Source organism: Hibiscus syriacus, unplaced genomic scaffold (assembly GCF_006381635.1).
Source record: "Hibiscus syriacus cultivar Baekdansim isolate YM2019G1 unplaced genomic scaffold, ASM638163v2 tig00116970_pilon, whole genome shotgun sequence".
Taxonomy (NCBI): domain Eukaryota; kingdom Viridiplantae; phylum Streptophyta; class Magnoliopsida; order Malvales; family Malvaceae; genus Hibiscus; species Hibiscus syriacus.
Genome location: NW_024063494.1, coordinates 165,742 through 295,302, shown reverse-complemented (window position 1 = coordinate 295,302; position 129,561 = coordinate 165,742). Strand labels below are relative to the sequence as shown.

Here is a 129,561-nt window from a genome sequence, read left to right as displayed (position 1 = left end):
CAGGTGGTTCAATAAAGAAGCTTCATCATGTATTGCATCCTTCCCTGGCAACCCTTTCTTCGCACTTGTCAATATCTTTGTAGGCTTTGCGTTATTCCTGTATGTCGTACTTTCAATTTCCTACTGAGGACTAAATCTTTACGATGGTCGAACCTTCCCAGTTTTCTCCTCACATTTGTATAACAACAACGGGAATTATAAAACATACCGGCATCGGAAATCCGAATTTCGAAATCGAAATGCCCGCTTACGAGCACAGCAGGGACGCGTAAACCTGAGCATCTTCTTTACTCTCTCACTTATGGCATTGGCTTTGCTTCCATTATAACTACTCGCTCGCATGTGGCTGTCTTCAACGAAATACGAGTAACCAAATGCCTTGGTAGGGACTCATCTCTGCAGCTGCTCTTCCTTTATTTATTTATTTATTTTTTCTTTTTATATAGGTACTTAGATTACATTAATTATAAAGGCATCATTTAGAATAATATTCAAAATATATTCAAAATAATCATAAATAAAATGTGACCGATATATAAATATAAAATCTAATTACATAGAAAATTCTATTTTTCTCTCGATGGGATTTTGACCTAGTTCTTGATTTTGCGAGGTTCTCTTTCTTTTGGTTATGGCTTGTGTGGCTCTCGAATTGGTGATGCCAGAGGCTGAAGTAGGAGTGGGGTTCGGGGTCTTCTAAGCCTGATTAGCGCCTATTATGGATCAGAAGCTCGATTATTTTCCGTAGGCTTGTGGGAATGGTTATGTTACGGTGGCTCCCCCAAGGAGGCAGGGGCGTTCAAACGGGTAATTCGATTAATCGACCAAATCGAATTACTTAAATTTCATTAATTAAATTATTTCCTCATTAACCGTTAATTGAATCGATTTTTTTTTTAAAAAAATTTAACCGAACTGAACTAAGTTCGGTTAATTAATTGGTTAACCGAATTAACTGAAATTTATAGATAATATATAAATAATATATATTATAAATTAAATATTTAATATTTTTTGATTTATTCGATTAATTTGGTCGGTTAATTCGGTAAAAACCTAGTGCAAACACCCTTAAAGCTAAATATTATATATATAATATTTAATAATTTTAATTAATTGACCAATTTCGAACCAAATTAACCAAAACCGAAATTTGAAAAAAAAAAAACATTAATCGTTAACCGACAAAACCCAAAATTAACCGACCGAAATTTTGGTTTAGTATGTTAATTCGGTTTTAACCGAACAGTGAACATCCCTATAAGGAGGTATTCGTTGTGGGAACTCAGGTGTGTAAACACTCTCTTGTGCTTCAATTTGTTGATAAAACTCCTAATTTTGGGGCAATGGAAAAGTTGATTAGGATTCTCTAGGATAAACTGGGCTCTGTTACAATTAAAACTGCTGGTGGAAAGGTTTTCATTGTCCACTTCAGTTCTGATGAGGCTAGGGATTGAGTGATTGAACATTGTCCATGGCATATTCAAAATATGCCTTTAATTGTGCGTAAGTGGGAACTGGGGATGAATTCTTTGGAATTTAGTTTAGGTTGCTTTTCTATTTGGATTCAGTTGTATAGGATTCCTTTAGAGTTGTATACTCATGTGGGAACTAATTACATTGCTAGTGCGTTAGGGGTGCCTCTTTACATGAATCGTATCACTGCCGAGAAGTCTAAGCTCGCTTACGTTAAAGTTTGTGTTGAGATTGATATGGTTTAGGAAATTCCTAGTTTTGTGTATGTGGTTCTACAAGATGGTATTGAGGTGGATGTAAAGGTTGAGGTTCCATGGCTGACGCAGAAGTACACTACATGTTCTGTTTTTGGTCATGGGTTAAAAAATTGCTTTAAGAAGGGGGAGAGGAAAGATGGGTTCCAAAGGTTGAGCCTCCTGGAGAGGTGAGTAAGCAAGAAGGTGAGAAGGTTGGGGATAAGTTGCCTATAAAGGCTGGGAGAGAGGTTATTTCGGCTTCTAGTGGTGGTGTGAGTAAGAATGTTAGGGTATTAGAGAGTTCTAACAGGTTTGCTATTTTGTGTGATGTGGCTAAAGTAGCAGACATTGAGGAATGGGAACTTATTTCGGATGTGGTTGAGTCAGTGGATGTTGGGGGTAATCCTGAAGGGGTTAGTGCAGTTCCTTTTGATTTGGTTATGTTGAGTGATAGCTCCTCGATTCTGGGGGAAAATGTGAGTAGGTCTTCAAGGGATTTGGGGGAGATGGGTGTCAAAGGGAATGATGCATCTTTTAGTAAGGGGTCGGGTTCAAAGATTGGTGGGTTGGTGGGTGGGCTCCTCAAAGAAACCAAGGGATGTTGCTGCTGGTGTTACTGACTTGGTGAGGAGTTACAGAATGAGAAGAGGAATAATTTGGATAGGAGGAAAGATAGTAGCGGGGCCTCGGCTGTCTTGAGAATTAATTGTTGATGTGTTTTCTAGTATGGAATATTAAGGGGCTAAATTCCCCTATCAAGCAGAAGTGCGTTTTTAAGAGCACTTAGTTTGGGGTTGATGTTATTTGTTTCTTGGAAACGATAGTTAAGAGTTCAAAGAAGATGTTGATTACTGAAAAATGGTTTGAGGGTTGGGGTTCTTGTGACAATTATGTGGATGAGGATAATGACAGAATTTGGTTATTTTGGAAATCAACTGTGTTGATTGATGTTATTGTTATATCTAACCAATGTATTACTTATAGATTCAATTCTAGTTGTGCAGAGAGTTTCTTTTATGTGGTTTATGGTAGAAATGATGGTATTGGCAGACATTCTTTGGAATCATTTACAAGATTTTCATGGGATGATTAGTGATGTTCTATGGATGTTGGCTGGAGATTTCAATATCATTTTGGATCCTCAGGAAAACTCTAATTTTTGTGGTAGCATGGATGTTTCAAGGGATATGAAGGATTTTCAACATTGTGTGAGGGAAATGGGGGTTTTAGACCATTCTTGTATTGGGCCTTTATTTACATGGTCCAATCATCAACTTGAGAGAGCATTAAGTAGGAAGTTAGATAGGGTAATGGTAAATGCTAATTGGAATTTGGGTTTTCTAAGTTCATTTATGGAGTTTATGGATCCGGGTATTTTTTTATCATTGTTTGATGTTTATGGATGTGTGCAAGCAGATAGGTTTGAGGCCCAAACCTTTTCGATTTTTTAACTAATGGATGAATCATTCGAGTTTTTTTGGTTTGGTGCTCGAGTCTTGAGCTGGGGAGATTTGTGGTGATCCATTGTCCAGGTTGTTCCAAAAGCTTAAAAGGCTAAAAGGGTTGAGTAAAGAGTGCTATAGTGACTTGCACTCTTGGGTGTTAGTGCAAAGGAAAGAACTTGAGGCGAGGCAGTTGTTAAATCTCGAGCATTTAGCCACTGCTGAGGAAGTGGCCATTAAGAGTTCTCTTCTTAAGGAGTACATGAATTGTTGACTGGTGAGGAAGGTTTTTTGCGATAAAAGTCTCGAGTTCAGTGGCTTAAGGAGGGCGATCGGAACTCTAAGTTTTTTATCGATCGGTTAAAATAAAAAATAGTAGGGACATGATTCGGGTTTTGTTTAATGATAAAGGGGAACGACTAGAAGGCAGGCACCAGTTATTTGAGGAGTTGGTATCTTATGTTCAGAAGATGCTAGGTCGTAGAGATAATAGTGTGGAAGTGCCGACTGTAGAGTTTTTGTGTGAATTGCTTGGGGTTGAGCTAACATCCGAAGCTAAAGAGAAGTTGGGTAACGAGTTTTTGCGTGAATATAGTTGGAGATGATGTGGTGAAGGTGGTGTTCTATTATTTTCAGGAGTTATAGCCTCTAAAGGGATTCAATGCAACATCCATAATGTTGGTTCCTAAGTGTTTAAACCCAATGAGTTCTAGTGAGTTCAGGCCAATTTCTTGCTGTCAAGTTGTATATAAGTGTATCACAAAGGTTATGGTTGCTAGGATGGCTCGTTGGATGCCTGAGCTGGTTGTGCAGAACCAATCTTCTTTTGTCAAAGGACTAAGCATTTCTGAAAATATTCTCTTTGCCCAAGAGCTCGTTAAGGGCTATGGCAGGAAGGCCTTGTTTGCCCGATGTGTTGTAAAGGTGGATTTGAGGAAGGCTTTCGACTCTTTGCACTGATACTCCATTTTGGGTGTCGTTGAAGTGTATGGTTTTCCAGAATTTTTTATGGAATAGATCAGGGGGTGCATTGGGTTCTCTAAGTTCTCAATGGCTGTCAATGGAGGGCTAGAGGGGTTCTTTCCCGGGGCTAGGGGAGTGAGACAGGGGACCCTTTGCCCCCCATCTTTTTGTTTTAGTTATGAACATTCTCTCAAAAATGTTAGATGTGGCTACTTCGAGGGGGTTTTCAGTTCCATCCTATGTGAAAACGAGTCGGCTTAACACATTTAAGCTTTTCGGATGATTTGTTATTTTTTTCGAAGGGATCCGTAGACAAGGTTGTGGGCATTATGTGTGTGCTGCAATAATTTTATAAGTACTCTGGATTGCAGCTGAATCATAATAAGCAGAGGTTTTCTCATCTGGAATGAGCGAGGAGGAGTTGATAACTACGGGAGAGATCACGAGATTCAAAGTGGGGCAGCTCCCGGTACGGTATCTTGGTGTTCCTTTGGTCACCAGGCGTCTCACTAAGAAGGACTATGCGCCTCTGGTGGAAAAGGTGGCTTCTAGAGTTGAAGGGTGGTCCTCGAGATTCCTTTCGTACGCGGGCAGATTACAACTTATTCAGAGCTTGTTATATAGCATACAAGCTTATTCGAGAAGGCATTTTGTGCTTCCTAAGGTGATCTTGAAGAGATTGACTCAACTATACTCTCAATTTTTTTGGAAGGGGAGTGATCAATAGGCCAAAGGTGTGCGTGTTAGCTAGGAGGAGATTTGTAAGCCTAAGGTGGAGGGTGGGTTAAGTCTTCGAGAGTTAAATACTTAGAATCATGCTGGTATGATACGGCAACTTTGGGCATTGGTGGTTAAGTCGGGCTCTTTATGGCAAAAATGGGCGGACACTTATGTGTTGAAGGGGTGTCCATTCATGAAATTAAACCTAAAGACAAGTGGTTGATTCTAGAGGAAGCTAATAAAATTAAGGAGTATGGCGACACAGTTTGTAAATCCCTCTACTAGAATTTGGAGGCTGCAAGGGGATTATAATATAGCAGAAGTGTGAAAGCAGATTAGAAAGAGGCAAGCAAAGGTTAGTTATGCTAATATCATTTGGTTTCCATTTTCCATTCCAAGGAACATTATTATTTCTTGGTTTGCTTTGATAGATAGGTTGTTGAGATGGGAAATAGAGGTTGAAGCGGGGTACTATTTTTGTACGGATGGGATGGGATGGAATCGAGGGATCATTTATTTTTTGAATGTGGTTACTCGAAGGGGGTTTAAAATGGCATTTTGAGGTTATGTTGGCTGACAAAAGGAGTGAGTACTTAGATTCAAGAGCTGGCTTGGGCGGTCTCCAAACTCAGGGGTAGGACCATTTTATCGATCCTGCTTCGGGTTGCTTGGGGAGCTTACATTGGTTGTATTTGGAAGGAAAAAAATCAGAGGGTGTTTGGAGTGCACACAGATGTGCTACTGATTTGATGAATGATATAAGGGAATAGATTCGGCTGAGATTTATGGGGATTGCTATTAAACAAAAGGGTTAATGATAGGTTGTGCAGGGATTGGGGTATAGTTTAATTGGGGGCATAGTGGTGTTGCAGGGTATCTTGTTTTTGTTTATATTGTTTAGAATGTTCTTTCTAATTGTGCTAGTGTAGCAATTTTCTTGTTTCCTTTGGGTAATATTTTTTTTAATTAACCAAAAAATGTGACCGATTAGTGACAATTTGATGAATAAAACTAAATTTGGAGAACCTAAAGAGCATTCTAAACAAACGAATGAAAAATCAATCTCCTTTAACTGCAGTCTCATCTTATCATCACGAGAAGAACTAAGAGAGGACAAAGAACTAACCGTCAAAATAAAGTTATGACTCCAACAAAGAAAAATACAACCAACTCGTTAAGGGATGACATGTCGAGATGAACAAAATCAAAAATTGAGTAAACAATGAAATATTTAATTCAGTAGACTCATTGTAAAAAAAAGAAAAAGAAATCAATTCCTGTCCATACAAACATTAACCTATATATATATATATATATATATAAATTATTAAAATATCATGTACAAACGAATAAGAAATAGACATCAAGAGAATAACCAAATAAAAATTCTCATAAAATCACATAAAAAAGACAACTAAGAGAGTATAAACCGAATCACTTCAAAGAAGCACCATAACTGCCGCTTCAAGATAGGTAACAAGTTCTTAAAAAAAAACAAGATAGGTAACAAACTCGCACCTTTTCAGGTACTTTGCTCTTATCGTAGGTAACAAGATAGACATCATGGGTTACATGTTACTAGGAAAACCAATAGCCATCGTTTGCTTCAAAACCTACGAACATATAAGCATGACACAGGCAGTTTCCTTTCTAAATGATTTCAAGATCGGCCAATATATGAAGATTCCCCCAAGATCGATGTTTGTAGTACAGGTATATCTAAAGAAGAAAGCGAATATTTAAAGGAAATAAAGACATTTACAAAAGACAAAAGATTGGAGAATAATCGAATGTGGCAGGTAATAAAAATATATATCTATGTAAGAATAAAACAAGGTACTTAGTAAAGGATTACTATATTTGTTGATTCCTTCTCCAATTTGTGTTGTACTAAAAGGGTATAGGAACTGTGATGGCCGGAACAGTGAACCTTGCAGTGGCATGGTTGCTGCTGACCACAGTTGAGATCATATGCCAGGATCCTTGGTCCTCCAGGGATGTCCCGGTGACAGAGTCTTCTTCGATGAATAGGTTATATGGAGTCAGGTTTCCGGTTGGACCAAAAAGGATATTTGTTCCTCTGGGGAACTACTCTGCTCTCAACTTCCACAATGCATGGAATTTGCATATCTTGGCGATCTCACTTCCTGTCCAACTTCCAAAGGCATTGTCATAGATGGTTCTCCAGTCTACTAGATTCATTTGACTTTAACATCAGACATTCTTTTAGGCTTCAAGAACTCTACATTTTGATGATAAGCACATTCTCTAGAAGAAAGGAAAAAGGGTGAAGCATTTGTAAGTATGTTATTGTTTCAAATACATCATATTTCTATATTGATTTCCTTCTCTGCATATAGAATAGCTTGCGTTCTCGATAAATGATCTTTACATACTCAAAAGTCAGAGAATAAAATTGAAACAGAAGGGGGAGAAAAAGAAAGAAAAACTTAAGATAGTATATATGATATTTACATAGTCATTTCACTTGTCAGTTGTCAGGAACTGATCTTGATGAAGGGGCTGCAAATCTGTAGGAGAATCCATGATATAAAGAACCTTGAGGATCACCATCTCCGTATCCGTTGTCGAAGTTTTGAGCATAGCTTAAAGGGTCGTACCTAAAGCCACCAACTGGTCTTCGTTGTTTTGGCATGAAAGTTGCCGTTATGTTATTGCCTAAAGCTTTTATTTTTCTTTTCGTGCATGGTAGCTTTAGCTTGAGACGACCCCAACAGGAAAGCAAACCTTCTTCTTCCTTGGGTTTCCTCGAATCTGAACTCTTCTTCATGGATTCTGAGAGCACTTTTTTAAGAGAAACTTCCTTGCCTCGAAGTTCAAAATGATATGAATAACAGGTGTTTTGTTGATAAAAGGGTTTATGAGGTCTCCAGATTTTGTATCGCTTCATTTAATTTGGATTTCGATTGTGTGGTAGAGAAGAGCATTGATCTAAAGGATCGGTATGGGGAAAAGTTTGTATTCCTTTTGGGTTTTAAGGGAAAAAAGAAAGAAACCAAGCAATGTGAAACTGGGAAATGATGCAGACAAGGTGAAGAAATCTAAAATGAGGGGACTGGTTGAGGGAGGGAGGGAAGGAGTGAAGACTTATTTTATGGCTATTTATTTTCTTTTTCGACAAGCAATATCGAGTACATATGTAATAAATTTGCACCTTTGGCAAGGCTGAAGAAGTAGGGTCGAAGAAGGGGGCAATGACCCCTCACTTTTAAAAAATTAAAGAAATTTGGCACAGATATATAATGTTAAAACATTAGCCTAGTAAAACTTTTATATAATTCATACGTTACGAGATTCACATTGATCTTCATTGGTTTTCATGATTGAATAAAACCAACTTTTTTCATGAAAGAGACGTGATGCGCTTAAAATTAGAACTTTTTACGGTGACAATATTCCTCATATAACATGGTTTGATGCCATTTAAAGGGGAGAATGGATGGATAAATAATTTGTTTTAAGCTGCGGCGAATGGGCAAATGGTCCTTTCAAACCATTTGATTCAAGGACGCACACATTGCTTTCCTCATCTGGTTCAGTTCGTGCTATCGTTTCCTAGTGGCACCACCTTTCACTACGTCCTACACTCGTCCAGTCACCCATTGTATTTTGCTTTTGATTCCCCTTTCTTTGTCCAGTTATCATATGCTCATATTCTATCACTATCAGCAGCACTTTTCCCATGTTTAATGCCTTTGGCGTCGGCCAAAAAGATCAGAGATTGTTTTGCTTCAGCATCGGATAACCCAATACCAACAAGGTGAGTCATCAATTTTGCTAATGAAGTTGCCGATGGCGATCGGGAAAGTAGCAATCCTCCACTGATCTGCTCGGCTATTGGTCTGTTAACAAGGATACTATCTCTATCAAAAAGGGGTTTTGTTCGGAGAAATATATGGATCAAACTCATTAAGTGCTCATAAGAATAAAAAAGGAAAATGCCCTTGGAATTAAAGCTCCCGTCATGTGTAAAGGGAAAGGAAAGGAAAGCAGCTGAAAGATTTTATTACATATCCATAAAGAACCTTCTAAGATAGAAATTGATTGAGCAACAGACAACTACCACATGAGCTGCAAGCTTGCAGAACAAAGCAAACTCGAAAACTGGAACGCATGTATAACCTTAACAAATGGATATATATATAAAAGTGAAACTACATGGCAATATACCAAAATCGCACATGGATATCACTAAAGGGTTAAAGATAAATACACTGTAGTCTCCTAGGGGCATGCAGTATAAAGCCACAAATTATACAATTAGCAAGTGACGGGAGAACTAAATATGGCATAGCCACAGACTACATCTTCACAGCTACTTGTTCTGCTGAACTCTTCTTCACAACTCCTTTATAGCATAATTGATTTAGCAACTCCAAAGCCACTTTAGCTAAGCCTTCGTATGATATGCCTTCAATGAGAATGGTGTATGTAGATTCAGTAGGTTTACATCCCCACATCACCATATATGCTAAAAAGTCAATTGCACGATCAGTCTGTCGGGCCTTACAAAGACCCAACATGATAGAGTTATACATTATGGCATTCGGCCGAATACCCATTCTCTCAAAATCATGAAATAACTTCACTGCATCATCGACCTTTCCTTCCCTACAAAGTCCTCCAACAAGTGAAGAGTAGGTAACTATATCAGGCTTTAGATCCTTGGCACGCATCTCATCCAAAAGTTTGATGGCTTGTCTGTTTTCCCAACCTTTGTAAGCCCATCAATCAAGGTGTTATAAGTTATTAAAACGGGCGAGCAGCCTTTGGTACTAAGCTGATTATCTCAACTGCCACATCAACCTTCTCACCTTTGCATAATACTGTGAGCAGAGTATTATAGGTCACGGTATCAGGGTAGCAAGCTCTAGACACCATTATCTCCAAATACTCAATTGCTCTCTCCATTTTCCTTTCTTTGCAGAACGCGTGAAGCAGTGGATTATAACTTAATGAGTTAGGAGTACAACCATTCTCAGGCATCTTCTCCAACATGTCAATTGCTCGACCTAGCAAACCCTTTCGGCATAAGAAATTAATCAGGATATTGAAAGTAACAACACTAGGAGAACAGCCTTTGTGAAGCATATCAGCTAAATATCTCTCGGCATCCATCCACCTGCCGTCACTACACATGCTACGCAAAATAATATTATGAGTAATCACATTGGGTCGGCATCCACACGATGGCATGCTATTCAAAAACTTGATGGCTTCATCCAGTTTTCTCTCCTTGCACATCCCATTGACAAGAACATTATAAGTAACCACATCTGGTTTACATCCTCTATTCCTCATCTCATCCAAGAGCTTCATAGCTTACGCCACTTTCCTTACAAGTTTCTTTGATCAAAATCGTATATGTAATCACATCCGGATAACATTCCCCCTGCAATTGTCGATCCAAAAGTTCCATGGCCTGCTTCAAATTTCCACTATCACACAAGCTCCGCAAAATTGTATTATAAGTAACAACATCTGCAGAACCACTCATTCGATTCAAAACTTGTAAAGCGTTATCAATCTCTCCTGCCTTGCAATACCCGCCGATCAACACATGTCAAAACATCAAGAATTTCCCCTGAATCTTCTATAATCTCCATAACCCGTGTAGCCTTTGTCATCTTGCCTTTCTTACAAAATCCACGAATTAAACTCCTACAAGAAATAACATCAGGAATCTCTCCATGGTAAACCATGCCCTCAAGAAGCTTAAACCCTTCTTCCAATTAACCATTTCTAACAAATTTAAGGAGTTGATTATTGCTATTGGATTCCTCAATATCATGCAAAGCACTGGAGGGACTCAAGCAAACATTACCGTTTCCAAAATGCCCTCTTTGAGAACTTTCAAGGTTTTGCAACCTACCATTAACACCAAGACTTTCAACCTTTGAAACAGAAAGGACTCTACATCGCCTTCGCTTTTGGAACCCCACAGGTATGAAACCCTCATGAGTTTGCATAGAACTAAAATCATAAACAACTTTAGCCTTAATCCTGGCTTCTATAAATTTACTATTCCTTAAACTCTCCATGTGAAAGTGTTGAAATGAACAAAAACCTTCAAGGGCATGATTTTTATGTACTATCATATCCATATTGATCTACAAGTTTATATACAAGAAGAAAGATAAATGCTCAAAAATACAACACTTAAAAAAAATAAGTTAAAGGCAAGAGAGGTATGTGGAAAGAGCCAGCCTGACTTTAGCAGAAATTTAGTGGGTTATTCAAATGATATTCTTTCAAGAGAGAGTGAAAAGGAGGAACTTACCTTAGGATAGGCCGAGTGAAGTGATAAACGGAGAGGTGGAAGGGCGGGAGGCTTTATCCAGTTTTTGATTTTCTAATTCTGGTTGTCGACAGTCATTTTCGTCCGAGATATATATATATTATTATTTTATTACAATTATTATTATTATCATATTATTATTATTATTATTATTATTACAAATAATATATCACGAAGGCCTATTTTACAAAATCAACCCGATTCAGGCCCAGACCCGGTTCAGGCCCAAGAAACCCAAAACCCGATTAGGTTTTTTTTACAGATCTCAGCTTTAGCCCTCGCAGATCTCAACCGTTGGATCTGGAGAGATCCAACGGTCCGGATCCGATCTAGACTATTCCGGCGCCGCCTCTAGTTGGTCCACTCCGACGTTGCCACACCGCCGCCGCCTCCAACAGAATGATCCAGAAGAAACAAAGAGAATCGCACACCTCGCCCTATGGTAAGTCACCATCGTAGATCCGGTGACTCACCAAAATGAACGGTGGTCCAAGGCCTTCCGAGGCTTATAAAAAGCCTTGATTTCCCTACAAAAAAAGAGAGGAACGAAAAAAAAAAAAGAACACAACGAGAAGAGAGCAAGCAACACCAACGAGCAACAAACAAACCGAAAGGAGAATAAAGGAGAAGAGATCTTACCTTCATCAAAGCCAAAACGTCGTCGGAAAAGTTGTTTTACCGAAGGTAAAATCTTAGATCTAGGCCGTTTTAAAGTTTTTTAGGAAAAAATGAGGGTGGTTTCGGGTGAGAGACGATCTATGATTTGAGCTATTTTTATTTTTTCCGGTAGGGAATAGTGATCGGAATAGTGACCGGCGGCGTGAATAGTAACCGATCGGTGGCCGGAATAGTGATCGGTTGGTGGTAGGCCGGTGAACGGAGCTTCCTCCGGTGAGAGAATTTAGAGAGAAAGGAGAGCTTTCATCTCTTTAGAGAGAGAAGCAAAACAGAAAAATGAAGAAAAATGAGTGAAAATAACCTATTTTGGTTTATTTATACCCAAATCAAAACTACGTCGTTTTGGGGAGGGAGTGTGTGTGCAATTTCAATATTGATAAATTACGTCCATGGTCCCTATATTTTGTAATCTTCTATTATAGTCACCAAAATCAGGTTTCTATATCTTTTAATTTTGTCTTCACATTTTATTTACTTTTATTTTAGTCACTACCCGGTATATTTATATATATTTAAATAACATTTTAGGATTATTTACACTTTTAATATATATATTTTATAATATTTCGAATATTGACAAATAATTTATATATTTTTTAATTTAATCCTATGTTATTATTTTGGTTATTATTTAATTGCAATTTTTATTTTATTATTTCCTTTTATGTTTAAATATTTTAAATCTAGTACTTATATATTATTTTATTCATATATGTGTATCCTAATAATATATAGTAGTGCTTAAAATAAAATAATATGATAAATGAAAAATAATAATAATAACATAAAATAATATCATTATTAAAATCAATAATAAAAATTAGAAAGTGGAGCACTATAATTATGGCGTTCAATTTTAAAATACATTCCACTAAGTTGTGTCCACAAATATTTTAATAAACTCACGTTTTTTTATTTTAATTAATTATAATGCTTCATTTTTTATTTGTTTTCTTGAAATATGTATTTTATTCTCTTAATTTTAATATTTTCATATTATTAGAGGATTATTTACAACTATAGTACTTTGCATATTAAGTAGTTATAATAATAACCATAATTTTTATATTTTCTTGATTAAATCATTTAAATTATTATATATAATTGGGTTATATTATTTTATACAATAAGTTATAAAATATTTTCTTAACTGATTAGGAAAATATTTTAAATAATTTGTTGGTATAAAATAATATCCTTACTATTTTTATTGGATCATAAATTGAAATTACATACAAATTTGTTAATTTTTGCATATTAATTCATTTTTGTCATAATAAATCTTATATGATATCCTCATCAGCATCACTGGACTCGATTCAAAATAATTTGATTAAGGGTAATATTCGATCATTTTAATATTGTCATAAAGTAACTGTCTTAACGTATAAGAAAGTTATTTTCGATAATTTTAAAATGAAAGTCTATCATGTTAAGTGACACCTATCAAATCAAATCCATTTTTTAAAATTCGAGGATTGAGGAAAAGATCATATTCTTCTAATTAAATTCATCGAGAAAAGACAGATCGAATCTATGGTCTTCTCTCCCGATATTTAATTAGTTTAATATCCTTATTCTCATTAAATATTGGTAAAAAATTAATTAATCAATTGGTTGATATGTTTATTTATTTATTTAACTTTGGCATGTGTTTTCAAAGGTTTTTCAAAATAATAATGTTCGATCTGAAATAATTAAATATTATTGTTTTCAATCTTAACATTATTTTAGGTATTATTATTTTGAAATTTAGAATGGAATTCCAATATTTATTTATTTCGATTGGAGTAAGAATCAATTGCTTGAAGGTATGATAGATCGATTATTCTCGATAGAAAATAATTAAATATTTTTATCTTTCATCCAAAATTTCAAAGAACATTATTCTAGGGGATCTTAAATTAAGTTAAACTCAACTTGTACATCTTATTGCAAAGACAATTAATTAATCGACTAGGTACCGATTTAGGGCGTTGTGGGGGTGCTAATCCTTTCCCACACGTAACCGACTCCCGGACTTAAAATTTGGTAACGCAGACCACAAGTTTGTCGTTTTAAATAAAATTAATATTTTATTTAAATGATAAATATATTTTTAGGTGTCCAATCACACCTTAATCAAAGATTGGTGGCGACTCCGTGAACCACGTTTTTATTACTAATACCATTTTCGAAGCGGAACCACCCCTTTCTCCTTCGGGTAAAGGACCGTTTCGACACTGGTTATGGTCTCTATGAAATATCTGCAATCGAAGGCATAAGAAAGGTGGGGTGTTGGCTTCCATTTGTTGAGGTTATATGACTATAATGAGATTGGGCTCCATTAACTCTGTCCATGGACTACAGTACACATGCTACACATCGTTTTGCCATTTGAGCTCCCTGGATGATATTTCAATCGTCATGTCATGGACATTTAGATCTCGCAATTGTTTTTTTTATTTCAAGAGATAATTTACATTTTAATCCTTTAATTTCTCCACTCTTTTATATTAATATCTGAATCTTTTTATACATGTTAGTATTTGAATTTGTCTATTTTTTATATTAATGCCTCATTTTTAGTTTATATTGGTATATTTTCTTATACTGATGCTTTTTAATGGTTCTAATTTCTATAATTTTTATACGTTTATTGTTTTCTCAATTTATAGTATTTTTATCTCTGGATGATGGTACAATACAATCTTATAATATAGTGTCACTCTTTTAAACACCATTGAAAAGTATTAATATGAAAAAATAAATAAATTTTAATATTAATCTAAATTAAATATTACATAAATTCATTTACAAAAAATAATATTTTCTGTATAATCTGTTTTATTTTCAATATCACGATTTGAATTTATTGTATTATTTTAAATAGGCTTAAAGAAAAAAATCTAAATTATAATATTTTTCACGAATAAAAACGTAAAATATTTTTTGAATGATTTCGGTTCCTAATGTTACAAAAGTTATCACTTTAGATGCTCAAGCCGTCAATGACGTAAATTTCCTCCGTTAAGTGACATGTGTCGCAATATGGTAATTTTGAAATTTATTTTAAAAAATATTAGTATATTTATAAAAAAATCATAAATTCTCTTAAATTATAAAAAAAAGTGTCAAAATCTCTAAAATTCCCAAATCCTAACCCTAACCCTAACTCCACCATTGTTTTTTACCACGACCAACGCCTCAGACACCTCCCTTTCCATCTATGTAGTCGAATGTCGTCGCCCTTGTTTTGGAGTCATCGTGGTCTTTGCGATGGTTGCCATTTCATCGTGTTCATCGGGGTTGATTTCGTCGTTGTTTTGGCGATTGTTCGTCGGGGAACAGGTCTTCGGTGAAGGCGTGACCAAGTGGAAGTCCAATCGACGACAACAACGACATACATGGGTATAGGGACTAGATATAGAATTTTTTAAGTTTGAGAGAGGTTTTTAAATTTTTGAAAATTTTGGATTTTTTAAAGAAAATATATATTTTAAAGTTTTTTTTTCTAAAAATTTTAAAATTTTGAAAATTACCAAAATGTCACACGTGTCACTTAACCAAAAAAAACTAACGACGTTGATGACCTAAAAACCTAAAGTGACAACATTTATAACATCAGACACTTAAATAATTCGAAAAATAATTTAGACACATATTAATAAAAATCACTATAATTTATATACTTATTTTATATTTAAGCCTTTAAAATATCTAGTGCATTGCGTGATTATTGAAATATTTTCTACTTCGCTCTCAAATGGACACTTTTAACATATGGCTGTTTCTATTTGGCCTTTATCAACTGAAAAAAGAACTAAATCGAATGTTACAAGTTCCGATCTTAATCACATATAGTGAAAAATAAAAGAAAGGTCACGACCCAGATGTCAAGCTTTGTCAAATTTACCTACGCATCTGTCGGGTTAACACTTAACATGGACCACCTGCAACCGAGTTGTGCACAAATGTCAAATTTCTAAATAATGGATTTTTGCTGCTACTACTTCCCCTGTTACCGACAGGAAAATTTTCCAAGATTAGGTTAAAGAAATCAACAAGTAAACCAATTTCTCAGTGACACAGACAGACCTTGTATTAGAAAACTGCTTGTTTATTATTGCTCTAGAACTTCCCATATCCCCACTTAAGACTTCTGCTTTTGACTGCCTTCGAATTATAGGACTTCATTGGGACCTTGGAAAACTAAAATGTTAGGTATTCCATGTATCTTGCCTTCGATGAGTCATTGTTTCTTTATTCCTGAAAACTCTGATGAGTTGATATTTTTGTTGTTAACTTTTGTGGCTTGTTATAAGAAAAAATCGATGCCCTGCATACAACGTGTCATTAGTTGGATAGCATCAACAACTTTAGTGATGATACAGATGTGTTAAATCCTTAAAGAAACATATACGAGCAAGTCTTTCAAATTATAAAGGGATATATTCAATCATGAAGATATGCTTGAGTCATCATGATCTTCTAAGGTTTGAAATGTTTGATGTCACGAGAGAATTGGAGATTAATATATGAAGAAATTCAGCTAATATTAAGATAGGAGTTTTCATTAGTGTGCAATAATAAAAGTTAAATTTGTCTTTTTTTTTAATTAATCACTGATATCCGATCTATTGACCGACTAATCCAGATTAGGTACTGCAGAAGCGAGGGCGACCCTCCCAACTCAGTTTGCTCTATTCGCAAACGTCAGGATTCGAACCCCTGACCTTGCTTAAGGGACCTAGTGCATCATCCCACTAGATCAACTAGTTGTCGGTAAATTTGTCTTTTTTAATTATTCGTGTTAGAATTTGAGCAACGACTGAATGGTAGGAGTTTTTAGAACAAAGATTATCATTTGCAATCACCCTAGATTAATAAAAAAATAGTCATTTTACTTATATTTATAAAAATTAAGGGTTTGTTTGGTTATAAATTTTTTTGCTTTGTTTTTTTTATTTTCATAAAATAGTTTCAAAAAAATAGAAAACATGTTTGGTTAATATGAAAATATGAATTAAAAATGGTAAAAATATAGTTGGTATCTAATTTTTTAAAAATGTATTTGAACAAATAGTTATTAATTAAATTAAAATATAATTACTCAAAAATCATCACATAAATTAAAATTTGAGTTATATAAATATAAAACAATAAAGTTGATAAGAAATTTTATAACAAAAAAATTATTTTAGTTTATAATAAGAATATGTTAATATATATTGGACATAAATTAAATTAAAAAAATACACAAAAAATTATTGTTGTAAGCACGAGCACACAAAAGTTTCATTAGAATAAAAAAATATAATTAGTGATATTTAAGGTCTTGTAATTTTTTTTGGACTAAATGTGACATTTGAACTGAGATAAAAATCAATCTAATTTTTTTATCAAATAGAAACAAACTGTAATGACATTTATATGACAATTCATAAAATTTATATGGTAATCTATATATTGATGTGACATTTAATGATGTTATTGTGGTAGTACATGATGAAAGTTGAATAGATGATGTGATAAATGAGTTTAATTGGTTTTTATTAAGTTTGAGGGTCTAATTGATCGTTTTGGAAAGTTTGAGGACTTAGTTAATTTTTTTATAAAAATTAAGATATTATTTAAATTAAAAATATAAAATATAAAAAATTATTAAGATATTTAGTACTTAAATATAAAAATACTATGAAATTAAATTATTAAAAAAATTAGTTTAAGGTCCACATTGAATATAGAAAAAGTTCAAGCATTGTATTATTTTTTATAAAAATTTGAGGGATTTAGATACCATTAAATTAAAAAGTATTGTTAGCAAGACTTGAATCGTGTAAATTATATATATATATATATATATATATATATCAAGTTTTCTTATTTCCAAATTTCTAAAATAATTTTAATGGAAATACTGAAAATATTTTGTTATTTTCATTTGTTTTTGTTCTTTATTTTCTAAAAATTATTTTCTAATTTTACAATTAAACATGTTATCTTCAACGTTTTTTATTTTATAAAAAAAAATAAAATTAATATATATTTTCTATAACTAGACGAGCCCAGTTTCTCAACTTCAAATTTAATTGTTAAATATTATTAAAATTGTTTTGCTAAATTTATTGATATTGTATATTCTTTTATTAATCTGTGATAAGTACAATGTAATATTTGTTTAAATATAATTTTCAATCATTTGATATTGAACGCTTACACCCCTAGCATTTCTTGTGCTTGAACTCGGGATCTCAAGGAATAACAATAATTCCTTTATCATTGAGGTTGCTCGGTTCATGCTTGATATGATATTTTTAAATACAAAGAATAACAACTTGATAATTGTTTAACTAGAAAAACGAGATTTTAAAGGATTTTAAATTAACATGAAATTTTAACTAGTGGATATTAATTTTTATAACTGAAGAGTATAATGACTAAATTCCTATGATTAAAAGTAAAAAAAAAATTAACTCATCATTTTTTGTTAAAAATTTGACGACATTTTGAGTTGTACGATAACCTACTGACCGAGATATGATAAAATTTTATCTTATAATCTCAAATGACTATTATATATCAATCAACATGTTAACGTCCAACTCAGGTGATTATAAATCTTTTAACGTAGAATGACACTTTTAGAATAAAATGAATAGTCAAGTGACCATCTTGTAACTTTTCTAGTGGATGGACTCAACATGGTAACTCCCTATAGTTGAGGGATAATTTTGTAAATTTTAATAACCAAGAGACTCAATAAAGTAATATCTTATAGTTGAGGGACCACTTGTGCACTTTACCCTAAAAACTATTTATTTTAGTATTTACTGTTTGCAAATTAAATATTTCAAGTTATTTTTTTTATTAATTTAGGGTGCTTACAAATAGTAATATTTGTTATAAAGACTCTCAATCATTTAACAATGAAAATTCTAATAAATAGCTTCATTTTAAAAGATTATAAATATAATCATACTGATTGAAACTTGAATAAGACAATCAATTGTTAACTAATAATAGTAAATAGCTTTATTAAATAATAATCATATTAGTCTATATATTTTGGATATATCTCCTATACGGCAACATAATTTAAGGATAAGGAATGATAGAAAATAAGTGTGATTAAAAGTATTATAAAAATCATAATATTTTCGGTTGGACTCAACTTCAAATATTAACTTTTTAACATTTTTAGTAGAACCGTAAAATATTATGTAGAAGGCAACATTTTCTCAGTTGTCAACCGAAAATGTTATAAAGAATATTTTCAACAGAAAATATTAAGAAAAAGTTAACATTTTAGGTTCTGTCTAGCCGGAAATGTTGTATTTTTGTAACATTTTTTGTTGCACCTTTCTTCGACCTTAAATTATGCTCTCTTTCCTTAAACTCTCTTATGTATTTTCTAAATCATCAAGTGCCCTGATCAATTAATAAAGGATAAACTGTAAATTTAATATCTCAACTATCACTTTTATTATGTTTTGATCACTTATATATTTTTATTTTGAAAACATACATAATGTTACGTTTACCCAACAATGAAATAAGAATACAAAAGAAAAAGATTTTTTAATGGCTTCAGGGTGTTTACAATGTAGTATATTTTTAGAATATTTATTAATTGTCGATAACACACACTCACATATACAACTTTTTAAACCTAGGACATTTAGGGAGAACAATCCACCCTTTAACATCTAAAGTCACTTGATGAGTTCAAATAATAAAATAATTAAAATTCAATCAAATAAGTCGGACAAATGACATGTACAAATAAAACTATTACCAATGGTGAAGAATAAAAATCACCGACACAAATAATTATGTCGCATTAATAATTTGACCTTATCACAATTAAAATATGATTTATCTTTAATGATTGTGAACATCTTATAATATTTAATTTGATGTATAAAATATGAATAAATCAATAAGATAGTTCAATAAATACGACGAAGAGAATACCAAATTCAATCATAATAAAATAAAAAAATGCATAGTATAAGAACAAACAAAAACATCAATCATTTTCACGAGAAATTATTAGATGGTATCGGTTCATCACGTTATCCGTGGTCCCGACTAATAATATTTATCTATATAATTTTTTACAGGGTGAATCCCCATCTATTTTAAATAAGAAGTGTATAATTATTTGGAAGTTATTTTAAAATTTGTGACTCTTATTTATTAGGATTACGGATGACGTGGTGAGCTGGATCTATCAAATAATTTTTTCATTTACACATGAAAGAAAAAAATTAATTAAACAAAACAAAATATCACAAAGAATAAAGAGAGATAAATGGAAGGGGGGGGGGGAAATGAAGAATCAATTATTTTCAGTTAATTTTAAGACATCATCCTTGTTATTTGAATAAAGTTTCATGAATATTTTTGAAAATATTTTTTCTAAATAAAATAGTAAAAAAGTATTTGGTTATTTTAACTATTTTTCATTGTTTCTTTTTCTTCTTATTTGTTGAAAGTTCTCATTGTTTCTTAGAAAATTATTTTCATTGTATATTCATTTAACCAACCCATATATTACTAGAGTATAACCAATGAAAAACCTTGTATTCTATCTTACAATGTGCCATTTTACTTTATAAGCCGATTAACTTACCAACTTCGCTGATAATGGCACAAAATTAACTCTAGTTATCTATGAATTGCTGGCACTATCGCTTTTTACGGGCTCCACCTTTCCTTCAAAATATCTTCGTTCCTCCTAAATATCTTCAGCCTTTTATCAATAAATTAATCCTCCCACATCCGAACCTAATTTCGAAAATCTGACACGTGTCTATGACAGGTAGGAAAGGTAGAAAAACACTTTTTTTTCCAGCTCAATCTTTTATTTACAAATGGAAGTTTCTGACTTTTTGTCGACGATGCCTCCGAGACTCCAGAATAAATAAAAGTAAAGAAAAATGAGCCTATGAGATTTTAAGGGACTTCAAATAGACACGTCGTAAGTTCATCTTTCTCGGTTCAACACGTCACAAAGCCTAAAATTCTATGGCTCTAGTCGTAGTCGATCCATCATCTTCGCTGACACGTGCCTTCAGGGTCCATAATGCCTCTTTTTATTTAATTTATTTGTATATTAATTTAAATTCAATATTACAAAAATGATTATAAAATATTTTTAATTTAATTTTTTAGTTCACAATATCAATTTTAAATTATATTTTAAAAAAAAGCAGGGTAAACGATAAAATTAATGCTTATTTTTATTTAAATTTACTTAAGTATTATTTAATAAATTAAAAAAATCAATTCTAAAAAATAAATAACCATCATACTCAATAAACACTCAAATATTCCTACATATACTATGTTCAAATCTAAATCTCTAGAAATAATAGTAATTTCCTTAATTAATGAAGTCGTTTGATTCGTGTTTGGTTTATGTATATGAAATAATAATTAGTTGAGTAGGACTGAATTATAATTATTTAATTCATGATTATTTTTATATTATTATAATGTAAAATAAGAATTTTATATATTAAATAGTTAAAAGAACTTAGAAATATTATAGGGCGATAATTAATTAATTTTTTACTTAGAAATTATTTCTTTAAAAATATTTATGAATTTTTTTTAAAATAGTATCAAATAATATAAGAAAATTATAATCATTTTATCAAAATTAATGCAAACAATTAATAATTAATCTAAATTAAAATAGTATGTTAAGAAATAAAGAAAGTCATTGAAATCAATCCAATCTCATATCGAATGATAATAAATGCTTTACATTAAACTTGATGTTAGAGGTGAATAAAATTTAATTTTTTATTTTAATTTGTTTGAATCAACTCAAATTAATTATTTATATGGAATTCGAGTTAATTATAAATTGTAAGAATTTGAAAAATAAAAAAAACTGAATTTTAAAATCAAAATTATTTTTATCTTTAGAATTAAGTAATTTTATTATTTTGTGATTTGATTGTTTTTTTTTATTTTTCATTCATTTTAAATATATTTTTGATTAATTCTGAACCTATGCTCTCAACCACTGTAAAATACATATGTAATTTTATTTTTTTAGACAATAAATTTTCTTATTTTATAATTTAATCGCTCAATTTTATATTTTATTAAATTTAACGTTTTACTACAATTCATTATAAATGATTTCTTCCCAAAGGTTCTTTGATTTATTTATACTTTCATCCATAGTTTGTCATCAAATTTTATTGTTTAAATAATATGATAAATATATCATATAATTAAGTAATATTTAATTTATTAAATAACATTATAAATATTATAATACACATGAAAAATATAAAGAATATAAATTAGATCATGTTTATAATTAAAAATATTTAAATTAAAATAAATTAATACCATAAAATTATAAATAATCATAACCAAATTTAAACATTAATCTAAAAAAAATATTTATTCTTATTTAATTTGATTGAAAAATTAAAATAAATTTAAATTATAAAATAATATTAATCAATTTAATTAATATTTTTTCCACTAGACTATGGCGGCTCAAGCTTAATGAAGCTACTTAGCCGGTATTCAGGTGAAAATCACACAAGGGTTGTCTCCAAAAATCCAGAGATTATAAAAGAAATAAAATAATTATTCTAAAAGCCAAGCCTAAGCTTTAACAAATGGTTGATTAATGAATATTATTATTTAATTAATTACGTAAGAACCAGATTTAGTGGGGGCATCCTTCATTTACTCTTCCCTCCTCCTCTCATTTGCTACCGATTCAGATATTTTCTCTCTCTCTATCTCTACGACTCTTTCCTTCTCCGCATTCTTCACCTTCTAGCTTCTCCAGGTATAGTTTTCATCGTCTCCTTTAACGAAGCAGATCTATTTTCATCTAATTTTCTCGTTTTATTTGTTCTTTTTTTATTAACCTAAAATATTCGAAATCATATTGCTGTGTTTGTTTTAGTTTTTAGCTTGCATTTTCCGCTTTAAACGTGAATGCTGATTCTTTTTCTGTAAAGAAATAGTATGCAGTTTGAGTTTTTTACGAACTGTAATTTTGCTTTGATTCTGAATTTAAAACTTTGTTTTGTAGTTACCTTTGTTTAAAGTCCGTTTGGTTACCGAGAAAGTGACTGAAAAGAAAACCATAAGATAGAATCTTGTTTTTTTTGTTGAAAGCATTTATACACTAATCTGTTTTTGACGTGTTTTCTCAAGTTTTCTGGCTAATGATCAGCTGGAGTGTTTTACACCAACGGTAGAAACGCTGTTGTAAAATCTATCTCTAGCATTTTCTTTCTCTTTATTGTAACTTCTCTTTTCTTCTTTTTTTGTTCTGAAAATAATTTCTATAGGAATTTGACATTTTGGACTATTCTCAGGTTACATTAAGAGGGAATAGCGAGAGCTTTTCAGATTCAAAGCAATTTAGTTTTTTAGCCTCGAGGTAATTATTACTGTTATTCTTCTTAAAATTTTCATGTATGCTATTTTTTTTAGAAAAAAAATATGATCTCTTGAATCTTTTTGAATATTGTGTTAGTACGGTTCGCCTTCTTTTCATTGAGTCACTAACAAAGCAATTGTATGATTATATCACTATAGCTTCGATTTCAACATTTTGTATTACTGAATGATCTTTGATTACCTCTTCTACATTGAGATGCGAAAACTATGTCATGGTATACGCATTTTCGCACAGTTATTATCTTCTTTTTTTCCTTTTTTTTACAGGTTAACATACCACTTGATTTTCTAACCGTATTACATTTTATGTTTCCACTGTTGGAGAATCATCATTATCAAGGGATTATAATGTGCATAGTATGATCCATGTTATTTTCGATAGAACAATAAAAAAACGTAAAATATTGTGGTAAGGGTTGTCTTCATTGTCATGCTAGATTTTTAAATACCTACAATTGCTGGTCATTGAACACTAGTCAACATTTATTTTTGATAAAAATGGGAGGTCTCGTTAAAATCCCTCTTCATATCCCTAAAGCTATGAATATAGCTTAACAGACATTGGAAGGAGGAAAAGAGTACCTCAAAATTTTATTCAATAAACACCAAGTACATCAAGAGTTCATTACAACCATACACACCAAAATACAACCTCAAAAATGACCAACACTCTGCTAACATCTCATCAAAAACCATATCCCTAACTTAGCAAGACTTACCCCACCTTACAAAACAACCCAGATATCCTATACACAACAAAACAGTAAGCTAGACTACAAACAATTATCCAATTCCCGACTTTGCATGCTCATCAGCCTTCCAATTGAACCATCTTTGAATATGCTTAACAATTACATTCTTATTCACCACCACTGCACAAATCTCATACCAAATGTTCAAATAAAGCTGGGCAAGAACCAGGATTTTTGATCCACTCTAAGGCCTTCAAACAACTCAATTCCAAAATCAATCTTCCTTTAGATCTCCACTCCTTCTCAAAGAAAAAACTTAATCATGTTTTAATTGCAATCAGTTCAGCCAAAATAGGAGGGTTAGGCCCCACCTTTTCTAAGAAAGATCCCAACAACTTACCCTTCGAATCATGAATAATAACACCAATACCACCTCTAAGCCACTCCTTTTCCACTGACCCATCAACATTAATCTTCAAAAAACCTGAGGGAGGAGGGAACCAAATAGGTGAATAAGATATCAATTTCTTGTCTTTCCAATGAATATCTGCCAAAGATGGGTCACTCACTAAGCCATCAAACTGCATATTAGCACTAGAAATTTTGCAACAAACCATGAAACCAATCTAAATCTAATGAGGAATGACAGTTGAACTGAATCTAAATGACCCATCTTGAAGACTATTTCATTCCTGCACTTCCACACCGACCACATGATCGCTCCTGGTATTAATGTCCACATTTGAGAGTAACAAACTAACTCCATCCAAGCCACTACTAGATCAGTAGGATTACATGGCAGCACCGCTGTAATTTTTCAATAACGCAGAAATGAACGCCAAATATCCCACACAAACTTACATGATACCATAAGATGCAAAACATTTTTCGGGTTCAAGTCGACAAAGAGGGCACAAAACATCTTCCAAGCCTTCCACACCTCGTTTAGCAAGCTCCACTCTAACAGTTACCTTTTGATTCATTACTTGCCATACAAAGGTTTCCACTCTTAGGGGTGCCACCCTGAGCCAAACCTGTTTCGTCCAAATAATTTTTAGGCTGTCATTCATGCATTAGCTTCACACAAGACTTAGTGAATAAATACCCTCCCCATTCCCCGACCATATGCATCCATCTTTATTCTCCTCACCGTAAGGAGTATTTTGAAGCAAAGAATTTAGGTTTACCCATTACTCCACCTCTCAATCAGTAAGATTCCTTCTCAAAGGAATGTTCCAACACTAACCCGAATGAGTCCGACTTGTAAACTCAACAATTGTTCCCTCCTTATTGACTGATAAAACAAACATTCTCGGAAATTGTACCTTAAGAGGGTAACCACCCAACCAATTATCAATCAAGAACCTTAAAGATTCACCATTTCCAACCTGAAACTTTAAATGATTTTGAAAACATTGCCGAAACTCGTCCTCCTTCTTGCAATTATTTAGTATTGCTTTCTAAATCCAGGATGCCCTGTTAGTTGTTGTAAATTCAATCTGAATAGCTCTCGGATCTACGTTATATTTGCTGCACACCAATCTTTTCCACCAAGTGTCCCTTTTTGTCGCAAATTTCCAAGACCATTTCCCAATGAGTGCTCTATTTAGAAGATTTAAATCTAGAATACCAAGACCTCCTAAATCTTTAGGTTGACCAATTAACCCAATGAATATTCTTCTTGTCTTTCGAACCTCCTAAATCTTTAGGTTGACACATGGTTGACCAATTAACTTGGCCATAATAGAATTTAGCTTTTTCAAAACCTGGGCTGGTATTCTAAAAATGGACAGGAAATATATGGGCAAAGAGCTGAGCACTGATTTGATTAAAACCACTCTCCCTGCTAAAGACAAAGATGTCGCTTTCCACCCGTCTAATTTTTTGTAGAATATTTGGACAACCGACTCCCAAAGCGTCGTTGAATTCTATTTCGCACCAAGGGGAAGTCCAAGGTACTCAATCGGAAACTCCCCCACAGAACATCCATGTTCATCTGCCAATTCCTTAATATCGATTTCCTCCATATTAATTCCAACAATTTTGCTCTTTTCCAAATTCAGCTGCAGACCTGATATTAACTCAAAATACGTAGCACTCTACTAACATTCTTCAGCTGGCCCAAAGAAGCATTGCAAAATATTATCAAATCATCCGCAAACTGTAGATGTGATAACATAAATAATTCCTTGCCTTCTCGATTTCAAACCCGTAGAAAAACCCCAAATTTATCGCCATGGACAACATCTAGTTTAATAATTCCCCGACCATATTGAACAACAAAAGTGACAAAGAATACCCTTGCCGAAGCCCTCTAGCGATCTTAAATTCTTCCGTTGGTGACCTGTTGACTAGAATAGAAATGGAGGCCAACGAAATGCACTTAAATATCCAGGAACACCACCTCATTCCAAATCTTATCTTCTCCATAATTTTCAACAAAATCCCCCGATCGACAGAGTCATACGCCATCCTAAAATCCACCTTAAAAGCCACCCCTTTTAAACCTTTCTTCCTCCAGTAATTTATACCTTTATTTGCATGGAAATAACAATCCATAATCTGTCGTCCCTGGATGAAAGCGAACTGTGATGGCCCTATTACATCATCAATACACCCTCTCAATCTCCTAACGAGAACCTTTGATAAAAAATTATAAAGAGCACCCATAAGACTGATCGACCTATAATCAGCCAAACATTCCAGGCTCGACTTCTTAGGAATAAGCGTAATGAAGGAATGATTTATTCCATTCTCCCAATCCTCCCCCATATAAAAGTCGTTGAAGAATCTCATTATCTCGAGCTTTAATTTGGACCAAAATTTCTTGAAGAAGCACATCTTAAACCGTTAGGACCCGACGCTTTATTATTATCTGTCGAAGCAATAACCTCCCATACCTCCTCCGAGAATGGCCTTTCCAAGAGTGAACTTTATTCTTCCGATAGCTTTGCAAAATTAAGATCCATAGATACCACATCTAGAGTGTTCTTCTGATTATAGCTAGCTTTGAAAAAATCCCAGACATTGTTCTTTATCTGCTTCGGGTCCTAAACCAACTTGTCTTCTATTCTTAGATACTTGATTGAGTTAATTCTGCACCTATTCGCAATACTTTGATGGAAAAATCTCGAGTTTTTGTCGCCATATTTAATCCACTTAACCCGAGATTTTTGAAACCAAATTTGCTTTTCCTTTTTTTACAAGTCCCACAACTCCCTTCTTGCTTTTGTCATTTCTTCCCTTGAAAATGCCAACGACTCCTATTGTAATGCCAACTCCATCTCATGAATCTACTTTTCCAAATCCAGAATCAAACCCGACAACTTTAAATAATTATTATTTGACCACCCTTTTATTGACTTCTTTAGATTTTTGAGAGTACTCATAACACCGCTTCTCCACATCCTTCTGTATCTTCTCTATATCCTTTTCCATCATTTCCTGAAAAACCTCTTCTTCTAACAAATACTTGAAAAATCTAAACGGCTTCGGACCCCAATTCTATTCTCTATTTTCAAGCATAATAACATTATTATCAGATAACAATTTCGGCAGTAAATGTTGCGATAGTTTTGAAAATGCGGATGCAAATCGACAATCTAACAGAAACCGATCCAATTTGATTTCTGTTTTTGCTTCTCGGTTATTACTCCACATAAAACGACCACCCGATAGAGGTACATCAACCAGATTCACCTGCATCACAAAGTCATTAAACACCTTCATCGAATGCAAATTCCGTGACACACCAATTTTCTCCTCTTGATTCAGATAAACATTAAAATCACCCCATATACAGAAAGGATCATCCAACTGACCAATGAAAGACATAAGTTCCATGAAAAAGTCTTCCTTTTTTGAGTCCACAGACGACCTGATTAAGGAGCTTTCCTACAAGCTCCATTAATCAAGAATGGAGTTTTTAATGAGGCCTGAAATTCTTATAAAAAAAAAAGTCCACAGACGACCCATAAATGTTTATAAAACAACACTGTACACTGGCTTCCTTAAAACCTCCCCAAATTGCAATATAGCTTCTGTGAATTTGTTGTTGCTTTACGACGAAGACATTCTCATCCTGCAAACTTATCATACCCCCTGCTGATCCGATTGAAGGTGTCACAACAACCCCCCGTAAATATGCCCCCCAATCCTTCTCAACAGCATAGTGCTCATTGTCTCCATTTTTGATTCCTGAATGAACACAAAAGACAACTTCTTCTCCATAATCAACCTTCTCACTGCCATACCCTTCTCCTTTCTACCCAACCCCCTTATATTGCATGAAATTATTGACAACTCCAACATTAAACGAAAACAAAATTACCATTACGCAAAGCGAGAGATTAACTCCTATTCCTCTTCATCCTCTCCTTGTTCAACTTGGCCACTTTATCCACAAACACCTTCTTATCTTGAAAGTTTATGCCCATCATATTGCTGATTTTCCACGTAGCTTGTTCAACTTGGCCACTTTATCCACAAACACCTTCTTATCTTGAAAGTTTATGCCCATCATATTGCTGATTTTCCACGTAGCTTCAACCTCTTCCACATCAATTGACCTTCTCGAAGATATAGAGGGGCAAAGACTTCCTTGATCCGAGGCCATTGACACCCCATTTCTTTTTGTTCTACTATAAACCCTATGGAACAATCTGCTATCTTCTCTTCCCATCGAAGCCTGCCTTCCTACTTGACGATTTAACAATCTCTGACGACCTGGAGATAGAAACTTAGATCTAGATCGATTTAGATATCCCGATGATACTCCCTCTCTCAACTTTCTCCCTTGATCGCTTAAGATCACCTCTCCCTTCAACTATGTTCATTTCCCTTAGATTGGGTCTCTCATTAGACCCAATTAGGATGTTTTCAAAAGTTACAGGGTTATTGTCCAACCTTCTCGGTCCATTTTCTAGTTCCACTCCACCATAATTGTTAATCAAAGGACCTTCCTGACATTCCACGTTGACTCCCTCCACTCTCCCTACATTTGGCGGGTCCAACATTTTGAACATTTATTTTTTAAATAGGGTTCATGATTTGTTCTGTGTATCAATATTTTGTATTCATAAGTTTTATGTGTAGATTAGCTCTATTGGTATTATTTTGTGAGTGTTTTTCATTTTTTTACTAAAGCCTAACTATACGTCTATACCCCAACTTAGGGGCTGTTTGTTTACTGCTGAATGGAACCATTCAGCGCTGAATGCTGAACCGTTCAACATTCAGTGTGTTTGATTCTCACCTCTGAATGAAAACTATGCTGAATGAAACAACAAAACACTGCTGAATGATTCAGCATTCTGAATCATTAAGCACCCGATATTTTACCATAATACCTATTTTTTCACATGTCTTATTAAACAATCATATCTTATAATATAATAAATCATTATGAAGGTAAAAATGAAAATATTCATAATTCATATTGTACATTCAGAATCATTATCAAACATCATGTCACATTCAGAGCCAATTCATACAGAGCCTTTGAATCATCCAGACCATTGAATCATTCAGCATTTAATCATTTTATTTTATCAAACAACCCCTTATTTTCATTTCCTTAAAGTTATGTCGGCATAGGAGGAGGAAGTTGGATTTTGGTGCTAAATGACCAGTTTTTCTTTTGGCTAAAGCTATTAAATTGAGTTTTTAGTGTTAATTTCTGTAGATGTTTTCTTCACTTCATTGGAAGTACTGATGGATAATTGGTTACCGTAGCTTCTAGTATTCTTTGTTTTTGTTACTAATTATTATTAAGATTTATTTAGAAAAGGAAAAGACCTCTATGTGGAAGTTTGGAACTAAACTTTTGCAAACTTTTAATTTACAAAAATTGTTAAACTTGCTGGCTACCACAAGGATAGAAGCATGATGTTGTTGGTTATGGGATCTTCTAAACATTTAAAAGATGTGTTGGTTTTTGGAACATAGGCTGTAGGTCACCTTTCATGCTTTTTTCTACACATATTCTTATCAGTATCATTTAAATTACTAGTTGGTACTACTATTGGAAATATACCATTTTTTTTCTTTCGATTTTTTGTTATTACTAGATATAGTTATATGAACAAGTTGGGGTATTCAAATTCTGTTTGAATTGTTTGGTAGTTATGATTTGCTAAAGTGATGATATGCGATAATATCAAATTGCTTTTGATCCATATTTATAACAATATAAATTTGAGATGATATTGGTATTTATGTTGAAGTGGTATATTGTGATGCAAAAAGGCATTTCTTCATTTGGAGTTTAACTGGTATTTTCTAGTTTCTACATAATCAGTAATAACATGGTTATTTGTTAAATGTTTATATATTTGTTTGTTTTATATTTAAACCACCTTACTCTATTATTATTAATAAAAAGTAGAAGTTTGTTGTTATTTTATTTTTAAAAGGTAGCAAATAAGATAGCTATTTAAATTTTTTTCTTTTACTTGTCACTACATTTCATTGGACATGCAGGCATTTGAATTGTATACACCTCTTTTGTTTTGAATCTGCTAAACTTTTTAGTAATGGTTAAACATAACTGAAGTTGAATTATTCTGATCAAGAAAATAAAACTGTTATAATTAAAAGGTTCGACTATTATCCTTATTTAAACTACTTATATTCCAACCAACACTGACAGAATTCAGTTAGCAGGTGTATAGATAGTCCTCAATTGAATTTTGTGGGATTCATTATCAATTTTCTTTTTATTTTTTTTTCATGCCGATTCTTTTCCTAAGAAGTCTTGGTCCAAAAGGTTTCTAAATGTTCAATATAGTTGCAAATGTTTCAAGCTAAGTTGACCTCCTTTCAAATCAAAGAGCAGGCATCTTCTTCGAGATAACAATTCACTTCTTAGAGATTCAGCTTCTGTATTAAGGATTAGGGTATGTGTAACGTTGATGCCAATTCCTTAGTATTATGTGCAGTATCTTAAAGGCAAATGGTGATTAGGGGGTTGGATTTTGCCTTGTTGGATGAGAGCAAAGTATATTTGGGTTAAATTAGCAAAGTGAGATTGTATATAGAGAGATACTACGAGTATAATGGTTTATTATTGATTGTCTACATACTTTAAGGTTGAAGTGGATTTAGGTTCACCAATGCTTGAGGATTCCTGTTAAATTTTTAGCACTTATTATTTTCTTATATAAGTTCAAATTTATGATTAATATATAGCAATGCTTTCTAGTCTTCTGAGATGGGGAAACAACTTGATGAGCTCAAAAAGTTTTGACAATTTGAACTAGACTAATGGAGGGATACATTTTTTTCTTTCTAAAGCTATGAAACCTGGCTTCGTATGTTATATATGTTTGTGTAAGCATGTTTACGTGATTTGGCATCTTTAGATCTCTTGGAATACATAGTTCATAATTGAATGGAAGTAAGCAAAATCATTAATGTGAGTTATAGCTTGAGAGTGAGGCTTTAATTGTGTTGTAGAGAGGCAACTGATTCTCAATAGATGGTAAAAATTATTCTTCTTTCATTCACAAAACATGCACACTATCCTGATAATTAAGTTTTCTCTTTAAGCAGATAAAAGCTAAATTTTGCACTTTCTAGGCAAGTGTTGGATATGAAACATTTTTTTTATAAGAATTGTAGGTCTCATTAAAAACCTCTCAGGGGAGGAGTCCAATTTCTATTCACTACTCTATCAACGTTAATATTAAAAGAATCCCTCAGGGGGAGGAGTCCATGAAGAGGAAGGAGATAACTGCATCCTTGAGATTGCACAAGTATCCACTAAGGATGGATCGCCAATAAGAGAGTCCATCAGAATAGGAACTTTAGGATTCTTGGCTGAAAACCACGCTGCTAATTTAAATCTTGCTAGAAAGAAAAGATGTGTTGTATCAAGCACCCCTTTTTCGAAAACAATAGCGTTCCTACACTTCCATATCGTCAATAAAACGACACCGGGGTAAAACTCCAAATGGATGAATGGGGCACCATATCCCCCATGCTACTAAAAAGGCTGATACGTTTACGTGCAGAATCGAGTACACTTTTCAAATATGCATAAAACTATTCCAAAATTCCAAGCTACTCTACATGAAATGAATAAATGAGATGTAGTTTCCGATTCAAGTCTACACAGAGGACACAAAGGGTCTGCAACCCCATGAACATCTCTCTTAATAAGCTCCGCTCTTACAGCCAACTTATGGTGAATCACTTGCCACATAAAGGTCTTCAGGTGGAACCAACCCCTGCCAAAGATATTTTCCTCCAAAACTAGTCCACTTCCAGCGAGTTTGAAAACACACTATTACATGACTTCACCGAGTAGGATCCCTCTCCATTCCCTTTCCATGTTATGCAATCGCTCATATTTTCACCAAATCTGAAATTGTTTGACAATGACATCAAATCAATCCACTGATCCAGTTCCCAATCGCTCAATTTTTTCTGCATTAAACACTCCACACCCAACTTGAGCTTCCAAGATCACCAAATTCGGCTACTCTTCCTTCTTTATTGACTGAAAGGGCAAACAATCTTGGGTATAAATTCTTTAAGGGAGCTTCCCTTATCCAAACATCATGCCAGAAGAGAATAGCCTCCCCATTGCCTACTTGAATTTGTAAGTGTTTGCGAAAACACATTCCAAATTCGTCATTCTTAAAATAGTTACAACTCCTCTCCAAATCCATGACGCTTGGGTGAATTTTGAATTGCTTAACACCATAGAGCTACTATTAAGATTGTACTTGCTGCATATCAACCTCTTCCACCATGAATCCTTTTCGTTGGCAAATTTCCATGTCCATTTCCCGATTAAGGCTCTGTTCATTAAGCTGAGATCAATAACTCCTAAATCCCCAGTCTTTTGGTTTACACACTGATGACGAATTAACCCAATGGATTTTGTCCTTCTCTGCTCCTCCAACCCAAAGGAATCTTGCCATTATGGTGATTATTTTTCTGTGAACGATTGAAGGTAGTCTGAAGATCGAAAGGTAATAAATTGGTAATGAACACAAAACCGATTTCAGAAGTACTAGTCTTCCAGCCATGGACAAGATAGCTGCTTTCCAACCAGCTAATTTGTTGTGAAATTTCAGAATAACAGGGTCCCACAAGGATATGAAACATGTCAAATCTTCAAGTGGCTCTGATTTAGTACAAGTGTCTTGCAGAAAACGACTTCAAATCATAATCTACAAAATATATAGTTTAAGCTCTAATTACTTCAACATGCATAAGCTATGCTGAATTTTTCTTTCCAAGCCCTATATTGGCCCTACCTTTGAAGAAACAAAGAGCATGCCTCATCATATGTGTTGGAATTTTGGAGGGAGGGAAAATTTTGTAGTGTCAAAATTATAGTTTATTGTTTTTTAGTGGTCATTGCTAAATGGTATTTAGTCATATGTCTATATGTTGGAAAATTTTCCTGCTGCTTTAAAACTAGCTCTTGAAGTCCTAGTTCATGTTTTTGGGTTCATCAAGCCTTTGTGAAAGGGTGATGTGCAAGTAATTAATATGTCCTTTTCTCTCTCTCGTATTTTGATGTATAGGTATGAGTTTATTTCTTTGCTTTTTCCTCCCTTTACTTATGGCATGTCTTTTTAGTATAATTGATTATGTTTCTTGATGAATAGCTTGGATTTCTTTGCATCTAATTTTGATGCTCCCAATGGAATTCTAAAGTATATGTTTGATATGTATCCAACATGAGTACTGCAAGAAAAAAAAACTTTAATCTACATTAGAATATAGCTAAATGTAATTACAGTGAACACATTAAGTTCTATTTGCTCTTGCTATACTTGCATTTATTTTACGGTTCAAAAGTTAGGTATTTTGATAATGCATAACTGTTTGAGTGTTTCTTTTGAACAGATTGCAACCCTCCTCCTCTATCTGGGCTTGGGACTGGCTGTGTTCACAAATATAGGCATTTAGTGTTCCACAGGCGGAGTTATTGCATCATATGCTTGTGATTCCTTGTTAAATACACTGCCCCTTATTCTAAGAACTCAATCTTTTATGTTGTATCTGGCGGTTTGTCTACTTTGTGATGCTTATATGCTGTCTAATTTTTCTGTGTTTTGATCTGACAGTTTGCTGACATAAAAAGCAGCCTGACGTTTCTTTTAAGGCCCAACATTTCAACAGGTAAATGTGTGCTGGTTATGTGAATGCAAGTCATGTCGAAGATAATTGTTCATCCTCTATTTGAGCAGTAAGTAGAAACATGATCCTATGGTTTTCTTACTTTGAAGTCTCGCTATCATCTACTTATATTTATTTATGTCTCTTAATATCATTCATATTAACTACTCATGATATGTATTAAATACTGAAGAAACTTATTTTCACCCTTTGTCGTATAGTCTTGGGAACATAATTATAACTATGGTATTTTCGTTGGGTACCCTGAACTGGTTTTCTCACTGTTATAGTGTTATATGAACCTTTCTTTTTCAATAGCAGATCATGGTATCAGTTTCTCATTGAAAACAGATTTGCAGTAAAATAATAGCATCATGGTATCAGTTTCTCATTGAAAACAGATTTGCAGTAAAATTACATCGAGGTGAGTGAATCTTGTTGCTGATGTTTCTATAGTTCATTAGTTGTTTGTAGCTTCACCTATGAAAATATTAATATATTTCTGAAGCACCTTGTTGCTATCATATATGTTTCATGACATAATTACATCAATTTTTTTCATATGAAAATATATAATTCTTTCGGGAAAGGGTTAGCTATGAGGGAGGTCAAAAAAAAAATGAAAATCAGCTTAAATAAGTGTAACTATGGCCTCCATTGTCAGTCATCTTTAAAACTTAAAAAAAAGAGTAAACCCCACATGGGATAGTTTTCCATTTTCTCCTTTATTATATATATTTTATTTATTACACTTAATTTATCTCAACATAACTAGCTTGGTTTTCTTGATCATCACACTTATGCTAATGTTCATTTGTTTAATCATTTCAAGCCAATGGTGTTTTTCTGAACAATCAGTGGTTTTAACATGAAACACCTTACTACAGGAAGTTTAACTCTTGGAGCCATGAGCTACTTGTTGATAGAAATCGAGTGACATCCAATCCCACTTTGATGCATTTTCTGTTGCTAATGCAATTGCAATATGCTGCATTTACCATGAAAAAGTTTGGAAATCATTTTGTGGCAAAGTGACGTTTGAATCAAATCATATACCATAAGGGAAAAAAATTACCCCAATTTTGTAGCTCTTGGTGATGTTTCAGAATTTTGTTGCTGTGGCTGGCTTAGCTGGAGATGGACAGGCTCGTGTGGATCCTCAATGCTTTGACCATTTGTGACAAACAATTCTTTGTTTGTACCATTCACATCTCTCGTTCCATAAACCTGGATGGGAAACTTATCTGTTGAGGTTGGTTTCTAAACATCTCGTAGGCGACAAATTTTAGTATCTGGAGTCTTTCTAATATCTCTAGGCTAAATGAGTTTTTATGAGCCATTCAAAAATAGACCTTATATAATTCCGTGTTTTCTAGACAAATTTGGTTTACCTTCTTATAGAATTCCACATTTTCTTGATGAATGAGGTTCCCCTGCAATGAGAGAATGTAATTTCGGCACTTTGAGTTGATTCGGTATTGTAGTAAGGAGATGGATTTATCATTTCAGTGTTTACCTTTCTGGTCAGTTCTTGAATTTCATCCATTAAAATTTGGTCCTACAGCAGTGGGGTAAATGTTACCAACATGGAGTTGCTTTATTTTGTATGCTATTTTAAACTAAAAAATTGACAATGACATGGAAATAGAAATCTCGACCTTCTTCATACGGACACCATGAAGGCTCATTTCCAATTGGCTCTCCAAATTCTGTAAATCTTTTATGGTCAATCCAGAAAGTTCTTCACCCATCATTTGCCTGTTTTGGTGTGCAGAAGCATGTTTTCAGTATAGGATTTGTTTCTTAGACATAAAAGCTTTTCATAGGCATATATATGAGATGAAATGAGCTTATCCTTTTCTATTATTGGGGTTATTTCTACTTTTGATGCATTTAATGCTTTTAAGCTAGATATCAAATCTACCTTTTACGGTCATAAGTTTATGTCCACGACCATTAGTCTCTGTGTGTGTTGCCTTAATTGAAGAATGAATGATTCATTTAATATGATCTCCAAATATTTGAACCAAGATATAAAACATCCTAAGCATAATTGCATCATAAAAGGTTAGAATAGATAGTTATAACAGTTTCAAGGAGAAAGTTATTTTCCTATTCATGTTATGGGTTGAAAAGAAAGAGACGTCTGTTAAATCGAGACATGAGCATATTTGTTGTGTTCTGAAAAATGCTTAGTGTAAAAGTGGTTTCTTTATTCTGCATTTTTAGCTCATTTTACTTTACCATCGATGCCTGCTATAATGGATTTATATGTTACAAAAGTAAAAAGACCTGTGATTTTCTTGCAGGTTTTGCAGTTGTTGTCTCAGAATTGCTGCCTCCCTTTGCCAAAACTGAAAAATAAGATTGATACTATGGTAAGATTCACACACAGCTTTTATTGCTCAAAGTATGAATTTGCAGTTAAAGAACTTCAATAATGAAACATTGCCATAACGATGCATATTTATAGACTTGACAATGCTCTTAATGAGACTATAGTTTTAGGTAATTCACAAAAGAACCAGACATGTAGATCCAAGGCTCTGCTAGATAATATTTTTAAAATCTTATGGCGAAAGCTGCATTATGAATTAAATTAATGAATTTAGTCGATGCAAGAGTTTGATAGTTTAATTATTAGGAATGTAAATAATTTTTTTTAAAATAAGCTAGCTTCTCTCTAGAATCCAGGCGACCTTCTAGCTCCTCATAAGAATCAGGTGTCAGTCGTTCGTCCCTCTTCGGTGGTCCTCAACGTCTTCCGCCGCCCGCCGTCGTTATCCTCCGGCATTTCTCACTGTCGTTCGTACCCAAAATTCACAAGGAGGTTCGTCTCTCCATCGTGTTTCCGAATATGGACCTTTCTTTGCGAGAAAAACTCCCCAATTGGCGTAGAACCCAAGTTGTAGGTTGTGACTTTTCACCTTCTTCGGCGCTTTTTGGTGTTTTTCATCGTTCCCGTCCAAGACCCATAAGATATAGCTCGTGCGTGTCTTGGGAAAAGCCCCACTGCGCGTTTTCTTTTGCGGTTAATGGCGTCCTAGTCGAAAACCCAAGAATTTCTCGTCTTGCATGTGCTTTTCTATCTACTCTCGGCTCCTCTCTGTAGCCTGGTGATGGCACCCGTTTGATCTTATCTAACGTGGGTGTGTCTCAATGGAGGATGGGTGTTGTGGTGACAAGTCTGGTGCAGTAGTAAGAAGTGGGAGAATCGGTAATAATAATTGGTGGAAGTAAGGCCACCCAAAAAACAGTAATGGATACAAAATTGGATGCTATACGTTATACATTGAAAACTTACCAGAGAAGATCCATTGGAAGAGGTTTGTATCTTTATTTTGCACTCACGGTCAAGTAATTGATGCATTCATTCCAACCAAAAGAAATACAAAGGGGGTTCGTTTCAGGTTTATACGCTTTGCAACAATTGAAGAAGCCAGGAAAGCGATCTCAAAGATGAATGGTTCTCACATTGACGACAGCAAAATTGGAGTCTCTTTGGCTAAATACAACACTCGACAGTCTTATTGGAGAAACTCCTCGCTAGTTGTCCGAAAGACTGGGATGGAAGTAGTTACAAGGAATAATTTTTATGCAGTAGTAGGTGTTGTTGACGAAGCTAAACTTCAAGAGTTGGAAAACTGTCTAATGGGGTGGTGCAAAAATTTTATCAAAATCAACAATCTTGCTAGCCAAATGCAAGACAAAGGCCTCGTTGGTTTTTCGTTAATGAGAGCTGCTGGGAATGTAGTTCTATTGATTTTTGAAAACTTTGCTACGTTGAGAAGTGTGAAAAATGAAAAATCAGATATTCTTGTAGAGTGGTTTTCCAGAGTTGCAGCTTGGTCGGAGAGTCTGGTGGTGGGGTGTCGTCGAGTGTGGGTAGTTAGCGAAGGGATTCCTTTTCACGCTTGGAATTGGGGTACTTTCAAGAACATTGCAGCAAGGTGAGGCAAATTATTAGCAATCGACGAAAGCTCTCAATTTCCTTCATCTTTTGATCGGGCAAAAATTCAAATCCTCACAAAGGCTCAGGTGAGAATTGTTGAGTCGGTGGGCTTGAAGGTCGGTGCTAATTTCTTTAAAATCCTGGTGCATGAAGTTGAGCCTTCCTTCAAACCGAAGCCTTGAGTCCCTGAAGAAGTCGATGATTCATTAGATATTGTTTGTTCTCTTGGGGCTTCACAGGACACTTCTCAGTTGAGGTCGTCAGTTTTCTCCTTAGGTTTAAATTGCACTGATGAAGATGTTGCAATTGAAGCTGTCAGCCTAGAAAAGGTTTCACTCGAAGAGTGCCAAAGGTGTTGAGAATTCGAGTACCAAATTTGGTGAGGATGATCTAATTAAAAGCGGGTCTGTCGGTGTTGGATTAGCATTGTCTCCATCCCCTTGTTCAGATTCAGGGTTTCATTCAACGGAGGCTTTGGATCATTCAGACATAAATATCGTGGTGCATCTAGTTGATAAATCAGTTGGCCCTTCTGATGGAGTCAACCCCCGAGCCTCGGAAGATGCTCTTATGATGAGTCTCTTTCCTTCTAATGGTTTACCCGGTGACGCAATACAATTACAGGAAGATACCTCAGCAGTGCCTTCTTTCCCTGGGAAATTAAGTAGAAATCGTGTGGTGAAGAGAGGTAAGCAAAAAAAAGGTGTTTTGAATAAAGTTGTAAGGATAGATTGATTGATGGGAAAGAAGTTTGGTTTTGTTCCATTGAAGATATCTTTAGGAGCTGAATTCATTTTGGTGGTATTGGATCGTGATGGCTCATTTAGTGAAGTTCTCTTCTGAGGCGGATGAATTCGTTTTAATGGTTGCAGGTGTTGTTTTACTGTTATGTTATGTCCTTAGGTGTTGGTTTACTTTTCTTTTGCTGGAGGTGTAACTTAGGAATAGGGTGATTGTCTCTGGGGCTTTTTGGTTGAGGAGGTGAGAGTTTTAGGTGTTTCTGGTTTTTTGTAATGGGTTCTGTCCCTGCATGAGGGTATTCCGTGTTTTCAAATGTACTGGGTTTTTATTTAATGAAATATGAGGTACTCTTTTCTTCATTCCAATGTTCATTAACATACTTGTTAGTATGTGGACGAATACGAAGGGAGTTATTAACGAGACTTCCAATTTTTATCAAAAAAAAATTATTAAGACGGTAAATCACTTCAAGGGTCCTTGGTTTACTTGTAAAAGTTACACACTACAAGTTACTTAGCGCTTGCTCCAGAGGCTTTATTTATTTTTTTGAATCCTTATCAAGCATCTTAGCAAGTAAAATTAGGCTGTTAAAGCTAAGAACTTTTCAAATTCCTAGGTAACTTTATCTTTCTATCACTCGTAAACTGTGTAAAGGGATAAAAGATATGGAGATAAGAACGCAAAAGTAGATAGATCGTCGATGTTTCTCTGGATTTGATCTAGAAGCAAGGAATGGCATTGTATGTTTTATACCCTTGGAATATGTTATTGATTTGGAGATATGAATGAGAAAGCTTATGAATATTTTGAGACGTAAAATGGAAGAGATGACATGGTTTCTCAACAAAATTATGAAGTCCCTAGGGAAACGGGTAAGGATTATCCTATTTTGTAAGGTTAACTGTTTGTTGAATTTTAATATAGAGATCTGAACAGGAGGGGAAGATAAAGTAGGTTTTACTATTGTCTTCCTTTGTACAATCAAACATCTGTTCACGTAGAAACTTGGAAGCTAAATGCAACAGTAGTAAGATTTGCAGGTTGAATGCCATGAATATGAGACAGTATCAGTAATTTCCTTTGCACATTTTATCTCTTCATATTGATGTAAGGTGTGAAGCCGTGTTCCATCGTTACATGAAAATTATCTCTTCATGATGATTTCATCCAGTAACTTGTAGCTGGGATCTTGGTTTCTAAATGTAAACATAAAACACACCTTACTGATCAGAATTAAGACCTACTTTAACAGTTCAATTCTGTGTGGCTCAGCCTGTAATTTTTAAAATATATTCTATTTATTACAGCTGAAGGTATGTCCTAGACTCGTAAATTTTATAGACATCATCTCATAATAGTTTTTATTTTTTTATTAGTTGGATAAATATTTTATTAGTTGCATAAATATTTTACTAGCTGTGCCTGTAATATGATCACTCAGTTATACTTAGGCCTGTAAACGAACATGAACGATGGTATGTTTATGTTCGTTTGTTTAACTTTAACTGAATAAATGAATGAACACGAACAACTAAACGAACAAATTTTTTTGTTCGCGTTCGTTCATTAAGAAACTTAGCCTATTCGTTCATGTTCGTTCGTTAAAATGATAAACAAACACAACCGAACGGACATAAAATTAATTGAGTTTATATTTGAGTAGATTTTTTTTCTTTTCAAATAATTTTAGGATTTATGTTTTCTTTAATTGATTTTAGTATTTTTTATTTGGGTTTAAAATTAATTGGGTTTTAAAATATTAATGGGTTTAAGGTTAAAATTTATTAAGTCTTAATATTTCAAATAGGTCTAGAGATGGATTGAATATAAACGAATGAACATAAAAAACATAAATGGACCTACTTAAACAAACATAAACGAACGAATTATTGAACTTTCATGAACGCAAATGAATGAACGAGTCATTTGTTCATGTTCGTTCATTTAATTAAAAGAGTATAAAATCTTGTTCATGTTCGTTCATTTAATAAATAAATGAACATAATTTTTATTTGGGTTTAAATTTAATTGAGTTTTAAAATTTATTGTCTTAATATTTCAAATAGGTCTAGAGATTGGATTGAATATAAACGAACAAACATAAAAAAAATAAATGAACCAGCATAAAAAAATATAAATGAATGAAGACAAACGAACGAATTATTGAACTTTCACGAACGCAAATGAATGAACGAGTCATTTGTTCGTGTTCGTTCATTTAGTTAAAAGAATATAAAATCTTGTTCTTGTTTGTTCAGTAAATAAACGAAAATAAACGAACTTCTCGTCGAATGGTTCATTTACATGCCTTCTATACTACTATTGTAACAACCCAATTTAGCCCAATTTGAAACCCTAAAATTTGGGATTTTTCTTCAAATCCCTAAAATTGAATTTATGACCAAATTGAAATTTTAGAAATTTTAGTAACCAAATTGTAAAAAAGAAAACTTGCTGTATTTTTTAGAAATCTTGGAGAATATAGGGACTAGTCTTGAGATTAGCCCATTATGTTTTATAACACAATTCCAACCCTACTTTAAAATCATGCGAGCGGTTGCCTGCCCCTTTTGCCCTTTGTTTCTTTTCATTATCGCAGCGTCGTTGCTCATTTCTCCCCTCTCATGTCGTTGCTTCGTCGAACCTAGGTAACCGGAGACTCCTTCGTCGCAAGCACCTCACGTCGTGACTCTCTTTAACGAAAACGTGTTGCCATCGTCGCCTTTGTTCGGTGAGAAATCTTGAGTGTCGTCACCGTTTGCGACTGTTTTTGGCCATGGTTTGGTCAGGGTCGTGTTTGGGAGGCCATAAGAAATCGTATCATCAACGATTATACAAAATATTCTTACTGGATTAATTGAGACTTACAAAATTTAAATTTGTTGAGATTTACAAATTTTGGATTAAGTCGAATAATCTAAAAATTATAAGTCTTGACTAATTTAAATTTTTTTATTCTTGATTAATCCAGTAAGAATATTTTGTACGTGGGTTGATGATATGTGTATATATTATTACATATGATATATAATATAACTTTTTAAAAATAAATTTTAATTTTTTAATAATTATAAGTAATTATTTTATATCATATTATATATATATTCATTTTTTGAAGTATTTTTATAATAGTTTTAGGATTTTTTTAATATGTATATTCAATGTTTTTTTTTTATTTTCAGTATTTTTATATTTAATTTTTTAATATATGAATAATTTTATACTTACAAATTAAAATAAATTTTTATTTTTTAAATTAAATAAGTCATTGAACTTAAAAGAATCAATTTGCCCTCTAACAAATTAAAAAAATTAATTTAGTCCATCTATCATTCATCACGTTATCAACCACTGTGGACCGCCATGTCAGCACTGTAATGATCAATGACGGAAAACGGTTGTCAAAGAGTCACATTGGGTTTGTTTTATGATTAGGAGAGTCAAATTGAGAGAAAAAATAATAAGACAATCACATTGATTGTTTTTTAAAAGTACAAACAGGTGCCTCTGATGTCTTTTTGCCTTTTTTTTTAACTTTCGAACAAATTTGATTTCTTGAGAGACAATTTACAACATGGACTCTCTTAATCTGACCTATTCCTTCTAGGCCGGGTAAAGGAGATTATGATATCCTTTTGGCAGTTGTTTCCTATGGTTTATGGTGGTGGTGACACTACCGATGTTTTATAAATTAAAGGTCCCAATCCCTGAAGAAAAGGGTATTTTGGTGGGGTGTAATGATCAACAAGGTTGTGTTATATCTTAAAAAGACTTGAACAGGAGCATAGATTAGTTTTATAAAGATTATGGTATATTTTGATAAGATGTATGAGCCAAAATTAATTTTTATGTTCATTACGCTTGCTGTAGAAAAGGTGCTGGAGTTATGGGCTATTCAAACTGATTTGTATTTGAAGTCCCTGGACCTAATGTCTTCCAATTTATATCCTATTGGTTCTGTTTCTAAAATCCTGTTAGCTATGGGAACAGGTGAACAACAAATTCCTAGCATGGCAATTTAGTCTATGCATGCAATTAATCATACGTATTCCAACATTCACAAGAGTTAAATGGTGTGCATTTGAATCAGTTATTATCATTTAAGGTTTTGGTGCTGCCAACTTTTTGGTCAATAATTGCAAAAGGTTCTAGACCTGAATCTAATCTGTACTTGTAAACTTTGCATGCATTTGTCTCAGTATTTCATACCCACTGCAAACCTAGAAAAGAAAAACCAATTTGGTGCTCAACTTTTTCAGTAAAAACAGTGTATGAAAAGTTGGAAATGTAGAACTTCGCACATCATATTTTCAGGTATGCTTGTAAATGTTTGGTCCATCAAATAGAAATTTTTTTAACCTTTAATCATACCACTTTTTCCAGTAGAAGCTTAAAGCATGCGGATTCATGATGATAAAACTGTGTTCAGCATGCTCTGAAAGGTAAAATTCAAGAAATTTAAAGATGAAGTACCAAAGAATACCTTGACTTCAGATGTTGGATTCCCCGGTTGATTTTCCTCCTTTGCTTTGTTGTACCGCTCAATTACTGATCTCATGCTGGCAAAGAGAAGATTTGAATTACATCAGAAGTTCTGTAATTTCTGAAGGCTTATAAGATAGAAGGAAAACAGACAAAATGATGATCAGATAACATCTGAAATCACAGTACATGGCCTCTATAAACAATAATGGTATCTTCTATCTGCATAACTGCTTTTGTTATCTTCCTTTTATATAAAATTGATAACGTCTGAAAAAGTTGTGGTTATATTTATCAACCATGGGGTCCTTCCAGAAACATAATCCAGCTGGTGAAAACCAAAGTTTCAAATTTTCAAGTAAGTTTTCCTTTTTGTTAAATATGAAAGTTCAGTCTTGACTAGTCCGGATGTTGCTCTCTCCTTTCATGCTAGCTTTATTTTATCTTGTGCTTGGCTATTCAATTATAACATTGGAACTACAGAGACTGCATACTTGCTAAACTATTTTGCAAACTTTTAATCTCTAGTTTGCCACCTTGCATTAGAAGATTGGAACTACAAAGACTGCATTCTTTTAATCTCTCTAGTTTGTCACCTTGCATTAGAAGATTTGAACTACATAGACTGCATTCTTTTAATCTCTATTTTGCCACCTTGCATTTCCTTCTCAACTTGGTTTCTAGATCTAGTTATTTGAGGAGTCATTTGTGAAAAGATCATCGATCCTATTGTTTTGTCTTAATTCTCCATGTTAGGGTTTAAGGTATAGTTTGACTTCATGCTCGCAATCTGTGCATGTAGTTATTTTGTTTAAAAAAGTATCTTCAGTAAAAATGATTTTTAGGTAAATTATAAATTTAGAATACTAATAAAGTATAAAAAAAATCAGGAAAAAGTCTTCATTTTTCTTTTGATTCCTCTTCACTAATTATACTTTTGATCTAATATTCATAATGTGAATCTAATTTGATATTTTACATGCTAATACATGAATTTATGTATGGATTAAACATAGATTAATTTTTTTTATTCAAGAGTTAGACGTTTATATCAAGTGTGAATTTTTTAGGTTTATAATTTTTTGTGAGTTGAAATTTAAAGTATAATTTGTGAAGTGGAAGGAGTTAATAAGAGGTTTAAGTTGAAACTTTAGGATTAAACTGAAAAAAAAAGAGTTTTCTGAGAAATTTAAAATCATTGGATTGAAAGAGATCAAGGCAAATTTTCTGATTTGCGAGAGGTGAATGTGTTGGCGAACAAGATTGACATGATGGTTAATTGTCGATGTAATGTCTTAAATATTTGAGTCAACATTCGAGCATTAACTCGAGCCTTGAGAATTATTTTAGTTTGTGTTTTGGGGTTGTTGGTTTAAGTTTGAGCCCAATTTGAGTATATCGTGGACCCAATTAAGGTTGGAAAGAAAATTTTGATTTTAGAAGAGACAGAGGGTAAATTATCCATTGAAAAAAATGAAGCAATTTTTTCCTGCTCTACCCATAGGTTCGGCAGAGATGATTAATGGGTGGGCATTATTTCTTCTTTCTTCCTATTCACTTTCTCTTTTCTCTTTCTTTTATTCTTCTTTCACAGAAAGGGATTATCTTCCAAAGCAACTAGTTTTTCTCAAGAAAAACCTCCTAACTCCGCCATAGTGTGTGAGGTTTTGTCTGTTGAATTTTTGCATGTTGGGTGTTGTACAAAACATGCCTAATGATTTAATCCTCAAACAATGCAATTAAAAGTCACTAAAACAATTCATATCTTAAACTTATAAAACTTAAGAATTGTTATCAGACTACTCGTTAGAGGATTACTTAACGGAGAACTACCTATCGGAGGGCTGCTCGACGATGGATTATTTGTTCGAGGATTACCCGACATAGAAGAGGAGTGTCAGGACAAAAGATATTGACAGAGGACATTGTCAAAAGACTTCATGCAAGAAAACATGGTGTAGGGTTAGGTGTAGTGCTCGATGATTGTTGAAGCGGTTGCATTGGCCTTTATTGGTAGTCGATCATATGTTGTGTAGGGTAACTGATCAGACATCTGTGAGCTTGTGTTACTCGATACAAAAAATTGATGTCCAATCTACATAGCACAAGATAATAAAGACTTCATACAAGAACATACACGCTCATCTCAAGATCACAAAGCTCCCAAAACAACAAACGTAGAGGCCAATCGCAGCAGCCACGCAATAAATAGATCTGGAAGATAACCAACGAACATAAGAGTGAACCACTACACAAGAACCATCTCTATCCCCACCCCCCAACCCAAATCCAACCACTGAAAAAGAGGAGAGACTACCATAAAGCTTTAAACATCTCAGGCCTATGCGCACCCATACCAACAAAACTTAACGTCATCCCATTACTCAATTTAGGAACGAAGCTGAAAGTCACATTACCCAGTTAACGGGATAACTTATCTATTTTCAAAAACATAGCCCACCATTTTCAAGGTCTTTGTTGGGAATTCTGGATTCGATACAAAGTCACCTTAAAGCTTAACACCATTCTAAGACAAGATTACTCCAATCCCTTTGCTTCTAGGAAAACCTCCAATGCTAGTTTAAATAGATAAAAATACTAATTCCTTCGTCAAATAATTTTTATTAAAGATCCAATCATTTATGGCGATCCAAAGGCTCCATAGATAGGTGGCACAACAGACAAGCCAAATACACTTTTGAATCCTTGCATGTAGTTGGAGACCACTTAAAAACAAACTCGTCATCGTACCAAATCTTCCGAATTACTTCCGACGTTATCGTTTCCATCTTTGTCTCTTGAATAATTGTCATTTTCACTTTCTGCTCTCGTATTAGTTTGTGAAGTGAAGATTGTTCGACTTCCGAACCCACCACGCAAGTTCCATGAAAACACCTTCAAATCTCTTTTAATCAACTTTAGCAAATACAATCTTGCCCCTATCATGATTCTCTTCAAGACTAGCTATTAGCTTCACCACTTCCTTTTTTTCACCTAGGATTTGAATTTATACTCTTTTTAATATTCAAATACATGATATACACTAATTTTAAATCATGGAGCTTCATATTTTTTATAACTTAATTAATAATTATTTTATTTATTATGATGAAAAGATTTTATTTTAAAGATTTTGGATGACAAGGTTTACAAAATAAAATTGGTTATGTGATTTCGTGTGACACTTGAATCCTACAAGATATTATTATATCAGAATTAGGGAGTTATAGCCATATTTTGGGCAACTTAGAATATCTAAATTTTGATTTAAAATGCACTAACCACACGACTTTAGTGGTTAAGGGACTTATTATCTCTTGATATCGCGAGTTCGAACACCAAAAATGCTAAATGTATGAAGGTTTATTGTCTTGTATTTATTCCAAATGTATCACGAAAAAGTTTTGATTTGAAATAAATTGAAATATCTCAGAGAAAAAAAGAGAAAATAAAAATGAGACATATATATATATATATATATAAATTAACTAAAAACATGCCATGTGATATGAAATTATTAAGGTTAAACGGTACTAATTAACTAAATTGTCATAAGTGACAGTTAACGTTTAAAGTTAGCTATTAATCAAGTTAATCGTTATTAAATTATAGTTATATTTTTAACGGCAAATAAAAGTATAATGGTTGCAACATTTGTGCCACTGATAATGAGTCCATAATACACCTTTGGAGCATCATCGACCATGTCTATCACCTTCCAGACTTCTTTGACATTTCCCTTGAAGTTTGATTGTAACTCCTCGAATTTTGGTTAGTAGTTAAGGTGAATTAAGTGGGGTATGGAGACAATCCAAGTAACTATTTAGAGTTTTGAGGTTTAGATAAATTGGTTTGGCTTCGACTTGAACCGATCTAGACTTAAAAAAGAGTTTTTTTATTCAGGCATAGAAGCAGAAGAACTAGGAGAATAATTAACCCATTTTGTCTTTTAAAGGTTGAAAATTCTTAATTGCATGAGGTCGCATGACATGAGGTTGTCATACTTATTTTCACAATTTTTTGTCTTCTTTTTCAAATTCAAACTTCTTATTCTTTTTCTTTTTCTTATGATCAAGTCAAGGTGGAAGCTTTGTTAATCTTCATTTCTATTCCGAATTTGTGAAGGTAAGAAATGAAATCATGATCTCTTGAGCTTTTATTCAAGCTCATTCTTTTAAGTTTTGGCCACATAAACCTTAGGTGGGGTTGAAGATGTGTTTTGGATTTTAGGGTTCAAGAGTTATCATAATCCATTTTTAGAGCTTAGGAGTCACATTTTAATTCTCCTTAAATCCCTAGATGAGATAGTAACTCATTTTTTTGCTTGTGATTAGTGAAAGAAGTTGGAGAGAGTTTCAAATGCAAAGGCAAGGATAAACTTGTCCTTGGGTGATCTTGGAGTGTTCCTACAACTTAGGTGAAAGATAATACACCTCTAACTCTTCTATACCATTTGTGAGTCCTTACATTTGTTTGTTTGCTTGTATGAGCTCATTGAACACATTGGTGCATTTTCGTTTGATTATGGCTCTAGGTTTTTTAAGGTGAATAATGCATGTCAAAAGACTTATTATGATCCCTATGACTTGTCTTAGTTTTATATAATGTTTAATGGCTCTAGAGGAACTTATGGGTTGAGTGAAGATTATATTTTTGTAGAAACCAGAGTATTTCTGGGTTTAGGTATTGGTACTAGATAAATAGTACTAATATTGTTATTCGGATAGTTAAGATTAGGGAGTTATTGACTAGTGGTATCGATATCATGTTCGGATAGTTAAGATTAGGGAGTTATTGACTAGTGGTATCGATATCATGTTCATAGGGTATTGATATTGTTCATTAGGTATCAATACCCAATGGTATGGTATTGGTACCAGATTTAGAATTTAGAATTTAGAATTTCGTTAGTTAATTTTGGTATCGATACTCGATGAGTATCAATATCATAAGTACAAGTACTGGTGTTGAATTTAATTTCTCAAACATCGAAATCTAATTTTGGTAATGGTACCTGGGTTGGTATTGATACCCTAGTGTAGAAGTATTGATATTTCCAATAGTAGCATCGATACTAATAGGCTTTCTCAAATTCCAATAATCAATTTTGGTATCGGTACCGAGTGTGGGTACCTGTAACTCCCCAAATCTTGGGTTAGTAGTTTTGGGCTAACCCGAGAAGAGTTTAATAGGCCCACTAGACTTATAGAGCAACTTGAATTAAGTTAAGAATTAAATTGGGCTTGGATTGGGCCCAATTAGCATGAAGGGGTACTTTAGCATTTGTAAGAAATAAGAAGAATTAAAAGAGCAATTATACACCATCATTCAAAGCAAAGGCTTATTTCTTTTAATGACGGTGATGTAATTTGCCTTATCCACTCCCTATTTCCTTCATTTTCATCATCCTTCTGTCCTTTTACCAAATCTTCTTCTTCATCTTTCTTCCTTCAAGAAAACTATCAAAGTAGAAACTTGACAATTCTTCAATCTCATTTTGGGATTTCTAAGGTAAGGATCATAATCTCCTCACTCCAAGCTTTCATTTGAGCTCTCAATCTCATGGTTTGGTCATAATGACTATAGATATGGGTTTAGTGGGGGTTTAGGAAACAAAAGATATCTAGCTAGTAACTCATCTTCCCATGTTATGCTAGTGAGGGAAGTTGGAGAAGGTTTCAAGGCTAAGGGAAAAGAGAAATTAACTCTTGGGTGATTAGAGACATTTTTCTTCAACTTGGAGATTAAGGTAACACATTTTTTACATTCCTATACCATTTATGGGTCATTAAGTGCATTTGTATAACTTACATTTACTTATGAAGTATGAGAGCATATTTATGGTGAATGTTAGTTTATGTTGTTATTAAGCATGAAAAATGACCCTTTATTTATCTTATTATGTCATATAAGACTTAAACACTAATTGATGGTCTTAAGAGGGAAAATGGGTAGGTTTAAGTTGCAATTTCTTGCCCAAAACATGACATTTTTAGACGATGATATCAATACTACATGAACAATATTGATATTGTTCTTTGAGTAGTCAAAACAATGGAGAGTTCTAGCTGTGAATATCGATACTCATTCTAATAGTATCGATACCATTTTAGGATTTAGGATTCTAGTAGCCTATTTTGGTACTGATTCTTGAATATCGATACTAGGTAAGGGAACCGATACCTTAGGTAAGGGTATCGATACTCAACTATTTTTTTAAACATCAAAGTTGTTTTCGGTATTGATACCCAAAATGAAGTATCGATACTATAAGGCCAGTATTGATACCTTCATCTTGATTTGGGTACATCTCAAGTAAGTTGGGTTAGGAGATCAAAGGTCATCTAAACTTCATAAATAAGATTCCAAGTGAGAACAACACTAATGACTATAATTACATCTAAAAATGATATAATTTAGGGAATTATAAAACTAGCTGTTGAAAACATTTTGATATTTCGATATAACAAATTAAGTTAAATGAATTTTAAGATTTTCCAAAATGATTTTCTAAGTATATTCGATATAATTATTCGAATATCAAAACATTACTCCAAATATTTCAAAAATCATTTTTAATCCTTACTTAAGTGTATAATTAAATTTTAATCTTAAAACAATTTCAAAATAATCTTTCAAAGTATTTTGAACCATTTCAAAGCCAAAAATTCCAGATTGCTCAGAGGGAACCGATTCCCCCCCAAGGGGGTACCGATTCCCCCATGAATGGTTTGGCTCCGAGATTTCCAGAATGCTCGGAGGGAACCGATTCCCCCATAGGGGGTACCGATTCCCCCATGTTCAACGGTCGAAATATTTGAATTTTACACTTAGGGAACCGATTCCCTATGAGGGGGAACCGATTCCCCCCACGCTCCAAACTGTTTTATTAATTGTTTTCACACTAAAACGGCTATATTATCTTCATTAATTATCTCCAACGTTCAGAAGTGATTCAATGTGTATTTAAACAAGTTCTGAAGCCCTTGATCAACAAGAAATCATAGAGAAACAAGAGAGAAAGCATCAAACATTAAGTTTGTGCAAATCAAGCCAATTTTCCTTTCAAGAACACCATTTGTGATCATTTGTAATTATCTTCGAGTGTTCTTTTCTTGTTCTAGAATTGTGCAAACATCTTACCTTGTGAGGTTTTCCTTGTAAGTTTGCAAATTTGTAATATTCTCTTTGGGAAAGAGTGTTCTCAAGAATTGGGGTATATTCTTGAGGGTGTTGTAAGGTTATCTCTTTGGCCTTAAAAGAAAGAACAAATTAGTGAATTTGTTGGAAAATCCTTAGTGTGGATAGCTAAGGTAGTGGACGTAGACTTTGATTGAGAAAGTCGAACCACTCTAAATCGTTGTGCAATTACTTTCAATTTTCTGCAAAAGCTTCCACCAAATTTTTAATTGCCAATTCACCCCCCTCTTGGCCAATTCCGTCAATCGATTAACTCAACACTAGCCTTGTGTGGTGCTGGGGAAACGATCAAGACACTCGAGCTACTCTAGTAGCTAGGTAAACACTTGCGTGTTAGAATGTCTGTACAAGTCTTAATTAGTGCATAATGCACTTCTTTACCGACCGGGCGTAGATGCTCTAAGTACTCGTATGGAGTAGGTTGGTTGGGTGAGCTTTCTGATGTAGAAATTTCGGATCTCACCCTAAGTAGGCTAGAGGAGTATACGTCTTTGAGATGTAGCGAAACCCTCCAACCACACAACGATGCCCACCTTTGTATGTATGTTTAGATTTGCATTTTCGTATGCAACTATTTATGTTAGTGAACATGATCATATAATGGACGCATAGAATATAGTTTGATTATTAGTGTGGTACTGAGCTTTTGAGCTTAGCGTTCAAAATTTGTTTCCGTGTGTAGGTTTCTAGGAGGAGTATTTGAAGAGCTTATTGCGCAGTCCACATTCTAATCCAACACCATTTTTTCTTGAGTATATTTTTAGAGGGCATGTATTGTATATAGACCTTTTGTATTTGAGTCGTAATTGTATTTTGAAATATTTATTTAAATTAGTTTGAATGTATTTTGAGGGCTTTCGATTTGTAAACTTAAACATTACTTTTTCATTTTATGTTTAAGATTGATGTTTTAAATTTGTCTTTATAATTGTTTTAAAAAAAATATTTGAGTTAACCTCTTTAGTGGTCCCATGTAGCGTACTAATCCTTCGATCTTCGGCTCGTAGTGGATTAGGACGTTACAGTACTGGTTTTAGAGGATAGATACTGATATTAAAAGGCTTAGTATCGGTACCCTAGTACTAAATTAGGTAAGAAGCTTAGTTTAGGTGTAAGGGCTTGCGAATGGGTATAAGATCGTTGAAACTACCCTAATGGAACTATAAGAGAGAACAATAAATTAGCCTTTGCGTGACGCTCCTACTACACCATTATGCCTACCTTTTTGTTGTGTGTCAATTTACTTGTGTGCTAATGTTTATACTAGTTTGTATACTCATGTAATGAATGCATATAGTATATTAGAATTACTTGTGTGGCATTGAGCTTGTTAGCTTTCCGTTCGGAATATGTTTTCGTCTGCAGATTCTTAAGAGGACGGGTTGAGGAGCTATCTCTAGTTTGTGAATTCCAGTTTGGATTAGTTGTTCAGAGTACGCCTTGAATATGTTTAGTGGGCATGTACTATACAATGACCCTATTTGTATTTGAGTCGTAAACTTTGTTTATAAACTTATGTTTTTTGATTTCACTATTTGAAGCTCCTATTTTATAAACATTACGGATGAATGTTCTAAACTCAAGTTATCTTATGATTTGATTTGATGATGATTTAAATATTGATTTTAAAGAAAAATTTTAGTGTTAGTCACTTCATTGGTCTCGTGTGACACTTGAATCTTTCGATCTTCAAGTTAGATCAAATTAGGATGTTTATATTGATTAACTAGAAATCTTGAGTCTCCTCTTAATGGATACAACTATTCTTTGGAATATTATTTTTTTCCTCTCTTCTCTGGTAGGTTTGGAAAATAAGAAATTTGGTCACCTTTAATGGTCAAGGAGTATCCAACAACGAGCTTTTCCACCTTAGCTTTTCTTGGGCCCGTCATTTCATCTATGGCTTACCCGCAAACATTATGCTTTGGAGCTTTTGATTGACGACCACATTCGATGGAAGGTCGCCGCAACGAGATTGGTAACTATCAACACCTATGGTGCCTTTAACTATACATCCTATCTGGAAACAATGGTGGTCTCATTTGAAGCCATGACGGCGAGTGTCTAGTAGGTTTTTATAATTTTGTTGATATTTCATTTGTTATTAAAATCTAAATTTGGGAAATTTGGGACGGTCTCTCCCTCACTTGGTTTCATGGATTCGAGAGAGAGTAGGGTTAAACCATGAACACCCCTAACATTAGAAACATGCAGTTGCGATTATATTTTTAATTTTAAAAAATTGTATAGATTCATCCTAATATGCATATAATTTTTTGTTTTGTTTAAACTTATTTTTCAAATCTAAAATATTTTTTAAGTTCTTTCATACGCCAAGTTACTCCAAGATGAATTGTTCGATTAGTGGGAAAAATATAGATTTGAGTTGCAAAATCGATTGTTTTATAGCAATCAATTCAGAATTAAAGCACCATTAAAATGAAAAAAAAAGAACGATTTCTTATAGTTCATCCTTATATTTATACACGGAGTTGTATCCCTTAAACTTTCAAAAGAACCCTAAAAATCAATAAGCAGGTTTTTGTGCACATTTTAGGGGTAATTATAGCAATTGCATGATTTGGACTACTGAAACTCGACAGAACTACATCATTTATAGTAATATTTTGAGTTCCATTTTTTATTTAATAATCGGTAATTATTTTATTAACCGATTAATTCAAAGTATGTATCGTAAAAGTTTATTATAATTTATTTTAGTTTATTTATAATGTTAGAATTTTAATCTATGATATTATTTAAGGAAATCTAATGTTTCATCCTATTAGACTAACTAATTATTTGTTATAGAGTTTTTTCAATTTAATATATTTTTATAATTTATGATTATTCATCATATTTGTATTTTTCTTATTAAATTAGGGTGATTATCATCGCTCAAACACTTATGTAGAAGTTGGCGCTAGAATTCGAAACTTCTAAGGACAATTATTTCTTTGATCACTAAAGTAAGTTGATTCGTGAGTCATATTTGCATTTTAATTTAGTGTAAATTATGAGCTTAATACCTAAACTATTATTTTTGATCTATTTTAATACCTAAACTTTTAATTTTTTTCAAAATCATACCTAAAATTTAGTTTTTGTTTCATTTTAGTACCCGTTAAAAATTTAACGTTAAGTTTTGAAAAAATTAAAAGTTTAAGTACTAAAACGGATCAAAACTAATAATTTAGGTATTAAACGTGTTAAGTTTTTAATGACATGGTACTAAAATAAAATAAAAACTATAGGTTAAGTATGAGTTTGAAAAAATTATAAGTTTAAGTATTAAAACAAATCAAAACTGATAATTTAGGTACTAAACACTGGTGGATGTATGCCTCTGTCATACCCCATGAAAAATATTAATTATAATTTAATTAAATTCAAGTTTTAATTATCCCATCTGAGTTAAAATTAAATTATCAATAATCCTAGTTTCAATATAATTTTATTTCACCAAAGCAACAACTTAAAAATAGAGAGCATGAGGCCGGGCGAGGTGATTTAAAAACTCTATCATGCACAATTCTTTTAAGCAAAGATGAAATTTGAAAAGACATTAAGACAATCAATTATTTTGATTGAACATACCCCTTTTCATGTGACATTTTTTTTATTGCAAGAGTCAAGTGGTGATATTTAAAAGGTAATTGACTATTTTAACTGATGTTTTTGTTATTTATTTATTTATTATAATTGATGAATTTAGAGTAAAAGGAATATATATTAATTATTTTATTTTTCCTATGTTGAAATATGAAGAGAGAAATAATAAATTTTTACTTGTCAATATTGAAACTCAACTCAAATTGGACATCGAAAATACACACGATAGTGCTTCCACTGAAATAATTGTTGATGCAAGTCAAGATATATCTACTCAAGTTTCAAATGAGAAACTTTTGGATATGTACAGAGATAAATTTTCAATTTTTTATTTTATTTATATAGCAGAACCGATAATATTTTTTTTTAGATTCGTCATTGATATTAAATGCATAATTTACTTTTTAATTTAATGTTCTTTGAAGATTTATAATATAATTTATTTATTTTCCATTTAAACGTGTCCCGTCAATGACTTTTTACATCAACATATTGATAATTTTTTCGTTGAAATATTTAATTTCACTGTTATAAGTATTTTTCGAGCTTATCACAACTAATATGATAGTCTGTTCAATTAAATCTTAACACTAATGCAACCCTTAGTTCTTTATTAAAGACTAATAGACAATATTTCATTTTGAGATGAGTTTTCAGCATTTTAACCAAGTCTGAGATTTGCGTTCAAGTTTCTTTTTAATATACTCGACGAAATTTAATGAATGTTTTTTTCTCTACTAAAGGAAGAAGCAGTTAACTACATGATTGATCGCTTATGTTTGTGTTTTGTCCACTTTTTTCATTGATTTTCAAAATAATAATATATAGTCATTTTTGTTTTATTTAATTAAAATATGATCACTTCGTTTTATTTAATTAAGACGAAGTCACCGATTGTTAATTGCTGTAAACATATTAGGTAACATGATATTGTGATATAATCACACATTTAGTCTATGTTATTTACATATTCTCTCAATTTAGTACTTTTAATAAATACAAATAAATTCAATCTTCAAATCAAATGATGTCACGTGTCATTTATTAAATATATTTTATTCTTATCTCAGCTTCAAAATAATTTAACATATAATATATTTTCAAATTAAATTAATAATAAAATATATTTAATAAATTAATATAAAAATATTTTTTAAAGTTAATATATATATAATAATATTATGAAAATGACACATGTCATTATTTGATTAAAGAATTAAATTTATTTCAATTTATTAAAAGGTTAAATTGAGAGAATATATAAATAATAATGATCAAATGTATGATTATACTAAAATATTTAACGACAATTAACTCACGGTGAACACATCCTAATTAAATAAAAAAAATGTAGTCATATATTATATTTTTTTGAAATCAGTAAAAAAAAGTGAACAAAAACACAAATATAAGTGATCAATCATCAAACAGAGCACGATTCTTGATCGGTTGGCTCAAATAAATTGATATTGGGAGATCACCAGTGTAATGACCATATTTTGTTGTTGACCCGAGTTAGGATTGATCTGTAACATCCTGAAATCAGGGTTAGTGACAAAAATGAGAATTTTTAAAATTTGGGGATCAATTTGGGAAAAATTAGAAGTTCAAGAATTTTAATAGGGATATTTCATTAGTGGATGAAAGGGTAAAAATGAAAGGATTTTAAGGGCATTATGGTAATGTTAGTTTAAAAGATATTTTCTTCCTTTTATAAGAATGAAACATGTGGGTTTGGAGAGTTATATGGAACTCTTCTTTTTCTTCTTCCCGTGTGTTCATGCTTAAGCCTCAAAGGTGAGTTTTAATTTTTAATGGTTAATTCTTTAATATTTGAGTTGTGTTTTATTCTTTGAGTGTTATATAAGCTTAAAGAAAGCTTATATAAGCTTAAGGAAAGCTTATATAAGCTTAAAACACCAAGAGGAAAGAATTAGAAAGGATTTTTTATTAAGAGTTTAGAAATGAACTTTTGTTATAAAAAGGTTTTTGAAGTTCCAATAATTAATTTGACTTGTCAAAGGGTTAATTAGGAAGTTAGAGGTGATAGAATTGAATTTAGAACACATGGAAAATTTAATGAAATTCTTTGATTCAAGAATTATGGTGGATTATGGGAGATGGTAAAGTGTTATAGTGTTATAAGAATGTTTATATATGTATAGATAAGTTTTAAGGTTCAAGGAGGGATTAATAAGTAGAATTTGGGGTCAAAACAAGTCATTTTCGTGCTCAAGATGTAAATTTTGGGTAGTGTGCATCGATGCATCTTCAATGTGCATCGATGCACTCTTAAATAAATGAACATCGAATGCCATTAGTGCATCGATGCACCCCCTTAAAAATGAAAACATCGAATGTGATTGGTGTATCGATGCATGGGTAGTGCATCGATGCACATATTAAGGGATGCATCGATGCACATGTTAAGGGATGCATCGATGCATGGTATAATGTACCGATGCACTTCAATAGGAAATGAAATAAATCTTTCTTTCAGTCTAAGAAATTATAGATTATAGTATATCAATGAAATATTTATAGTATAAATATATGATTGTGTAGACATCGATCGAAAGCAAAGTTCGGATAGATCTGCATAATAAGATACGCAAAGAAAACAAGAGCTTAAGAGTGTTCATTGAGACCAGGTGAGTACATGATAGTAAGTGTACATTATGTTAAGGAATCAAGACTTGCGATGAGTCCAATTCCGATATTATATGATACAAGTACTAAAGCATAAACATGTAGTGATATGGTGTTAGATGTATGATAAAATATAGGTGAAAGCAATATGACTCATATGTGTTTCTATTAGATTGCTATATGATATGTTATGTATGTGAAATGAATGACATGAATAAGTGTTGTATGATATGTGATGTGACCATGTGTGAAAAGGATGAATAATGTGAATTTAATGGAAAATGCTACGTGAAAGTAAACTACGTGACTATGTGATCATATGAAATGTGATAAAGAACTATGTGAAAGAACTACGTGATATGAATATGTGAATGTGTAATGAGGTAAAAGATAGTTCCCATGTCATGTGTTATGAGAGCTATAGGTATAGTTGGCATGCCAAGAGTCGAGGGTTTACGCGGTCCTTCGGGACATAGTGGTCCTTCGGGACATATGTGTTATATGTGGTCATTCGGGACATCTACGTGGTCCTTCGGGACAAATTCTACGCGCCCCTAGTGGGATTTATACGAGCTGTGGTGACAACATTGTGCACAACCTCTATGTACTCACATACCTTAAGTTCTCAATAGTGTGCATGGGCTTTGAAAAGAAACCATAATTTGATATAATGATATGTGTTTCTTGTGAAATGGTACATGTGATATGTATAAGTGATAAGTTAGGATCATATGATAATAATGGTAACAAGTGTATATGGGTAATAGTGATATGAGATGTGATATGGTTATGTATGATATGATCATAGTAATTATTCATGTATTGTTGTGTTTGAAGTCATATTATTTATATGTTTATGTTCAATATATGCTCATATGATGGAATTGAATCAATGACAAGGAAATAAGTAAAGATAAACTGGTAAGTGATGGGTTTAATAGGTATATAAGTATAATATATGTTACATGGAATGTTAATATATTTGTTAGTTTACTTTATGTATTTCCATGTCTCACTAAGTCTATGACTTAGCGTGTAAGTGTCTTACACGTAGGAGTGGATCAATCAGAAGATCAAGCTTGGGATCCGTAAAGCAGCATATCTTCGTGCAAAGTTCAGATCAGAAATATTTTGCAAAGTATGTCGTGTCATATAATTCATTATGTTGGCATGTAACTAAGTCACTAAATATGTACGCTTTGATGGAGTCTGTTAAGGTTTTGACACTTTTATGTAAAAGAATTTCTTATAGAATAGAAGTTTTAAATTTTCTATGGTTTCTTTTTATAAAGTATATGCTTTGACTGGTCAATGTGACATCTCGGACTCGTATCCGGGTCGGGTACGGGCTGGGGGTGTTACATTATCGGTTGGCACGTATAATTAAGGTTTAATGTAAAAATATGTATTAAAATTATTCTTAAAGTTAATTTTATATGTTTAACAATCTTTCGTTAAAAATATGTATTTAATGTTTCTAACATTATAGTTTTAGGTGTTTGGACCGTAAATATCGTTAAATTTTATCGTTAAATTTTATCGTTATCTGCATGTGTCAGGTATATAAAATTTTTAAAAAATATTTTTTTTTAAAAGAACACTTCAAATTATTATTTATAAAAATTATCCAAAAAATTTTCAAATTATAAAAAGATACCAAATAACCTATTTCTAATCCCCTCACTACCACCGGCCACCACAACCGTCACTAATTGGCTGAAATCTCGACAACGCATGACTGCTCGAACACCCAATGACCACACTCTCATGCTTCAAGTGATGATTGCAACAAAAAATGGGTGATTGCAACAACTTATTGATTCTGACGAAGAGCAATGATTTCATCGATTTAAGTGATGATTCTTCTCATCGTGCATTGAAATTCGATTAGATGAAGTCGCCTACAGTAAAGGACAATGACCAAGGCAACACCAACAATAGTCGACATGGATAAAGGCGTTTTGGAATTAGGGTTTTTGGAGTTTTTGGGTGTTTTAGATTAAAGAAAATTTTAGGTTTTTAATAAATAAATTGCATTTTTTAATTTTTAATTTAAAATATTTTTTTTAATTTTTATAAGTCCAACACGTGTCACTTAAAATCTGAATTTAACGGAGAACACCTAAAATTATAACATTGAAAATGTTAGACACTTGATTTTAACGAAAAATTCTTTTGGCGCCTAAAGTTAACTTTTTTTTTGGATAATTCCATTTCATTACCCAAGAAAAACAGGAAACCTGCTACATAAACAACAATTTAACACCTACTAATACAAAGAACGAAAGAAACATCCATTACAAGTGAACCCCAACCTTAAGAAATACCTCATTTCACACAGAGGGAATCATTCCTCGGACCAACTTTGTTGATAGCCCATCATTTTAGCCGAATCTGAATAGTTTCATTGATGTCCTTCAACACATCCCCTACCAATCTAGCTTTGCCCCCCAAAAGCCTACTATTTATCTCCTTCCAAATGCCATACACATGACCAGTCCAAGCAAGCTTGAACACCCTCACAAAGAGAGAATTCCCTTTAAAACAATGAACAACCCATGCCAACTCCCTATCCCATCAGCTAACGTTACGAATTACACCACACAAAGTAAGAATATCACCCCACAACTCCCTCGCAAAACCACAATCAAAGAACAAGTGATCCCTAGTCTCAGCCTTAACATCACAAATCACACATTTATCATTTTCAATGCTTAATCCAATTCTCAAAAGTCTTACCCGGGTAGGAAGTCTATCTAAATTAGTCATCCACACAATGATACTATGTTTTGGAATACGTCTTGGAAACTAAACCAGGCTATGCCATGGAACTTTTGGAACCTTAACACACATATCCTCCCAAATCTACCCAGTTTTAAGATCACTACTTGAATCAACAAATAGATGAGAAATAGCAGGCCTTAGTTTCAATATGCTTCTAAAACTCCAACTGGCATTAATATGAATAACTATCTGCCAAATATCTACAATTCCTAACAAGCCACCCATAGGGAACCTTAATTAGCCAAAATACTTCTAATCAACTGCACAATACATGCTTTATTCCAGCCACCAATATCTTTTACACCCAGCCCCCTTCAGATCTTAATAAACAGATTTGTCTCTAATTTACTCAAGCACCCTTTGCAGGCAGATCAACACCCTTCCAGAAAAAATGAGAGCATAATTGCTCAATCTTTCTAATTATCACTTGTGGCAGAATAAGCTGCCTGAACCAATAATTAGCTATGCTGAATAAAACAACACGAACAAGTTGCAATCTGCCAGCAAAACTGAGATGTCGATTAGCCCATAAATTCAACTTTGACTTTATCTTGTCAATAAGGCTTTGGAAATCCTTCACAACAAGTTTCCTAATCACCAATGGAACACCCAAATATCTCATAGGGAGACTTCCCAACTTAAAACAAATAACCTCTCTTACAGCAACACACTGATTAGCAGAGACACCAACCATGAATATCTCATATTTACTAGCATTTAATCTCAAACCCGTCAGGAATAAAATATATCTAAAACAGATTGCACTCCAATAATAGAATCAATAGAACCTTTACAAAAAATGAGCAAATCATCAAAAAACATAGGTGGGTGAGACCAATATTTTTACATTTAGGATTAAATTTAAAAATCCCCTTTATAGTATCCACATTAATCACATTAGACAGAACATTCATAGCAAGAACAAAAATATAAGGCGAGAGATGATCCCCTTGCCTTATACCCTGAGCACCCCTAAAATAACCAACTAGGCTACCATTAAACACCACATAATACCTGAGATTTGTAAAGCAAGCCCAAATCCAACCAATGAATTTCTCAGGCAGCCCGAAAGCATACAAGATGACACCCACAAACTCCCAATTAAGAGAATCAAAAGCTTTTGTAGGTCAATTTTTAAGGCACATCTCGGGGAAATATTTCTCCTAACATAACCCTTTACAATCTCTTGAGCAAGTAAAGTGTTATCTACTATACTCTTCCCTTTCACAAAAGCAGTCTGATTCATGAAGATCATATCAGGAAATACAACAGTCAATCGACTCACTAAAATTCTTGTAACAGTCTTATAAATCACAAAACATCAAGATATAGGCCTAAAATCCTTAATCATACTCGAGTTAGGAACCTTAGGCACAATAACTGCAACCGTTACATTAAAAGCAAGGAGTATAAAAGAATCATCATAACAATACCTGATGGCATCCTTAAAATCATCACCCACTATAGGCCAAGCTCTTTTGAAAAAAATAAGAGTTATAGTCATCTGACCCAAGATTTGTTATTCCCTTGCCCCCAAATGGCCTCCTTAATCTCAACACCAGAAATATCTATGCATAAAACATCTCCAGCACCCATAGGCAATGAATAATGAAGATCTTTAAGCATCCTAACATCACAACCCTTCACATCCTGATCAACCACACCCAACTGATTTATAAAGAAATCAACCACCTCATTAGACATGTCATCAAAAGAATCAAGTCTAGTTCCATACTTATCATAGAGAACCTGAATTGTGTTACTTTTCCTTTTACTAGCCACCATAGAGTGGAAAAATTGAGTCCCTTGATCACCGTCTCTAATCCAATTCACCTTTGTTTTTTGCTTATAAAAAACCAAATCTGCCTCTTCAAGAGTTTTCAATTCACGCTCAACTTGTAACTCAGAATCAATATTGCTGCTAACAACATCTGAATCCAAATTAGCCAGCTGAATCCTAACCAGCTCCTCCCTCTTTTGCTTAACCTGACCGAAAATGTCACTAAATTGAGCCCTATTAAGCACTTTGAGACAACTCTTCAATCTTTTAAGCTTTTGAAATAGCACTTGAGTTGGATTCCCTACAGCCGAGGCCTACTAAGACCCCTCAACAACAATCATAAACTCTGGATATAGTACCCAAAAGTTAAAGAACTTAAATGGCTTAGGTCTAGCCATATGAGCTTCTTTGTGCAACCAAACTAAAGCAGAGCAATGATCCGAATTTCCTGGGGCTTGGAATTCTACAACTAAATCAAAAACTGCTCCAATCCAATCCAATTCGAATTCACAAGAACATGATCCAATTTGCGAGCCAGATAAGTCTCTTGTTGCTTGTTCGACCAAGTAAAAAGATGACCAGTAAATGGATGATCAAAAAGATCCTCCACACAACTTTGAAAATCATAAATGTCAATATTTACATCCACACTAACAGGGACCAGACTTTCTTCAGAATTCAAGATGACATTGAAGTCCCCCCAATCAACCAAGGTAAAGTACCCACCATACTTTCCACATAACTCAGCTGATGCCAAAGCTGCCTATGAACATAACCCTCATTAGAACCATATACTGCAGTGATCCAAACATCCTTTCCACTAAAAGAGCCTTTGATAGAAACACTTTGATCAAACACAAAACAAATAGAAAAACACAAACCCTTCTGCCAAATGACCCAAATACGACCATTTACAGCATGACTATAGTTGCAACAAAATTCTCAGTTACTAAACCTATTATTCAAAATCTCCCCTGATTTTCCCTCCTTAACCCTTGTTTCGAGAAGACACAAAACATTTATTTGAGAACTAACATCCCAACGCATCATATTTACCTGTTTGAGAGGATTGTTAAATCCCCTATCATTCCAAAAGCAATCTAACATGATAAACAGTAGAAGAAGAATAAACACCACCCCTATCCTCAATCTTTTTAACTTTATCAACATGTTTTTTCTTCTTCAGCTTCATGTCTTGGACTAATTTTGCCACTCCAAGAGAAGCACCTCTATGCTTTCTACCAGAACTCTCAGTACGCATCACCACCAAACCATCAGGATCAACATAATTAATAACCTCAAACTTATTCATTGATTCACCTAAAAAAACTTTACCATCATCTTTAGTAGGTATGCCTCTCTTTATTTTAGGATGAGGATTACTTCCCTGCTCAGGATTTGAGGTGATAACCTCAACAACATCATGACCATCTTGATTGACCTCCTGCACAGCCACCTCACTAGAACAAACCACATCTCTTCCAGAGCAAACCATTACAGTAGAATCATCCAATGCAACAGAACTTGGAACATCATAAACATTTTCAGTGTTTAGCACATCTTTCACAACCTTACAACCACTAGCAGAAGCACCCAGATTGACCTCCTGCACAACACCCTTAACTCTCCAGATTTGTTCAACCTTTTTCCCCCCAAGACAATACTTCCCTAAATGGCCAAATCGACCACAATCAACACAGAAATAAGCATCCAAGGCACAATAACCTTAATCCAAACCACTGATCCATCACACAAAAGTACATCAACGTGATCCGGGATCTTTAAACCTGTAGAAATCTCAATACAAACACGAGGATATTCAAGTCGCTCTCGAGCATTCGTGATCAAATCCATATAAAGAGGCCTACCTAAGGCACTTGCAATGTAACTAAGCCCTTTCTTAGAGAATAGCTTCAAAAGAACGTTATACAATTGAAACTAAACTAACATTCGAACCAAATCAAAATGTAACTACTTCAAATTTGTCTCCCACTTCCTAAGAATTTTTTTATGCTGAACATGCCAAGGATCATTCTCTAAAACCCAATCCCTAACAGACGAATTAACGAATGAATAAACAAACAAATTTGAACCAACTAAACTGACCTTAACCGGAGAAGATTTATGCCACATTAGCTCAATAATCTTCTGAAGATATCCAAAATTTAGGGCCAAGCCAATGAATTGCCCAACCAACGCATATCTCCACTCTAAAATCCCTTCCTCAAACACATATTGTGGTGGCTTCACCACAAAAGAACCCTCAACCTCTAACGGAGGAAAAAAATCGAGCTCCTGCTCATTCCCCGCCGCAAACAGCTTCCTCCAATCAGCAGCTACTTCACCAAACATAGCCAGGCAAATCCCCCAAGAAAATCACACTAGAAATCAAACAAAAATGCAAATAAAGAAGAAGAAATGTCATCGCCTTCAATCACTATTAGCCCAACTAACATGCACCGAGAGAAAAGACTTAACGTGCGCCATTTCTTTTCTTTAAGTTTCCGCAAACTTAATTGCCTAAAGTTAACTTTGGGTATACTTTAGGACTTATTTTACATTAAGACTATAATTAAATTTGTTAAGATTTGGGTTTAACCAAGTGAGAATCGTATTCAAATAGTTAAAAAAAGGGAAGATTTTTAAGTTGAGTACAAATGACAATGACTAAAAGTATAATTAACTCATTTAAAAGATTTTGACTAATTTTCCATCCAAATTTATTAATTTGGACTTGAGATTAAGGGAGACAAAAGTTACTATTTGTTATCTCAACTCATACCTTCACCTTTTTCATCTTTTTATTCTTTTTCTTTTTCTTTTACAAAAAAACTTAAAGGCATTTCAATGAGACAAGAACAAACTTGAAAGGTAATCAATCATTAAGATTTGAATAAGGTAAGATCATTACCTCCATCTCTAGAGCATTAAAATGAACTCATGATATATTCATAGGTGGTGTGAAGAGTGTTGGGATTTTAGAGAAATTGTTAGGCAAATGAAGCTTCATCAAAGAGTTTTATTCATTTGTAGAGATGTAAATTCACAGTTTACACCAATAATTAGTTAGTTTGGTGAGATAAGACACTAGATCCCTTAAACAATGTTAAGAGTTTGAATTTTGACATTTGTCAATGGAACAAACTGAGTTGGAAGGATCGTCCTCACCATTGCATTACCCAATTCAAATTAGTCGAACAATAGATTGAATATTAGTGATTATTCAATATATATATATATATATATATATATATATATAACTTTACCTTTGATTTATATTTTGGTTGTTGTATGAACTCATTTTATGTTTAATTGATTAATTAAAGAGGCTGGTAATGGATTAAAATCTATGAATTAATGATTAGAAACGTAATTGACGTTATAAATATATAAAAATGATATCATATAATGTAGTAAAAGTACCATGAGCCCTAGAGATTGATTAGAGCATCATATGAGATGATTTGAGTCAAGTTTGAATGTTTTTTCAAACCTAAAATTGTAATTTATACTTAGTATCGATATCATTCACACAATATCGATATTGTATGAAATTACATAGTAAATCTGAATACATTGGAAAGAAAGTATTAATACCCTTCTTGGAATATAGATATTGTTTGTGAAGCATCGATACTACATGTATAGTATCAATACTGAAACATAAAATGCAATTCCAATGTTAATTTGGTATCAATATCTAAAAAAAAGTATCGATACCAACAATTATAAAAACCTCAAAATTAAATTGCACTTGTAATTGTTTTATTAATTTTAAAAAGGGTTTGTAAATGCCCAAAGTGATTAAATTCTCCCAAGAATTATATGTTTGGTATTAAATAAACATGAATTGAAACTTCGATATGATGTTGATGATGGCTAAATGTCTATTGAAAATTATGATTTGAGTTGAATGATGTCATTATCAATATGAACTTCGGTATCTTATGTAGACGTAGATTTGATTTCAATTCTAGATTATAATATAGAGATTATGTTTACTACTGAAAGGATTCAAAACTTGGTCATCTAACTTTTGGCAGATTCAAACTTGTGAATTTGAATATTTGTTTCATCTCTATAATTTGATATATTGTATATATTTTTTTATTTACATATATCAAACACTTTTAAAAATAGTAAATATACGACTACGAGTATAGTATTAACTAAATTTCAGTGCCATCTTACTCAAAAAAAAAAAAACTTTCAGTGTTATCTTTCTATAAATTTTATGATAAAACACTTCATACCTAACTTGTTTCCCCAAGTATATAATGGACAAAGTGCAAGAGTTCTAGTTATTATATGTAATATTTGTTTTCGTATAATGAAATGTTTCAAATTATCATTAGTGTTTTTGTTGTTTAACAAAGATTGAAAATCATAGAGATACTGCATTTGTTTTTATAAATTAAGTCTATTTGAAAGAGAAGTTTCACTACGTACAACACTACATACTGGTCTTCTTCTTTTTTCTCTTCTTAAGCTTCTTTCTTCATTCACTTCCATTTCAAGACAATTAGTGACCTAGACGTAGGGTTCAGATATCCCTAACCTAACCCTTTTCACCTAAGATTTTAAGATTCCTTCAAGTTCTTATGCTGCAGTATAATTATCAGTTCATCACTGTAAAATAAATGAGAAGGCTTGGACCCTTTGAACTTTACAAAAATTCTCACAAAGTTTCCAAGTTTTACAATTTAAAGCATTTATAATTTCTCTCTTTTCCTACTAACTTCATAATTAGGTGCTTTCATGGTCATATATGGTGTCTAAATTTGTGGAGAAATAGTATTGAAGGTGTTTTCAGCTGATAGAAGTTCAATGTATAACAGTGACATAGTACTAACATTCAACCTCTTTTGCTTTAGCTTTTCAACCACACATTATGATTAAAACCTATAAGGATATTATCCGCAAACATTTCAAATCAGAATCCTAATTCAGTTTTAACTATGAAAAAAATGAGTTTAGTTCCTATGGATTTTTATGAAGCAAAGCTAGGATTCTGCTTAGTGCTTAGAAAGTATAGTAAGCTGATCCAAACCTATAAGTACAGCAGTAAAATTAATTACCATCTCTAATCTGTAATTCTACTTCAAGTTAGTTGTTTATACACGCTCACTTTCAACAAATTTCAACTCAAATTCAATGAAAGTCTTAACATGTAAAAATTGTGATACAATGATCTGATGATACATAAAAAAAATCAACAATCAAAAGAAATTCTAACTAAATTCACACATTAAATCAATCCATACATTTTCTGAATCATAGAATTATAAGATCAAAATTAGAGATTCTAGACTTAAATTTCCATCATTTTTAACATTAAACTCCCATTTTTTGCCACATTTAATCAAATAATATTAGATAGAGAAACTTTCTTTTACGAAGAAGCACACAAATCTTATCTACGAACATAATAGCTAGCATAATAATCAATTAAGCAAGAAAAAAATCAACGATTAAACGAGATCTTAAAAGGACCTGGTGCTAGCAAAATCGTAGAGCTTTCCGGTGCTGGAGAAAATCATTACTCCAACTTCAGCATCGCACAAGATCGCGAGCTCTTTAGCTTTCTTCAACAATCCGTTCCTTCGTTTCGAAAAAGTTACTTGCCTGTTCGTTGAGTTATCGATCCTCCTTATCACTATTTTCCCTCTTCCCATAGCTTCAGCCCACCGCAGTACTACTCAAACAATTAATCTTTTCTGATTATTCAGACAAAAAATGAAAAAAAATATTAACTCTATATTTTCGATTAAAAAAGTAAGAAAAGAATAAAAGGCATTCAAGCAAACAAAAAAAGGAAGGAAAAAACAAAAATAAATGGACTTTTTTTCTTTTACTTTATTTTTACAAAAATAAAAATAAAAGAAAATTTGCTTGGAGAGGAAGTGAGGAACTGGGAGAAAGGAGACAAACCGTAGTTTCAGAGATGTCGTTTTGGTATTTTTCTATCATCAGTGGGAAAATAAAACCATCTATATAAGGAAAGTTTTGGGGGAGAAAGCAAAAACCGCTAGTTGTATAGAGAGGAGTACGGACACGTGGACCAACCAGAGTGGCGGAGAATTTATTTAATGGCTTTGATTTGTGGGAAAAGAGTCGTCTCTCGTATAGATGACTGACGCGTGGGTCTAGATTTCATCGTACAATGGACAGTATTTTCTATTTGGAGAAAATAAGAAATTTCCTTCTTATTTTCTAAAAAAAAAATCAAATTCAGTTGTATTTTAAAAATTGAGTAATATTTAAATGATATTAAAATTTAATTTGATTATTTTTTATTTAATTAGAGATCTGAATTTTATTTAAGATTTAATTTTTTATCTAATACTTGAGGTGGTGGTGATTTACGAAAAAGAAATATGGAAGCTTTTTGAGTGACTCAACAGGAATGCAATCTCTCGATGTGGGTTTCTCATGGTAGTGGTTCACATGGGAAATCGGTTGTCTAACGAAAAACAATGCAAGGAACGTCTTGATCGTGGGGTTGCAAGTTCAGCTTGGCGGAGGACCCGTGTGAGTGAGGATAGTATTGCGAGTTTTTTGGAGACATGTTCCTGGGATACTGACAGATCGTTTGCTTTTTCTGGAGAAAGTGATACATCGGTTCGGTTTAAAAATTGGAGGATTTGAAAGCGTTACCTTCTGCTTTGTGCCTCATCGTGCTAACAACGCTGCTAGTGTGCTTACAGGTGAAGGTCGGTTGTGCCAAGCGCCCATGTACTGGATCGAAGAAGCTCCTGTGAAAGTGGGAAGCGTTATATAAATGGTGGGTCGACTGATGGTGCTCTTTTGCCTTGAATTCATAGGATTTCTCGAACTACTGGATACCTATTTTGAATCAAGGCACCGACAGCTTTCCCATTCTTTTTTTGGTTTGTTGGTGAGTTGTTTTGGCGGCGTAGGTCACGCGAACAGTCTACTCTTTTCAAATAGTGCGCTTTAATTTCCAATGTTGCTTTTATGTTTTTCGATCAGTGTTTTCTTGGTTTGCCCAGACAGATGATTTTTTCTTTTTTTCTTTTAGCTTATATCTCCTGTGATTAATAAAATCATAAAATATTAAAAGAATTAAAAGATAAATAAATTAAATATTTACCTTTTTTTAAATATTATATATAGTATGAATTAAATAATTGTAATAATAAAAATATTATTATTATTATTATCTTTTTAAGATCCTAAATTCGAGTATTTTATATATTAAAGGAATAGATATTACCTATCAAATATTTGATACTTTTTAACATATATTTTATTGTATACATTTTATTTATAAAAAAAATATTTTTTTATATTTTTTATTAATAATGCACCAATAAATCTGTCAAATTATATAATAAATAATTATTTTATATAGTAATCATAAAAATACTCTACAAACAAAATTAAAATATTGTCAAAGGAGTATCTTTTAATTATATTTTAAAAACAAAACTGAAGCAAGGACATAAAATACACTACAGTCTCCTTTGTATTGTATATAATGTTTTTTCGTAAAGTGTGTCCGTATAATAATATTCATATATATTTATCCTTAAAAATTGAGAATGAAAGTGACGTTGTGCAGAGTGACGCTAAACTGACAGCCTGCAGGGTAGCTGTGTTTTTCAATATATAAATATATTTTCATTTAATCATTTTCTATTTTAAGACTTATTTTGTAAAATTCATTTCGAAATTATTAATTTTGATAAAAAAAAGTGGGGTCAAATTACAATTGGGTAGCTAATAGGCTTGAAATGTTAAGGAGTCGGTTTGGTTAGGTTTGTTTTATTACCTAATTCAATCTCTTAAATATAATTCAATTATTATAATTGTATGCAAATTATTTTTTTATATCTTAAAACGTAGAGAGATCTTATAAAAGGTTAATTCAATATTAATTTTTGAAAAAACTTTTAAATATATCAAAAATTGTAATTAATATATAAATAATTAGTCGGTCTAGTAGGATGAGATACTAAATTCCTTAAACAATGTTAATAGTTTAAATCCTAGTGTTTACGAATGAAACAGATTGATTTGTGAGAGTTGTCTCATAATGAGCCTGTACGTTACTCAATTAAAAATAGTTGACCAATAAATCAAATATTGACGATTAAATAAAAAATTATACAGTACTTGTATAATTAAGTTCACATTATGAATGCGATATTCAATTTCTTTCAAAATTCAATAATACAAAATATTTACCTACTAGTTCTATCAAAATTCATCGGCAATTCAAATATTATTATTTTTCTTAAAAAATATATTTACTAGCTAGATAGTAAGTATTAACCACTAAATGCTGATTGTTGGTTTGATTCGTTCACGTATAGTAAAATTTACGTGGGAGAACAAGTGGCGATTATGAAAGTGTCTTGAATTTATTGGACAAACTAAAGTTAATAGTGTCGGTTGAATTTAAGGCAATTGGATAGACCTTTTCCATGAATAAGGCTAAAAAACAATCTCAAAATAGGTAAAAATTAGGATGTTTGGATTTATGATTTTTTGGGCAACTTGTCAAGCCACGATCCATGTCTTCCTAATTAGGGGTTAAATATTTAAAGTTGTCCAATTAAAGAAACATGTTTGACGTATCTAGCCCGCCACCTTAGAATATTTTTTTAAAGAAAAATGACAGCTTATGGTAGTGGGATTGGCACAGTTCCAATTTAGTTTAAGTCAAATCACAGCCATTATCATGAAAACACATTAGTAATATATATACTATAAGCTCGTATTTTCCCCTTTTTTGGAAAATTGTGACAAGAGTTCCCCCCGGAAAACTATAGAAAATAAAAAATATATAGACCAATATCTTAAATATAATTTTTAATACAAATTAATAATTATAGCATAAAATCTAAGGGGAAAATGATAAATTCTTTACATGTTGTGACCGATATTTTATTTGATAAATTTAGAGTGAATACAAGGTAAGATATATTCAATTATTCAAGGATTTTTAATCACTGAAGTTTAAAACTTCAAAAGATAACAACAAACCTCTTAATCACTAAAATTGTTTGATTCGTATTGAAACGATAAATTTTATATCAATACATATTTTTTGTAAAACTCCTCAAAACAACAACGAAAGAAATATCATATAAGGAAAATTAGTAACGACATTGATTCACGTTAAAATTATGGTATTTCTTAACATTGTCAATTAGATTTCATTAATAAAAATAATAGAAAGAACCATAATAACAACGTACCCAAACATAAAACATAAAGAGAAAACCGGAGATAATAATCACAAAAAACTCATACAAAAATGAAAGTATTAAACCCAAAAGTATGAAGAAAAATAGAATATTCTATTGCGAATGACGAACCAACATCAAAATAACACAATAACCTCCATAAAAACTTATTATCTCTGTCGAACGAGATGTTTTACGAAGTGATAAAGGAGTGGTGAGTGAACCAAACTGTTTGGCAGACTGTTTTGTTACACAATTATGATTATATCGACAAACAACCTTTTACCAAAGAGGAGATTCGACTATACGTGACTACCAACAAACCAATCAAAAAATAAATGTTATGATGGTTTTTATGTAAACACCAAAACAATCACAAAGGTATACAAAAAGCATATCAAAAATCATAAGAATCGTGTCTAAAGAGCAAAGAGATCATGTGTCACAAAAAAAGATAAAAGAGTATAACGATGACATAGATTTTATTTAAAATTTTAAAAAATAAGAAAAAATAAAAGACATAATAAAAAAAAGAGCAACACAATTTTTTAGAAAGAAAACTTGAGTGGACGAAAATCCAAATAAAAAACTTTCTTTACCAAAATATAGGTTATTAATGTAATTATCTTTAACAATTTTATGCACTAAAGCTCTTTAGAGATTAAAGAAAATAACGTTTGAACATGAAAGAAAAGATTGAATTATCATTTGCCATCAGTTATTTTTATTGGGTAAACTATGTATTTAATACATAAACTATCAATTTTGGTCCGTTTTAATACTTAAACTTTTAATTTTTTCAAAGTTATATGTTTGTTTCATTTTAGTACCATGTCATTAAAAACTTTACATGTTTAGTATATAAACTATCAATTTTAGCCCGTTTTAGTACCTAAAATTTTAACTTTTTTCAAAATGTAACTTTAAGTGTTTAATGGGATACTAAAATGGAGTAAAAACTAAATTTTAGATATAAATTTTAAAATTAATTAAATACTAAAACTGACTATTTAAATACTAAATGTGTAATTTACCTTTTTTTTATTATTACACGTAGGGAAACCACGCATCAAGAATTCTGAAAGGACATCATCCTCTTCATTTGAGGCAAAGATGAGGGGTAAACCTGGTAAATAGGGCGACCTCAGGGGCAATGTGAGTCATTAAATTAACTGAACTGAGTGCGTCACCACGTGTCAATAAACTGTGGGAACTGGTAAAGCATTACTCCCTTTTTAGTTTTTAAGGTTTCCTAATTGGGAAATTAGAGTCCGTGCAAAAAGGAAGAAAAGAGATACTGTTTCAAAGGTGAAAATATCCAAAAGCTAAAGCATATATGAGAACAGGAAAACACCTGGGAACTTGAAATATGCTCTTCCTTCCGCTTATTTTATTTGTGATTGCTGGTTTGTTTTCCGACAAAGCAAGTTCCCAGGTTTTAGAACTGCCAACCCAGATGAAGCCCACCGAGTTCCTCAGCTTGTACTAAAGCAAAGCATAATTCACCAATTATTCATCGCAAAAGTTTATTATATATGAGAACAGGCAAACACCTGGATCGTCGTTTTATTTTGTTGATATGTTTGTCTTCTGACAAAGCAAGTTCCCATGTTTTAGAACTGGCAACCCAGATGACACCCACCAAGATCTTCAGCTTGTATTAAACTAAAGCATTCACTCTTACCAGTTTTTTAAACCCAACAATATCTTCCAGAATATAAGTACTGTATAAAACATAAGTTGATCTTCAAAATATATTTGAATTGAGAGTTTGCTTGTTTAAAACGGGTATCAGTAGATAATTTTAAAATGAAATTACTGATGATATATCATAATCGATCGTCAGTTATATTATATTTATGATGAATTCAGCTGTCTATATTATAAATAATCACAATTACATATTAAAATATTCATACATTATCTTTTTACAATATTACTCTAAATTTTATTTAGAATTAACATTCTTACCACACCATTTTTAAAGATGCATTCTCTTAGGTCAACGTATGGCGTAGTTAAAATTACCTCTTAGATGTTCTTTAATGAAATTTTATATTATATAAAGCTATCACACATTAGTGTACACGTTGCTTATTTGTAATGATAATTATATTCCAAGATAGTTCGTATATCATAACAAAAAATAGCTGTAAAATTATATCATAATATCCAATATAATTTACATACATCAAAACCAATTAAGTATTCAATTAAATAAATAATAACTATATATTAGAATCATTTGTAGTTTAATTATTCAATAATTTATTAAAATGAAATAATCTACATACAATTTACAAAAGAATAAGGACTGAAGTTTCGTTTTGGTACCTCAAGGTGGAAAGTTTCATTTGTAGTTTAATTATACCCATGCCTTGATAGTTAGATGTACTAAAAAATAAAATACCATTTTATGTTGCCATTTGTGGATGATGATGACAATATCCATGGGAGACCCATCACTTGCGGGCAGTCAACAGTTCAGTATCCTATGCCGCGAAAGGCAATGCTAGTTGAGTTGGATCGCAAATTTTGACGTTTGTAAATCAATAATATAATGATAAATCCAGGTTAGCATATATATATATATATATATATATATATATATATATATATATATATATATATATATATATATATATATATATTAGTTTTACACAGATTTAGAACTGTTGGATTAGTGAAAATGGATAACCTATATTGACTTTTTATTTTTTTCAAGTGAATATCTTTACATATCCTACTGTTAATTTGGCCTGTTTATTTTCACTCATCCAATGACTTTAAATATGAGTAACACAAAAATAGTTTTACATTATATAACTGGATCCTTCACGTGATATATAATAACATAGTGTCGTAACCGTCTTTCGGTTGGACCCCGGAATTGGGCTTCGACTTAGGAAAAATGATTTGGAGTCGCCACCGACCACTTTAAAACGAATTTAGGTGGGCCGGACACCATCTTACCTGATCTGCGTCGTACCAGAAACGTGTCGGGTTCGGGAGTCGGTTACGGTCAAGGAAGGATTAGCACCCTTGAACCGCCCTTTCGGTACCAATTAATTTGTCGGTTGTCTTAGTTGCGAAAATTTAAAATTTAAATTTAAATTTAAAAACTCGATGCAAATCACTTACCTTTGATCGATTAAAGTTACCGCTAAAAAGGGGTAAACAAAAAAAAATATGTTAGACGATAAAATAGTTAAATAAAAATGAAAGGATAAAATAATAACAAAAAAAGTAGTAATATAAAAAAAATAAATCAAAGAAATTAAATTAAAATTAAATAAATAATAAATAAATATTAAATAAATAAGAAAAATATTATTTTAAAAGTAATAAAATGGAAACAATATGAAGTAAAAAAGAAAATAAAAAGAATAATAATTAACAAGCATGATAATAATAAAAAAGTCAGAATTTAGGGGGTCAAATTGCAAAAATGTAAAATTTAAATGGGGACCGAATTGAAACAATTGAAAATCCTGTGGCCGAATTGCATATGGTGACTGAAATGGATTACGACTCAAACTTACAGGGATCGCGGAAAGGATTTAACTATCCTGTAATTACACGGTAGTCCCTGGTATATAAATACACAAAAACAGATATTTCTCATTCATTCTCACCATTTCACTCCAGCTCTCATCTTTCTCAACCGAGAGAAAACTCTCGGCCAGCCCCCCCTTGGGCGATTACCGGTCACCAGTCCGGTGGCCCTTCCGCCGCCTGAATCGCCGCTAGCGGCGGCCGGGAAACCTAAACCTTAGCAAAAGTACTCCCTTTAACACCGTACACCCAAATCCGAGACCTAAAACACCAAAACTTATCCCTACCAGCGTGGATCTAGGTGTAAAGTTTCGATTTTTTACCCCTCTCGCCGGTGTCCCTTCGTTTCTTGAGGCCTTTGGCTTTGTGGTTTCTCTACGTGCTTGTTTTGGTTTGTTTACTGAGAGGCTTCGGCCTTTGGCTTGTATTTTTGTGATGATTTTTGTCTGTTGTTGATGGTCTTTTTGTTCGGTTGTGGCTCGATGATGCTTCTATTTTTATGGTCGTTGGTCTCTCGGTGTGGTACTGTATATGGTTGATGGTTGTTGTGTTGATGGTGTTTTGGGTACTGTGTGGTTTTGGATCTTGGTTCTCGATGATGGTATTGGTCCCCCCCTCTGTTGGTTGGCCGTGGGTTTTTATAACCCACGCCGGCCGTTGGGAGTCCCGACGATCTCGGGATCGTGGTTGGTTGGCCGGGGATTTCGGGATGGGTCAGTCCCGATCCCCTCGGCCGGAAATCTCGGTGACCGGTGTGTGGTGGCGTTCAGGCTTATGGTAACCTTGATTTGATCTTGACCGTTTGATTTGGTCAGATCCAACGGTCCAAGATTGGCTGCGGCTGATAGCTCTTTGTGGGTTAAACAAACCCTGATTCCCTTGCTATGTTGGCTGTTGATCTCTTTGTTGATCCAACAGTCCCCTGTTGTGTGGCGCTGTGACTAAGTCTAAAAACCCTGATCTGCTTGGACCTCGTTCTGGACCCTGAACAGAAAAACAAAAACAAAATAATTAAATAAGAAATAATAATAATAAATAAAATAATTACAATAATAATAAATGATAATAATAAATAATAATAATAATAATAGTATAATATATATATAAATATTTTAAAAAACATATAATATATAATTTCCAAAATGTTTTTTTTAAATTATATAATATATATATTTTAAAAAAATGCTTTAAACAAATTATATATTATATATTTTTAAAATATTTTTTTTTAAAACTATGTAATATATAAATGTTTTCAAAATGTTTTCAAAACTATATATCATATAAATTTTCAAAAATGTTTTTCAAAACTATATATTATATACGTTTTCAAAAATGCTTTTAAATATATATATATATATATATATATATATATATATATTATACATTTTCAAAATGTTTTCAAAGACTATATATTATATATATTTTTAAAATGTTTTCAAAAAAAAACATATATTATATATCATATAATATATACTTTTCAAAAAGCTATTCTCAAAATTATATATATTATATGTATTTTAAAACATTTGTAAACTATATAATATATAGATATGTATATATAAATAAAAATCAGACGAAAATAGGTGTCTACACATAGCTAGTTAATTAAAACAACAGAACATGTTATCTATATTCTATATCCACTTTAGAAACATGCTAGTTGCATGCAATATTATTATATTGATAAACGTTTTAATGATTTTTTTTATATTTAATTGATTGAATATGTTTAAGATAAAGAATTAATTCAATGCATTAATTCCTTATCCTAACTAACTTAAATAAGTAATAAAAACTATTATTTAAAGTAATATAAGATGTGACACCTAATCAATTTAAAGTTTGGATTCAAAAACATCAATGCATATTTTCATGAATCTAAAGGAGTGTAAGTAAAGACGGCAGAGATATTATTACAATATCCTTATGATATTTTACTAGCATATCAAAATAATTAAAACTGAGACGTCGCTTATAAATTCGCATGGATGGAACCCATATTATGTGGATATGAACAATAATGTATCCCACTAAGCTTGTAAGAAGTGCAGAAAACACAATCCTATGATTCATTTTCAAATATGGATAAATCTTAGAATGTGGGGATGCATATCTGAGATCACGGGAGTTGCCAAATACACGTGAAGAACATGATACCAACATCAGCAATATGATGGCCTTCTCAATAATTTAAAATATTGAACCAATTTTCTTCTGTTTACCAATGGTGAAACCGTAGTAATAAAATGGGGGATAAGAGAGAGTCAAAATTAGAGATAGAGTTATTATCAACAGATGAACAAATTGCACTTTATGCCCCCAACTTCTATATCAGGCTCGTTTGGCCAATGCCCGCATTGGATAGAGAGGAATTAATCAAGTCTGGAACAATCTCATCAAATGAATGGGCATGAAGCCCATTATCATTAAGACGCGTATTTGTTTCACTCAGTTTTTTTTGGCCCACTACCCAAGCAGATAAGTTATTTGGCCCCGAGATTTTAATTTGAATTTATGATATTTACTATAGTAAATGGTGAACTCGTCACGTCGAGGTGAAGAGTTCGCTTAAATATTTTTTTATTGATCTCAGGTATGTGAATCTCATGTGGACCAATATTTTCAATAATTTCATTAGGACTTGTCACCTTGACGATGCGAGTTCATTTACAATTTATTATTTTTATATTTCATTAAATAATTTAAATATTTTTTAAAAAATCTGAAAATCTCATCATGTCTAGGTTTGCTTTGAATTTTTTAAAAATAGATGTTTGTAGCCATTGCACAACGAGCAGTTGCAACGGTCATCATGGAATTCGTCACCTTAAAATTGTAGCCATTGCACAACGAGCAGTTGCATACTTTCATTGAACGTTCGAGGTCGGAGACACATACTTTCCATTTTTCGAGTGATGAAATGTGAATTACGTTGGAAGATGTCATTTACCAACTCAGTGTTCTGATTAATGGTGCAACGATAGTGAGGCACAACAATTTCGACCGATTCAGAATTGTTCACAAGTTTTGGGAAAGATGCTATCATAAGATGTTTTAGAGGGGTACCAGATACAAATCATTTGGTTGGAGTTCGAATTTTATGTGACAGACGACTCTACATAGGCTGAGGTGATTTTTGTAACTCGAGCGTATTTGCTCCAATTGACTGAAGGGGTATTGTTACTGGATAAATTTGGCAATTTGGTGCACATTCAGTATCTTTCGATATTGGAAATTTTTTTTGAGTGTAGTTGGGGCTTGGTGATTTTTAATTTTTTATATCGTGAATTTTGCAAGGCGACAATCGTCGAATGAGGTCAAAAAGAGGATATAGCGGGTTATCTAGTTCTGCTACAATCATGGGGTGGTATCGGTTCCCATTTTTATGCTAATTATAGTAGTCCCGATTGAATTTCCTCTCGCTCCAAGGTAGTTTTTTAATATTATTTTTTGGTAAATTTTTAATTTTATTTTTTTGGGATTTTTTAATTTTAATTTTTATATTATTTAGATGATGACATAAAATTACCGAGATCAAATTGTCAGGTACAACTAAAAGAGACATACAAATGAGAATCGATATTGTCAGTCGACATACGAAAAGTATTGATTTTTTAAATTACTAAAATTTAATTGAAATTTTCACTTTATATTACAATCTTCCGGAGACCTTTCCATTGCATTTTTTCTGGTAAATGTTCAACAAAAACAGCGGTATATCTGATACTACCCCTGAAATCGTGATTGAGAAATTTAATTACGTCGATTAGTTGAATGTCTCCTATCAGTCCAACTCCTCCGTCGGAAAGCATTTCTCCTCTAAAAAGCTCTTCTCCTTGGCCGTCTTAAGAAAAAATCGTTCGGAAACTTGTGTATAATTGATATAAATCGTTTTAATAAAAAAAAAAACTCCCGAAACGATGACACAACTCAGCCTTAGACCACAATCAATTCATAACTCAAAATTTGAAACTGAAGTATTTAATGTATTTGGAGACAATTTTTATAGATTGATACAGATTTCATCTATTGTATACAATATTAAAATTATCTAAATATCTTCTTATTCATAAATAGAAAATATTATATGATTAATGATATAATCAATTAAATTAAAATTCAGTCCACAAATATATCTAATATTTTTACGTTTAATATTATTAATAATATACTTATATGCACTAAAAAAATAATTAACTAATGTCGTTGAACATCCATCCAAGTTGGTGCCAAAATGTTGGATTTCAGCTAAAATTTCTTAGACGCAAGTTGAAAGAATAATCTTTATCGCAGCGTAAAATAATCATATGATTCATCAGTCAAAATTGTCAGGAGTTATTGATATCCGTATATTTTAAATTCTACTCTAATTATTGAAAGATGCATATACTATTTTTTGTTGTTTTGTTAGTTAAGACGAAAACAATAAGTCAGTAGTCCACGTGCAATCGCGAAAACATATGCACTTTTCAAGTATGAATAATTTGATAAATACACGAATGATTAAATATTAATATGGCAAAGGGCAAAGGGCAAAGAGCCAAAGACTAGTGTCTAACGAGGGTAAATACGTATAATTTCATAGATTTCGTATTATATTTATATTAATTGATGTTGAGATGAGTATAAATTTAGTAAGTAATGGTTGGGTGTAAATATAAAAGGTCATACCCGCAGTAGGTAGTGGGTAGGTGCTGTCTGTCCGCCCCACATCCGTCGTTCATATAAATTTTAGATCATTATGAATTTGTGTATAATTTTAAAGATTATTCTGTAAATATTAAGATTTTATAAGAAATAATTTGTAATTTAACCAAATGCTAGACTATAAATATTTTTAAGATCGAAATATATCATTTCTCCTATCTCAAACTAGTAGTATGGACGAGTATAGATGGGTACCAAATGGATGGTGAGTTTTTAGTTATATAATGAGTGTGAGGATGTATTTGATAATATACCAGCAAGAGCAAGGGTGAATTTAAAAATTTTACCCGTCGTGAATGGTGGGTAGATAGTATATACATAAATATTCGGTGAATATGAGAACAGAGGAAGAGATATCTACACCCATCCCATTCGTTTACCATCCTACTAATGTCTTTTATTGATTTTTATGGAAACCATCTATTTTAGTATTTATTTTTTTCTTTTACTTTTTTTTTTTATATTTTCTTCATTAATTAATAGTGTGTAAATTATGTAATATATTCAGACAGTTTTATGTTGATAATTTTGTGTAGATTTGCGAATAAAAAAGTTGGTTATTTTTGTAGGGCTAATTGCAGAAGACCCAATAATGAAATTTAAGTCCAACAAATTTTGAATGCCATGATCAAATAATGGTGCTCAACCGCCCCAGGAGGGGAGCGTGGGTAAGAAAAGGGTGATTGATGTGGGCCCCAAAGTCATCTAAGTTTGTTCAACCAAAGTACTCGTCAACGTAATTCTCTGTGTCTTCGCTCCAAAATATTATATTATTTCTTTTCCCCCTTATAAATTTTGGGCAAGAAAGGGAGAAAGGAAATAGGAAGGAAAGAGGAGAGGAGAGTTTCCTACGAAAATCAAGGGCTTTTTGCAGGTTTAATTTAATTGCAAATTTTGATTTAGGAATTTTCTTTTTGTCGACCAAAGATTGTGAGCGGATGGCTATGGCAATTGCTTCGGACGAAACCACCCGCATATGCGATCACTGGTATTTATTATTAGCATGATTCCGTGGCCCTTTTCTTGAATTAATTTCCATTTGTTCAGTTTTAAACACATTTTTTTTGGTCTTCCGGATCCTAGCTCATTCGTTTCTATTCTTATATCTGCTCAGCCTCAGATTGTCTTTATGCTTAAAATTTGGTTATTTTTTTTATTATTGGCGTTGTCGAAAATTTTCGTGCCTGATTTGTCTAGAATTTCATTTATAAGGAAATGATTAGTAAATTAAGTTGAACAGATCAAGCTGGAAAGGGAATTACTTTAGTTAAATTATCTGCTTTGATGTCTATCAGGACCCGAATCGTGTTTATTTGATGCGTTTATGCCTTCAAGAGCATTTTTTTTGTTACCCATATTTGAATTTCCATTGAATTTTTAAAGTTTAGCAGTGATTATCGGACACTTAGAGCATTTCAACATAATTGTTGATGTTTCAGTTTGGCTTTGCTAGTTTTCTATTGACTATAACTTTGCAATCCACTTGATGATGGGAAGTATGTTGCATATATTGAATAAAGCTTGAAACTTTCAAGTCTTCCTATTTATTATGACTAATTGTAATTCATAATGACATCATTGAAGTGTGCTTACATTGTTAGGAAGGTGAGTTGTGGATGAAAGATTACCGAGGTTTGTCTGCTGGCTTGTTTTCTTTCAAGATGGAAGTGCATTATCATTTTCTGAGTTTTGTTTTGATGTATGCCTCTGGTTTGAAGTGCTTGCTATTGTTTTCTAATTAATTTGATGTTACAGTGATGTGTTCTCTAATTTAGTTTTATGAGGACGAAGTTCCTCTTACTGAAAAATATAATTATTATGGAAATTTCCTCGCAGAAAACTTTTTAACAAGTATTTTTCCTTTTTGATGGTTCAGTGACAGGGCCATACCTTCTTCAAATATAGATTTGCATTATGCTCATTGTTCTCGTAATCTTGAAAAATGTAAAGTTTGTGGTGATATGGTTCCAAAAAAGCATGCTGAGGAGCATTTCTTAAACACCCATGCTCGGGTAAGTCTTGTCTAGTTCATTACAAATGAACTAATTCTTTAACATGCTTTTTCTCATCCATCTTCTTTCTCCATCACTATGATGGCCTTTTTTGTGCTATTGTGCTAGAGAAATGAAATTGTCTTACCTTTGAAGGTTTCTTAATAAACAACATTAATTTGTAACATTCAAATTTACCTAAAATGGATTATTAGGCCATTTTTCCTTTTAAAATAAAATCTATGGACAAATTATAGAAATAACTAAGTTTTGGGTTTGCTATATTCCCCTGGTTTCCAAATCATCTTATTGGTCTAGGATTTGTAGTTTATCTAACAGACGATAAAGCCTATTTAAAGTGAAGTATATTCGACTTATTATCCCCTACCTCTCTTGTCTGCCTTTCAAACTCAAGTTATCTCTTTTGATTTCAATGCATGAATTTGTTAAGGGAAGACTATTTTCTAAGTTAAGTGTTTATTGTCAATGAAGGTTTGAAATATTATTAAAAACGAAATAAAAGAGATCAAAAAGATTCTAGTTATTCCTTTAAGTTGATGATAATTGATAAGTTCTGTTAATTACAAGTCTAGGGGTCTAGGTTATCTGTTTGATGATTCAATCATGCTTGTATGTCGGTGTCTAATGTGTAAGTGCATTTGCTATTGCACATCTCTTGTTTAGGGGTGCTTATCGAGCGAGTCGATCGCGAGATGGTGCTCGACTCGTGCTTATTAAAAAATTCTGTTGCTCGACTCGACTCGTTGCTCATTAACCTCGTTAAAATTTTGCTCGACTAGTGCTCGTTAAAAGAAACTTGTTGCTCATTACTCTATTCGTTGCTCGTTAAGCCCACTAGAAATTTTACCTTGTTTTTTAATTATAGATAAAATCTAGTAATACTATATAGAGTTTAACATAAACATAAATTAACAAAATTGACAAAAAAAATTATCAAAAGAGTGTATAAAGCAATTTCAAAGTCAAAACTCCAAGATAACAATCCACAAAAACACCAAACTAACATATTAAAACTAAAGTAACAATTCACAAATTCGTCAAACTAACATATTAAAAACATTCTTGAACGAAAAGAAGTTCAACGATACATAATCAATCCTAAAAATAAGAAAATCAGCATCCATTCACTCCATTCATCGTTGCTTGCAATCACCAAACTACTAAAAACATTATATAAAAAATTAACGAGTTGCTCGCGAACTTTGCTCGATTCAACTCGTCAAGATCTCAAGTAGAGTTCAAGTTCGAGTCGAATCAACCCGAATCGAGCATTTACCGAGTTTTGACTGAGTCGAGTTCTAGCAGCTCACGAGCTACTCAACTCATTAAGCACCCCTACTCCTGTTAAATCTAACATAGTAATAGCATTTGTTAACTTTTCTGGTGTTATTGTCTACATGTATATCAAGCAGGTTACTTGTTCACTGTGTAGTGAGACAATGGAACGTGAAATTCTAGCTATCCATAAAGGTGAAAATTGCCCCCAGAGAATTGTTACTTGTGAGTTTTGTGAGTTTCCTTTGCCTGCTATTGATCTGGCCGAGCATCAGGTACTAATTTTTGAATCATTTTTTAGTTATAGGATTCCAATGATATTTACTAGGTGAAACTGTCATAATGTTGATGGTGCTTTATTTCAGGAAGTATGTGGGAACCGGACAGAGCTCTGTTATCTGTGTAACAGATACATTAGACTGAGAGAAAGATATAACCATGAAAGTCGGTGTAACGGTATTTCAGAAGACAATGTGGGATCTTCCAGGTATACATGCTATAATTTACAATTGCAACGTTCGGGTAGGAATAAGTTATTGTTTATCCACAAATTATTTCTTTTAATTAAGCTTACTGATGACCTATGTTGTGAAGTTATATTTTGTCTCCCTAGCATCTAGTAGCATGTTTGCATTTTGTACTTGCAAATTTCAGTTCGAAAATTAGTAACTTTCATTTATCAGAGAAGGATTTATGTTGAAAGTATTCATTGTTTTTTATTGAATGTATTGCCATAACAAGAGCTAGTTCTTTGGCCAATTGTGTCTAATGCTGCATTCTGGATGAACATAGCTGTGATATGTAATCAATGGTTGTATACGCCATGAAATTCTTGCCCTTTTCCCACGCCTTCCATTGAGCTGTGTTGCTCCAACTCTTTTAACTTTCTTTATGTATTTGTGTTCAATACTTTTATCTGATGGTTACGGGCACGGGGTATGATCCTTCAAGATCCTCTGTTGGGATTTATGAAGCTCGATCGATCAACGAAATATGTCAAGAGGGGTGAATTGGTTTTTTTGAAAATTTAGGGAGTAAGGAGAGAAAGGATATACAATTTGCACAATGATTTATAGTGGCTCAACTTCCTCAATGAAGTCTACATCCAATACTTAAGCTCATCGCCTAGGATTTTTCAACAAATCCACTGATTTGTTCTTTCTTTTTCAAGGATCAAGAGTAACCTTTTCAACTCCCTAGTTTTACACTTGGCTAAACTAGAACCAAAACTTTAACTCAATTTAACTCACTAAAAAACTCTATTTACAAGAGAAAATAAAGAATAAATAATGAAAACTTTTCTCTTGATGATCAATGCTTGGATAGGTGTTGTGTAACATTCTTCAAGTGTCTTGAACTTGTTTTTATATGTTGAAATGAGTTACTAGCCGTTGAAAGACTTTCTGCACACAAAGTTTCGAAACTCTTCGAAAGAGCCATTAGAAAAATTTGACCGTTGGAGCTAAAGTATCGAAACTTTAAGGAAAGTTTCGAAACTCTTGAGATAGTTTCAAAACTTTTTGGGAAATTTTCTTCGAAGGTTTCAAAATTCTTGTAGAAGTTTCGAAACTTCTGGTCAAAATACTCATTTTAAGGTTTTTATTGGACTTTGAATTATTTTGATGAAAACTTTGAATAAATTCAATTTAGTCCAAAAATAATTTGCCCTTTTTTGTTATGTCAAAATATTAGTTCTACATCCTCCAAGTACTAGAAAAAAGAAATGAACATATATCCTTGTCGGGAAAATATGGTTGTGAGATGCTCATACCTAAATCCTAGTAATATAACCATCAATCTCAAGAACTGCATCCGTTAGAGGACAGGAAATAGTGCATGTTTGAACCTGTGTTGATCTCACCTGGATACTAATCAAACCTACTTCTATTTTGGCAAAGGCCACGTTATAAATCCTTAGATTAATAGTAATGATGTTTACTGCTAACATTTGGCGCACACTTCTATTAGTAATCTGAAAAGTGCATCAGCTCTTTGTTTTCTGCGTTGTCTAAAGAGAATTGTACCAAGTATCATATGTTTAATTTCATGGGTTTGGGACCTATGTTTAGGGATGTGAGGCCAGCTGAAAGGGACCAAGGTGCTCAGAGAAGGCAGCCACCTGAATATTCACGGAGACGACTTTTATTCACAATTGCAATAGCCGGGATTGCTGTTTTATTAGGGTCACTTGTTTTCCAGAAGACAATGGAGACCGGTCCGATAATTTAGCCGTGTTGACAATGCGCACTGACTTGTGTAAATCAATTTGAGAGCTTACGTATTCCACTACTGTATCTCAAATTTATCCTAGAGCGTATACTATTTGATGTACTAAAACTGGATCCAGATTCTGATAATTTGTGGTAATTTCCTTCGCCATATTTGCTTCTAGACTTTTGAATTTATGTACATGAAAATGAAAATGTTGTACTTTTTTGTAATTCCTAATATTAATCACTATAGTAACAGAAAAATATTTTGAAAAGTTGAAATCTTTCCTTCTTTTTTCATGCATACACAGCGTCTTGTGGTGGTCGGAAAAAATCTCCAATCTTCGAAAAGTTTGTCGAGAGAAGAAGTTATTCGATTATTTTTTAGTTAGATACTATCAAATATCTTCAATTATTATTATTATTTTTGAGTTAGATACTATCAAATATCTTAATCTTTTAACATTAAACGATCACACCCCTGACATCTATGGTGCTCGAGCTCAGGTTCTCAAACAAATAACAACTCTTTTACCTTAGGTCATTCATACAAATATCTTCAAATTTAAGCAGTTAATATCATGATCAAAATCAAGTTTAGGAGTTGGGGTTGGTTACATGTAGGGAAAATTAAGACATTCATTATGTCCACATTAGACATTCATCATGTCTAAAATTGATACTTTCAAAAGAATTTAATAGTCTCGTTTTCTTAAAATAAATTAAACATGAAAAATGATGCTAATAATAATTAATATTGGACAATAATAAATAGTACTAAAAACTTAAATAAATAAATAGACAAATATGTTAGGACTAAATTGAAGGAAAAGGAACTTACAATGGTCAATTAATATGCAAAATGAGATTAAATTGAAAGAAATTAGAAATTAAAGAGAATTAAAAGAAAAGATAAACAAGTAAAACGGATGAATTTACAATATATGTGAAGGTGAAAGATTTAACTAAAATATAAAAAATGCGTTCACCCTGACTATAGTCCATATCAGATACGAGTCGAATACTGAGTTAGTCGTTCAAAACGATGCCGTTTTGAGGTATGGACAATTAACCCAAACCGAAATCCTTTTACGGAGAGATTGTATTTTTAAGAAAATAAAGATATAAATTCGTTTTCCCATTTCCATATTAAAATCAATCACGCGCCTCCGACGGCTAAACCCTTACCCGCCACATTACTGTAGCCGAAGATCAGTAGCCTGCGGCTGCCGCTTCTTCATTGAAAATATTTACGATCAACCGACCGCCGCCATTACTGCCGTTTGTCTCTCGTACGATGAGCTTATAAGTTATAACATCCTGATACCTTGACAGATTATCATCCATGACGAGCACAGTTTGGAGGATCATAAATTGTTTCAGTGACTGTGGTGGCTGTAAAAGTCGTACTGGAAATGCAAGACAAGGTAATTCAGATTTTAAAATTTCTACTTCTACTTTCAGTTATATTGACTGAAGATTTTAATTTATTTTCGAAATTTCTTGTTGAAATGAAAAGGATTTGATTGAAGCCATCTTCAATGAAGAAAGGGAGTGGAAATATTAAATGCTTGACGTGGAAGCAGAAAAACCAAGTCATAATAATTGATCATGATCCTATATTCAAAATTTACATTTATTTTTAGACATTTTTCACGATATAGGCTTATTACTTTTACATGCATATCCTAGGTTAAGAAGAGATTGCTTTGTTCTGTAAGCAAAAGCCTCAAAATATTTTTGCCTCTTTTGCTGGTTTTTTTTTCTATTTCTCTAAATTTTAATCCTATCATAAAACTGTTTCTTTACCCTTCGTATTTTCAGATATGCTGAACATGAATCAGGATACAAATTGTGTTCCAATGCTTACACAGGGAGTACGATTGCATAATCTAGACTGTTCTGTAAGTTAATTTGTTGTGTCATTTTTCATTTTGTATTCCTGAAATTGATGGAATTTGATATGCCTAATACGCCAATGGTTGGCATCTTATAGAAATTAACATCCGACATATTTTGAGTTGGTTATGATTGAAAATGGTATTTTGTGCAGGTGGTGATGGATAATGGCATTGTTCAAGTCACATTATCAAAACCAGGGGGAATTGTCACCGGAATACGGTGTAATGGGATTGACAACTTGCTTGAAGTTCGAAACCAGGGAACTAATAGAGGGTGTGTGTTATTTCAGCTATCCCTCCAACTGTTTATTAATAGGGATTTCTAAACATGGAATTAATGTAATTAAATCAAGATATAAGTTGGACTATGTAGATTAAGGGCAACGAGCTTTCCTAGGGTTTTCAGGGAAAATATTACAAACAAGTTTTCATAGTCCTCATATAGAGAATTTCCTACATACATTATATGTGTATATATAGATATATAGTTTTTCTTTCCCAATCAAATCATAGATAACTGGAGCTTTTTGTCTCTATTTGACTAAATTTTTCCGATTGTAGGTATTGGGATCTGCACTGGAATGAAACAGGAGGCAAGGGAATATTTGATGTGTATGTACATTTTCTTCTACTCTGCATATGTGACAGTCACAATGTAACAATTCACCTTAATTTCATTAGGACAGATCTTGATTTCTAGAAATGCCTTTCTTATTATTTGAGTACTAAGTAGCTTTTCTAAACTTTTCTGTATCAACGCAAGACGGATAATATCATAGTACTACATTGCAACTGCATTTATATATATATTTGAAAGGTGCATTTAGATATATTTAACTGAGAAAACTTGGGTGATACAAGAATTCTTAAATCATACTTAATTATTTACATGCTAGCAGCATGTTCTGCATAGCATTATTTTCTTTCTCTATATCTCAGGAGTTTAGATATATTTATCTGAGAAAACTTGGCTGATGCAAGAATTCTTAAATATTACATAATTATTTTCATGCTGGCAGCATGTTCTGCATAGCAAGATTTTCATTCTCTATATCTCAGGAGTGTTGTCATTACTATTAGCTTGTGGTTTCCTTTTAGACAACTATTTTATTCTTTGCTTACAAAGTTTAGTTCCAAATTTTCCCTTTTTTTTTTAATATTTTATGATCAGATAAAAGTATTTCTCGGTTGATTACGCGCGTTATATTGTTCATCATAAATGAATTACTATTGTTCATCATAAAGTATTTTTCACTTTGCAGAATCCAAGGAACAAGTTTTCGAGTTATAGTGGAAAATGAGGAACAAGTTGAGCTCTCGTTCACAAGAACTTGGAACCCCTCCCTTGAGGGAAAGTACATTCCCCTAAATATTGATAAAAGGTCTGTGCTTAAACCATGCATAGGTTTGCTACTGAAATTTCAGGAAAAAAAAACTATTAATCAAACTATCTTTCTCCAGGTTTATAATGCTTTGTGGTTCATCTGGCTTTTACTCCTATGCCATCTACGAGCATCTCAAGGAATGGCCTGGTTTTGAGCTTGGTGAAACCAGAATTACTTTCAAGCTCAGAAAAGACAAGTAACAAATTAATTGCTCAGTAATGAATGTCTTTTAAAAACCTACAATTTCAAGTGAAATTTTCTAAAAAATAAACTTATTTTTTCCAGAAATGCAATTGTAAGAAATATGGCTTTTATCCTTCACAATCGGAGTTTGATTCTAAGAATTATGTGCTCACATAATGTTAACAGCTAGCTTCCAGTTATTGTTTAAGGCCAATGATGAAATGGAATGAACAGCTGTATGGGACCTCAAGCTGATTCAAACATATGTAGAGTCTTTTAGACACCAATGTATGGTTTAAGTGAAGTAATTTTGAATAACTAAATTTGGTTGATCGTGTGGACTTCTGAATTATCACAGGTTTCAATACATGGCCATAGCAGATAACAGGCAAAGATACATGCCCTTCCCTGATGACCAATCAAATGGAAGAGGTGTACCTTTGGCTTATCCAGAAGCAGTCCTTCTTGTCAATCCCATGGATCAGAGGCTAACAGGAGAGATACTTCTGGCATTCTTATTCTCCTTGTGTGCTTGTCTAGTCTATTTTCTCTTCCATCTGCAGTAACCTCTTTTCAATTAGATTGCTGACATAGTTTATATGTTGCTTGTCCTTGTTAACTTGAAATTTCTAAACCTATTTTGGTTATTGTTAGGATTGCTTTTGCCAAATCATCATGCTTGCAGGAATACATGCTTGATATGACTTCTTGATTTGCAGGTGGATGACAAGTATCAGTATTCATGTGAGAACAAAGATCTTCGAGTTCATGGTTGGATCTGCTTTGACCCACCTGTTGGGTTCTGGCAAATCACACCTAGTGATGAGTTCAGATCTGGTGGACCCCTAAAGCAGAACCTAAGCTCACTTGTTGGACCCACCACTCTGGCTGTAAGTGCCTAGTTTTGGACAACAGTATTTAATAGAGAAATTGACATCACTTTGTTTCTTCATCTCAGTAGCAAGTTATTTGCTATGATCATAAACTTAAGTTAAATTAACTCTTGATTTAAATGGCATCTGCAGATGTTTCTTAGTGCACATTATGCTGGTAAATATATGGTTCCCCGATTTGAAGTTGGGGAACCATGGAAGAAAGTTTTTAGCCCTGTTTTTATGTATTTTAATTCCGCAGCCTATGGAAATGATCCACGTTGGCTGTGGGAGGATGCTAAGATCAAGGTTTGATATTGGAAATGCTTTATATTTTTTGCTTTGATATCTTTGGAGAATATTTTTTTGATAAGAGTTGAAGGCCTCATTAAACAATGGATCTTTTTAGAAAAGCTCCTTGATCAGCGGAAGGGGGAAAAGAGCGCCTTAGAATTATATTAAACAATAGGAAAATTACAACCTGGTGTGAAGTAAACCAAAATCCCTTACAAAAAACCAATAAGACCCACCCCTACTATAACCAGAATCGAAATACATCAGACAACAGCATAATCAGCCAATAGCAGCCTTTGCTAAACCATCAGCATCTATGTTTGCTGATCTTGCAACCCATCTAATAACCCCCTCCAAAACTCTTAGATTATCAACAATATCTTTAACAATAAAAGCATAAACAACTGGGCAAGACTCAACATTATTGATCCAGTCCACTGCCACCTTACTGTCACTCTCAATAAGCAACCGCTCCTTAACCATCCCTTGAAAAGATGCACAAAATGATAAACCCTTTTGAATAGCTTTAAGTTCTATCAGTGTAGGAGGACCCGAACCAGCAGACTAATTGTATGATTTTTTTTGTTATTATGACTGAAATCACATTAAAAAAGAAAAGAAATCCAATACAAATTTGGGGCATTTAATGCCCAATAATAGTCCTAACAATGACTCATGAGCAACCCCAACAACCAAGAAGCATACCAACAATCTTCCTCTCCTTGCCACGAATGCAACAACGGTCCTTATCTGCCTTAACAGCAGGTGCATCCCATGCTGGTGTCCATGCCCTTTGCTGCTGGTGACCATGTTCTCCCCGTACCTAATTGTATGATTAACCTGCAGATGATGGTTGAAGTCCAAAGCTGGCCATACAGTTTCCCTGCTTCGGAGGATTTCCCAAAGTCAGATCAACGGGGTAGTGTTACTGGCAGAATATTAGTCCAAGACAGGTAGGCATGCAAGATAAATTTTACATATCTGATAACTTAGTTATTTGAGTTTCACAGAGCACAGATGGGAGGCGTGGTTTAGATGGATAGACTTTTCAATAAAAGCTTTTTTTTAGCCTATTAGAAGAATATATCACTGCCCTGATCTCAGAGTCGCATATCAGAAAAGTGACAAGATGATTAATACCATTCATCTTGATATCATGAATAACTGCAATAATGGTACTGCTACTGTTACTGTTACTGCATTTTTCCAAATTTGTGAATTAGGAAAATAGCTAAAATAATTAATTTTTCTAGACTTTTTCTTTTGTTCTATCCACTCATGTTTTTCAAACCATCAAAATATTGGTTCCTATTCTACTTTTATCCTCTGTTTTCCTTTATAAGTAAATGTAATGACCGCTTTTTCCTGGTTATTACTCTGTTTAGGTATATCAGCAATGAGAACATAATAGCTGCTGGTGCATATGTTAGCTTGGCTCCTCCAGGAAACGCAGGTTCATGGCAAATGGAAAGCAAGGTAAGATTGCTTGAAACTCGTATTATAATTCCATGAATCATGTAACAGTAGCTGATACCTTTTTGTCTTTCACTCCTTTTCTGTAGACATTTGAGCTTTGTGATTGTAATTTTTCTTGACGATGCTAGCTGTGTAATTAATCACTCTTCAAGATAGTGTTTTTTGTTTATATGCTTCTGATTAGAACTACCAATTCTGGACCCAAGCAAATGAGAATGGCATTTTCTCCATCAGAAATATACGCCCTGGTGACTATACTCTCTTTGCATGGGTCCCTGGGTTTATTGGAGATTACCGACACGAAGCTATCATTACCATATGCTCAGGTAATTGTTTTTCTTACTTCGATGTACAAATTAGTTGACTAATATCACAATCATGATATGCTTTATGTAATATTCAGTACAGGTTGTAACATAGAAATGGGTGATGTTCTATATGAACCCCCAAGAGACGGACCAACATTGTGGGAAATAGGCATCCCTGATCGGTCAGCTGCAGAGTTCTATGTTCCTGATCCCGATCCAAAGTATATCAATAGGCTTTTTGTCAACCATCCTGACAGGTTAGATGCATTCTTTTGCAATTCTAAAGTGGTGTTATATGATAAACTTGAGTTTATACGTTGAACAGTACCAATTCTTTTACTCCAGCCTTTCAAAGCTCTGGTTGCTTTTGTTCCATTAGTTCTTTTAAGAAATTTTTGCATATGCTCATGTAACATGGAATGATCACACGCTAGACTTGGAAAGAAAAATCTCCTGCACAGAACCTTCTCTTACGGAGATCCTCTCTCGAGTTTACTTATTTGATGTGCACAGTCCAAAGAATTTGGAGCTATGCAAATTCCTTCCTCAAAATGCTCTTAGTTCTCGTTTTCATTTCCCTCAACGACAGGTTTAGGCAATACGGGTTGTGGGACAGATACACGGAATTATATCCTGATGGAGACTTGGTTTACAAAATTGGTGTGAGTGATTACAGGAAAGATTGGTTCTTTGCACAGGTTGTCAGGTACACTGGTACAGCTTACAGTATCAGTTTTGTGTTATGTGATCTGTTGTTTTCTTAATGGTAGAGACTAATTATTGAAAATCTCAGGAAGATAGGCAATAATGCATATCAAGGAACTACATGGCAAATCAAGTTTGAAGTCAATAATGTGGACCAGAATGGTATCTACAAATTTCGAGTGGCACTTGCATCGGCCACTCTAGCTGAATTGCAGGTAAACAACTACACAATATTGCTGGTGGGCGAGACCAGTCAAAGTCTTTGTTCCTTTAGTTCAGTTATCCCATGAAAACACCATTTTTTTCTCAACTTTTTTCTGCCATTCTAGGTTCGGGTTAACGATCCAAATTCAAATCGTCCTCTCTTTACGACTGGACTGATAGGGAGGGACAATGCAATAGCGAGACACGGAATTCATGGGATCTACATGCTGTACAATGTGGACATTCCTGGTGCTCGACTTGTTAAAGTGGAAAATACCATCTTCCTGAAACAACCAAGATGCAACGGTCCTTTCCAAGGATTCATGTATGATTACATCCGTTTAGAAGGTCCTCCTACTCCATGTTAATCTGGAAAAGGTATAAATTAGAATTATAGTAGGATCTGTTTATTAATTGATAAGTGTCATACTTGTGGATGATGAATAGTGATGTATTGAAAAGTAAAGGAAGAGAGCCGGATTTGTCCGTAGCCAAAATAGTTTATGGATATATGTAACTGTGCACTTGTTATATGTAGAAGAGTAGTTCCCTTTATCAGCAAATAAGCAGGTGTTGATGTTTCTTGGTCAGATTGGTTTCTTTCCTAGATTTCTTTTCCATTAAATGTATGCATTTTTCAATCTACATTTCGTAATGTTTTAATCAAGCAATTTAATCGCATGTTTGGGAACATTCCTTGTTCTCAACGGCTCGAGTTTGATCCCCATGAATCTCACTTCTTGCTGTGATGATTTTGCTAAAAAAAAGTAGTTCAGTGACCAAAGTAAAAAAAGAGATAATAGTTTGGTGACTAATGATATAATTTGTCTTAATTATTAACATATGCAAAATTATGCAAAATTTTAGCAGTATTAAAATTTATCTTTTAAACTTGAATAAAAAATTCAACAAAAAAACTAAAATAATTTAGAAAAAAAAAACATTTACCCAAATTTGTCGATAAATCCAACATTTAAAGGGAACTTCTCCTTAGCATTTCATTTTTAGGTTCCTTTGTTTTGGGCTTCCACACAGAGTTCCATTAAACTTCTCCATAACATGTTCAGCCATGTAAGAGTTTTTCACAATTTAAGATAAACGCATTTCCTACTTTAGCTTGGCCTGTTAGACAACCAAAAATGCCGAATTTTCACCCTGGTAGGAGCCTTTTCGAGACAATTTAACTCTCAAGGCACCCCCAATCCATGTTTGTGCCTTAAGCAAACCTTGCACAAAACACTGGGATATCTTAATGCATGTTAAAACTTGCAAGTACAGTACCTTATCCAATTTCTATAAAATCATGATCAGCCTTACCAACTCCAGTTTGCTGAAACCTCAAGAGATCAAGTAAAGGAAAATAATGCTTTCCCCCAAGTAAAAAACAAAGTAGGTGAAACAGATTCCTTTAAGCATTTACAAACTAGCGTATCCAGGAGGGCTTCTGATTGTATTACACGTGAAGTTTCACAATTGTTAGTGATAGGAAATCAGGCTAAGTAACACAGGAAAAAAACGAACAGTAAAAAAAATAAAGGACACAAAATTTAACGAGATTCGGCAAGGTGATTACGTCATCGGGAGCGATGAGCGATTGTTTTCTTATTATTAGCAATAATGAATTAACAATTAGGTTACAATTACATAATATAAAAGCAACCCCGATACAATTATCAAAATCACCCCGTATCATATTGCGGGGCTTCGCCCTCGCACCCCCAACCCACTTAATCCTAGCCCACATACTATAACAAAACTTCCCCAATGGACAAATGTTGATCGCTACATTCGCTTCGCACACTCCGCTTCAACATCTATCCTCCAATTGGTATATGAGTCATACCTAACAAATCTCAACCTTGACGAATATACTGCTCCTTAGGAGATGAAATAGAAAATCGGGAGTTTACCAAACATCAAAGTGGGTTGGGCTACCACGCTTCTCTAGCAACTGTAAACATTCAACAAGTGTAACATCCTCTATACCGGGTTAGTGACTAAATTGGAAAGTTACAAAATTTGGTGATTAAAGTATAATAATTGAATAGTATTACATTTTGGTATAGGATTAAATTGCAAGGAAGATGGAATTTGAGGATAGAAAGGTCATTGCAGGGAAAATAATTAAATTTGGTTAGATATATATGGAGGCCACGTGTAGGAGAGGAAGAAAATATTCAAGCTTCCAAACTTCTCTTATCCTCCTTTCTTCTCTGTACGTGTGAGCCAAGGTAAGGGTAAGAATTTTTATTAGTTGGTTATTAGCTGAGATTTAAGTTTGGTTTTGATCCTTAGATGCTAATTAAGCTTAAAGAAAGTTTAATTTGCTTCAAAACAACAAGATGAAAGGGGTAGGAAGAATTAAATATTATGAGTTCTTGAATGGAATTTTGAAATAGAGTTCATAATGAGAATTGGAGGTTGAATTTGACTTGTCATCGACTTAATTAAGATATATGAAGTGTTAGAATTAGATTTAGAACATGTTGGAATTTGAGTGAGATTCTTGAATTCTATGTGGAGGAATGGATTTTTAAGTTTAAGAGGTATTGAATGGATAATAATTAGTTTAAGTAGGTGTATGCAAGTTAGAGACATAAAAGGAGGTGAAATAGGAAGTGTTGAGAGGATTATGAAGCGATTTTCGTGCTCAAAGTAATAATTATGGGCTGTGTGCATCGATACACATTCGATGCACTCTAAAATAAATGAACATCGAATGCCATTAGTGCATCGATGCATAAGGAGTGCATCGATGCACCCCCTTAAAATACAAACATCGAATGTGATTTGTGTACCGTTGCATAGCTAGTGCATCGATGCACACGTTAAAGAATGCATCGATACACTGTAGAGTGCATCGATGCATACTTTCATTAAAAGATGAAAATAACTTTATTTTTAGCCTAAGAAGTGATAGTTTAGAATATATCAATTAGTATATTGATATATCAATGTATTACTATGTAGATATAGAACGTAATCTTGTTCCAGAACCATCAAAGGAGTAGGATCGAGTCAAAGCAAACAAGGATAAGGTGAGTGCCTATCCTAGATAAAATTGTATTGAGATAAGACTTGTGATAAGTCTATCTCTTATAATTGAATTTATGATTCTATATGTATGCACATGCATACATATATATGTGTATTAATGTTATAGTGATTCCATGTATAATTCATTCATGATTTAACATGATATTATATGAATGAATGCCATTGTCAGAGAATCCTTCCAGGTATGTGAAATAATGGAAATGATCATATGAAGTGACTTATGTGTTTAAATGGACAGTGATGAAAGAGATGTAAAATGAGAAATGTATTTATAATTAAGCTCATGTTATTTAATATGAGAGCTGTAGGTATAATTGGCTTGCCAAGAGTCGAGGGATATCAATGGTCCTTTGGGACGTAGTGGTCTTTCGGGAAAAATATTCAGTGCCCCTAGTGGGATTTTATTCGAGTTGTGGTGACAACATTGTGCACAACCTCAATGTACTCGCGTACCTTCTGTTCTCAATAATGTACATGGGAAATCCAAAGATAAATTAAAGTGAAATTAGCATAATAATATATGTTTTATATGTGCATGCCACTATCATATATGTTATAGTGTAATCGATGCATGTAAATTAAAATGTCATGATTAGATGGTAAGAATGCATGTTCATGAATGTATTGTTATATCTATATATATTTATACTATGCCTCACTAAGTCTGTGACTTAGCGTGTAAGTGATTTACACGTAGGTACCAAGAATCCAGAAGAGCATAAATAGGGGTGGCAAGAACATCATCATTACTAGAAGACCAGATCAGAAGTAACTGATAAAGTATGTATTTTATTGTGTATAGTGTGTTGGCATGTAAGAAAAGTGTCAGTTATGAATGCTCTGATCGATTTTGGTTATTTTGGTCAATTTATGTAAATAGATTACCTTTATTTTAATGAAAGTTTTAAATTTTCCTTGAATTTTGTCAAGAGTCAAAGTTTGAAAAGTCAATGTGACACCTTAGACTCGTATTCGGGTCGGGTACGGGTTATGAGTGTTACAACAAGTCCAAGCAATGCATGAAATTGTCAGTAGTAAATGGCTTGGTCAACATATCAACTGCATTCTCACTAGTATGAACATTCTGTAAGAATATCTCTCCAGTTGCAATCAACTCTCTAATCTTGTGAAATCACATCAATATGCTTAATTCTAGCATGATACAATTGATTCTTAGCCAAATGAATAACACTTTGGCTGTCACAATGCAACTGAACTCCACCTTGATGAACACCCAATTCCTTCACTAGCCCAGTAAGCCATAAAGCTTCTTTTACAGCTTCAGCTGCTGCCATGTATTTAGCTTCAATTGTAGATAATGCCACAATAGACTGAACAGTTGACTTCCAACATATAAGCCTTCCACCAAGAGTAAAAATATACTCAGTTGTAGATCTTTTATTATCCAAATCACCTGCATATTCTAAATCCACATATCCTACAACCAAAGGATTATCTTACTGATTACCAAAAACAATTTCATTCCCTACAATGCCCTTCAAATACCTGAAAATCCACTTGACTGCTTCGCAATGTCGCCTACCTGTTTTAGACATGTATTTACAAACTTGACTAACAGCATGAGCTAAATCAGGGCGAGTACATACCATTGCATACATCAAGCAACCAACAACATGGACATATGGAACCTTTTACATGTCTACAACTTCGTTATCTGTCTTAGGACACTGTTCTGAATAAAGCTTAAAATGATTTGCCAATGGAGTGCTTATTGACTTTGCATTGCTTATCGCAAACCTGTCTAACACTTTCTCAATATAGCCCTGCTCAGATAACCATAGTTTCTTTGAGCCTCTATCCCTGCGAATCTCCATTATAAGAATTTTCTTTGTAGCACCTAAATCTTTCATATCAAATTTATGACTCAATAAAGCTTTCAAACCAACAACATCATGCATATTCTTTGCAGCAATCAACATATCATCAACATAAAGTAGCAGAAAAATAAAAGAACCACCATTAAGGCTCTTAACATAAACATAACAATCATACTCACATCGCTTGTAGCTAATCTTAATCATATAGGAGTCGAATCGTTTATACCATTGTCTTGGAGACTGTTTCAACCCATATAAGAATTTCTTCAACCTGCAAACCAAATGCTCATGTCTAGGTTGAGTGAACCTTTCTGGCTGCTTCATATAAATCTGCTCCTTTAAATCACCATACAAAAATGCAGTTTTAACATCCATATGCTCTAAATACAAATCCCAACTATCTACTAATGCAAATACTGCCCTGACTGAAGATGCCTAACCACAATAGAATTTTTTTATCATAATCTACTCCATCCTGTTGTGAAAAACCCTTTGCTACCAATCGAGCCTTGAACTTTTCCCCTCTTTTTTCTGATACTGTTGGTTTCCTTTTATAAACCATTTGCAATCAATAGCCTTTTTTGCCTCAGGAAGTCGAACCAGCTCCCATGTATGATTTTTCTGCAAAGACTCCATCTCCTCAACCATTTCAACCATCCATTTGCCTTTTTCTTGACTAGTAATAGCCCATTGGAAAGTAGCTGGATCATCACTACTAATGTGAAGTGCAAAGGAGACCATGTCTTCAAAACCTAATATGTGTGGAGCCTTTATATTCGTGCGTCTCTCTCTGTCTTTGGCTAAATTATAATCATGTAAATCAACTGTATTAGAACCACCAGAAGTTGGATTAGAACTTTCCTCTCTCTCAGCTGCTACTGATATTGTTCTAAATCCATCAGTACCTTGTTTTGGTTCTGCTACAACATGCACTACTCATCAAAGACTACATCTATATTGATCACTACTTTCTTTGCAATTGGATCCCAAAACTTGTATCATTTGACACGTTTCTTGTAGCCCATAAAGATGCACTTCTTTGACTTTGCATCAAGTTTTGATCTCTCATCACCAGGTATATGCACATAAGTATGACAATAAAAAATCTGTAAGTGACTGTCCATACCTCTTCTATAACCTTGCCACCCAATGATGCCCTTGGTGATCTGTTAATGAGGTAGCATGCCATGCTCATAGCCTCTGCCCAGAAGCTTATAGGAAGCTCTGTATTTAGTTTTAAGCATCTTACCATTTCATTCAATGACCTGTTCATCTTTTCTACAACACCATTTTGTTGTGGTGTCTTGCACACTGTAAAATACCTCTGAATCCATGCTCCTCACAGAATTAAAGAAACTTTGAATTAGTGTACTATGTGTCATTTTCAGTCCTCAAATACTTTATCATTCTACCAGTTTGGTTCTCCACCTCCACTTTTCACAGCTTGAACTTGGCAAAAACTTTAGATTTCTGTTTCAAGAAATACACCCAAACTTTCCAAGAAAAATCGTCAATAAAAGTAACATAATACATAGATCCACCAAATGACGATTTTATGGTATGACCTCATACATCAGAATGCACCTAATCAAGAATCCCTTCAGTTTTATGCTTTCCAATCGTGAAACTAACTCTAATATGTTTACCAAGAACAAAAAACTTACAAAAATTGAGCTTAGAGCTTTTAACACCATGCAATAAATTTCTTTTATGCAATTAAGCCATTCCACGTTTACTAAGATGAGCAAGACGCATATGCCATAGTTTTGTATTATCATCATATGACTCAACAGAATGAACTCCACCTACAACTGTACTCCCTAACAGTTTATAGATATTCCTTGCAATTATTTTTCCTTTCATCACAGTCAGTGCACCTTTAACAATTCTAATAGTTTCTCTATCCTCATCTACCTTAAGAATAAAATCATTCTCATGCAAAGTGCCTAAGGAAATTAGATTCCTTTTCAAATTTGGTATATGCCTAATATCATATAATGTCCTAACAATACCATCATACATCTTAATTCTGACTTCACCAATACCAACAATTTGCAACATCTGTCATCACCTAAATAGACATAACCAAAATTAACTGACTTGTATGTTGAAAACCACTCTCTGTTAGGTGTTATATGATAAGAGCATCCTGAATCAAGAACCCATGATCTATCAACTGAGTTGTTGAAATAGAAAGCATATCACCATCACTTTAGTTTGTATTGTCACTGTGCACCACGTTCACAGAATTGAATGATTCATCACGTTTCTCATCAGTCTGCTTTTTCCATTTTGGACAGTCTCTCTTCATATGTCCCGGCTCCTTGTACTTGTAGCAATGAATTGTATTTTTGCCCCTAGACTTTGAAATGGAATTTTATTTTCCAGGCCCCTCATTCTCTGACTTTTTTCCACTGTCTTGATTACCCTTAATAAATAAACTATAAACATATGAGATTTCCCTTGCATTCTGCTTTCACTGGTTGTGAGCCAACAAGGTTGCAGTAATCTCTTCAACTTTGATCGTTTCTTTCCCATATATAAGAGTAGTCACCATGTGTTCGTATGAGGAAGACAATGAACACAACAAAATCACTTCTCTCTTTTCATCCTCAATCTTCACATCAAGTTAAGCCAAATCTGTAATTATTTGATTGAAGACATTCATGTGCTGCGCCAAATCATGACCTTCATGCATCTTCAACCCATGCAACCTTTGCTTTAGATACAATTTATTCGTTAGGGATTTGGATATAAATTGATTTTCCAATTTCTTCCATATTTCTCCTGGAGACGACAGACTCATTACATGATACATAACCTCGTATGCCAAACATAATTGTATGGTTCCTGCCACTCGCTACTGCAATTCTTCCTAATCTTTTTCCTTTATCGATTCCGGCTTTTGAGATCGTAGAGCTTTCAAAATCCCTTGCTACGCCAACAAATCCTTTACCCTCGTTTGTCATAATCCAAAGTTTCCATGATAATTAAATTTCACCACTTCGAATTTCGCATCAGACATAGCCATCTCAACATGCTCTGATACTAATTGTTGGAAAATTAAACTAAATAACACAGGAAATAAACGATCAATAAAGAAAATAAAGAACAACATATTTAATGAGGTTCGACAAGGTGCCTACGTCCTCGGGAGCAACGAGCGGTTGTTTTCTTATTATTAGCAAAAATGAATTAACAATTAGGTTATAATTACATAATATAAAAGCAACCTCGTACAATTACCAAAATAACCCCGTGTTGTACCGTGGGGGCTTCACATACTCCGCTCCAACATATGTCCTCCAACTGGTATATGAGTCATACCTAACAGTTTAGTTTATATATGGTTACCATTTTCTACTTATTTTGTGGAGAATTAAGATCTGTGATGAAGTTCTAGAGCTAAGAAAAGGCAAACCATGTCGTCACCAGGGGTGCAACTGCAAATTCAAGATCATATATAATTTTAATTAAAATTATTTGTTTACTATGAGTTTTATCATAAAAATATTTGATTTCTTTGTACTTGTAGGATTATGTTTCTCAACCTTGTCTTGTTATCATGTGCCTGTTTGAAACTCGTTAGAAGCTATGTTACTCAGACTCGAGTGTGAGTGTCAAATGCGAGTTTTTTATATATAACTTTGGAGAATCATATTATCTCATATCATTGTCCGAATATGTGTTAAATATCGATATCTCAAGAAAAATGAAGAGAATGACCAGGAAGTTCTTAGCTAATGTCTTTAAACAAGATAATCGCTGAAGGTGGTGATGGATAATGGAATCGTACAAGTGACAATATCGAGTCCTGACAGGATTGTCACTGGAATACAATATAATGGCGTCGACAACCTGCTTGAAGTCGAGGATGAGGAAGTTAATAGAGGGTAACAGTGACTCATAGCATCACCATTGCTATTTTCCTTTCAAACATTGTTGTTTTTAGAACTTATTTTCCCATGCCTTTGACAAGTATTGGGATCTAGTTTGGAGTAAAACAGGAAGTACAGGGACAACATGAACATTCGACGTGTATGCGTACCATCTCTTTTTTATGCTATGCACTTTCCTGTGTCTGTTTCTTATTTTAGTACACATTAGAAGTTAAAATGATGGAAGTTAAGCATGCACTATACAGGTTTAAAGGAGCAAGTTTTAAGGTTGTAGTACAAAATGAGGATCAAGTGGAGGTTTCATTCACAAGAACGTGGGATTTCTCTCTGGGGGGTAGTGTTGTTCCCTTGAATTTAAACAAAAGGTCCGTGCTTGCACCTATATAGTTTAGGACAATTTATACAAAATATTAATCAGCAAAGGCAAACAAACATAACTTTTGTTGCAAATGGTGGATTTTCCAGGTTCATATTGCTTCGAAATTCATGGGGTTCTACTCCTATGCCATCTTTGAACACTTAGAGGAATGGCCTCCATTCAATCTTCCACAAGTCAGAATTGTATTCAAGCTCAGAAAAGACAAGTAACGAGACAGCCTCCATATTTGGTTTTGGTCATGGTTTTACATTTGGCTTTTGTCTTTAAGAGAAAAATTTTAGATTTTGTCAGATATTAGTTTGACATGTTTGGTAAAGCTTCGTCATCTGAAATATTGAATACTTAGGTATTTATTGTTAGATTTCATTACGTGGCCGTAGCAGGCAACAGGCAAATTCATGCCTCTGCCAGATGACTGGTTACCGGACAGAGGACAACCTCGGAAGCCGCACTGCTTGTCGATCCAGTGGAGCCGGAGTTCAGAGGAGAGGTTATATTTGTTTTTCGTTTATAAATAACTCAAAAGGACTTCAAAGTTTCTCAAACAGATTTTCATTCATATTACGTAGTTGATTGACTGATGTGCAGGTTGATGACAAGTACCAATATTCATCCGAGAACAAAGATCTAAAAGTCCATGGGGTTGGTTTCTGGCAAATTACTCCCAGCGGTGAATTCAGGTCTGGTGGACCCGTCAAACAGAATCTGACATCCCATGTCGGCCCTTATTGTCTTGCAGTAAGTACTAGTTAATGTTTTAAACATGACAACATAGTTCTCCAATGTTTCATTAATCTTCTAATCTTGGAAAAGATGTCAAGTAAATGAACATTACAGATGATCCACAGATTAGATTTTGTTGGTCTTTAATGGTGATTACTAATTATATCAAGTTGTTTCTAAATGATGAAACCAGATGTTTCTTAGTGCTCACTATGCTGGAGAGGATTTGGTGCTGAAGCTCAACCCGGGGGAGCCATGGAAAAAAGGTTTTCTTGTAGCTGAATTCTGTATCAAGTGAAGACAATGTTTTTTCCCTTTGGGAAGATGCTAAAAACCAGGTTTGGACAAGAAAGACCAGAGAATCTTACCATATCTTTTTGTTAGTACGATACAGAACTTGTACAATTAAGGCCTTCAGATGCAGAGGGAGACCAAGAACTGGCCCTACAGTTTTCCAGCATCAGATGATTTTCCAAAATCGGATCAACAGGGTAAAGTGTGCGGCAGACTGAAAGTTCAAGACAGGTTCCATCTTAGTTTCTATCATTTGCATGTATTAGTGTCACTGATTCAGAGATTATTTGCTAAACTTGTCAATATTATTCAGGTATGTCAGTTATGAATCCATCCCAGCAAATGGTGCTTATATAGGCTTGGCACCAACAGGCGATGTCGGATCATGGCTAAGAGAATGCAAGGTGATCGAATTCTAAAACAAAAACTTCATCACTTGTGAACAAGCTTCTAACTATATGTAAAAATTTGTTTGATCAGTGTTATCAATTCTGGACCAAAGCAGATAAAGATGGCAACCCCATAATCGATAATATAAGGTCGGGTGCATATAATGTTTATGCATGGGTCCCTGGTTTCATTGGAGATTACAGATATGATCTTGAGATTAACATTACAGAAGGTTTTTATTTCTGAATCATGAAAACAAGGAACTATATTGTTGTTGTCAATTGTATTTAACCTCCAATGAATCCAATGCAGGCTGTTCCATTGATGTGGGTGATCTGATATCTGAGCCTCCAAGAGATGGTCCAACATTGTGTGAAATTGGCATCCCGGATCGTTCGGCGGCCGAGTTTTGCATTCCGGATCCTGATCCTAACTACATTAACAAACTTTATGTCAACCATCCTGACAGGTTAGTTGAATCATATTGGCATAAACTTATATTTGAACTTTTTTTTTGGGTGGTTTTGGAAATATTTTATTGGATTGAATGAGCCAAAGTCAATGGAAAATCAAAAAGTATGTGCTGGCCAGGTATAGACAGTATGGGTTGTGGGAAAGATATGGTGATCTTTATCCAGATGAAGACTTGGTGTTCACAATTGGCGTTAGTCAATACATAAAGGACTGGTTCTTTACACAAGTTAACAGGTTCAACTCTTGCAACTTTGTTTTCCATACATCAATTGGAAAGAAATCTCATTTTTCTTTAATATTCATAGATAAAAAGCCTCATTTTTACAACTTTGCTTGATATGAAAGATGAAAAATAATCACAGGAAGAAAAAAGATGGTACTTATCAAGCAACTACATGGCAAATCAAGTTCACGCTCCAAGATGTTGATCGTACTGGAACTTACAAATTGCTACTGGCCCTAGCAACTGCACATCTAGCATAAGTGCAGGTAAATATGCAGTTGGCCTATTTCATTTTGAAGCTTGAATTTGAACAGTATTTTCAATGTCATATAACAGGTTCGGGTCAATGATCCGAAATCAGACCCTCCTCTGTTCACCACTGGACCAATCGGGCATGACAATACAATTGCAAGGCATGGGATTCATGGGCTCTACCACCGACTTTATAATATAGATGTGGGTGGCTTGTGGAAGGGGAGAATATCATTTTTCTGACACAAGCTATAAACACTGATCCCCTTCAGGGGATCATGTATGACTATATAAGACTTGAATGTCCCTCTTCTAGTTACACCTGAAAGCTCTAGATTCGTACATATTTCCCAGAAAATTCTACCTAGATATATTTGGAATCTCAATATCTATATAAATTATGTTTACACGTTTCTCATACATGAAGAGCTACATTTACAGATACCAGGTTGAAATAAAACAAAGGGATTTTATTTAAAAGTGTTACTTGAATGTACAGTTATGTAATTTGGTTACATGGATTTATAGATTCTTTTCTTGTCATTCTCAGCTTCATCAGCTGCTTCGACCTGCATTTTTTGAGCTTGCAAGTCAGCTGTTGCCGCTTCCTTCTCATCCTTCGCTTTCAGCATTTTTGCCTGCATCCAAAAAAATAAATAAATAGAAAAGGTAGAAAGAAAAGGGTGGTCTATATAAAGGCTTTCAGCTCTGTTTCCTATACCTGACCAACTATGGTTGCTTTAACGTATCGAAATCCCTCTTGCAAAGAAACTCCAAAAGCTAAGCAATCTTTCTTCAGTCGAGAAATCAAAGAAGTCCCTTGCCCTCTATTTCCGGCGGCGGTTGCAGCGGTTGTCGAAGTGTTTAGCGGTGGCGAGTGCTTCATCTCCTCCTCCATGACGATTTTTTTCCCTAAAAAATGAAAAAGCAGCGGTTGAGAAGGGCTTATAAGAAAGTGTGAAAAGGAAAAGGTTAGGCAGGCTGCCTCATGGCCGTGGGAGAGTTTAACACGTCGGAGCCTATACGTGGCAACTTCCAAGACACGCCATGGTCAGTTGTCGCCTGTCGGTCTCATCTGTTTGCTTAGTTCCGTGAGCGGCTCTTGCGACGATATAGGCACGAGGTCTGATAAGAGTCCATATCGAATAATATTAAAATAATCAAAATTACGTAAAATAAATTATACATAATTTATATATCAAATAATTTATAAAATATAATTATTTTTCTATTTTTAAATAAAAATGAAAATATATTTTCAATATACCGATGATATAAATTATTTTATATAAAAATTGTATTTTAATTTAAAAATAATTATAAATAAAATAATAAAAGATCCTTATATTAAATTATTAATTATGTGTGTTTAGATTTGAAATATAAATTTTAAATTAAATTAATTTTATATTATAAAAAACTATTAAATATAAAAAAATTAAAATTATCTGTCTAGCTCAGTTGGTAGAGCACAAGGCTCTTAACTTTGAGGTCGTGAGATCGAGTCCCACGGTGGGTAATTTATAATTCGGAGGTCTCCCACGGAAGCTGCTCTCAACCTAGTGTTGGGGTAGCCTACTATCCTACATCTCCCTTGCCCCATTACATATGGGAATAAGGGTCAGTTAATTTTTAAATATTAAAAAATTAATTTAATATGAAAATACTATTTAATTTAATTATAGTTTAAAATAAATTTTATAGTCATTAGATATATATTAAAAATATAATTTAGGTCTATTTGATTTTTTTATAATTTCTCTTCTTCTTTTTTTATTTGAGAAAAAATAAAAAATCTCAATATGGATCAAGCTATGGGTAGTAATTTGGTCAGATCCGTCAAATTACGCCTGGCCCAAACCAATTCAACCTCCTTTTGTTTTTCTGGGAAAAGGAGGAGGGGCAAAAACATCATTTCGACTATCCTATATAAACCCCATCTTCAAAATCTAGGGTATAAAACGCCCCAAATCTTCTCCGCCATTTTTTTTCTCTGTCGGGGTCTTCACAACTCCCAAGATTGACCGTTAAACTCTTACAATCTTCAAGGCTCTACGATTTCCGACCTTCCACAATCTTCCTCATCGTCGCTTCCGAACTTTCGTAATTTCTTCCTCCAAATTCATCTCTAAATTAACGTGTTCTTTTCTTGTTTTGATTTATTTTAACTTTTCAAGATTTGCCCTTTTTCCATTTTTGGGGGAGGTCGGGTAAACGATGGGGACGATTGAGCTTTACCGGAGGTCAACTATCGGAATATGCTTGACGGAGGCTTTATATGAGATGGTTTCAAACTTTACTCTCGGCCCTGAGCTCGCTATTCGGGTTATCGTCCACTTCGATAAGGTACTGTTAGATACTTCGTTGACTTGTTCTGCTTTTATTTATACATAGTTTAATTTATTAATTTAGTTTATGTTTATTTTAGTCTATGGCTGAAGCCCTGGAAAGTCAAGTGAAGAGGACGGTTGCCTTTATGGTATGTTGTTTCTCTTTTAGGGGAAAGAGATAATTTTTTGTTGAATTTTGTGCGGTTTAAGGTGTTAACTGGATCCTAGAACGTTCTTTTAGTTGCCTTTCAGTGTTGATGTGGTATTGGTTGTTTTAATCGACGGTGATCTATGACAGTGATTTGCTGTTTCTATTGAATAACTACGGTGAGTTATTTTTTTGTTTTATCGAGTGCCTACTATTAAGTTCAGTGTTATAAAAGAAGCTGATATTAGTTTGATATGATCCCTTGCACTCCCAATCTTAAAGAAATATAAAAGCGATTATGATCATTCATGAATAGTAAAAAAAACGTTTATACTGTCACAATTATGAGCGGGATTAAAATCTAGCTGAGTGTTGCCACTTCAATGGTACAAGAATTTCGTTTAGGTCTAATTATTTATGACCTTGGTCTAATTGTGGTCTCAAATTTCAACATAGTAGGGGGTCTGAAACTAGAATTAGACCTTTTGTTTATGGTACATGGTTGTGGTGGATTGGTGATTGGCTATTGTAATTTTATCGAAATATGCCTGTTGCTCTCTTATTGCTTATGGTACATGGTTGTGGTGATTGTTTATTGTTTATTTGAGACATACCAACATGCAAAGCACATGAATCTTTCAAATTAAGTGGTGCTATAAAAAGTTTTCAACATAATATGAATAATTTACAACTTTTTTTAGTGGAGAATGGTGTTATACTTGTTAAACCATAGATACCTCTTGTCTTCGAAATTTTCTATATGACCTTTATTGATGGTTAAGAGAGTAGGTAACATATCTAAATTCTATTTTAAAAAACTTGGAAAAAGTTTTGTTATTTTTTTAATTTTATTTTAGTATGATTGCTAGAGAAACGTTATCAGGATTCAGGAATCTGAAAATTTAGATTTGCAAAAAGCTTGGTTGCTTGGAAAATGGTTTTCTTATACAAACATTATTATGTATTTCCTTTTTGGTCAAATTTCCTTGGGTTTCAATAACATTCAAAATCAGAACTGATGGTTGAAAATACCTTTTTTTTTCTTGCATCAGCATTTTGTGGTACTTTTTCGTCTACAGTTGAGTTTGTAGCTTTCTTCTACTGCTTGTTGTGCTGTATCGTTTATATATATTTTTTTATTTGAGGACTTCTACATCTTTATTAGAGACTGTTCAAATCAACACACCATCTGAAATCGCAATGTAAATCCTGATTTGGTATTCATATTTTAACCCCAATCATGTGCTGTATGTGCTACAGGGACATCTGCACACCTATAGATTCTGCGACGGTATTTGGACTTTCATTTTACAGAATGTTTTGTTTAAGATGGACGGTTCTCGGGAGAATGTCGGTTTGGTGAAAATATTAGCATGTGATTCAGAGTTACTCTTAAAATGACATATTAATCAGTGTTATCTCTGACGATAGTGGGAAGGAGATGATTGATTGACACCGGACATACGTTACAAAGCCATCAACCTTTATCTGACGATTTTTTCTATGTACTTACTTGTATAGTATTTCTTTCTGATAACATAATGTACAACAGTGAGAATTTTAGAACAAAACGATGATATTCTGACAAGAGTCGTGTCTCTTTCATCTTTCTTTGATTGTATTGATTTTTTCCTCTTCCAGTTATTATGTACATCTGTTTAGACCTGACAATTCGTATAGCCATATTGTTTTTGTGTATTTTATCTTGTAATCGTTTTTAACAAATTCTGATAGATTAATAATTCGTATTAAATGATTTCAGAATATTCCTATCATGTTGATATTGTTTGGTCTAATTTGTTGGGTTTCCCAATTTCCTTGGTATGTAAGCTTACCATCGCATCATGAAATGTAGAACCACTGAGGTGCTATTTGGACTCGACATATCCTCTTCAAATGATGCTCGTGGTCCTCCAGACGAGTAATGAGGTGCTGAAAAAAGTCTCCAGTATTGTCTCTATTGTGTTTCATGCAAAGCCATTGTCTTTCCCTTCTATATGTAACCTGGAAAATTTGGCAATGGCGATTTCAAAATCCTTAGTGGGAATCTATATTGGCATCACGAATACTGTAAGTAGTATTTGAGTCAAACTCTGAATCCTAACTTATCTCTAAAACTATCTCCTAATTTGTAGAAAAGATGACTCCTATCTTATCTAGGTCTCTAATTCATGTGTATAAAAATCGTATGTATCCTCTTGTGTAAGATGAAATTTTTCTTTGAATAAAGAATTATTGCCTTCATCAGAAAATCTAATTTCATATGGTATCAGTTGCTGGCATCGATCCCAGCTTTGCTCCCGCCGTCGTTTGAAAGAAATCCGACCAGCAGTGTGCTTTCCTTGCACTGTTGATCTCTGGACCATAAAAATCCCCTCACCCCGCCACCTGCTTCTTAGTAAAATACCTGTCGCAAAATCGTCCTTCTTGCTGCACCACTTCCATCGCAGCGTTGCTATTCTCGCAGTGCCGCTCCTGTCGCAACGCTACTCTTCTCACAGTACTGCTCTCCTTGTGTCGTCGGCCCAGTGCTTCCCAATCAGATTGCTACTTCATCACGGTGTCTTCCTTGCAACACTGTCCTCATCACAGCGGCATCACTTCCCATTCCGTTGTTTGGTAACTGTCCGGCCAGCCCGGTTTCCTTGTTGCACAGCCCGTCCGACACTCATCGTAGCACCGATCTCCTTAAGCCCTCAATTCCTCTTTCTCGGTAGTCATGGCATATTCTTCTTCGTCCAACCTACCATTCGAGACTGAAAACTCCATTATCCAACTGATGAGTGTTCATAATCAGTAGTATTTGCTCGTTAATTCTTCGATCTTATGGATTTATTGCTGCTAATTTGACTGTGGTATGCTTGTTTTTGTGTAGGATCTTACTTTCCAGACTTAGTGGTAAAACGGGCGCATTCTGTATTTTTTATTATTTGGTCATGGCTGGAGACATGAGAATGACTCTGGGCGTGACACGGTCTGACGTGGAAGTTTCTAGAAGGTCCAGTCAGTGGCAGTTTCTAGAAGATCTAGTCAGTGCTCCTTCTGGAAGATGGACGAGCAGAGTTGCATTATGAGACTTGTTTAAAGTTTGAATTTAGGAAAAAAAAAGTATCTTTAAGATTATTTTATTTTAATTTCTTTGTTTATCTCTAGGTTTTTAGAGGCTATAAATATCCTCTTGGGGTAATCCTAAACTCACAACTCAGCTTACAATCTTTTTTTCTTTCTAGTTTTATAAAAGTTATCTCCCTTATTTTATTTTTCAAGTTTTTTGATTTTTAATTTATTTTTTAGCTTTGTTTTTAAATATGTTAAGTATGACTTTTGTCATACTTAGCTAATTTTCTCATAAGCCGAGAGCTGAAGCGATGACTCCATTCCAACGGGAGAATTGAAAAAGGTCTTTAATAACTTCGAAATATCTCTCTTAATCTCTATGCTTATTTTTAAAAATCAAAGATTGACTTTGGTAAAGATGTTGTTGCGATTAAATGTGTGGGAGGAATGATCGGCTTATTGAAAGCACATTCGACTTCCTGGGAATACACTTGGCGAGATAGCCTTGCCAAGAGAGAATTGAGATCAGAATTAATGGTTATTGAAACAACAATCTGAGTCGGTCGCCACAAACTTAAACGGTAATTGATCTACGACAATTGATGTTAATCATATCAGTTTTCGAAGACGGAATCAAAGATTGCCTTGGGTATTTGGTATACAGAATAAAGTCACGGGGATTGCCTTGTAGACAAAGTAACCGACGTGAATCCCGAAGGGAAAATCTAATTCGACGATCTAAAGGAAATTGAGTCAAAGTAAGGCTTGAGGCTATTTTTACCATATCCAATTTTCAACGTTACACTCTTTATTTTCTTATTTTCACTTAAAATTGCCTTTTATTTAATATCTTTGTATTATTTAGTCGCATTTTACCAAAAACCCCCACTACTTTCTACTTAGTAAAAACCATTCAAACAGAAATTTAGAATTTTACAAAGTCCCTGAGGATCGACCCTTACTTCTCTTTACTACGAATTTCCTTATTTATTAAATGAGAAGAAGGAAATTATTTTGACATCAAAACGACAGTTGTCACCAGCCGTCTTCTTCCGACTTAGTTTCCTCGTCCATTATTTTTCATCGTCTAAAAAGTGAGAATTACATTGCCTGGTCTCAATCCATGCGTTTGTTCATCACTAGTCGCAGAAACAACAATATCTCTCTGATAATATGCTGGTCTTTGATCCCTCCAACCCCCAATACAATACTTGGCTCACTGAGAACACCACAATTATATCCTGGCTCCTCAACTCTATGCTGCCTGACATTAGCACGAACTTCATGATCTACATCACTGCCTTAAAAATCTGGAATGTTGCCAGGGAGACGTACTCCAATTAGGAAAACTTATCCGCTCTGTTTGCCATTGTATGTCAGATCAACGACTAAAAGTATGGCGATCTCACTGTTACGGGATACTTCACTCAGCTGTCTCACTTATGGAAGTAAATTGATTTTTTTAGTCTCCCGCTTGTAAAATCGGTGTAGATGCCAAACTCTACAAAAGGTTGCTTGAAATACGACATATTTTTCAATTTCTGTTGGGGTTGTCCGTCTCTCTTGATGATGTTCATGGCCGGATTCTGGCATCAAGTCTCTTATGTCTCTTCGCGAGGTGTTCTCTAAGTTCCTCATAAAGAAAGCTGTCGTTCTTTGATGCTTCTGCCACCCGTTGAAAGTTCTGTCTTAAATACCCATTCATCGGGTGACACCCGTGTCAAGAAAGGTCGTCCCTGGTGTGATCGTTGTCGGAAACTTGGTCATGTTCGTGATAAATGCTGGAAGCTCCATGTTCGTTTAGCCAACTGGACTCCATCAAAATCCTCTTCGCGTCCATCTCATGGTAACTTTGCTATAATGACATTGGAAGGTGGTTACTTTTCTCGTCAATAGATGGACGATCTACGACAAATGTTTAGTCATTTACAGATTCCTACTGTTACTGAGTCCAAGTCTGCCTACACTGTTAGTGAAGGTAGTTCTTTTTTTTGCCTTTTTATCCCCTTCACTCGAATGTGTCTCTTGGATTGTTGATTATGGGGCAAGTGATCATATGATGGGAAACTTCAGTTTATTTTCAACGTTTAACAAAATTGTGTCTCATGTTGTGTTCGTACTACTGATGGCTCCCTATCACCGATTAAGGGCAGTGGCTTGGTTCGCATTAATAACTGCAATCTTCTGTCTAATGTTCTCTTTGTTCCAAGTTTGACTTGCAATGTTCTTTCGATTAGCAAATTATCTATTGATTTGGGTTGTACTTCTCATTTTACTCATGATTATTGTGAATTTCAGGATTTGACGTCGGGAATGGTGATTGGCAATGCTAGTCGTCGTGGTGGACTCTACATCCTTGAAGCTCCTCATTCTGCTCTTGTTCCCAATCGCTCACTTATACTATTTATCTCTTCCTTTGTTTCAGTTTCTCCTATATACGCGGCTAACGACATTGTGTTATGGCATTTTAGGTTAGGTCACCCAAGTTTTCCTTATCTCATAAAATTGTTTCCCAAATTATTTATTAATAAAAATCATGCATCATTTTCTTGTGGCATTTACTCTCTTGCAAAACACATTCACAGCTCTTGTAATCATTCTCCCTCGCGCTCGCTCTCCTAAATATTTTTTCTTAATTTATAGTGACATTTAGGGACCTTCACGGGTTACGAGTTTACATGGAATTCATATATGAGAAACTATTTCCTGAACCATCCCGCAAAGCGAACATGATGTGTCTTCAATCGCTTGCACCCCACATTTCATTAACTCCACTTTGACTGCCACCTTCTTATGCAATATCTGCCAGACAAAGGATTCGACCCGAGGAGAAGCCATGCTAGACCATACATGTCTTTCCCACAAAAAACTATTGTCCGAGTTATCAAGAAGTATTTTAAGGCAATATTTAAATGAAAAACGACCATCACTTTCTCCTGACCAAACAAGACTATCGTCAATCAACGGAGAAGGATTAAAATTATACAATAATTATACGATTTCATTCCATTATAACATCTCCCAGTCAGCAAGATTTCTTCTCATTGAAATTCCCAAAAATAGCCTGACGAATTTAATTTCCTGAAATCTGTAACATTCCCCTCCTTATTTTTTAATAGAGTGAACAATCTATGAAACCTTTCTTTCAATGGAACTCCATCTAGCCAAGCATCATGCCAGAACATAATGGAATCCCCATTGCCCACCTTCATTCTGAAGTTACTCCGAAAAGAGACCCAAAAATCATCATCCAATAAAAAATTCTTAATAACTCATTTCCATATCCAAGGTGTTTTGTATGAAGTCAAATTTTCCATCCCTATAGAGTTCGGATCTATTTTGTTATTGCAACAAATGATCCAAATGATCCTTTTCCACCATGAGTTTTTCTCATTAGCAAATTTCCACGTCCATTTTCTCGGTAACGCTCTATTTATAAGCTCTAAATTTGGAAACTCTAGCCCTCCTAAGGCCTTAGACTTAGAAATGGTAGACCAATTTACCCAATGAATTCTGCTTTTTGCAACTGACTCCCCCAAAGAAAATTTGACATAATTGAATTAAGCCTCCTCAATACTGAGCTCGACATTATGAAAATTGACATGAAATTAATCGGCAGAGAGCAAATAATAGACTTAATCAACACAACTCTACCAACAATAGACAGAGAAATTTCATTCCACCCAGCTAATAGATAACTCCGTAAAAGGTCATATTTTGGGACCTTTTCACTTAAGTTATTGAGTGTCTAATAGCTCATTTAGGACCATGTTGATGTATTTAGAAGCATTTAGTTGCATGTGGTGGAATTCGGTTTGCCGCGGCATTTTAATTTGTCAGTGCTACTTTATGGGAAGGTGTTTGTCTAATGATGTGCAGGAATTGAGAGCAAGGAAAAGAGAAAAGGAAATGTCGTGACATAAGGATACTGCTGAGTAGAATGAAAATGTCGAGTTCGATTGACATTTCGAAAGTGAGCTAAGTGCAAGAAGATATTTTTAGCCAACTGTCTCCTACTTTCCGTGATCTCTGCTCGAGAAATTTGCCTCGATAATCCGCCTGGAGGGGTCGGCGCTGCTACAGCCGATCCTGTTGACCACGCCGCCTGCTCTACAGATCATGTCTGTCATTGGGCGTCTGCAGCGGGATTATGTCGGGTACTCAGTCGGTAACCCAGACTGGATCACTACTATGCTATGCTTTGCTCGATACCCACGTGATTTAAGTATGGTTTGGGGTTTCCTAGGAATTTCAACACCAAGTCCTAGGGTTAATTTTCCCCTATAAATAGAGGATGAAGCCACAATGTTAGAGACTTTGGTTCCACCCATATTTGAGCTTAAAAAGTTAGAGAGAGAAGGTCTCATCATTCTCCGGCAATCCTACTTTCCATGGCATTTCTTCGTGACAAGCTTGAGGGAGTGGCGTTTTAGATATCCGAGAGGAGCTAGTTCGCTGAGGGCAGTTTGTGGTGGCCGAGGAAAGCTCTGGCAGTGCACGTCGAAGGCTTTTTCTCATTCCCTTAATTATTTTCTTTCATATTTTGTTATTGGGTTGTAAGGAACGGATGAAACTTGCTTTGTGCTTGTTTATTTCGAACCCCACCATGAACTTAACCTATTTGGTAGGAGTTCACTTGGATGTTTAAGTTTTATTTCAATGAATGGTTGTTTTTCTATGTTATATTATGTTTTGTTTATGAGACTTAGTGCTTTAAGGTTGTAGGAGCTATGAGAGTAGCCATTCCTCAGGAGATTCTTTGGGTTCGAGAGAATACCGAGATAACACATCCTTAGTGTTCGAGAAAAACTAGAGAGGAACTACATAAACAAGGGGTTCTAGGTAGTAACTAGGCCTAATCCACCTTAGAGATAAAGGCTATGATTTCATTCTACTAAAAGGAGTTGTGCATGAACGATAGGTTAGATGTTAATGTTGTCAAAAAAAGGTATTGTCGAGATATATCCTGTTATCTAGACTAATAGAATCACTGCAGGGGCTTACGCCAACCGGTTTTGCCAGGGCATCTTCAATCTGTCGAGTCCCTTACTAGGGATATCATAGGGCACCTTAGTATACTCTGTCGGGCAGAAGAGGCATAGAGATAAGATCATTCAGAGAAGTAAACTTAGGTTTTCCAGAGCGACCCCCATCACTCATTCCCATAGTAGCTTGTCGTGCGAGAAAGACAAAGTCATATTAATCAAATCGTATATTTACATTTCCTTTTGCCTTAACATTTCCATTTATTTGCACTCAACACAATTTAATTTGCCACGACATTTCCATTTGCTACCATACCACCATTCCATTTCCACAACATCTATCTCATTTTGTCACAGCATTATCATTTGTACACACCATCACTAACTTTATTTAGGTGACAAAATAAAGCGCTTTGATAGAACTTATTCGACTTCCTCTAATCCCTGTAGAGACGATACTCACTTATCACTGTATTACTTGTTCAATTGTGTATACTTGCACATATATCTGCACCCATATTTAGTACTCATACCGAGTGGATAAGTTTTTAGCGCCGTTGCCGGGGATTGGCAACTAGAAGTTAATTTATTTTGTCAAAGCATTTTTATTTTACTTGTTCATTTTTTTTGTATAGTTTTACTTGTTATTTTCCTTGTCTTTTCAGGTTTTTATTTTACGTACTCAACGTGCTCAAGAAAACATGTATCAGATCAAAAATCAAGGAATTGGTCGAGAGGAATATCAGAATGTCGAGACAATTCCGAATGCTGGGAATGCAAATAGGAATCGTAGTATTCGAGATCATTTAAACCCTATCATGGACGACCTATATCCTGGAATTGTGGCACCCATGATTCAGGCAGCCCACGTTGAGCTCAAACCGGTTATGTTCGATATGTTGGACTTTATTGGACAATTTGGTGGTGCTCCTCATGAGGATGCAAGGCAACATGTTCAGGAATTTTTAGATGTTTGGGACTGCTTTCGACAACAAGGTGTGCATGAAGATGTACTGAAATTGAAGTTATTTCCATATTCTTTGAAAGATCACGCCAGGGAATGGCTCAATGGATTACATTCCGACTCGATAAGGTCTTGGGATGACTTGTGCAAAATATTTTTGCTATAAAAAGACAAGAAGCTTTGCTTCAAAGTCACAGCTCGTCTTTGAGGCCTTTGGAGGGTCAGGTTGGCCGAATTGCCACAGCATTACATTTTTGCCCATATGGCAGTCTACCTAGTGATACTGAAGTCACTAAGGCTCAAGACAAGGAGCATTGTGGTACATTCACCTTAAGGAGTGGCTACAAAGATGTTAAGTTTGGGGGAGAGACACTCGGAGAGCCCGGTCATGAGATTGTGCACGAAGATCCGAAGGTGCAAGAAGATTTATATTTGTTGGAAAACAATGATAAGGGTTCGCAGAGTGCAGCTAATGAAGATAAGAAAAATTTTGCCACGGCAAATGAAAAGCCCACATCAGTAGGAGTTGATGACCAAAGGAAAGCTGCAGAATTTTGCCGCAACAAATTTTTATGCATTGATAATCACTTGAAGGAGCTCAAGGATATTCCAAAGGGGATGAGTCAGTCTAGATTACCCATAGCTAGAACATGTACGAAATTTGAACCTTTGAATTCTATTGAATTTACTCATCCTAAACCCCAAGTTGTTGCTTATTTTTCTATGCTAGAAATTGTGAAAGAGCTAAGGAATGAAATGGAGATTAAGGAAAAATTCCCTAATGAGAAATTATTATTTGCCGCGGCAATTTTGTGGTATGCTGAAATTGTCAAATTTCTCGTTAATGTTGTTTTGCTTCCTTACTTAAATAGCCTAGGAAAGAACAATGTCATACACGATGGTGGCTACTGGAATAGGGTGACCTCGACCTCTCTAACAAATTTGCTGCCTAAATGATTTCAAGTTGCCACAGCAAAAAGGAGCGAAAAGAGGTCTTATTCCACTACCATTCAGCTTCATGCAGAGAGAACTTTGAAGAAGAGATGACTACTGCAAAGGTCCTATAATTCATATGTGAATGACACAAAATGTCAGGACAAAATATTTTGAAGGTGAAACTGTTATATGTGTGGGGCATTTTGGTCTACACTGGTGCTTCGATCGAGCGTGACAAGTCTGCACTCCTCTTGCACGATGTTGAAACTGGCCAAACATCTTGAAGATGCCGTTACATTTTAGATTTGCTCATATACATCCCATACAGCCAGCAAGTGATACCGTACAGTGGAAGCTAAAGGAAAAATGGGTGGCAACAAGGAAGGAAAAAATAAGAGAAAACTTTTTCACTTTTTTCATTTTTACTTTTGCGTTAAGGTTAAATTTTTTCACTTTTACTTTTATTATCCTCCCGCCTATACCCCAACCCACCGAGTCCATAGAGGGGGCCAATCCGAGATGTCACAACAAGCACCTTTGCGAAGGAGCAGACGCCGGCTGAAGAAGGCATCTAAGCACAAGGATCCCCAGCTCTCCACCTTCCCTGAAGGTCCCAGTACTCCTCCGGCTGCACCCGATTCTGACTCCGAACACTCCAGCCCCGTAAAAACTGAGAAAGCACATCCGTCGTGCGACCGTTGCACCACCACATGCATAAAGTTAATGTATCTTTCATTGTATTACATTTCATAGCATGTAGTTTTATTTTCCTTAGTTTTTAGTAAGCATTGAGGACAATGCTTCTCTCAAGTTTGGGGGAGGTAGTGTTCTCAAATCATTGCATGATAGTATAAGTATAATGAATATGCCATGGCATTAGTAAATGTAGAATTAGTTTTCTGGAATTAATTGAGGATGCCCGATGATGAAGAATTCTTGATGGCTAGGATAGAATGTACATGACTGGTTGAGGATGATAGAACCAACTCTAGGACTTGCTTCTTTGAAACCCTTGAACACGATTGTATGTTTTCCATGATTGATAAACTTAGAAATTTTTTATAAGAGAATTCTTAAAATGTTCTGGCATAAAATTTTGAATGATGAAAAACCCATTTAAAAAATGATGAAAAAATTGAAATGAAGAGAAGTTATAAATAAATGCCTCAGTATATCTGTAGAGGGACACTCTGCTATGCCATGGCATATAAGTGAATAAAAGTAGTCATGTGATGACTCTACCTGACTAGCTCAGGGGTGGAAGGTATGATCCCTTTCATCTAAAGTGTGGGATGGTAAAGTCATGGGCTGACTCCCCTCGTAGCAGAAATAAAGGAAAGAAAACAAGGTGGGAGTAAAAATTTGTAAATGTCATGGCAAATTAAAAAAGCTTGCTTAGAAAATTTTTAAATTTGTTAAGCATGGACTGGATACAAACACGCACACACCCATACAAAGAATCTTTCAATAAGAGACATTACTAGATTTCTCGACCTAGTCTAGCACGTTGAAGACATATATGCTGAGGACTAAAATTTTATCCCATACGACTATTCTGCTTCTGAACTTGTCATGGTATTTTTGTTTTGCTTATTACTATCCATTTCTTGAGGACAAGCAATAGCTTAAGTTTGGGGGTGTGATAACTCCGTAAAAGGTCATATTTTGGGATATTTTCACTTAAGTTATTGAGTGTCTAATAGCTCATTTAGGACCATGTTGATGCATTTAGAAGCATTTAGTTGCACATGGTGGAATTTGGTTTGCCGCGGTATTTTAATTTGTCATCAGTGATACTTTATTGGGAAGGTGTTTGTCTAATGATGTGCAGAAATTGAGAGCAAGGAAAAGAGAAAAGGAAATGTCGTGACATAAGGAGACTGCTGAGCAGAATGAAAATGCCGAATTCGATTGGCATTTCGAAAGCGTGCCAAGTGCAAGAAGATATTTTTAGCCAGCTGTCTCCTACTTTTCGTGATCTCTGCCCGAGAAATCTACCTCGAAGATCTACCTGGAGGGATCGACGCTGCTACAGTTGATCCTACTGACCACGCCGCCTGCTCTACAGATCCTATCTGTCCTTGGGCGTCTATAGCGGGATTATGTCGGGTACTCAGTCGGCAACCCATACTGGATCACTGCTGTGCTTTGCCTGATACCCATGTGATTTAAGCATGGTTTGGGGTTTTTTAGGAATTTCAACACCAAGTCCTAGGGTTAATTTTCTCCTATAAATAGAGGATGAAGCCACAATGTTAGAGACTTTGGTTTCACCCAGATTTGAGCTTAAAAAGTTAGAGAGAGAAGGTCTCATCTTTCTCTGGCAATCCTACTTGCCGTGGCATTTCTCCGTGACAAGCTTGAGGGAGTGGCGTTCTAGACATTTGAGAGAAGATACTTCGCTAAGGGCAGTTCGTGGTGGCCAAGGGAAGCTCCGACAGTACACATCGAAGGATTTTTCTCCTTCCCTTAGTTCTTTGCTTTCATATTTTATTATTGGGTTATAAGGAATGGATGAAACTTGCTTTGTGCTTATTTATTTCGAACCCCACCATGAACTAAACCTATTTGGTGGGAGTTCACTTGGATGTTTAAGTTTTATTTCAATGAATAGTTGTTTTTCTATGTTATATTATGTTTTGTTTATGAAACTTATTGCCTTAAGGTTGTAGGAGCTACGGGAGTAGCCATTCCTTAGGAGATTCTTTGGGTTCGAGAGAATACCGAGATAACACATCCTTACTGTTCGAGAGAAACTAGGGAGGAACTATATAAACAAGGGGTTCTAGGTAGTAACTAGGCCTAATCCACCTTAGAGATAAGGCTAGGATTTCATTCGACTAAAAGGAGTTGTGCATGAACGATATGTTAGATGTTAATACTGCCGCAAAAAGGTATTGCCGAGACATATCCTGTTATCTGGACCAATAGGATCACTGCAGGGGTTTACGCCAACCGGTTTTGCCAGGGCATCTTCAATTTGTCGAGTCCCTTACTAGAGATAACATAGGACACATTAGTATACTCTGTCGAGCAGAAGAGGCATAGAGATAAGATCATTCCGAGAAGTAAACTTAGGTTTTCCAGAGTGACTCCCATCACTCATTCCTATAGTAGCTTGTCGTGCGAGAAAGACAAAGTCCTATTAATCAAATCGTATATTTACATTTCATTTTGCCTTAACATTTCCATTTGTTTGCACTCAACACAATTTAATTTGCCAAGACATTTTCATCCACTTTTCCACGACATTTCCATTTGCTACCATACCACCATTCCATTTCCACAACATCCATCTAATTTTGCCACAGCATTATCATTTGTACATACCATCACTAACTTTACTTAGGTGACAAAGTAATGCGCTTTGATAGAACTTATTTGACTTCCTCCAATCCCTATGGAGACGATACTCACTTATCACTGTATTACTTGTTCAATTGTGTATACTTGCACATATATCCGCACCCATATTTAGTACTCATACCGAGCATACACTAATTTCTTGTAGAACTTCTGAATAATCGGGTCCTATAATGATACTTAATTCTTTTTCGCCCCAAGAGGTAACCCCAAATACTCTGCTGGGAATGAGCCCACTGTGCACCCTATAATATCAACCCACTCGCTAATGACCTCTTCGTTCACATTGATTCCGAATAACCTGCTCTTAGATAAATTAATTTGCATTCCAAACATCATCTCAAATATCAAAAGCACTTTTCTCACATTCTTCAACTCCCCAATAGAAGCATTACAAAAAATTAATAAGTCATCTGCAAATTGGAGGTGAGAGGGCTCAATGAAATTACCCTAACTTCCAATCTCAAATCCTTTAAAAAAAGGCCTAACCTCACAGCTTTTGACAACATCAAATTCAATAATTCACCGACCAAGTTAAAAAAGATAGGAGAAAGAGAGCATCCCTGTCGTAGACCCTTCACAATCCGAAACTCTTCCGAATGACTACCATTCACTAAGACCGAGATTGAAGTCATAGACAGACACACTTTCATCCAAGATCTCCACTTCTATCCAAACCCCATACAATCTATGATTTTTAGCAATAAATTTGAATCAAATGAATCGTGCGCTCTTTTGAAATCCATCTTAAACGCTATTTCTTTAAGGCATTTCCTTCTCCAACAATCAATACCCTTATTCGCAATAAATGAGCAATCCATAATGTTCTTTCCTAGAATGAAAGAAAATTGAGAAGAGCTAACAACCATATTCTACATTGTTGTAATCTACTATATAACACTTTTGACAAAATCTTTTAAAGCCCTCCTACTAGGCTTATCAATCTAAAATCCTTAACACTTTACGAACTCGTCTTTTTCGGGATAAGGGTAATGAAGGAGTGATTTACCACTTTTCCCCATTTTCCCCACATATAAGTCACTGAAAAACCTCAAAATGCCCTCTTTTAATTTGGCTAGAATTTTTTTGAAGAATCCCATTGTCAACCTATTTGGCCCCGACGCCTTGTTACTATCCGATGATGATATTGCGTCCCAAACTTCTTCCTCCGAGAATGGTCTTTCCAAAAACAAATTCTGCTTATCTGAAATCTTGGAGAAATTGAAATCCAATACCTTTACCTCAACTGTAGGATTCCTATTATAAGCTTCTTTGAAAAAAATTTGCTACGCTTAATTTAATAACTTTAGGATATGTTGTTAATTGAATGCCCACTTTCAGCGTTTTAATAACGTTCACCATTCCTACGAAAAAATCTAATGTTTCAATCGCCTTCCAAACACCATTTTACACAAGATTTCTGCAGCCAAACCATCTTTTTTTGTGCAGATCCCAAAGTTTCCTTCTAGCCAAACCCAAATACTCCATAGAGACTGAAGAGGACCTTTATTGCTTGTCGAGTTCAAATCGTGTATAAATTTTTCCAGTTCCGAGATAGATCCTTGCATTTTTCTACAACTGGCTTTAGACCACTCTTCATAACCGCTTTAGAACATTTTAGTATACTCGAAATCCCTCTTCTTCTACTGCCCGTCTTGGCTTTATAAAATTCCTCCACCATCATTTCTTCGAAGCCTTCCTTTTCCAACAAATAATTGAACAACCTAAATGATTTCAGGCCCCAATCCAAACTTTTACTTTTCAAACTAATGGCATTATGGTCAGATAAAGATTTCATGAGAACACTTTGATTAAGCAATGGAAACACTGACAAGAGACTCGAATCTGCCAGAAATATGTCCAATCTAATAAAGGTAGAGATTTCCCTATTGTTACACCAAGTGAAGTTGCCACCCGACAGATGGAGATCATTCATACTAGCCTTCTACACAAACTCATTAAAGATTCTCATCGCAAACCTATATTGACCTCTCCCTATTTTCTCATCTTGTGACAGATACATATTGAAGTCACCTCCTAATAAATGAGACCGTCCAATTGCAACACAAAAGACAACAATGCCTTAAAGAAAATTTCTTTCTCCGAATCCACTGATGGCCCATACACATTAATAAACCAACATTTAACATGTAAATCTTTTATATTACCTTTGACTGCAATAAACCTCTCTTGAACACGTTCGACCTCCACCTCCATTTTGCTTTTATCCCAAAGAGTTATCAATCCCCCTGCTGAGTCTACCGCAGGAGATTCCTCATACCCACTTAAAATATTCCCTCATAATCACCTTAGTAATGAAAAATTGATCTTCTCCACCTTTGATTCTTGGATAAACAACATTACTAGTTTATTTCCTATTACAAAATTTCTCACAGTCTGAGCTTTTTCTCTTATCCCCATACCCTCACATTCCACGATAATATACTTATACTGGTCATAAGAAGTCAAAAAAAACCTGCTACCCATATGACATCAAATCCCACCCCCCTTTGAACTCTCCTCGATCACGTCATTCACCTTTTTCATAAAAGCTTTTTTACCTCATCGGAATGTTACACCTAACAAATTGCTAGCTTCTCAGCTTGCTCGGACTTCTTCCCCCTCGTCCATACACTGGTTTGGAGACTTCAAAAGATCATTCTTGTCCTCTATTGAGTTTCCCCTTCCCATTCTCCTACTATACACTTTCTTAAACGATTGCTCCCGATGTTGCTATTTGGCACACTCTTCTCTAACGTGCGACCACGATTTGGAGAAGGACACATTCTCTGGACATAGGACCCTGACGGGGAAACTGACTCCTCATCCCGTCTTATATTATTACTACGAGAATCTATTAAGGCCCTTATTCGGTTTACATAACTACCTATAGAATCCAAGGACCTAAATCTCCTACGGAATCCAAGGACATATTCATCTTCACTGGTTCCTGGGTTAGCCCGCATACTAGCCGAATCTTCCTTAACAAAATTGGGTGTATCCGACCCTATATTAATTCCTATAATCTACCCATAATTATCATCATTTATTCCATAAAAACTCTTATGCATAAGGACTGCATGATTTTCCTACTTTTCTATATCGTCATCACCAATTTAAATTGCCTCGAATCAGTTGCCTCATTTATTCCAGAAATGATATCCTTCTTACCGTCTGTCAACAGTTCTTGAGTCGAGGTTTCTACTCTCTCCTTGGAAGTCTCTTTTACCTCTTGGACTTCTCATTCCCTCATGATCCCTTCCACGTCGAATTGATTCTCTAGTGATCCATCATCTCATTCATAAAAAAATCTCCTTCACTTTCTCTATTCAATACCTCAGCATCTCCATCAACTGGTAACTCTACTTTAATCTTTATCGCATATAACCTACCATTAGTATTGATTGAAATCGAGTCTGGAAAATCAAACTGACTTGCCGCCCTAATAACCATTTGCGCTACTCTGCAATCCAACTTCAGTAGTGTTTCCTTCTTGATCTCCACTAATCCCCCATCGAGAAGCCAAGCTGGAAAAGAAAACTTCATTCCAGCAATTCAGAGGTACACCAGTTAAAGACACTTCACAAAACGCCAGAGGAACTCCCCCTTTCGAGGTAACTGACCTCAACCAGTCAAACCAGAAATTTAACTCCAAAGCTTTCTCTTTTAGAGCTTTCATTTGCTCTTATTTCGACTGAAAAATAACTAGACATGAGTTCCTAGCTTACCCCCATTTCATCACATTCACGTTTATACTTTCATTGTGCAGAGCTATCTGAATTAACTCAACATAATACGATTGTTTGTGAATGTCAATCAACACCCTCTTTAACCAACATCTTTCCTCCACCGGGATGAAAACATAGTAGGGATCTTTTGAAACTACTCCGCTACTCGTCACCCTGTTCAAAGCTCCACTACTCGTCACCCTATTCAAAGCCCCTACTGGTAATCTCTTCTTCCCCATCAATTTATATCAATAAGAATTCCCATCATGACGCTTATTGAAAACCATGCCTTTTCCTCTAAAACTCTAAGTTTGAAACGCCATCCTCTTCTTAGCCCCTTCATCTTCTAAACTAATTTGCTACTTCCCACTTGCTGATTTCTGATACTTCGCCACCCTAACCGAAACTCTCCTCCCGCATTATCTACCTTTGCTACTGCTTGCAGAAGATCCTCTTGACTCTCGAAGTGAACAAAAGCAAACGTTGAATCCCTGTACTTCGGTCTCATATTGACACTAGGAATAAAAACCTTAACATCATTGCCATGAAGCTTGAAACGTTGCCACAAAACACTCCTGCTAACTCTTTTACTCATATTATTGACAAAGGCAGGCCAAGGGACTCCAGTAGGGAGAGAACCTTGAACTGACCTTTCTCTTTCCATTTCGCTTTCCAAAAATTATGACCTGGATATTTGTAATGCTTCATGAAAAATATTGTAAAAATGAGACATCATGGGAAACAATGTTAGTATTTAGAATTTGTAGTTCATAGCAAGTATGATGAAGCTTAATTTATTTGTTAAGTTGTAAGGCCCAATGTAGATCTGCTGACTTTCCTATTAATTATTTGGTATTTGGTAGGGGAAGAAAGACAAGGCACATACTCAACAGCCGAGTGGAAATGGAGTTCCTGATAGTGACCTCAATCTCAGTGACAATGACCATATTGAGAAACCTGGTCCATATCCGATAACCTCTCTTAAGCGTCCAAGTGATGGAGTTGGGGATGGATTTGTTACTTCCATTAGGGGCCTCTTCAACACTCAACGGCGTAAAGCCAAACAATTTGTGCTACAAACTATGAGGGGTGAAGCAGAGAATGATTTCCATGGAGAGTGGAGTGAAAGTGAAGCAGAATTCTCTCCATTTGCCAGGTAGCTGACCATAACCAAAGCCAAGAAACTTATTAGGCTGCACACAAAGAAGTTCCGCTCAAGGGGAGAGAAAGGTATGTATGAGTTTCCACCTCTTTTACATATTACTTACCATTTTTATGTTTCTTATGGAAAATGAAAGTAAAACAAAAGAGTTTCCTTTTTTTCCCGAACCCTGGTTTAATTCTTGAGGTTTTCCTATTAGGTGTCAAGGGATTTAATTTAGACCGACTTGACCATAATTTGTTCTGGTTCAGGTTCATCTTCTCAACAGAGAGAATCACTTCCATCATCGCCAATGGATCCGATGGAGATCACTTCATTTGAAACCGACTCTTCTAGTGGATCCTCACCATATGAGGATTTTCATGAATAGACTGTCTCATCAACTGATAAGGATTGTGTGAAGGCCTTAATTGGAGCAAACAGTATGTGATCTGCAAATATATGCCCAATTTACTTCAGAAGACAAGACTGCATTTTGACTAACATTTAAGCATGCATGAAGACAGACTCGTTGCTGATCTTCAAACAAAACACGGTTGGAGATCAGCGAGCTCAAGGAACATGAAGGATGCCTGCTTGGTTATTGACCATGGATATACCGCTTGATGGTACCCTTCTATTCTGGGTGATTGATCTTTAGATGCATGGGTTAGATCACATTTGCTCTTAATGACCCTCTACCCATTTGGCCTGATAGAGACCAAGTGATTGAAGCAGAGGTTCAAATTCATAATTTTTGTAGGTTGGGTAGAAAAATATAAACAGATTATACGACCCACCAAGTACTATAATTTTGTACATACATTAAAAATAATTTATATTTTGGAATAGAAATAAATGTGGAAGCTACTCTTATCGAGATGCCATTTTGTGTGGTGAAAACATGCTTATATTTTAATTCCAAGTTAATTGTATTCGAACCGTCTAAAATAATATGATACTTTGAATTTAAAGGCGGACTAGAGCAAGATATGTTTAAGTTTCTGATTAGAAACTAGAGAACCAAGTGTTGGGTATTATGTTAGGGGAGAGAGAATCTCTATTGTTCAGACTGAAAAGGAGTGTTGTGAAGTGACACTATTATTATACATCTCTTCTTTATCCAAAATTAAATGCATCTCTCTAATAAATAAATATGTAATGTTGGTCAGTTGGCTCAATATTTAAATAAAACATCCACCTAAAGTACCAATAATATTTAAATAAAGAACCTATGCCCACAGATGTCTTACCCAGCAAGGGTGGCCCAATCAAATACAAGAGTCTAATAAGCACCAATACCCCAAAAAAAAAACCAAATCCATGATTGAAGGCTCGGCATAATTTGTCGTTCCTTCATACCTTTTAATATCATAATGAAGGCATATTATTATTAAAAAAAATGGGTAAATCATTAAGATCCAATATAAACTTTTCATATGTATTAAAAAACTGGTACCCATTTTCACATATGCTATTGTTGTCATACCCGCATCTAACGATAATCGATTAGCATTGCCCGATTCCTTCAGATATTTTTTGCACAGAATGGGAATTTCAACTTTTCATGTGTTTTCCTCTGTTATTTAGAATGGGGTATCTATTTATATTTATTTAATTCTTAAGCAAATGCCTTAGGTTTTAAATGCTCCCACTCTCTCCAAAACTTATATTACTACAAAACTCCTCCAATAATGGCCTAGAGTTTCAGTCTTTATGTCTTTCTATTTTGTTTTGTATTCTTCTTTTTCTTGGTGGATGTGTAGGACCATAAGGGATTATTATTGTTTTATCATGCATGTGAATTGCCTATTGTAAATAATAATTGCAGAGATTAATGCAAAGTTTGTCTATTGAATGCATTTGCAAATCCAAATAGTATTTTTTTTTTATTACAGAGGGTCTAATCTTGGATTATAAGGAGAACAAAATAAACTCCTAATTACTAGGCCACTGTCGAGAGTTTACAAATCCAAAATATATATATAACTTATTGTTGATATTTTGCATAAACCAAATGGCCTCGGTGGTAAATTAATTATATTATATATATAATGAACTTATTGTTGATATTTTGCACGAACCAAATAACGTCGGTGGTGAAGTAATTAAATTAATCAGTAATTTAATAATGATGACCAATCAAATTGATAACTTTATGTGCAACTTTAATAATATAGATATTAATAAATCAAGTTGTATATGAAAAAAAAACAAAAGTAATTTGGACGCTTGAATTGGAAGCATGCGAGCTGGCTATGAAATTGGCAAAAGTTGTTGAATAATGCAATAAAAAAAAATCTTCACATGCAGTCGAATAATTATTTACTTAAGTAGGGTGATTATTACAATGGCTACCATAGGTCTTCATGAGCACACGGCGACCTCTATAGATCTCCAGGAGCACACGACGATCTATGGAACACTTGGCGATTTATGGAGCTGCAACAGCGAAAGAAGAGAGAAGAGTTGTTGCAACAGAGGAGGCTTTGTCGCAAAGAATACTTAGCGACCTATGAAGCACTTAACGACCAATGAAGCACTTAACGACCAATAAGGTCACTATAACAAATACTTCAGTTCAAGAAATAATTTGATTAGAATTCTATATAAAGAATTTTTTTTCCAACACCCTACGTGGGCTATGAAATTAGATCGTCAGTTTGCTACATCATTTTTATTTATGTGCAACTTGTTGCTGCTGCTATGGCACGTATGCAAGTTGCATTACAATAATCAATATTGGTGCTTTATTTAGTCTTGGGTTAAGAATATGAATGATTGGACCTCACCTCGCCAGATTACTTACTCCATTTTTTCTTTTTTGTTATCACAAGCAATCTCTCTTCCCTCAATTTGTTGTCCGTGTCAGCTTTGAATACCCGATTTGTCTGCTAATAAAGGGAGGAGAAATGGGAAATCCTCATTTGCGACAGTCTTAATATACGATTAAAAAAATATGTTATTAGTTTCGGTTTTGTTATTATTTAAATAAAAAAATCAGTAAAAAATTATTAAAATTATCGAAGAAATGACCATCCAGCTCAGTTGGTAGAGCATAAGGTTCTTAACCTTGAGGTCGTGGGATCGAGTCCCACAGAGGGCATTTCATAATTCGGAGGTCTCTTACGGAAGCTGCTCTCAACCTGGTGTTGGGGGTAGCCTACTATCTTACCTCCCTCTTATCCCATATATAAGGGAAAAAGGGACAACCATTTATTATTATTATTTCTATCGGTTTTATTATTATTGGGCACTTTACAAATTTAGTAAAGCGCTATCGGTTTTGTTATTTTTTTCTACTGATTTTTTTATTATTCGGCACTTTTATCATAAATGTTAAAAAATTAATGTTTTAGATAAAAAATAATAATGTTTTAGATATTTTTTTACCAATTTTGTTATTTAAAAAATAACAAATTCGGTAGCGTCTTATTTTAATCTTATATTAAGATGCCGCACTATAGAACTTTTATGGAGAAATATTAAACAAAAGTTTCGACAATAAGGCAGATGGATATGGTTAGCTTAAACCCAACCTTGAATGACTAAGAAACAAAAAAAAATAATTAATTTAAAATGATATTGTAATCACCACATATATTATCAATGATTAAGAACGATTATGAATATATACGACATTGTAATCACATATAATAAAAAAATAATAAAAATGACGAAAATGGACTTAAAATGAAAAAATTGAAAGTAAATATGTATTCTATGATGGTTTAGGAGCATGTGGATGTGGTTCAAATTTGGTAAAAATAGACTTAAAATAAAAAAGAATTGAAGAAATAAGGAGATTGTGAAAAATTGAGGGATTAAATTGAAAAATAGAAAAGTTATTATCAAAATGAGAAATTGAAAGTACATATGTATTCTACCATAGTTTAGGACCATGTAGTTTAAATTTGGTGAAAAAAATAGACTTAAAATGAAGGAGGAATTGAAGAAATAATGAAATCAGTGACTAAATCGTAAAACTGTAAAAATGCTTAGTCAAATTTTTGGTTTTTCAAGTAACTCGAAATTTCAAATTTTTAGGTTGATTCGAACTCAAAAATCGAATTAAAAATTCAATTTGAATCGAATAACTCAAAATTAAAAATTAATTTTTTAAATAGAGTCGAGTTTTGCCAACTCCTTAATAAAACCATATATTTTCAGTGATGGATGGTCCCAACCAGATAACAATATTTTCAGACAAAAGAAAAAGATAATAACGTGACCTTCTCATATGCTTTCACTTGTTTTCCTATGCTACGTACAAGTATTTAACACAAAATCAATTTCCCCATCAACATAAGCACGTAAGGTCCGATAGTTGTCCTATTATTATTATAATTATATACAAGTTTCAATTGTATTCAATCTACCCAAAAAAAGTATTTGGATTAGGATTTTTTTCCTATAAAAGGTAAATCACAAGTAAAAACAATTTTTCATTCACGGGTAGTGTGGGAGTGTGGTTGGGAACGTCCTTACATTAATTGATTCAGCCAACACCTCTATAAGTCAAACTACATTCAACGGTGTCGTTTCGTAATCCAGATTCCTTTTCTTCTTCTTCATCTGCATGGATTCTCAATGGGGCGTCCATTACTTTTTCAATTTTCTAAACATTAAAAAAAAGGAAAAACATATCAGTTGGTATTTATATTTTAAAATTAAAATTGTATATTTATCATAAGAATAAATATTTTGGTACAATAGGAGCCTATATGAATGATTGTGCAAATTGTAGTTTATTAATCTAAAATGCAAGCAGAGTATCTTCCACGTTGCTTGTTAACTGCCTTAGATTTCTCAATTTCTCCCCTATCTTAGTTTAATTAATTAGGCTCAACAACATATACCAAACAGGGGTGCGTGATCTGACAAGATTGTTCAATAATCTATTCATATGATAACTTGGCATACTCTTTTTAAGTTACAAAGATGCAAATCACAATGCATGCACCACCGTCTCGCATTGTACATAAGATTTAATTATGAATTTTCATATGCTTTCGGAAAGCAGTGCCGGTCTGTTCTTTTTTTGTGTCCTTGTGTGAGCCAAGTAGGATCGAATTTTATTTTATCAACTCCAACCTAAAAATTAAATATATCCACTCGTCTCTATTTATAATGATTTAAATTTTTTAGTTAATATTCGAGCATTGACTTGAGTTTTAGATGATTTAACTTGTAAGCTTGATTAAACTCGATAAGCAAAAAAATAAATAAAATAAACTTGATCAGGAGAGAATTAAAACGAATCGACATTGAAAAGGGAAACTTTTTATTTGAGATTGAACGAGGAAAGACTAAAAGGTTAGTTATAACATTTAGGAAAAAATGTTGAAATTCATTGACTTTTTTATTATTATTTTTATTAGTATTCGGTGATTGCAAGGTAATATTGTTCGAAATACAGTTAATCATTTGACAATTAATATCAGAATCTCTAGGGATAACAATCATCTCTTTAACAATTGAAGTAGTTTGGTTCATACACTTTCCTATTGTTTGGACGTGTGGGTCGATGATAAAAAGTTGAACATTCTAAATTATCCTTCCCCTTCTTTCATCTTGTATCTCTATCTCCCTCCCTCCCAAAACTTTCCAAACATAACTATGACTTTTAAATCCAATAGGGGCTCATTGTTATCGTCTTAATTAACCATTTATGATTGTAGAGGTAAGATTAATTCCTAAAATCACAAGAGCTTTAAAATAAGATCATCAACTTCATAGGAGGCGATGTGAAATTATGAGGTTTTTTTGAGAGGGTTTA

At 33.9% G+C, this 129,561-nt stretch overlaps 5 protein-coding genes, 3 long non-coding RNA genes and 2 pseudogenes across 14 annotated transcripts; 7 read left to right on the top strand and 3 right to left on the bottom strand.

Annotated features, from left to right (window-relative positions):
* Positions 1–8,946: 8,946 nt before the first annotated feature.
* On the bottom strand, positions 8,947–11,008 carry LOC120191635 (annotated as a pseudogene).
* An 11,550-nt stretch (positions 11,009–22,558) lies between these two features.
* LOC120191631 lies at positions 22,559–43,147 on the top strand. 3 transcript variants are annotated; one of them, XR_005522712.1, is made up of 5 exons: positions 22,559–22,644; positions 23,183–23,247; positions 34,045–34,099; positions 36,406–36,474; positions 43,058–43,147. It is a non-coding gene; the product is annotated as an uncharacterized LOC120191631 (long non-coding RNA). The 3 variants fall into 3 exon arrangements; XR_005522711.1 differs by lacking the exon at positions 22,559–22,644 and adding an exon at positions 22,880–23,072; XR_005522710.1 differs by lacking the exon at positions 22,559–22,644 and having other exon boundaries at positions 22,900–23,247.
* LOC120191629 (MADS-box transcription factor 23-like) lies at positions 35,010–67,250 on the bottom strand. Its single transcript, XM_039194542.1, has 9 exons — positions 67,228–67,250; positions 66,790–66,991; positions 43,273–43,348; positions 36,389–36,450; positions 35,755–35,854; positions 35,613–35,654; positions 35,488–35,529; positions 35,172–35,323; positions 35,010–35,084 (listed from the first exon to the last, which is right to left on the bottom strand). Exons 2-9 carry the CDS (start codon positions 66,969–66,971, stop codon positions 35,066–35,068), a joined length of 675 nt encoding a protein of 224 aa, XP_039050473.1. The 5' UTR covers positions 66,972–66,991; positions 67,228–67,250; the 3' UTR covers positions 35,010–35,065.
* Positions 39,551–42,610, top strand: LOC120191632. Its single transcript, XR_005522713.1, has 2 exons — positions 39,551–39,901; positions 42,487–42,610. It is a non-coding gene; the product is annotated as an uncharacterized LOC120191632 (long non-coding RNA).
* Positions 67,251–79,525: 12,275 nt separating the features above from the next.
* Positions 79,526–84,548, top strand: LOC120191575 (TRAF-type zinc finger domain-containing protein 1-like). 4 transcript variants are annotated; one of them, XM_039194513.1, is made up of 6 exons: positions 79,526–79,650; positions 79,704–79,764; positions 80,653–80,788; positions 82,198–82,338; positions 82,429–82,550; positions 84,133–84,548. In XM_039194513.1, exons 2-6 carry the CDS (start codon positions 79,715–79,717, stop codon positions 84,290–84,292), a joined length of 609 nt encoding a protein of 202 aa, XP_039050444.1. In that variant the 5' UTR covers positions 79,526–79,650; positions 79,704–79,714; the 3' UTR covers positions 84,293–84,548. The 4 variants fall into 4 exon arrangements, with proteins under 4 accessions (XP_039050444.1, XP_039050445.1, XP_039050446.1 ...); XM_039194514.1 differs by having other exon boundaries at positions 79,545–79,650; positions 79,700–79,764; XM_039194515.1 differs by lacking the exon at positions 79,526–79,650 and having other exon boundaries at positions 79,680–79,764; positions 82,201–82,338.
* An 898-nt stretch (positions 84,549–85,446) lies between these two features.
* On the top strand, positions 85,447–92,062 carry LOC120191573 (probable rhamnogalacturonate lyase B). The gene is made up of 16 exons (XM_039194511.1): positions 85,447–85,700; positions 86,098–86,177; positions 86,327–86,448; positions 86,736–86,786; positions 87,437–87,556; positions 87,636–87,755; positions 88,101–88,242; positions 88,462–88,632; positions 88,768–88,923; positions 89,755–89,861; positions 90,294–90,384; positions 90,569–90,710; positions 90,793–90,949; positions 91,282–91,398; positions 91,486–91,612; positions 91,727–92,062. Exons 1-16 carry the CDS (start codon positions 85,619–85,621, stop codon positions 91,967–91,969), a joined length of 2,028 nt encoding a protein of 675 aa, XP_039050442.1. The 5' UTR covers positions 85,447–85,618; the 3' UTR covers positions 91,970–92,062.
* Positions 92,063–99,918: 7,856 nt separating this feature from the next.
* On the top strand, positions 99,919–103,138 carry LOC120191582 (annotated as a pseudogene).
* A 357-nt stretch (positions 103,139–103,495) lies between these two features.
* On the bottom strand, positions 103,496–104,070 carry LOC120191554. Its single transcript, XM_039194495.1, has 2 exons — positions 103,852–104,070; positions 103,496–103,768 (listed from the first exon to the last, which is right to left on the bottom strand). Exons 1-2 carry the CDS (start codon positions 104,026–104,028, stop codon positions 103,643–103,645), a joined length of 303 nt encoding a protein of 100 aa, XP_039050426.1. The 5' UTR covers positions 104,029–104,070; the 3' UTR covers positions 103,496–103,642.
* A 1,064-nt stretch (positions 104,071–105,134) lies between these two features.
* Positions 105,135–107,280, top strand: LOC120191504 (transcription initiation factor IIA subunit 2-like). Of its 2 annotated transcripts, none has more exons than XM_039194442.1 (4): positions 105,135–105,233; positions 105,336–105,476; positions 105,559–105,609; positions 106,869–107,280. In XM_039194442.1, the coding sequence occupies exons 2-4, from the start codon at positions 105,348–105,350 to the stop codon at positions 107,007–107,009; spliced, it is 321 nt and encodes a 106-aa protein (XP_039050373.1). In that variant the 5' UTR covers positions 105,135–105,233; positions 105,336–105,347; the 3' UTR covers positions 107,010–107,280. The 2 variants fall into 2 exon arrangements, with proteins under 2 accessions (XP_039050373.1, XP_039050372.1); XM_039194441.1 differs by having other exon boundaries at positions 105,308–105,476.
* A 16,310-nt stretch (positions 107,281–123,590) lies between these two features.
* LOC120191468 lies at positions 123,591–124,645 on the top strand. The gene is made up of 2 exons (XR_005522696.1): positions 123,591–123,871; positions 124,055–124,645. It is a non-coding gene; the product is annotated as an uncharacterized LOC120191468 (long non-coding RNA).
* The last annotated feature ends 4,916 nt before the right edge of the window (positions 124,646–129,561 follow it).

Excerpts from the sequence above, each read along its gene's own strand:
- LOC120191504 (XM_039194442.1), top strand. The coding sequence starts at position 105,348 with ATGGGGACGATTGAGCTTTACCGGAGGTCAACTATCGGAATATGCTTG. Across the intron at positions 105,477-105,558 it reads TTATCGTCCACTTCGATAAG|TCTATGGCTGAAGCCCTGGA; the intron begins GTACTGTTAGAT and ends TGTTTATTTTAG. Across the intron at positions 105,610-106,868 it reads AGAGGACGGTTGCCTTTATG|GGACATCTGCACACCTATAG; the intron begins GTATGTTGTTTC and ends TATGTGCTACAG.
- LOC120191575 (XM_039194513.1), top strand. The coding sequence starts at position 79,715 with ATGGCTATGGCAATTGCTTCGGACGAAACCACCCGCATATGCGATCAC. Across the intron at positions 82,339-82,428 it reads TTGATCTGGCCGAGCATCAG|GAAGTATGTGGGAACCGGAC; the intron begins GTACTAATTTTT and ends GCTTTATTTCAG. Across the intron at positions 82,551-84,132 it reads GACAATGTGGGATCTTCCAG|GGATGTGAGGCCAGCTGAAA; the intron begins GTATACATGCTA and ends ACCTATGTTTAG.
- LOC120191629 (XM_039194542.1), bottom strand. The coding sequence starts at position 66,971 with ATGGGAAGAGGGAAAATAGTGATAAGGAGGATCGATAACTCAACGAAC. Across the intron at positions 35,655-35,754 it reads ATGGTGTCCGTATGAAGAAG|GACCAAATTTTAATGGATGA; the intron begins GTCGAGATTTCT and ends CCACTGCTGTAG. Across the intron at positions 35,530-35,612 it reads TTCAAGAACTGACCAGAAAG|GGGAACCTCATTCATCAAGA; the intron begins GTAAACACTGAA and ends CTCTCATTGCAG.
- LOC120191554 (XM_039194495.1), bottom strand. The coding sequence starts at position 104,028 with ATGGAGGAGGAGATGAAGCACTCGCCACCGCTAAACACTTCGACAACC. Across the intron at positions 103,769-103,851 it reads AAGCAACCATAGTTGGTCAG|GCAAAAATGCTGAAAGCGAA; the intron begins GTATAGGAAACA and ends TTTTGGATGCAG.
- LOC120191573 (XM_039194511.1), top strand. The coding sequence starts at position 85,619 with ATGACGAGCACAGTTTGGAGGATCATAAATTGTTTCAGTGACTGTGGT. Across the intron at positions 86,449-86,735 it reads AACCAGGGAACTAATAGAGG|GTATTGGGATCTGCACTGGA; the intron begins GTGTGTGTTATT and ends TTCCGATTGTAG. Across the intron at positions 88,243-88,461 it reads ATCAGAGGCTAACAGGAGAG|GTGGATGACAAGTATCAGTA; the intron begins ATACTTCTGGCA and ends CTTGATTTGCAG.